General features: G+C 40.9%; 1 protein-coding gene across 1 annotated transcript; it reads right to left on the bottom strand.

The window, feature by feature from the left end:
• Positions 1-74,452: 74,452 nt before the first annotated feature.
• Positions 74,453-138,477, bottom strand: LOC118359006 (BMP/retinoic acid-inducible neural-specific protein 3-like). Its single transcript, XM_035737131.2, has 9 exons — positions 137,852-138,477; positions 102,532-102,874; positions 92,805-92,995; positions 88,695-88,885; positions 80,853-80,958; positions 80,232-80,468; positions 77,859-78,081; positions 76,592-76,934; positions 74,453-75,772 (listed from the first exon to the last, which is right to left on the bottom strand). Exons 2-9 carry the CDS (start codon positions 102,741-102,743, stop codon positions 74,984-74,986), a joined length of 2,292 nt encoding a protein of 763 aa, XP_035593024.1. The 5' UTR covers positions 102,744-102,874; positions 137,852-138,477; the 3' UTR covers positions 74,453-74,983.
• Between the last annotated feature and the right edge of the window lie 5,702 nt (positions 138,478-144,179).

Here is a 144,179-nt window from a genome sequence, read left to right as displayed (position 1 = left end):
TTCTCTTCCTCGCTGCTGTGTGTTGTAAGGACCTGAAAGACGGATATGCTCTCCCTCTCTCTCTGTGTGATTGTTTTTTCTGTATCACAGGTCTATGCAGAGGCCGACCTGGTCAGTTCAGCTGTCTCCTGCCACATGGAGAGAGGTTAGAGGCCACAGCGTACTGTCATTCAGAAGTCAAAGGTAGAGGAAGAGAAAGAGTGGTGGAGAGGAAGAGGCGAGGATAATAAGTATTATAAGAAGAGGTGAAGACGGACTACAAAACCGAACCCAAACCGGCTGCGCGCGTGCACCATTGTACATAAATATATTTTGTCCCCCCACACAAAAAGCGATCATGACACGCAGGTTAAAATATCAAATAAAATATCAATCATCAATTTGGCGACAGGTCGAAAAGCATTAAACATTTATGGCAATTTAGCTAGCTAGCTTGCACTTGCTAGCTAGCTTGCTGTTGCTAACTAATTTGTTCTGGGATATAAACATTGAGTTGTTATTTTAACTGAAATGCACAAGGTCCTCTACTCCGCCAATTAATCGACACATAAAACAGTCAACCGAATCGTTTCTAGTCATCTCTCCTCCTTCCAGGCCTTTTCTTCTCTTGACTTTATATTGCGATTGGCAACTTTCATAAATTAGTTATATTACCCCCACCAACCTCGTTTGTCTTTCAGTCACTCACATGGGTATAACCAATGAGGAGATGGCACGTGGGTACCTACTTCTATAAACCAATGAGGAGATGGGAGAGGCAGGACTTGCCACGCGATCTGCGTCACAAATAGAACTGCCCTTGGCAACGCAGATGCTCGTTGGCGTTCGCGAGCAGTGTGGGTCCAGTAATTTAATAATATAGATTTCTACATTTATTTTTCAACGCTAGCGGTGTAGTCAGCCTGTCAGGGATGTGTTCTTTGGTTGTACTGTTTGTCAACCTAAGTATCCATCAGTCAGCATCTCTACCAACATGTTTGGCTGTGAGTCACCTCATGCTTTTTACTAGACTATATGGGATGGATGAAAATATGTTAAAGACTGTTAGGAGAGGAGGGTAGGTGGAGAAGTAGAACAAGATGAGGTGACAGAGTGTTAGGAATGGAGGTGAGGAGGAGGAGATGTGAAATGATGTGAGGAGGAGAAGAAAATGAAAAGTGAAGAGTGTTATTAGTGATGACAGAAAAGTGTGGTAGAGGAATGATCATGTGACATGATCCCAGCTATGGGTATTGATAGTACGGGAAACTGCTGTTTAGAAAATATCAATATCCACAGTAAATACTCATGTACAGTGTATATGTATGGATTAGTTTAAAATAAGCTCAAAAGACATAGTACATAGCTTGACTCCACTTGATTGCATTAAGTAAAATAATATGCTCATGGACTGCATGTAAAGCACTTTAATCTAATTAACGCTATAGAAATAGCTTTCAGTGGCTGTTGATACGTGTAATTGATTCCTGAGAATGACACATTTGGAAGTCACTTCAGAGAAACTTGGCAGGGTCATCTCACTCATTTGCTGAAGGCTCTACTGCATTTCCATTGATCAAACATCACTTGTCATCAACAAAATCAAGGCATCTCATGTTAGAGAGAAAATGTGAAGGCGTTCTTCAGATAAAGTATAGGAAAATTAAAGGGCCTTTATTTTGTTTGCATATCTATATGGTCATGTTAAAACTATTGTTTCACCTGATCACTGCTCCTGCCTGTTTCTATTAACATTATGTACGGACTCTGTCTGTACATAATACAATACATTAACTGTTTTGTACAACAAGCATGTACACGACCAGAAATCCTTTCACATGCATTTTATGCACCATGTATGGTCACAAGATGAGAACAGACAACCCAACATGGAAAAAGTATTTAATTAGCCCCACTCTGATAAGAGTTCAATACTTGAACATGCAACAGAATGATGCTGGAATGTATAAGGGATGTTTTACAGGCTATTTTGTGTTTTGTTTCTTTGTACGTAAATGTTCCCACTATCAGTTCCTATGACCGAAAATAGATTCTGGACATCAGAACCGAGATCACTAACTTCAATTTGGATGAAAATCTGTACTTCAATGAGTCGGCATTACAGGACATACTGCTCACTCCAGACCAAGCCCTAATCCCCGTCACTCGAAAGAGATGGCGATATAGAGGCTGATGAGCGGGTACCCTGATGAAACTATGGGGATGAGTAAATAATCTGTCTCTACTCTCTGTTCTATTGGCGAATTTACAATCACATGAGAACAAATTGGATGAACTCCGTTCGAGGATATCCTATCAATGGGACCTGAAGAACAGTAATATCCTATGTTTCTCAGAAACTAGGCTGAACAAGGACAATATTCTGGTTATTCTATGCATCGGCAGGACAGAATGGCAGCATCGGATAAGCTCAAGGGGGTTGTGCGTGTCTCTTTGTTAAAGACAGCTGGTGCGAGATCTCTAATATTAAGTAAGTCCTGAGGTTCTGCTCACCTGAGTTAGAATACCTCATAATAAGCTGTAGACCATACTATTTACCGAGAGAGTTTATCTATATTTTGCATAGCTGTCCATTTACCACCACAAACCAATGCTGGCACTAAGACGAGCTATATAAGGCCTTAACTTCTTAAGGTATAGGGGGCAGCATTTTCACTTTTGGATAAATAGCGTGCCCAATTTCAACGTCCTGCTACTCATGTCAAGACTATAAGATATGCATATTATTAGTATATTTGGATAGACAACACTCTGAAGTGTCTAAAACTGTTTGAATCATGTCTGTGAGTATAACAGAACTTATGTATTTCTGCTTGAAAAAGCTGGCCTTTGCTTTCCTGACTGACTGCGTGTATTGGTTCCTGACTTCCCTGAACAGTTGCATATCGTGGGGACTATTCGATGCTATGGCAGTCCGCCACAGGATGTTTTTGTGCTGGTCAAGGGCAGTCAGGTCTGGAGCGAACCAAGGGCTATATCTGTTCTTAGTTCTGCATTTTTTGAACGATGCATGATTATCTAACATGGTGAGGAAATTACTTTTAAAGGCATCCTTGACTGATGGGATGAGGTCAATATCCTTCCAGGATACCCGGGCCAGGTCGATTAGAAAGGCCTGCTCTCAGAAGTGTTTTAGGGAGCGTTTGACAGTGATGAGGGGTGGTCGTTTGACCGTGGACCCATAGCGGATACAGGCAACGAGGCAGTGATTGCTGAGATCCTGATTGAAAACAGCAGAGGTGTATTTGGGGGGCAAGTTGGTCAGGATAATGTCTATGAGGGTGCCCATGTTTACGGATTTAGGGCTGTACCTGGTAGGTTCCTTGATTATTTGTGAGATTGAACGAACTCTGAAGCTAGATGGGGCGCGATCAATTCACAAATGGTGTCCAGTGCACAGCTGGGAGCGGAGGGGGGGTTGATAGCAGGAGGCAATAGTGAGAGACTTATTTCTGGAGTAGTTAATTTTTAAAATTAGTAGTTCAAACTGTTTGGGTATAGACCTGGAAAGTATGACATTACTTTGCAGGCTCTCTCTGCAGTAGATTGCAACTCCTCCCCCTTTGGCAGTTCTATCTTGACGTAGATGTTGTAGATGGGTATGGAAATCTCTGAATTTTTGGTGGCCTTCCAAAGCCAGGATTCAGACACGGCAAGGACATCAGGATTGGCGGAGTGTGCTAAAGCAGGGAGTAAAACAAACTTAGGGAGGAGGCTTCTGATGTTGACATACATGAAATCAAGGTTTTTTCGATGACAGAAGTCAACAAATGAGAGTGCCCGGGGACAAGGTATAATGAGTGAACCTAGGGGCTCCATTGTAAACTAAAACAATGATAACTAACTTAAACAACAGTATACAAGGCATATTGACTTATGAGAGAGACATACAGCGAGGCATAAAGTAATCAATTAGGTTAACATTCACAAAGCTGCAGGGCCAGATGGATTACCAGGATGCGTAATCAGAGCATGTGCTGTCCAGCTGACAAGTGTCTTCATTGACATTTTCAACCTCTCCCTGACCCAGTATGTAATGCCTAAATGTTTCAAGCATACCACCAATTGTCTCCATGACTATTGCCCCATAGCACTCACATCTGTAGCCATGAAATGCTTTGAACGGCTGGTCATGGCTCACATCAACATCATTACCCCAGACACCCTGGACCCATTCCAATTCGCATATAGCCTCAACAGATCTCAGATAACGCAATCTCTATTGCACTCCACACTGCCCTTTCCCACTTAGATTCAAGGAACACCTGCGTGAGAGCACATGATAACACATTTTCCAGCTCAGGAGGCTGAACAGATTTTCGCATGGGCCCTCAGATCCTCAAAATGTTATACAGCTATCGAAAGCAACCTGACTTGCTGCATCACTGCTTGGTATGGCAACTGCTTGGCTTCCGACCCGAAAGCCCGTAGAGAAGGTAGTGTGGACAGCCCAGTACATCACCGGGTCCAAGTTCCTTGCCATCCAAGAACTCTAAGCAGTGTCAGAGGAAAGCCCTAAAAATGGTCAAACACTCCAGCTTCCTAAGTCATAGACCTTTCTCTCTGCTACCACATGGTTCCCTTAAAGTTCTTAAGCACAGGGACTATGGTGGTCTGCTTGAAACATGTTGGTATTACAGACTCAGACAGGGAGAGGTTGAAAATGTCAGTGAAGACACTTGCCAGTTGGTCAGCACATGCTCGGAGTACATGTCCTGGTAATCAGTCTGGCCCTGCTGCCTTGTGAATGTTAACCTGTTTAAAGGTCTTACCCACATCGGTGGTGGAGAGCGTGATCACACAGTCGTCCGGAACAGCTGATGCTCTCATGCATGATTCAGTGTTACTTGCCTCGAAGCGAGCATAGAAGTTATTTTGCTCGTCTGGTAGGCTTATGTCACCCGGCAGTTCTCGGCTGTGCTTCCTTTTTGTATTCTGTAATAGCTTGCAAGCGATGCCACATCCGACTAGCATCGGTGCCGGTGTAGTATGATTCGATCTTCGTCCTGTATTGACACTTTGCTTGTTTGATGGTTCGTTGGAGGGCATAGCGGGATTTCTTACAAGTTTCCGGGTTAGAGTCCCGCTCCTTGAAAGCGGGAGATCTACCCTTTAGCTCAGTGCGAATGTTGCCTGTAATTAGTGGCTTCTGGTTTGGGTATGTACACACAGTCACTATGGAGACGACATCATCAATGCACTTATTGATGAAGCCAGTGACTGATGTGGTGTACTCCTCAATGTCATCCGAAGAATTCCAAAACATATTCCAGTCTGTGCTAGCAAAACAGTCCTGTAGTTTAGCATCTACTTCATCTGACCTTTTTTTTTATAGACCGAGTCACTGGTGCTTCCTCCTTTAATTTTTGCTTGTAAGCAGGAATCAGGAGGATGGAATTATGGTCAGATCTGCCAAATGGAGGGTGAGAGAGAGATTTGTACACATCTCTGTGTGTGGAGTAAAGGTGGTCTAGAGTGTTTTTCCCTCTGGTTGCACATTTAAGATGCCGATAGAAATTGGGTAAAACTGATTTATGTTTCCCTGCATTAAAGTCCCCGGCCACTAGGAGTGCCGCCTCTGGATGATCTTTTCCCTGTTTGCATATGATGGTATACAGCTCATTGAGTGTGGTTTTAGTGCCAGCAATGGTCTGTGGTGGTATGTATACAGCTACGAAAAATACAGAAGAAAACTCTCTAGGTAGATAGTGTGGTCCAACTTTGGAAGTATGCTTAGGGTCATTGTCCATTTGGAAGACCCATTTGCAACAAAGCTTTAAATGATGTCTTAAGATGTTGGTTCAATATATCCATATAATTTTTCTTCCTCTTGGAGCCATCTATTTTGTAAAGTGCACCAGTCCTTCCTGCAGCAAGGAACTCCCACAACATGATACTGCCACCCCCGTGCTTCACAGTTGGGATGGTGTTCTTCGGCTTGCAAGCGTTTCCCTTTTAACTACAAACATAACGATGGTCATTATGGCCAAAAAGTCCTATTTTTGTTTCATCAAACCAGAGGACATTTCTCCAAAAAGTACGATCTTTGTCACCATGTGCAGTTGCAAACCGTAGTCTGGCTTTTTTATGGCAGTTTTGGAGCAGTGGCTTTTTCCTTGCTGATTCGCCTTCCAGATTATGTCGATATAGGACTCGTTTTACTGTGGATATAGATACTTTTGTACCTGTTTCCTCCAGCATCTTCAAAAGGTTATTTGCTGTTGTTCTGGGATTGATTTGCACTTTTCGCACCAAACTACGTTCATCTCTAGGAGACAGAATGCGTTTCCTTCCGGAGCGGTATAACGACTGCATGGTCCCATGGTTTTTATACTCATGTTACTATTGTTTGTACAGATGAACGTGGTACCTTCAGGCATTTGGAAAGGATGAACCAGACTTGTGGAGGTCGACAATTTCATTTCTGAGGTATTGCTGATTTCTTTTGATTTTCCCATGATGTCTAGCAAAGAGGCACTGAGTTTGTAGGCCTTGAAACACATCCACAGGTACACCTCCAATTGACTCAAATGATGTCAATTAGCCTCTAAGAAGCTTTTAAAGCCATGACGTCATTTTCTGTCATTCTCCAAGCTGTTTAAAGGCACAGTCAACTTAGTGTATGTAAACTTCTGACTCACTGGAATTGTGATACAGTGAATTATAAGTGAAATAATCTGTCTGTAAACAATTGTTGGAAAATGTACTTGTGTCATGCACAAAGTAGATGTCCTAACTGACTTGCCAAAACTATAGTTGATTAACAGGTAATTTGTGGAGTGGTTGAAAAACTAGTTTTAATGACTCCAACCTAAGTGTATGTAAACTTCATAAACTTCTTCTTCCGACTTCAACATTATGTATATATATATATATATATGTGTGTGTGTGTATATGTGTGTATGTGTTTGTATATGTTTTCTGTATATGTATATACATGTGTATGTATATGTTTTTTGTATATATACACTGGGGCAAAAAAGTATTTAGTCAGCCACCAATTGTGCAAGTTCTCCCACTTAAAAAGATGAGAGAGGCCTGTAATTTTCATCATAGGTACATTTCAACTATGACAGACAGAATGAGAAAAGAAATCCAGAAAATCACATTGTAGGATTTTAATGAATTTATTTGCAGATTATGGTGGAAAATAAGTATTTGGTCAATAACAAAAGTGTATCTCAATACTTTGTTATATACCCTTTGTTGGCAATGACAGAGGTCAAACGTTTTCGTTAAGTCTTCACGAGGTTTTCACACACTGTTGCTGGTATTTTGGCCCATTCCTCCATGCAGATCTCCTCTAGAGCAGTGATGTTTTGGGGCTGTTGCTGGGCAACACAGACTTTCAACTCCCTCCAAAGAGTTTCTATGGGGCTGAGATCTGGAGACTGGGTAGGCCACTTCAAGACCTTGAAATGCTTCTTACGAAGTCACTCCTTTGTTGCCCGGGTGGTGTGTTTGAGATCATTGTCATGCTGAAAGACCCAGCCACGTTTCTTCAATGCCCTTGCTGATGGAAGGAGGTTTTCACTCAAAATCTCACGATACATGGCCCCATTCATTCTTTCCTTTACATGGATCAGTCGTAATGGTCCCTTTGCAGAAAAACAGCCCCAAAGCATGATGTTTCCACCCCCATGCTTCACAGTAGGTATGGTGTTCTTTGGATGCAACTCAGCATTCTTTGTCCTCCAAACATGACGAGTTTTTACCAAAAAGTTATATTTTGGTTTCATCTGACCATTTGGGGTTTTAGGCTGGGTTTCTGTACAGCACTTTGAGATATCAGCTGATGTACGAAGGGCTATATAAATACATTTGATTTGATTTGATTCTCCCAATCTTCTTCTGGATCATCCAAATGCTCTCTAGCAAACTTCAGACGGGCCTGGACATGTACTGGCTTAAGCAGGGGGACACGTCTGGCACTGCAGGAGTTGAGTCCCTGGCTGCGTAGTCTGTTACTGATGGTAGGCTTTGTTACTTTGGTCCCAGCTCTCTGCAGGTCATTCACTACGATCCCTGTGTGGTTCTGGGATTTTTTCTCAACGTTTTTGTGATCATTTTGACCCCACGGGGTAGATCTTGCGTGGAGCCCCAGATCGAGGGAGATTATCAGTGGTCTTGTATGTCTTCCATTTCCTAATAATTGCTCCCACAGTTGATTTCTTCAAACCAAGCTGCTTACCTATTGCAGATTCAGTCTTCCCAGCCTGGTGCAGGTCTACAATTTTGTTTCTGGTGTCCTTTGACAGCTCTTTGGTCTTGGCCATAGTGGAGTTTGGAGTGTGACTGTTTGAGGTTGTGGACAGGTGTCTTTTATACTGATAACAAGTTCAAACAGGTGCCATTAATACAGGTAACGAGTGGAGGACAGAGGAGCCTCTTAACCTCATAGTCCGCCCCATCCCGGATTCGGTCGCGTTACTACAGCCTCAAGCTCATTACCATAACGCAACGTTAGCGATTTCTAAAAATCGCAAATGAAATGAAATAAATATGCCTGCTCTCAAGATTATCCTTTTCTTAACAATCCTGTCGTCTCAGATTTTCAAAATATGCTTTAGAACCAGAGAAAATCAATAATTTGTGTAAGAGTGGTGATAGCTAGCTTAGCATTTAGCGTTAGCATTTAGCACGCAACATATTCACAAAAACCAGCAAAGGGATCAAATAAAATAATTTACCTTTGAAGAACTTCAGATGTTTCAATGAGGAGACTCTCAGTTACATAGCAGATGTCCAGTTTTTCCTGAAAGATTATTGTGTAGGACACAACGTTCCGTTTGTTACTATGCATTTGGCTACCGAAACTAACTGAAAATTCAGTCACCTACACGTCAAACTTTTTCCGAATTAACTCCATAATATCGACTGAAACATGGAAAACGTTGTTTGAATCAATCCTCAAGGTGTTTTGTCATATATCTCTTCATTGAAATGCCGTCCCTGGAAGCCTGCATTCTTCTCTGATTCGGATGGAAAAATACTGGTAGCTGACTTTTGCGCACCAATTTCCATGCAGACACCGTGCGGGACACTTGGCAATTGTAGTCTCTTATGGTCAATCTTCCAATGATATGCCTACAAATACGTCACAATGCTGCAGACACCTTGGGGAAACAAGAGAAAGTGTCCGTTCATTCCTGTCGCATTCACAGCCATATAAGGCGATCATGGAAAACGTAGCCTCAGAAATCCTGTTCATTTCCTGGTCGGTCAAACATCTTGGTTTTGCCTGAAGCATTTGTTCTAGGGCACTCACAGTGAAAATCTTTGCAGTTCTGGAAACGTAAGAGTGTCTTCTTTCCAAAACTATCAATTCCAAGCATAGTCGAGCATCTTTTCGTGACAAAATATTGCGCTTAAAACGGGCACGTCTTTTTATCCAAAAATGAAATACTGCCCCTATAGGACTAACAGGTTAAAGAAGAAGTTACTGGTCTGTGAGAGCCAGAAATCTTGCTTGTTTGTAGGTGACCAAATACTTATTTTCCACCATAATTTGCAAATAAATTCATTAAAAATGAGACTTTGTGATTTTCAGGAATTTTTTTCTCATTTTGTCTGTCACAGTTGAAGTGTACCTATGATGAAAATTACAGGCCTCGCTCATCTTTTTAAGTGGGAGAACTTGCACAATTGGTGGCTGACTAAATACTTTTTTGCCCCACTGTATATATACACTGCTCAAAAAAATAAAGGGAACACTTAAACAACACAATGTAATTCCAAGTCAATCACACTTCTGTGAAATCAAACTGTCCACTTAGGAAGCAACACTGATTGACAATACATTTCACAGGATGTTGTGCAAATGGAATAGACAACAGGTAGAAATGATAGGCAATTAGCAAGACACCCCCAATAAAGGAGTGGTTCTGCAGGTGGTGACCATCACTTCTGAGTTCCTATGCTTCCTGGGTGATGTTTTGGTCACTTTTGAATGCTGGTGGTGCTTTCACTCTAGTGGTAGCATGAGACGGAGTCTACAACCCACACAAGTGGCTCAGGTAGTGCAGCTCATCCAGGATGGCAAATCAATGCAAGCTGTAGCAAGAAAGTTTGCTGTGTCTGTCAGCGTAGTGTCCAGAGCATGGAGGCGCTACCAGGAGACAGTCCAGTACATCAGGAGACGTGGAGGAAGCCGTAGGAGGGCAACAACCCAGCAGCAGGACCGCTACCTCCACTTTTGTGCAAGGAGGAGCAGGAGGAGCACTGCCAGAGTTGTTTTCTGTATTTGTATTAGTTACCAGACGGAACTGTTTCAGTTGTCCTTTTTGTTTACTTTATATTGCAGTGTTCAGTTGAGTTTTAAAAAATGACGAACACTTACCACGCTGCGCATTGGTCCGATCTTTCCTAATCCTCCTCAGAAGAGGAGGAAATCCATTAAGGTACTGCCCCCTCTTCCCATTTTGTACATTTCCATAAAACTGTCGGAGAAGGATGTTTAACTCTTCCATAGTGGCAGATTTGAAGTCAATCACTTTTTTTTCCTTTGCTAGTCAGCCCTCGAAGCAACGCACAGCCCAGTTTCTATTCTTAACTGTGTTTTCTTCATTGCGGCTTTTCTCTCAGCCATTCAATGCAGTATCCCCCAAATCTGCATGTCTGGGTATTATTGCCATATCTTTTTCCCATTCATCCATAGTCGTGCCACCGAAGATATCAAAATAAATGTTCCACTCATCCATTTTAGTTTTCACGACAAGTATCAATTTAGCCAGTCAACTGAGAAATGGTTTGTATGTTGCCATGACAACCAGCTCTATTTGCTGTCTGTCTCATTCGGACACATTTACTTTACATGGGACGATGGAGAACACAATTGAATATTGAAACAATATTGAAAAGGTCGACGAGACAGACAACAAGGTTTATACAAATCTCTGCTGTTGAAAACCAAATGCTAGTCTAACAGAAATTAGAGATATTATCTAGATGCTTTTTATAGTGGAGATCAAGTTGATACATTTCCTGGCAGGGTTGATGAGAAAGTGAATGGCACAGTGAGATGGAACAGAGTAAAAATGGATTTCAACATCATAGATTTAGCCAGTGATAATAGACACAGGCTGGAATGCGGTTTTAACCAATCATTATTCAGGATTAGACCCACCCATTGTATAAAGCTAAGTTATTGTTACTAATTGTGTATCATTTATTACTTTTATTATTAAGTGTTTAACTTTAATATTATTTCTATATTTTATTTCACTCTGCATTGTTGTGAAGTAATCATTTCACTCTTAGTCCACACCTTCTGACAAATACAATTTGATTTGATTTGCTGGGCTCCTCCAATAAGAACCTGATCCAGAGAGGGATTTATAAAGGCACCACATTTAAATAATCAAGTTCATCTCTATTGTGAAGATATGGATTGGTTGTAAAAAGCAGCAAGCCTCTGGTGTCATTACACACTCCGGTGCCTGGTGCCTTCTATTTGTGCATCAGACCGTGCAGTTTACAAACAGGGCCGGGGAAATTATCCTTGTTGTGTGTTGTGACACCACACCCTCATCAAGATAACCTGAGGGGAGCCGAGCAATCTGTGTGAAGGGGATAATCTACATGTTAATCCACCAGCCACATCTCAAACTAATTGATGGAATCTCATTTCGACTTGTTTTTGTTTTTTTGAGAGGTTTGTAAGCGTGATAATTACCTTGTTTTGAGTGAAAATCTATTTCCATTTTAATTTGGAAAATCTGTGAAGGTTGGTTGAAATATGACTTTCCATTAATCTCCCTTTTCTGATATTTGTCTGTTTTGTGTGAATTGTACATTATTAGTATTCTATTGAACAAGGACCTGATATAATTAGACATGCAGCACAAAGAGTAACTTGGTTTCCACCATCATTATCATTCAAATGTTATATTAAAAGTGTGTGACCATGCATGCATGTAATTACAATTGTTTGTGTTACTGAGATGAATGAGCTAGGTTATATTCCCTTCCACTTTATGATTCACTACATTCCGTAATTTAGGATAATTGTGTACATTACGAGAGCTAATTTTATGGGCTAGCTTTGTCATGCGTGCGTTAAATTGGCAATGAAGATTCATTCCTAATTTCTTGTCCCTGAAGATTGCCAATAAGCTGACAAATGTATTCAGGTAAGGTGTAGCAAATACTATTGAGTTTCCTGAAATGTAAAACATTCAAATGATACAAACAATTTGTACTTTTCACTCCAATGACTGTCGTGACATAATTAGACGGCCTGGTGCAGTCAGTCTGGTGAAAGCAGGAGAAATCACCATGCTACATTTATTGTTATTAAATTATCTCATAGTTGAGGGGAAAAAATCCTTCCTCATTTTGCAATGTCATGTAAATGAATTTGTTCATCCATAAAATCAGCTCAAGGATTATAAGAAACACTGAATCAAATATATTTTTTAAATACATTAACCCTGCACATATTTATTGCAAATGGTGATGATATGATCAGCACAAAAATAACAGCAGCAAACAGTGGAGGGAGAGGGAGCAGGGCTTGGTGAAGGACTCCCAGGACAAAATCAGAGCTCTATTCAACACCTTTTCATGCTCTATCTGTTCTGTCTCTGGATAGGCAGGTCTGCTCAATTGCCATTGAAAGGGATTAAAAAGGAAACATACCTGGTCAAAGATTTGTTACCTCACCCCATCCAACTGAGAGAGGGCCAATTGTAGAGTCAGACAGAGTGCACGAGTGTCAGCACAGGACATGTGTTGATGAAGTGAGTGGTAGACCAGACTGGAGGGAGATGAAGAGATCAGAGGCTGGGGACCCCTAGTGCTGCAGCCAAGGGATTGAGAAGGAGGACAGGAGGCCTGGAGCCCAAGGAGATGGAGAGGTAAGAGGATCAGGAGGGAGGTGGGAGGTCATGTGGGAGATTGGAAGCGGAGAGGTCGCCCTTTCTGTAATGTGAACCCACGAGGCACAGGGATCATTTGGGGCTCAGCAGCGCTGGAGCAGACGAGAAAAGAGAACATATTGTCAATTTTTTATGGAGGTGCCCTGACGAGAATGATATGGTCTACACTACTGTACTCTACTGTACCACAGCTTCACTGTGAGTTTATTATACTGGGGAACAAACAGAGTTGAATTTGAGACTTTATTCCATTATTTATTCTAGCTTTGTGATTGTGATATGAGCTGGGAGTAAGGACCTTGAGAATATGCAATACCACATCATTTTTTATAATCTGCAACGACAAAATGTGTAAGTGACAAAAAAGTATTGTTGTACTTCTTTCATTTCTAGGTATTTAGGGGGTAGATTCGCTTTAACATTGCAGATCAACTCAAAAAAAGGAAACATCAGGAATGTCAGTGTCCTGCCTTGGCCAGCGATGAGCCCGGACCTCAATCCCATTGAGCACGTCTGGGACCTGTTGGATCGGAGACTAGGGCCATTCCCCCCAGAAATGTCCGGGAACTTGCAGGTGCCTTGGTACATTACTGACTGTTACTATTGTCCCCCCATGCCCCTTTGTTCAGGGACACATTACTCAATTTCTGTTATTCATATATCTGTGGAACTTGTTCAGTTTATGCCTCAGTTGTTGAATCTTATGTTCATACAAATATTTACATGTTAAGTTTGCTGAAAATAAATGCAGTTGACAGTGAGAGGACATTTCTTTTTTTGAGGAGTTTAGAATGTGGCTTCTGTTAATGTACATTAATGCATCATTTCCAATCCCACATATATTTGTTGTTGTTGTAAATATAAACTCAGCAAAAAAACGAAACATACAGTGCAACAATAGCATTGTACATTAAAAACACAAATGTCTTGAAAAAAAAACAGCTGGCCTAAAAACAATTACAGTCTTCTATGATATATACATTGATCAAGTGTTTAAACTCCACCAACATTCTGTCATGAACAACGGAGCGCAGTAATTTTTTTTATTTCTACCATGTCTTGATTATGCAAGAATGGGCTGCCATCAGTGTGGCACAGAAGTTAATTGACAGCATGCCAGGGCGGATTGCAGAGGTCTTGAAAAAGAAGGGTCAACACTGCAAATATTGACTCTTGCATCAACTTCATGTAATTGTCAATAAAAGCCTTTGATACTTATGATATGCTTGTAATTACACTTCAGCATCCCATAGTAACATCTGACAAAAATATCTAAAGGCACTGAAGCAGCAAACTTTGTGGAAATTGATATTTGTGTCATTCTCGAAACTTTTGGCCATGACTGTATATGGTATTTCATATATTTTAGGTCTTAATTATTTTCCCCTAACCCTACCATCCCTCTACTAACGGACATAATTAATGGACAACAATACTTACGCTTCTACTTCCAGCTTGTATGCAGTACCTTCGGAAAGTACTCAGACCCTTTGACTTTTTCTATATTTTGTTACTTTACAGCATTGTTCTAAAATGTATTAAATAAATGTTTTTCCTCAGCAATCTAAAATACTCCATAATGACAAAGTGAAAACAGGTTTTTAGACATTTTTTGCAAATGTATACACATTTTAAAATATCTTATTTACATAAGTATTCAGACAACAACTAAGCTTTTCAGTTAAGAAAAATGTATAATTTACAATGACTGCCTACACCGGCCAACACAGATGACGCTGGGCCAATTGTGTATTGCCCTATGGGACTCCCAATCACAGGCAGTTGTGATACAGCCTGGATTAGAACCAGGGTGTCTGTAGTGATGCTGTCTAATGCACTGAGATGCAGTTCATTAGACCACTGCGCCACTCAGGAGCCCAAGAGTCACTCTGTGGAGATGGCAGAACAATCATTTACTCAGAACTCCACCAATCAGGCCTTGATGGTAGAGTGGCCAGACGGAAGCGACTCCTCAGTAAAAGGCCTGTAACAGCCCACTTGGAGTTTGCCAAAAGTCACCTAAAGACTCTCAGACCATGATAAACAAGATTCTCAGGTTTGATGAAACCAAGATTGAACTCTTTGACCTGAATACCAAGCGTCACGTCTGAAGGAAAACTATTACCATGGTGGTGGCAGCCTCATGCTATGGGGATGCTTTTCAGCGGTAGGGACTGGGAGACTAGTCAGGATCAAGGAAAAGATGAATGGAGCAAAGTACAGAGAGATCCTTGACCTGCTCCAGAGCGCTCAGGATGTTAGACTGTGGCGAAGGTTCACCTTCCAACAGGACAACAACACCAAGCACACAGCCAAGTCAATGCAGGACTGGCTTCTGGACAAGTCTCTGATTGTCCCTGAGTGAACCCGATCAAATACCTCCGGTCCTTCTGTAGCTCAGTTGGTAGAGCATGGCGCTTGTAACGCCAGGGTAGTGGGTTCAATTCCCGGGACCACCCATATGTAGAATGTATGCACACATGACTGTAAGTTGCTTTGGATAAAAGCGTCTGCTAAATGGCATATATTATTATTATTATTATATTATATTATCTCTGGAGAGACCTGAAAATAGCTGTCCAGCAATGCTCCCCATCCAACTTGACAGAGCTTGAGAGGATCTGTAGAGAAGAATGGGAGAAACTCCCCAAATACATGTGTGCCAATCTTGTAGCGTTATACCCAAGAAGACTTAAGGTTGTTATCACTGCCAAAGGTGCTTCAAAAAAGTACTGAGTAAAAGGTCTGAATACTTATTTAAATGTCATATTTCAGGGTTTTATTTTTGATAAATTAGCAAAAATGTCTAAACCTGTTTTTGCTTCGTCATTATGGGGTATTGTGTGTAGATTGATGAGAAAAACAAAACAATTTAATACATTTTAGAATAAGGCTGTAACGTAACAACATTTGGAAAAAGTCAAGGGGTCTGAATGGACTTTTTACTATATACTGTATATATATTTTACAACAGTATATTTTACATTCGTCCACTTTTCTTTTTAGTCCCAGCCTTCAGCTACCTCTCAACCCCTCCCATCTATCTTTGAGGACCATCCAGTTTTCATTTCTCGCTGACATATATTTTTCCGCTGTGATGTTTCACAAAAGTTCTGAACATTTCTAGTCTCATAGTTTCTACAGTGTAAATTAAAGATACACATTTTTGCTAAGAGTATTGTTATATTATTGATCGATTGACTATAACTTTTGAAATAACCCAGCAGTGTAATTTTCAGAGTTTGCTCCAAGTAAATGTTGCAATTTTTCAGCCATTCCTGAACCTGAGACCAAAAACAGGCTACACATGGGCAGTACTAAAACAAGTGACCTAATGATTGTCTCCTCACAGCAAAATCTACAGAGCTGGGATGGTTGTATCCCCTATATATTATATATAACATTCTATTGGTATAATAATTCAAATTGAGAAAAGTTTTGAATCCATGGTCGTTTTGTGTATCAGTTCATAAACCATGTGCCATGGAATCGGTACACCGAACATTTCTTCCAAGCATGATGCTTTTTTATCTATCAGTCTATTTGAGTTTAACCATAATATTTGTTATAATATTTGTTCTGTCTTTTTTCATAGATTAGACTAAAATTGCAACCAGCTTTCTATGGCTTGTTTTAAAAATAGTGATGTTTTGGAGAGGATTTGATTTTCAAATCACTGAAAGTGAGAGGTTGTAATCTGTATGAAGCGAAAATGGCCATTCTTGAACACAAGGTGAGCCATTCTTACTAATCTGCTAGAAAACCAGCTCAGATGTAAGTATTGTTATTGTATGACTGAGCCTTTGGTGAGAGGTCCAATGCTTTAATATTTAGTATTACTATTGTATAATTAGGGCAGTTTAATTTCTCTTGCTTGCCATTCCAGGTAAAGTGGAATATTTTTTCACAATTAATTTTTTAAAAAGTTGTTAGGTGTAGGCAGGGCCACAAGTAAACAGGTAAACTGGGATATGACTAAATAAGTAGTCATAATGATTTTTCCACAGGTGTTGTCCTTTCCTAACTTTCCTAACTTTCTATAAAAATGTATTGTAGTGAGATCATTTCTTTCATTCTTGAAAACCGAGTTTGTCCACTTCACCTGTATGACCATTTTATTGGTAAACTACACGGCAATGTAAAAGTTGTGTTTTTTTTAAAATCCAATGAGTAATATGGTGCACACATCATTCGATTTTAATCCAGAGAAGTTCGAAAAAGTATCTAGATCCTCTTTGAGGCTATGCAGAGATCCAAATTGTGGATTTTAAAGGAAACATGAATAGTCAGTGACACCTTAGTTTTTAAGCTCTGGGTTTACAGCTTCTTGATATTCTTGTTGGATCGGTTTTTAATAGCTAACATTTCGATGGCCATAATAAATAGATATGTTGAGAGTGGACTACCTTGTTATATTCCTCTTGACAATTTAATACTTTTTGAGAAGTAGCCATTATTAACTATTTTACACTTAGGGTTACTGTACAAACTGTAACTCTAACCCATTTTTTAAGAGTTTCTCCAAAATTAAAATTATCCAGGAATTTATATATCAATTCCAGTCATTCTTTATCAAAGGCCTTCTCAAAGTCAGCTATAAATACCAGGACTGGTTTCCCAGATATTTCATAGTATTCTATTGTTTGAGTACTTTTCTTATATATTCTCCAATGTATCGTCCATGATTAGGATGAATAATATCCAACAATAATTTATTTCTATGCACAATGCGTTTTGCTAGGATTTTGGCATCACAATACTGAAGTATAAGAGGTCTCCAGTTTTTAAGGTGGACTGGATCTTTATATTTACCCCGTGTCCTGTTTCAGAAATAGTGAAATCAGACCTTCTTGGTGAGTATCGGATAGTCTACCATTTTTTATAAGAGTGGTTAAAACATGTTAATAACAGACCTTTGAGTACATCCCAAAATATTTTATATATTTCAACTGGTGTGCCATCCAGTTTTCCCAGACTTGAAGGCTTTAATTGCATCTAGAAGTTCCTCCTCTGAAATTAGAAAATGTACGCTCACCATGCTGCACTTTGGTCCACTTCTTTTGACGCCCGTGACAATATTACACTTGATCTTTCTTGAATAAGTTCCTCCATTTATTTGTGTTTTTCCTCTAACTTATTATGTGCCTCTATTGCTATCTATCTGTACTGTTAGTTCCTCTATTTCCCTTTTGAAGATGGACTCTTGACCTGAATGGTTTTTGTTTTAAAGATGAGTATTGAATGGTATGGCCTGTAAATGGACATTTAAAAGTGTCCCATACAGTATGGGGATCTGCCGTACCTACTGTAAGTTAAGTAGGAACAAGTGTTGAATAAAAAACAAGTTGTCATCCAGGATTTGTATTTATTAAGATTCCTCATCATTTAAAAAGAGCTCATGGTGCCACCTACAGTACAGAACCAGATCCACAGCCCAAATAAATTACAACGCCTTCGCGTCGGTTGTACTCTAGTTATAAAAATAAAATAACAATTTGCATATCTTAATTTATTCCCACATTTGACTAATAATATGCATAATAATATAAACACTTCTACGAAGGATTGTTACCTATAACAAGGACTGTCAGAAGGAATTCTACATTTTTGTCAACAGATGTGGGATGCATACACTCACTCACCCCACCCCTCCAAAACAAACACCTCTGCCCCTCTCTCTCAAACCACCCATAGATCGATTTCCCAGGGTAGAGAATCTGAACACTCCTTTTTGTGTGGAATGGCAAACAGAGAGGGTTTTCTGGTCCCAACGGAATCCTTCACAAACACTGATCTGATAAAAACAAATGTTGTCCGAGGCACTCCTCACCTACCGGTAACAATAAATGTGCAAATATCTTCAAGTATTCTCAGGTTTACGAACCCTGGGGTAAATATAGAACAATGTCGACATATCCATTTCCCTAAAGGACTGTGGGAATATCATTGGCTGCTATTTTCCTGACTAACAAATGTCATGGAAGAAAAATCACAAGCTGTGCCAGGGCCCTTAGCACTTTTTAGGGGGTGACATTGCCAAATGTAGCTAGCGGATGTTTATTTATTTATTTTCTTATCCTGCTTAACATTATTCATGAATATTAATATTGCCTCATGGTGTGAACTTTTTGCAATTGTAAATGGGCTGGAATAGTCCATGAGACAACACAGAGGAATATCATAGACGCTAATGTGAGAAGGGAGTTGTGAGCTTCCAATGGAGTGAATTGGAACAGTCACGCAGATTAATCATTGATAGAACCCCTCTCCAACTAATTTGAAGGAAACTGCATGGCAGCTTCCATTCTAAACAGACGGAAGTGTTGACTCCAGATCAGGTATCAACAGCAGGCCAATCTAAAGTTCCCGGCAACTTTTCCCAACAGTTTAGAGAAATTTGACATATCTGAGGAGATTTTATGAGAGCTGTCTATACTCACAAACTCTCAGAAATGAGAGCCAGGGAGAGACAACGGAGAAAAGCATGCAGGGTGACCTATGGGGCCTTTAACCCTGAGAAGTAGAGCTGGTTTTGGACCAGACTGGGCCAAACTTTAGGTCAGAAGGGATTAATTAGCTTTTTAAAAGCCTCACAGCAAATGTCAAAGTAGTCTGGGGCTGCAGACCACAGAGGTCATCGCAATATCTTAGTAGAGGGGGTGAGAGCTGATCGAGAGCTAACCCTAGCCCCCCCCCCACACACACACACACATACACACACACACACACACACACACACCGTCTGTACAACTAACCGTGTGGGTACACATAATTCAGTCCCATTCAAAATCTTATTTTCCCTAACCCCTAAACCTAAATCTAACCTTAACCCTAAAACTAACTCTAGACCTAATTCAAAACCTAACACAAATTCTAACTACAACCCTAAACCCCCTAGAAATAGCATTTGATCTTGTGGGGACGAACATAATGTCCACAGCTGGTCAAATGTTGGTTTGTTTGCTATTCTTGTGGGGACTTCTGGTCCCTACAAGTATAGTTAAATATGTCCACACACTCACACACAATTAGGTAATTCTCTTTATACGGTAGATGAATAGCAAACAAGCACTCTGAAAGTGATGGCCATGACAAAGCACATTCCACTTACGCAATGTTTCTCTTTAGCATTTCACAAATGAATAGAACATAGTAATTTATTGACAATGGGGTGTATTCAGATGCCACTAGTGTAGGCAAACATATTATCTTCCTTTCTAAGCTCTAACACCTGTTTTCAATCTACTCAAATAAAGACAGAAACTGTGGACTGCATCAAGTCCTCTGTAAGCCACTTTTAGGATATCAAGCCCACAAGCAATACAGAAGCTCTAGTGATAGCATCTGTGTACTGACATACCAGAGGAGAGGAAATAGGTAAAAGAAAAATACAATTAAGGTAACCTCTGGAGTTAATATTCACACCTATTGGCCGAAAATAGCTCTGTTCTCTCTGCTTCCTGTTGACCTTGCTATTCGCTGAGGATGACCCGCTCTGCAGTGTCACACCGCTAATGACTCAGAAAATACAACCACACGCAACCACTCCACTGGAGGCCCCAGAATGGCCACCAATAACATTCTTTGTGCAGTATTTAATAAGCAGGTCCGGTATTTAGAATGCAGGCCTCACTCTAGGGAGTCAATGTCTGCGCCCCCGTGGAAATCTAAATAGTATAATAAAAAAATCCCTACAAAACTGTCAGTTTAATATACTGTTAAAATAGAAAGACTCAAAACACCATCATTGTGTAGTAAAACCATGAAAATGGTGCCCCTAAGCTGAAATATATTATTTGGAGGATGTTTAAATGTAATACAAATGATACACTGAATGTATTTTAAACAGAATGAAAGTACTCTGAAATACCCAAAGTAGTTCTTCAATCTGAATACCTGTGTTTAAGAAAGTGTTGTGAAAACATCTTGAGACACCATAGTCAGTATACAAAATAGTCCTCAAAATAGTAAGAATTAATCTACGATAACTCAGGAAATCTGTCATAAATCTTGTTTTTGTCAAGGAGATGTTTGTATCGCAATTTTACATCTAACTAAGATGTTTGGTGCAGTACTACTCAAGTGAAAACATTTGCATGAAAATTGTTTGTCTCTTGTTTAATGACAACAAACACTTCATTAAATAATTCCTACTTTGGCTTACCTCCAGAAAAAAAATGCAATTTGTGTGCATGAACAGCCGAAAAAACCCTTGCTAAAGAACTGCCTGTAGTCCACTCAGCCAGTCTTCAGGATTAAACTGCTGTACTGAAACACAGTTGTTACACTGAACACATGTGGCCTGATTCAGACTTGAGATAAGTAGACGTAACATGGACTTAAGTGAAATAAGTCCTTTTTTAAATCACCTTATCTGAAGTCTGAATAGAGCTTAGGGAGAACATTTTTGTGTGAAATTCCAATGCTATTTTTTCAATGCTTTGTTTAGACAGATTAGAAAAAGGAGGAGACAGAGGAGTGAAAGTTGGATTCGGATTCTTCATGAACTCAGACAGGTGAGAGCACACCAAACGCTCAAACTCTCCCAACGATCCAAGAAAGTATGTCAAGGAAAACGAGTGCAAAATATTACCACATTGAAGAAGAAAACAGAAAATAAATTAACCTAATAAAAACATTTGTTTTTGTATCAAATAGATCAAACACATGATTTCCAGGTGTTTGATGCCATTACATTTGCTCCGTTCTGCCCATTATTATGAGCTATTCTCCCCTCGGCAGACTCAGCAGGTCTGCTTTTTAGTTACAGGATCAGTGTCCCCCCCGCGGGACGGTTGAGCTAACGTAGACTAATGTGAATAGAATGAGGTTGTAAGTAACAAAAATATTTCCAGGGACAGACAAATCTGATAGGGGCAGAAAGCTTCAATTCTAAACTAACTTTACTGTCTTATTTACAGTAGAAAGAATACCATGCTATTGTTTGAAGAGAGTGCACAGTTATGAACATGAAAATGTGTTAATAAACCAATTAGGCACATTTGGGCAGTCTTGATACAACTGTTTGAACAGAAATTCAATGGTTCATTGGATCAGTCTAATACTTTGCACATACACTGCTGCCATCTAGTGGCCACAATCTAAATTGAGCCTATATTCCGAAGAATGGCCTATCTCTTGCATTTCAAAGACGATGGAACAGATCTAATGTGCTATATTCTCCGACATTAATTTTACATTTCAAATGGTATCCTTTCAAATGGTATTGCTTCAGGTCCTGAGCTACAGGCAGTTAGATTTAGGTATGTCATTTTAGGCAGAAATGGAAAAAAAGAGTCCGATCCTTAAGAGGTTTTTAATACTACTAGAAAGCCTACTCATTTAATGAGCTTTATGTATAGTTTGACGTATGCCCCATATGTTATATGCTTCATTTAATTGCCACAATAGCCTACTCTAGCTTTGGCCTACTACACCACAAGGTATTGCATCCAACTTTTTGCTAAGCTTAATCAGGTATGTATTTTGTATATCACTATTGATATGTTTTATAGTTTTATATTCATATTGAAATGTATTAATATCATAGCATTTGATAACCTAATTATGCATTCATGTTCTATGGTTTAAAGCTTGTTATTATTTTCGATTTATTTGTCTCCCTGCAGAAAAACATACAAACTACGATACCCACTGGCTGACCAATCCTGACCGAAGCCAATCAAGACAAGAATTACAGACTAATACCAACTCAGTTGTCAACTTTCAATCATATCATCTAACTCCACTATACTGTTATTCAATTAATCTGAACAACCTTCCATGCCATGGACCATCATCTGAATAAAAAGGTCAGAAACAATAATATAACAGATGACTTGTGGATCTCATTGTGCCATGGGTTGGTTTTCTACAGGTTTTGTTTAAGTGCACTGCTAACATTAGCAGTCATAGGCTCTATATCAAATCAAAGTTTATTAGTCGCGTACACAGATTAACAGATGGTAGAGCAGGTGGGGTGTTATGCTTGTGTTTTTTGTTCCAGCAGTGCATTAAATATCAAACAGTACAATACTAATATTCAAAAAAATAATAAGAAACAATAAATTAAGAAATATCAGAACAAGCAATGTCAGAGTCTGGAATATATATTTACAGTGGCATTCACCCCCCTTGGCATTTTCCCTATTTACAACCTGTAATTAAAATTTGTAAAGTTATATAATTTGATGTACACAACATGCCTACCACTTTGAAGATGCAAAATATATTTTTTTGTGAAACAAACAAGAAATAAGCAAAAAAACTGTAAAAAACTTGAGTGTGCGTAAGTATTCATTTACATACACTTAGGTTGGAATCATTAAAACTCTTTTTTCAACCACTCCACAAATTTCTTGTAAACTAACAAAAGTCTTGGCAAGTCGGTTAGGACATCTACTTTGTGCATCCAACAATTGTTTACAAATAGATTACTTCACTTATAATTCACTGTATCACAATTCCAGTGGGTCAGAAGATTACATACACTAATTTCCGCCTGAAGACATACCCAAATCTAACTGCCTGTAGCTCTGGCCCAGAAGCAAGGATATGCATATTCTTGGTACCATTTGAAAGAAAACACTCTGAAGTTTGTGTGAATGTGAATTGAATGTAGGAGAATATAACACAATAGATCTGGTTTAGATAATACAATAAAAAAAAACATACGTTTTTTATTTTTATTGTTGTATCATCATCTTTAAAATGAACAAGATAAAACAAACATTCAGATAGGATGATCCTCTTCTGGCTGTGCCGGATGGACAATTTCAGTGAAAAAAATATAAGAGGGCAACAGTACTGATAACAGAATGATAGGTGGACTGGGGACAGCAAGGAGTCATCATGCCAGGTAGTCCTGACGCATGGTCCTGGGGCTCAGGTACTCTGAGAGAGAGAAAGAGAGAATTAGACAGAGCATACTCAAATTCACACAGGACACCGGATAAGACAGAAGAAGTACTCCAGATATAACAAACTGACCCTAGCCCCCCGACACATAAACTACTGCAGCATAAATACTGGAGGCTGAGACAGAAGTGGTCAGGAGACACTGTGGAGACACCGACGAGAACCCCGGACAGGGCCAAACAGGAAGGATATAACCCCACCCACTTTGCCAAAGCTCCACACAATATTGTGCTGCTGATGCCAGGTGCCATAGCAGTCTCTTTCTGCTGTAAAGCAGAGGGTCACCAAGCATGTGGTGCAGGTGATGGGGGACTTAATTTTGCAAAGAACACAGCGCTGTGCCCTTTTGGCCCTGAGGCACATCTATGCCTGCAGAAATACATTTGGGCAGATGAACAGGAGCTGGATGAACCAGCAGCAGTGGGGGATGGACACCTTGGCACTGAGGGCTCCCATTCGGAGTCAGTGTCACTGTGAAAGAAAATGTTTAGTTCGAATAGTTTCACATATGAGCCCTGTATCAACAGGTATAATAAACAGATATATATATAGAGTACAGGGAACATAAGGTTGAATATATTATTATAGACCTGCTAGATCTACTGTCTATTTTATATTATGACATTTCAGCTAGATCTACTGTCTCTATTATATTATGACAGGCCAGCTAGATCTACTGCCTTTATTATATTACAACAGACCAGCTGTATCTACTGTCTCCATTTCACTTTGGCCATTGTTGTGGGCCTGCCCTCCCCTCAACAGCCTAAAATAGGCTATTTCATGTGGGACGGCAGACACACGCATCTCACATTTCATTACATGGCATTTTTATATATTGCTTCTAAAATAAAATAAAAATCACAAATAACACTTTATATTATTAACCTCTTTGAACCCCTCCTCCTGGATCTGGGATAATTGTCATCAGCAACGCTGAATAGCATAGCTCAACAGTCAAATAATATTACTAGAAAATATTCATATTCATGAAATCACAAGTGCAATACAGGAAAACACAGCTTAGCCTTTTGTTAATCACCCTGTCGTCTCAGATTTTGAAATTATGCTTTACAGTGAAAGCAATCCAAGCGTTTGTGTAAGTTCATCGATAGCCTAGCATAGCATTATGTACACTTAGCATCAGGAAGCTTGGTCACGAAAATCAGAAAAGCAATCAAATTAACCGTTTACCTTTGATGATCCTCGGATGTTTTCACTCACGAGACTCCCAGTTACACAGCAAACGTTCATTTTCTTCCATAAAGATTTTTTTATACCCAAAATACCGACGTTTGTTTGTTGCGTTATTTTCAGAAATCCACAGGAAAGAGCGGTCACGACAACGCAGACAGAAATTCCAAATAGTCTTCATAATGTCCACATAAACATGTCAAACGTTTTTTAATAATCATTCCTCAGGTAGTTTTTAAAATATATATTCGATAATATATCAACCGAGTGTGTAGCTTTTTCCATAACAGCGGGAGGAACAATGGCCGTCTTACTCAATTGCGCACCAACTCACTCTGAGAGCCCCCACCTGTCCTCTTACGCAATGTGATCCTTCACGCTCATTTTTCAAAATAAAAGCCTGGAACTATGTCTAAACACTGTTGACACCTTAGGGAAGGCACAGAAAAAGGAATCTGGTTGATATCCCTTTAAATGCGCAATAGGGATGCATAAGAAGAGAGATTTCAAAAACAGGGGCACTTCCTGGTTGGATTTTCCTCGGGTTTTAGCCTGCAATATCAGTTCTGTTATACTCACAGACAATATTTAGACAGTTTTGGAAAATGTAGAGTGTTTTCTATCCTAATCATTCAATTATATGCATATTCTAGCATCTGGTCCTGAGAAATAGGCCGTTTACTTTGGGAACGTTATTTTTCCAAACATAAAAATAGTGCCCCCTAGCTTCAAGAGGTTAATTTTAAACAAGGGCATAAGCATGAGAAGAACTTACCAGTCCAAAACAATGTCCTCTCCGTTCAAAAAAATATTCCTCCACTTGGGAATTGCTAAATGAATCGTCCTACAACAATCTCTGTCTCACTTTTCCAATCATTTTCTTCTAAAATGGTGTGTATCTAGACATAGATTTAGCTTTCCCTGACTTAGTCGCCATACTGATTGATATATAAACAGCTGAATCTGCGCGTTGACCAAAACGATGCTGTGCGTAATATGCGTAGCTCCTTCCGGTATAAAACTTCCTGAGCTGCCAGGGTCTCCCGTCTGTCCTGAGCTGCCAGGGTCTCCCGTCTGTCCTGAGCTGCCAGAGTCAAAAAGGTCTGTCCTGAGGCTCCAGAGTCTCCCGTCTGTCCTGAGCCACCAGAGTCTCCCGTCTGTCCTGAGCCACCAGAGTCTCCCGTCTGTCCTGAGCTGCCAGTCTCCCGTCTGCCCTGAGCCGCCAGAGCCGCCCGCCAGCCAGGAGCCGCCAGTCGTCCAGGAGCTGCCAGAGCCGCCAGTCGGCCAGGAGCTGCCAGAGCCGCCAGTCGGCCAGGAGCTGCCAGAGCCGCCAGTCGGCCAGGAGCTGCCAGAGCCGCCAGTCGGCCAGGAGATGCCAGAGCCGCCAGTCGGCCATGAGCTACCAGAGTTTTCCGTCTGTACTGAGCCGCCAGAGCCACTCGCCAGCCAGGAGCCGCCAGAGCCGCCCTCCAGCCAGGAGCTGCCAGTCAGCCAGGAGCTGCCAGAGCCGCCAGTCGGCCAGGAACTGCCAGAGCCGGCAGTCGGCCAGGAGCTGCCAGAGCCGGCAGTCGGCCAGGAGATGCCAGAGCCGCCAGTCGGCCAGGAGATTCCAGAGCCGCCAGTCGGCCATGAGCTACCAGAGTTTTCCGTCTGTACTGAGCCGCCAGAGCCGCACGCCAGCCAGGAGCCGCCAGAGCCGCCCTCCAGCCAGGAGCCGGCAGTCAACCAGGAGCTGCCAGAGCCGCCAGTCAGCCAGGAGCTGTCAGAGCCGTCAGTCAGCCATGAGTTGCCAGAGCTGTCCCTCAGCCAGGAGCTGCCAGAACCGCTTGTCACGCCAGCGCTGCCAGAATCGCCCTTCACTCCGGAGCTGCCGGAGTCTTCCGCCTGTCCGGTGCTGCCGGAATCTCCCGTCCGTCCGGTGCTGCTGGAGTCTCCCGTCCATTCGGGACCCGTGGCTTGGGTCCCCAGTCCGATGTCGGCAGCGAGGGTCGCCTCGTTAAAGAGGCCATGGAGGCGGGTAAAGAGGCGGAGAAGGACTATGGTGGAGTGGGGTCCACTTCCCGCGCCAGATCCGCCACCGCGGACAGACGCCCACCCAGACCCTTCCCTATAGGTTTAGGTTTTGCGGCCAGAGTCCACACCTTTGGGCCTGGGGTAATGTCAAATTCTGACCATAGTTCTTTTATTATGTCTTTGATTTTGGAATGATCAGGAAGTGAGTGTGGGGGGGTTGTCAATGTACGTTTTTCTATGATTTGCTATTCCTGTTTGGCCTGGTATGGTTCTCAATCAGAGGCAGCTGTCAATCTTTGTCCCTGACTGAGAACCATATTTAGGTAGGCTTTTTTCTATTGTGTTTCGAGGGTGATTATTTTCTGTTCTGTGTTTTATGTATGCACCGTACAGGACTGTTTCGGTTTCAATTTGTTCTCTTTGTTGTTTTATTATTTAGTGTTCTGAGTTATAAATAAATATAATGAACACTTACCACACTGCGCATTGGTCCTCCGATCCTTCTTACTACTCCTCCTCAGAAGAGGAGGACGAGAATCGTTACAAAGCTTTGGTACTTTTTCAATACTAGAACATGAAAAATTGTTCGGTACAAGATTTTTTAAAAGACTTTCAGTACTTCTTTCAAATTTGTCTCATGTTGTCTATTGACTGAAAGAGGATCAAGTCTGTCCATCAGCGCAGCCGATGTCCCCTTATAGCACGAGAGCACCATGCCTGCGCCACTTAGTCATTGCTAACTCTAGCCTGCCATGAGGAACTACTGAACTCGTTGGGAGTCTGGACTGCATCACCACTTTTGCTGCACAGACGTTAACACACTTGAATAATGCAACATGTCAAATGTTGAACTTTTAATTACTGTTCCCAAAACCATTTATGAGCTGTGCCAAGAATACATACTGTATAAAGTGATTAATCAATTTTGTTTAAATGAAGGTTAAATATAATGTTATACTTCTGTTGATTTTGAAGAATATTAATATGGATAATACCTTACAGATCTTTTAATTATCTTAATTTATCAACATAAAAATGTGAAAGATCTGGGGCCTCATTTAACAATCACGCATAGGCACAAATATGTGCATAAACCCTGCATGGAATCATTTCCACACAAAGTTTGAGATTTATCAATATGAATGTTTCCTAGAGAGTGTGTGTAAATTTAGGATGTATGGATTGAAGATCTACTTTAAAAAGGCAAACACGTGGCATTCTGGTGCTTATCCACCCTCTGGTTTTTGGCAGCAGGAGCTTGCTGATCAGGCATCTCAGTCCTCAATGAGCCAATGGTTTGAAGGTAATCATCAACAAAACTAACATACAATTTCCAATAAAGGCTGAAGTCAATATTTTTTTTTTGCTGTCAATGGGTTCCCAAATATGAAAAGGAGCAAGGAGTCGGCACCCACATCACCATAAAAGAACAATCTCAATACAAGTTTAACTATGTGAGCAGAATAGGCTTTCACTCTTACAAGTACTAAGTTTAAGGTCTGAATACTTTTGTGAATGTGATATTTCAAGTATTTATTTTGTATAAATTTGCTAACATTTAAAAAAAATCTCTTTTGCTTCGTCATTATGGGGTATTGTGTGTAGATTTATGGGGGGGAAACAATTTAATAAGACTGTAACATAAAACAAACGTGGAAAAAAGGGGTCTGTATACTTTCTGCACTGTAAATGGTTAATTAGGGGCGTATGGAGACACAAAGGTGTAAAACCACTTCATGGCCACTACAAAGATGGCACCTTTTGCTTCATTTGAAAATATATTTAAAATACATTCAAAATTACAAATGCCCATTTCTTTAGATGCTTACAAACCCAAGATTGGGACAAAAGTTACGAGCGCATGATTTGTGTGTCTGTAACTTTCTCACTCATCATTATTCACGTTTCATTCAGGATTATCCATAATCATGGTAGCATCCGCATTCATGTAGAAGTGTTTTTACATTTACAATAAAAGTGACTCCAAAATGACACCATATATTATTTACCATAATTTCTATTTGGAACTAAATTATCTGAAACCCGACTAAAACAAACAGCTAATGGATCAAACACATTTGGAGAGTATTAAGCTTGATGTATTCATTGCATGCAAGGAATCTGGGACCAAATAGTTAACTTCAACAAACATACGCTACCGTTCACAAGTTTGGGGTCACTTAGAAAAGTCCTTGTTTTTGAAAGAAAAGCACATTTTCTGTCCATTAAAATAACATTAAATTGATCATAAATATAGTGTAGACATTGTTAATGTTGTAAATGACTATTGTAGCTGGAAACGGCAGATTTTTTAATGGAACGTCTACATAGGCGTACAGAGGCCCATTATCACAACCATCACTCCTGTGTTCCAATGGCACGTTGTATTAGCTAATCCAAGTTAATTTTAAAGGGCTAATTGATCATTAGAAAACCATTTTGCAATTATGTTATTACAGCTGAAAACTGTTGTCTTGATTAAAGAAGCAATAAAACTGGCCTTCTTTAGACTAGTTGAGTATCTGGAGCATCAGCATTTGTGGATTCTATTTACAGGCTCAAAATGGCAAGAAACAAAGACCTTTCTTCTGAAACTCGTCAGTCTATTCTTATTCTGAGAAATGAAGTCTATTCCATGTGACAAATTGCCAAGAAACTAAAGATCTCGTACAACGCTGTGTCCTACTCCCTTCACAGAACAGCGCAAACTGGCCCTAACCAGAGTAGAAAGAGGAGTGGGAGGCCTCGGTGCACAACTGAGCAAGAGGACAAGTACATTAGTGTTATTAAACTAATAACACACAAAACGTATACGTTTTCAAGTCATTATAGATCACACTGTGTAAACGTTCACAATGCAGGGTGGGAAAAGTATGTGAACCCTTGGATCTAATAACTGGTGGCAGCAATAACTTTGGCAGCAATAACTTGAACCAAACGTTTTCTGTAGTTGCGGATCAGACCTGCACAATGGTCAGGAGGAATTTTGGACCATTCCTCTTTAAAAACTGTTTCATTTCAGCAATATTCTTGGGATGTCTGGTGTGAACTGTTCTCTTGTGGTCATGCCACAACATCTCAATCGTGTTGAGGACAGGACTCTGACTGGGCCACTCCAGAATGCATAATGTCTTCTGTTTAAGCCATTCTGTTGTTGATTTACTTCTGTGTTTTGCGTCGTTGTTCTTTTGCATCACCCAACTTCTGTTGAGCTTCAATTGGCAGACAGATTGCCTAACAGACTCCTGCAAAATGTTTTGATAAACTTTCAATTCATTTTTCCATGGATGATAGCGAGCTGTTCAGGCCCTGAGGCAGCAAAGCAGCCCCAAACCATGATGCTCCCGCCACCATACTTAACAGTTTGGATGAGGTTTTGATATTGGTGTGCTGTGCCTTTTTTCTCCACACATAGTGTTGTGTGTTCCTTCCAAACAACTCAACTGTAGTTTAATCTGTCCTCAGAATATTTTGCCAGTAGCGCTGTGGAACATCCAGGTGCACTTTTGCAAACTTCAGACAAGCAGCAATATTTTTTAGGGACAGCAGTGGCTTCTTCCGTGGTGTCCTCCCATGAACACCATTCTTGTTCAGTGTTTTACGTATCGTAGACTCAACAGAGATGTTTGCATGTTCCAGCGATTTCTGTTAGTCTTAACCTCATTCTGCACTGTGCTCTTCCAGTCATCTTTGCAGGATGGCCACTCCTAGGGAGAGTAGCAACAGTGCTGAACTTTCTCCATTTATAGACAATTTTTCTTACCGTGGACTGGTGAACATCAAGGCTTTTAGAGATGCTTTTGTAACCCTTTCCAGCTTTATGCAAGTCAACAATTCTTAATCGTAGGTCTTCTGAGATCTCTTTTGTTTGAGGGACGGTTCACATCAGGCCTACTTGTGAATAGCAAATTCAAACTGTGTTAGTGTTTTTTCTAGGACAAGGTAGCTCTAACCAACATCTCCAATCTCATCTCATTGATTGGACACACAGGTTAGCTGACTCCTGACTCAAATTCGCTTTTGGAGAAGTTATTAGCCTAGGGGTTCACATACTGTACTTTTTCCAACCAACACTGTGAATGTTTACATTATGTATTCAATAGACAAGAAAAATACAATAATTTGTGTGTTATTAGTTTACTGTTTCTCTACTGTTGTGACTTAGATGAAGATCAGATTAAATCTGATGACCAATTTATGCAGAAGTCCAGGTAATTCCAAACGGTTCACATCCTTTTTCTTGCCACTGTATATACACACTGTACAAAACATTAAGGACACATTCCTAATATTGAGTTGCACAGGCTGCATCTGGCTAAGCGAGCAGATAACTAGTCAAATAATGACCGCATGTTGTTTTTAACGTCATGATGGAATAAATTGAGATAGCAGTTGTTAGTGAAATGATACGTGGTGACATAATACAAGTAATAGCTCAGCTATAAATTCACATGGATGCCATGTAATTTGTCGTAACCATTATCACAAAAAGGGGTCCATATTTTTTTAAAGAAAATAAATGGGAGAAATAGGCGGGATGTATGACTTTGTAGCTGTGGTAATTAGTGACAACCTCTTGTCATTTACAGGTTTGAATCATGAAGTAGGCAAACGGATACATGAATCCTAATTACAGGTAGCAATTTTGATTGTTAATCTCTGCAGGTTTGTAATCTGATTTATTAGACCCTGGCGGAGACAGATGCAACCATACTCTAAGGCAGGAAATGTCTCTGCATCTAGATTGAGGCTTGCTGTCAGCCAGTAAGTCATTATATAATTTATATAATAAAGGTCAATGATGGTTTATATAATAAAGTGAATGCATTGTTAATCATGTACTGTATATCATACAGGTGTCTCACCTAAAATATATAGATTAAAGAATGGGACAAAGTGAATATGAGTCGGTTCTTGCGTCCCTCACAGTTTTATTGAATTTGAGTGGTTACATACAGTACGATACATGTTGACAGAATGGCTGCGAGACAGAGAGACTGTTGCTGTACTCCCAGCTAAGACCCTTGCTTCTGGGACCACTGAAGACCCCAGTATTCATTCAGGAAGCTTGAAGAAGATGTGTGTCACCATCCAATCCCATGTCACAGCATGCTGTGTCCTGATAGGGTGATGACAATAAATGCATTATGTACCTTTCACTGCACATGTTGCTGAACAATTCAACCCTTTTGTTGGTGTCATTGATATGGAAATTCACATGCAAATATTCAGTTCATAAGCATTGACTGTAGTACCTCTAGGGTCATGTGGTCCGAAAGCCTGCTGTGCAAGGTATTGGACAAAAGCGAGAGTAGGAATAGTGATCTAGGACCAGCACCACCCTGGTCAATTTAAGAATTAATTGTGAGATAAAAGGCTAAACTGATCCTAAAATCAGTACTCCCACTCTGAGATGCTTTGTGAATATGGGCCCTGGTCTGTCTGCATGGTGCTTTGTGTGATCCAACTCCCTCTTCACCTGAAATGCAACAATGCCAAAAACATGAATAAGAATGAGCCTTTTCAGTCAGTAACTTATTTAACTAATAACACATGCAACCAAGTTATACAAAAAAACAGTGAAATCAAGTAGATTCAAGAGCGGCATTTTTCGTGCCAAATTATTCAGTCACCAGTGCATCAATAAATAGGCAGAGGAACGAAGCAGTTTGGCAAAAAGTGTTTACAATACTAGTCAGTATTATAGCTAGCAAATATACTGTATAATATAGTTTTTATTTTCTAGATTCCCAGCTACAGTCTATTTAGCTAGCTAAGGTGGTGAACTCAGACTGATGGTGGGAGTTCGGTGACGTTAGTTAACTTTCCCCCAGCACTTTCAATCAAGCTAGCTACCCAATGGCATTTTTATCAACTTTATCATTCAGATGAATAGCTTAGAAAATATAGCTATCAGTTTTTCCCACTCATCTAAAGCTGCCTTGCCAGTTACTAGTAAAGTAGGATGAACAAACATGCTCTACAATCAAGTATCTATTACTCATTTCCCCGGACGGTTTTCTAGCGATAAATCCATTGGAGCACCGGCATCCTATAATAAAGATGGTCAGAAGGGATAGAGCAACAACCCTCTCTTTCAGGTGGGCCTAATAAACAGAGGGCAGGGGATCGGAAAAGGCAAACCCCGTGTCTGATGCCAGCCTGAACCCTGGATGGAGCTTCACTGCTGGGATTGGACTGCAGGGAGACAACACTTATCTCATGTGAACAATTTCCATTGAGAACTTGACTCTAGAATATGTGTTTTCTATGAGAGGACTACACCTCCTTCATCTCAATGTTAGAAGTCTTCTTCCCAAGATTGGATATTCACCTACTCTCCAGTAACTGTAAGGTGGGAGTGCTTTGCTTTACCGAAACATGGTTAGATGGTTCGATAAAAAACGCTGAGATTGAAGTTGCAAATTATGTAGTAATTAGAAGAGACCGCAATTGTGGGGCGGTTTGTAGTTATGATCAGATAAAAGCCATGACGAGATTGAAGCTGTGTGGTCGGACATTTTATGACCAGAATGCAAACCCATTATAGTTGGAACCTGTTACAGACCGCCAGACCAGTACAAGTTTTATGAATTGTATGAGAAGACTGTTTAGATTTTGGTAAAACCGAGGTTGTTTTTACTGGTGATTTTAATACAGCTATGATCAAAAAGGACCATGCTACTTTTAAAGATCTTAAGAATTGTTGTAATCTGTTTGCCTTATACCATCTGATTAATGAGCCCACCAGGGTCTGTCCTTCTACCCAAACCATCATTGACCTTGTGTTGGTGTCGGATCGATCAAGGATATCAAACAGTGGGGTTGTGAACTATGGGCTCAGTGATCATTCCATTATTTGTAGTAGGAAGGTTCAGAAAACATTTTTTTATTGTCATAAATCAATTAAAATGAGGTCGATGAAGAATTATAGTGCAGATATTTTTGTTAATGTTTTGAGCAAATTGGACTGGTCTGCTGTATTAAAATGCAATGAGGTGGAAAATGCCTGGGGCAATTTTAAATCATTGTTTTTAGATGCTGTAGAAAACCCAGGCTCCAGATTTTGTGGGGAATTAAGCAAAGAACTGAACCATGGATAAACGATAACATTTTAAAGGCAATTAAGTGTAGAAATGAATGCTTTCTGGAGTTCAGGAAATCCAGGGCAGATTATATATTTATATACTAATAAATTAAGAAATGAGGTCAATAGGATGAATAAAAAAGGCGAAGAGAGATTATTTGAATGACAAAATAGTTGAAAATAGGAACAATCCGAGTAAATTATGGAAGTGTCTGAAACGGTTAGGTTACAGTAACTGATTAAAGACCTGTGCTCGAAATCTTAGCTTGGACATTGGAGGAATGGTTACATCAGACAAGACCATGGTTGCAGACAGTCTGAATAGCTATATTACCACTATAGCTAATACATTAGTTAGCAAGTTACCTTGTCAATCAGAATGCTATGGGGAGTCATGTCCAGCAGTTTTACTCACAACAGGGGTTTCAGTAGATGCATTTTCATTTGAAGAGGTGTCTGTTAATGGTGCGAAAGAAGCCGAAAGAAATTGACAACATTCCTGACAGATTTCTAAGGGATGATGCAGTAATTATCATCCCCTGTATAACATTGTAAATATGTCTATTAAACTAGGGTGTTTTCCCAGTGGACTAAAACTTGCAAGGGTCATTTCTTCCTTTATATAAAAAATGGAATGGAAGTTAGATCATGTAAACTATCGGCCTCTCTCAATCGGGGTGTTTTATCAAAGGTCAAGGAAAAGATTATGTTCCATGACATTGACAGTTATATTTCCTTTCAAAACCTATTATATGAGCTCCATCTGGACTTCCCATTCCCATTCCACCGACACTTGCCTACTATATCCAATTGACCACATAAGGAAGTAAATAGACGGAGGGAAATTGTATGGTATGGTTATGTTAGATCTCCAAAAGGCATTTCATACAGTGGATCATTAAATTCTCAAATCAAATGTTAATAGTCACTTACACCGAATACAACAGGTGTACAGTGAAATGCTTACTTTCGAGCCCACAACAAACAATTTTTTTTTTAAATGTAGTAAAAAAAATATGGATAAGAATAAGAGATAAAAGTAACAAGTTATTAAAGAGGAGCAGTAAAATAACAATTGAGAGACAATACACAGGGGCGTACCGATACAGAGTCAATGTGCGGGGGCACCGGTTAGTTGGGGTTGCATGTACATGTAGGTAGAGTTATTAAAGGTCTTACATCGGCTGCTGAGAGCGTGATCACACAGTATTCCCGAACAGCTGGTGCTCTCATGCATGTTTCAGTGTTATTTCCCTCGAAGCGAGCATAGAAGTAGTTCAGCTCATCTGGTAGGCTCGCGTCACTGGGCAGCTTTTGTCTGTGCTTCCCTTTGTAGTCTAATGGTTTCAAGCCCTGCCACATCCAACGAGCGTCAGAGCCGGTGTAGTACGATTCGAGCTTAGTCCTGTATTGACGCATTTCCTGTGTGATGGTGCGTCAGAGGGCATAGCGGGATTTCTTATAAGCTTCTGTGTTAGAGTCCCGCTCCTTGAAAGCGCAGCTCTAGCCTTTATTTCAGTGCGGATGCTGTCTGTAATATATGGCTTCTGTTTGGGGTATGTATGCACGGTCACTGTGGGGATGACATCATCAATGCACTTATTGATGAAGCCAATGACTGGTGTGGTGTATGCCACCGGAGGAATCCCAGAACATATTCCAGTCTGTAATAGCAAAACAGTCCTGTAGCTTAACACCTGCTTCATCTGACCACTTTTTTTATTGATCTAGTCACTGGTGCTTCCTGCTTTAATTTTTGGTTGTAAACAGTAATCAGGAGGATAGAATTATGGTCAGATTTGCAAAATGGAGGGTGAGGGAGAGCTTTGTTTGTGTCTCTGTGTGTGAAGTATAGGTGGTCCAGAGTTCTTTTTCCTCTGGTTGCACATTTAACATGCTGATAGAAATTTAAGTTTCCCTCCATTAAAGTCCCCGGCTACTAGGAGTGCCGACTCTGGGTGAGCGTTTTCTTGTTTGCTTATGGCAGAATACAGCTCATTCAATGCTGTCTTAGTGCCAGCCTCTGACTGTGGTGGTATGTAAAGAACTATGAAGAATACAGATGAAAACTCTCTCAATATAAGTTGCGTCGTGTACAGTTTATCTTGAGATACTCTACCTCTGGTGAGCAATAGCTTGAGACTTCCTTAGAATTCTTGCACCAGATGTTATTTACAAAAATACATAATCCGCCGCCCCTTGTCTTACCTGAAGCCATTGTTCTATCCTGCCGGTACATCGTATAACCAGCCAGCTGAATGTTGATATTGTCGTCGTTCAGCCACGACTTCTGTGAAACATAAGATGTTACAGTTTTTATTGTCCCGTTGGTAGTTTAATCTTCTGCAAAACTCATTGATTTTATTCTCCAAGGATTGCACGTTTGCTAACAGAATGGTGGAAAGTGGGGGTTTATTCGATCGCCTACAAATTCTCAGAAGGCAGCCTGCTTTTCGGCCCCCCTTTCTCCACCCCCTCTTCACACAGATCACAGGGATTGGGGCCTGTTCCGAGGAAGCAGTATATCCTTCGCTTCGGGCTCGTCAGAGTCGTGAAAGGAAAAAAAATATTATGCTTGTCTGTGGTGAGTAATCACAGTCCTGATGTCTAGCAGTTATTTTTGGTCTTAAGATATGGTAACGGCAACATTATGTACAAAATAAGTTTAAAATATTGTTACAAACAAAGCAAAAAAAACACAGAAATATCTGCCTTCCTCTCAGTCATCATACTATTGTTAATCAAACTAAGAGCCATGGGCAGGTTAACAACTTAGCAGTGTAATGGGTCAGCTCTTATCTGCAAGCAAGACAACAGATAGTGGATATGGGTGGGACCCTGTCTAAACCCAACATTTTAAACTGCGGGGTAGCCCAAGGGAGTGTGCTGGGTTCACTTTTCTTTCTATTGTATATAAATGATCTGAAATCTGCCTGTACATGTGACCTTTTCTTCTATGCAGATGATTCTGCACTGTTGGTTTCTCACAAAGACAAAAAATGTGGTTGAGAAAGCCCTCAGTGCTGAAATTCTGAATGTCAGTAAATGCCTATATGATAATAAGCCATCTCTTCACCTTGGAGTCCATCTTGTTCAGGTCCAAAGTGAAACTGAGGAATTCCACAGATTTTAATGTGATGGTAGGTGACATAGTCATCACAGCAAAAGACTGTTAATTATCTTGGATGTGTGCTTGATAACCATCCGACAGGGGAGAGCGTGGCACAAAACGTTATCTCCAAAGTGAACCATAAAATGTGGTTTCTGGCATGAACTTCCAAAATATCTGAGTAACATTGCAATGGGGCCTTTGGCAGGGGCTCTTGTTCAGTGTCACTTTGACTATACGTGCTCTTCCTGGTACAATAGTGCCCCCAAGATAATAAAAAACAAAATTGCAGATCTCAGAAAAAAATTCTCAGGATTATTCTTAAACTTCCAGCACTTACACATCTTGACAATTCCCACTTTGAAAGCCTTAGATGGCTCAAAGTGGAGGAGAGATTCTCTCAGATTAAATTGTATATTGTACGTAAGATTGTCTACAGTATGGTCCCCAGGAACCTATGTAAGTACTTTAACGGGGTACGGGATAACCGTGACTATCCACTAGAAGCAGTGAAACTGACATTGTTCCTTTTAGATTTAAAAGGGGTATGGAGAAAGAAAAGTTTATGCTCAGCTGCCATTCTTTGGAATAGTCTTCCTAAGAATTTGAAACTTATAACCTCCAAATCTAGTTTCAAGTTCACACAGAAAAAATGGCTAAATAGTAGGAATGGGATACAGTTGTACAACTGAATGCCTTCAACTGAAATGTGTTTCCTGCATTTAATGCAAACCCTCTGAATCAGAGAGGTATGGGGGGGCTGTCTTAATCAAAATCTTCAGCACCCAGGGAACAGTGGGCCAACTGCCTTGCACGAGGGCAGAACTTCCTTGTCAGGTCTGGGATTTGATCTAGCAACCTCTCGGTTACTGCCCCAATCCTCTAACCACTAGGCTACCTGCCACCCATGTCTCAAAAATTAGTCGTAAGATTATAGTACGTGGCTGAAAATGCACAAGATGGCACATGGTCTAACTTTTGGTGCCTGTTGTTTATCATATTGTGATTTTTGTGTATATTTTATGGATTTATTATTTTATATACACTGCTCAAAAAAATAAAGGGAACACTAAAATAACACATCCTAGATCTGAATGAATGAAATATTCTTATTAAATACTTTTTCTTTACATAGTTGAATGTGCGGACAACAAAATCACACAAATTATCAATGGAAATCAAAATGATCAACCCATGGGCGTCTGTATTTGGAGTCACACTCAAAGTTAAAGTGGAAAACCACACTACAGGCTGATCCAACTTTGATGTAATGTTCTTTAAACAAGTCAAAATGAGGCTCAGTAGTGTGTGTGGCCTCCACGTGCCTGTATGACCTCCCTACAACGCCTGGGCATGCTCCTGATGAGGTTGCGGATGGTCTCCTGGCATCCGCCAACTCCTGGACAGTCTGTGGTGCAACGTGGCGTTGGTGGATGGAGCGAGACATTATGTCCCAGATGTGTTCAATTGGATTCAGGTCTGGGGAACAGGCGGGCCAGTCCATAGCATCAAATCAAATCAAATCCAATCCATCCAGTCCATAGCATCAATGCCTTCCTCTTGCAGGAACTGCTGACACACTCCAGGTGAGGTCGAGCATTGTCTTGCGTTAGGAGGAACCCAGGGCCAACCGCACCAGAATATGGTCTCACAAGGGGTCTGAGGATCTCATCTCGGTACCTAATGACAGTCAGGCTACCTCTGGCGAGCACACGGAGGGCTGTGCGGCCCCCCAAAGAAATGCCACCCACCGCCAAACCGGTCATGCTGGAGGATGTTGCAGGCAGCAGAACGTTCTCCACGGCGTCTCCAGACTCTGTCACATGTGCTCAGTGTGAACCTGCTTTCATCTTTGAAGAGCACAGGGTGCCAGGGGCGAATTTGACAATCTTGGTGTTCTCTGGCAAATGCCAAACGTCCTGCACGGTGTTGGGCTGTAAGCACAACCCCCACCTGTGGACGTCGGACCCTCATACCACCCTCATGGAGTCTGTTTCTGACCGTTTGAGCAGAGACATGCACATTTGTGGCCTGCTGGATGTCATTTTACAAGGCTCTGGCAGTGCTCCTCCTTGCACAAATGCGGAGGTAGCGGTCCTGCTGCTGGGTTGTTGCCCTCCTACGGCCTCCTCCACGTCTCCTGATGTACTGGCCTGTCTCCTGGTAGCTCCTCCATGCTCTGGACACTAAGCTGACAGACACAGCAAACACAGCAAACACAGCAAACCTTCTTGCCACAGCTCGCATTGATGTGTCATCCTGGATGAGCTGCACTACCTGAGCCACTTGTGTGGGTTGTAGACTCACACAAGAGTAGAGTGAAAGCACCGCCAGCATTCAAAAGTGACAAAAACATCAGCCAGGAAGCATAGGAACTGAAAAGTGGTCTGTGGTCACCACCTGCAGAACCACTCCTTTATTGGGGGTGTCTTGCTAATTGCCTATAATATAATTGTTGTCTATTCCATTTGCACAACAGCATGTTACATTTATTGTCAATCAGTGTTGCTTCCTAAGTGGACAGTTTTATTTTACAGAAGTGTGATTGACTTGGAGTTACATTGTGTTGTTTAAGTGTTCCCTTTGTTTTTTTGAGCAGTGTATTAAGGGCATGTGAGACAAGGGAGATGTACCTATATATAATAATAATAATATAATAATACCTGTACCTTTTTTCTGTGTGAATACCTGTACCTGTCCATAGTTGTTTATTAGGAAAGGGAATTGTACTAATTATCTCATGTTATATTAATCAAACAGCAATTTTGTCTGTCATTGTCTGTTGTCATTACAATTGCTGCTTAACCTTGTTTCATTCCCCCTTCCCTCTTCAAAAGGATCACAATGAAAATAAGCTTTTAATAGCTTTATTGTGTTATCTTTGATGATTTTCTTAAATTGTATTTGAGGCGTATGTATTTAAAACAAAAGGTCTAATAAATGTAATCAATCAAACAACAACAAAAATCATGTACAGGTATAAAAGAGACAACTGCCCTCAAGCAGATCGTTTTATTTGTATTCTAGGACTTCAGGCCGAGGGGTATTAGCTACTTTTATGTAGAACCGGCGTCTTTGCCAGAATGAACGTCACAGGCAAACTCACAGGCTGCATCATACAGCACACGTGCCTCACATATGTTTTCTTTAGCAGCCCAGCCTTTTAGGTGGTGGCAGCTCAGTTGCCAATACTATTGAGTGTTACACTGTTAAAATGATGTGCTTTTTGTATGTTATGTGTAACCTTGATGGGAAGCATTTATTCCAATAAGAGCCCAGTGGAATATTTATTTTTTTCTCTGAAAAATTATACTTGCAGAGACTGGTAACCTTAAGAGTGGCAGACCGTGGCAGCTTTTTTACGCTCCATTTCCTGAATTCATAATGAAAATGACATTCTCCGAAATCTTCAATGACAGTGATTTCATTACATGGGGGACAAGGCAGGGAGGGTAAATGTTTTTACGCTGTATTTTTATTTCATTTTCTGGCAGACTTGTGATTCATACTTTTAATGGGGTGTTATTTCCATTCAGTCTGGACGCCTGGGAAATGCCACTTCCAGCTCCTCAGAGAAGGAGAGCAGAGGAGAGAGAGGGAATGAGAAAGAGTGTATAACACCCCGACGGTTCCTAGGAGAGGGAACATGTCAGTCTAAAGGCTGCCTCTCTCATTATGAAAGCACAATCGATAAAATGGAGGCACCAATTTCTGTACTTTGACTGTAGTCCAAGCACCCTCTGTGGCTCCCATTAATGCAGCATGTAGAACTGTTCTGAAAAGATAGTACATGGAGGCCTTTAGTAATAACTGTCCGTTTCCAAACGGCCATTATTGGTATTTCATAGTACTCCTCTTGAGTCCTTGGCCATCAAGGGTGTTAAGAGGGATGGCAAAGCAGGGCTTTTGAGATAGTATGAGGATAAAAATGTTTTTCATATTCCTCCAAGACTCTTTCTACTGCAAAATTCCTTTTCCACTTTTGCTGAAAGGAACTTGTCAATCAAAATATTTCAGGACGTGTGTGTGTGTGTGTGTGTGTGTGTGTGTGTGTGTGTGTGTGTGTGTGTGTGTGTGTGTGTGTGTGTGTGTGTGTGTGTGTGTGTGTGTGTGTGTGTGTGTGTGTGTGTGTGTGTGTGTGTTTGAGCAAGGATGCTGGTGTGTATGGTGGTATATTTGTATCGCTTTAATGTAATGATACATTAGATAGATACTGGGAATGAATGGTACAGTAAGGCTGTAAGCCTAGGAATTAACTGAGTTGATAAAGCTTGTAAAGTTGTGACTATAAAATGAGAAAAATGTTGCTTCTATAATGTTTCCATATGTGTCAGTTCAGGGAATATTAGTTATTCAGGGAATATCAGTTCATTAGAATATTATATTAGGAACAATAGTTAGTAAATTGACCATGTAAATTGTGAACTATAAAAGGCATTGTTCTGTGCCATCTGTTAGAACCATTGTTGTTTCTTGTTCCATTGGAGGGACATCTATTCCTTTGCTTTTTGTATGTTTTCTATTTTTGTTTACCACAAAACTTACTGTATAAGATAGAGTATTTCATTTTTGTAAGCTGCTTTACAGGAAAGAGTTTCCAGAAAAATGCCAGTATGTTTTTTTGATCCATGCAGTAATCTTAAGGCTAGTAATGTAATATGCTAAATGACTGTTCAGGCTCTCATCTAGAACTTCAGTTCAAGTTCTAGTCTCCTTCATTCTCTGTAACTATGCTTGCTTTTCGAACTCCATATCCAAGCTGATCTGCTAGTGGGTTTCCATGCATTCCTGACATCAGCATTATGTTTTATTGGCAAGTCATTCCCTTCTGGCTATTGTTACAGACATAATTATTTTCTAAGCCATGCAAGGGCAAGCAATGTTCCTGAAATGTCTGAAAGAGTTAAGAGAACACAATTGGCTACTGTTCCCAAAAGAACACTGTACTGTATTCAGCTGCACAAAGCAGACATATTGATCTGAACATTATTTGCTCTGTGGCCAGAACTATTTGATTGATATTATATTACTCATGTCTCTTGGGGACTCTGGGGTTGTTGGACATTGCTAGTTGCTTTTAATATAATAATAATAATAATAATAATAAACCCCACCCCTCCCCCATATCCCTCTTGGCATTAGACCCCCAGGCATTCAATCACACTTTAGTGATATGGCCTGCAAATATGGATGTAAATAGCCATGCAATCTGTCATGCTTGGCCATAACACATCGGGGAGTAATTAACTTTCGTCTGGGTCAATAACTCCGAAAGCAATCACAATGCACCAGGCATTTATTACATTTACATTTACATTTAAGTCATTTAGCAGACGCTCTTATCCAGAGCGACTTACAAATTGGTGCATTCACCTTATGACATCCAGTGGAACAGCCACTTTACAATAGTGCATCTAAATCTTTTAAGGGGGGTGAGAAGGATTACTTTATCCTATCCTAGGTATTCCTTAAAGAGGTGGGGTTTCAGGTGTCTCCGGAAGGTGGTGATTGACTCCGCTGTCCTGGCGTCGTGAGGGAGTGTGTTCCACCATTGGGGAGCCAGAGCAGCGAACAGTTTTGACTGGGCTGAGAGGGAACTGTACTTCCTCAGTGGTAGGGAGGCGAGCAGGCCAGAGGTGGATGAACGCAGTGCCCTTGTTTGGGTGTAAGGCCTGATCAGAGCCTGGAGGTACTGAGGTGCCGTTCCCCTCACAGCTCCGTAGGCAAGCACCATGGTCTTGTAGCGGATGCGAGCTTCAACTGGAAGCCAGTGGAGAGAGCGGAGGAGCGGGGTGACGTGAGAGAACTTGGGAAGGTTGAACACCAGACGGGCTGCGGCGTTCTGGATGAGTTGTAGGGGTTTAATGGCACAGGCAGGGAGCCCAGCCAACAGCGAGTTGCATTAATCCAGACGGGAGATGACAAGTGCCTGGATTAGGACCTGCGCCGCTTCCTGTGTGAGGCAGGGTCGTACTCTGCGGATGTTGTAGAGCATGAACCTACAGGAACGGGCCACCGCCTTGATGTTAGTTGAGAACGACAGGGTGTTGTCCAGGATCACGCCAAGGTTCTTAGCGCTCTGGGAGGAGGACACAATGGAGTTGTCAACCGTGATGGCGAGATCATGGAACGGGCAGTCCTTCCCCGGGAGGAAGAGCAGCTCCGTCTTGCCGAGGTTCAGCTTGAGGTGGTGATCCGTCATCCACACTGATATGTCTGCCAGACATGCAGAGATGCGATTCGCCACCTGGTCATCAGAAGGGGGAAAGGAGAAGATATTACATTAAAGACAGACTTTACGCTCAGCTTGTTTTCACCGGTTGACAACTTCATATTTGTTTTGGAGGCCATTACAGTCATACGTAAACATAATGGGGCCATACTTGCCAACATTAGAAAAAGTTCCATTTTAACCTGGACCTCCATCTCAAAATGCGCATCAGTCTATTCCAATAGTTGACGCAGTTGCACGTGATCAAACACTTTGTTAGCTTTTCCCATCAGATAACCTGGGAGATTTAGTGCTCTATTCAATCTGGATCTCTGAAGCGTGCGATAGCAATGTAAGGGTAATTTACGATTGATGCAATTATATGCAGCATTTACCCTGAATGCAGTGTCATTTAACGTGGGTACATTGCTTTAAATATCAATCCCACTGTAATGCTGAACTTCCGCAAAACCATCCCAATTAAAATCATTGACGTAGCTGAATGTGAACCAACACTTGAATGCATACTTAACACATCCTGGGTTTTTTTCTCTTTGAAATGTAGAATTACATCTATTGTGTTATTGTGTTGAGAAGGGAAGTGCAGCCAACAGCTTGAAAATGAATATTAAGAATGAATTCAATGAGGAGCTACGACTTTCTTCGGTGTTGCAGACAAACACACTGCTATGGCCTAATTACGTGATAATGCTAGAGAAGCCGGTGTTGAGGATAAATTGGCACGGATGTTGTTAGGCCCGAGACAAAGTCAAGGGCAGGCAAACCGTGCCAATATACTTTATCCTCCAAACACCGGCTTCGAGGACATTATCACTCTTATACAACGGGTTATCAATATGTTCAAATAATGATTGACATTTTCATTAAAAACTTTACTTTTCTGAATTTTTTCATTATTTTTCATCCTTCCACAAAATATAGTCCAGACACAAATCTGGGGTTTCTAACCATGCCGGCTGGTTCTTCTATCGGTTCGTTTTCCAGAGACGCAACCCAGTCCTTTAGCCTTTTTGCTCTTTATCTATGGACACGACCCAATCATTCGTTCTAAATGTACAATTAGCATACTGACGGGCAACGTATTTATCCCTTGCTTGCTAGCTAGCCCTTGTGTTGTCTTAAGGGTCAAAATTGACCCTCCACTATGTTTACCAGCTGAGAAAACCCCCTAAATTATGTTTTTTCAACTTGAAATGTAATTACTTTTCCTAGAGACCACATTAGAAAAAGTGAAACATCGCATTTGTTCATATTTCCATTATTGCTGTACACCACCAGGGTACAAAGATGGTCTTAGGCTCTTTTTTTGACCCGGCAGTTATAAAATCATTTACACACCACAAAACAAAGACACACACATAAATAAACACACAATGAGACATTGATATTATGTGTGCTACTGATTGAACTCAGCAACTCCAGAAGAGGAAGATCACCATGGTTGGCACGATTAGAAAGAACAAGCCTGAGCTCCCCCCTGCACCCCTCACAACAAGGGGGAGAGAGACCTTCTCATCAAAGTTTGCCATCACCCCCTCCACCAATCTAGTTTCTTACCTCCCAAAGAGGACTAAAAATGTGTTCCTCCTGAGCACACTGCACAAAACAGCTGAGACAGTGATCATGAGGACAGAAAACCAGCCATCATCCTGGACTACAACCACAACAAAGGAGGCTTGGAAAACCTGGACAAGGTGATTGGAACTTACAGCTGCAGGAGGATGACTGCCCGCTGGCCCCTAGTCATCTTCCATAGCATCATTGATGTGTCCTCATACAATACCTTTGTGATATGGAACAAGATCAACCCTACCTGGATGCCTGATAAGCAGAACAAGAGGAAGGTGTTCCTGGAGCAGCAGGGAAAGGCACTTGTAACCCCACACATTCAAAGAAGGGAGCACCTCCCCCGCAGAGCAGCCTCCGCAGCGCTTGTGAAAGCTGTTCAGGGGACTGAATCTTGTCCTGATCCACCTGATGCTGCAGCTGGGGCAGGCAAGAGGAGGAGATGCCAATTCTACCCCCCAAAGAAGGACTGTAAAACAAATACTATGTGCTGCATATGTAAGAAATACATCTGCAAAGTTTGTGCACACACACTTGCATACTGCCCTACATGTGCTAATTAGAGTTGATTGGTTTATGTTTTTCATGTTTTGGATTTGTATCTATTATCTTATTTTATTCTTATTTATTGTTGTAGTGTTTACACCTTGTGGGTGGAGGTAATGGTTAAACAAAATGGGAGAAGACTAGTATTTTGTAGTGTAACTACTCATTTTACAGTATATAAGAATATATCACTATGTTGCCAATACGTTCAAGACTGTTATTGTTTCCCTTCAATAAAATGCATTCAAAACTACTTTCTGCACATTTCTGCTACCTTCTTATGCTATATCTTGCTAAAAAAAGGATTTTAACACCTATGCAGTACCTTTAGCAATAATAATAATAAACCTCTACTTTAGTCAAACAAACAATTATGACAAGTGTGTTGTATTAAAAATGGGTGGTGTCCTCTGATTAAATGCAGTCGTTCTGCATTGTGAAGAAGGAAAACCCAGATATTCACAAAGTTTGATGAATGACAGGTTGTTTCTTCATGCGAAATAGAATACAATTAATTTAAGCTGCTTTATTTTAGGGGTTTAGTGAAGGCGGGTCATTTTTTTACCCTTAGGACAAGGGGAGTATACAGAATGTTAAGACTACACAAGTGCTAGGCAACTACGGCTAACTTACAGTCATGTCAAACAGTGCAGCCAGAATAACAACAGTAGCTGCAATTGCGTTTAAGCTGTTTTCGAGTGACTTTTATTTGGATCCCTCCATAACAATGAGCTAATGAGGCACGATTTTGCCTGGCATAGAAAATGTGCTCGCTCATCATGACACCGTTGTTCAGAGGACCTAGCCAACAACACAGCAAACACAATCACTTCCAACTGAAGCTGTAAAGACTGCAAACTTTTTTCACTTGACATTTGAATTGACATTTCTTTGTATATGTCCATAAAAATGATGCCAGCTGATTCATGATTTTGACTGGTTGAGAAAAGCTGCCGGTCTGTGTCGTCCTGACACGTGCATTGCTAAGTGACAGCTGGAGATCAAATTTGAATAATGAAACAATGTTGCAAATGTCGGGGAGATAGACAGCAAGGTTTATACAAATCTCCTCCGTTGAAAAACTAAACGTTAGTCTAAAAGAAATGTGAGATAATGTCAAGATGCTTTTTATAGTGGATATATTATAGTGTGAAATGGACAGGCAAAAACATGAGATTGTCAAATGCGAAAACATGCTTTTTGAATTTAGTAGCTACTAGCCTAGTCAATGATACATCATGGGACCCTACACTTTACAGACCTGGTGGAACAAAAGTAAACGTTGAATTTGAAGGTTTAAAATATCCCTCCGGTGGACATATTTTAAGAAATGCCATTGGTTGGTGGATATAAAGTCTAAGATTTTTTATTGTCCGATGCGGAATTTGTTACAGGAAATAATCACTGTCAGCTGGTGAGGTTAGCATTGGATTAACGTGTGCCGGGTTATATGATGGGACCAGCTACAATGTAGAGTTCTATCACTTGCAACTACATCAACAATTTTAATTGGCTGATGCACATTTTGAGAATGTTCACAATTATAGCCCCAATGTCATTTAGGGGCTAGATTCAATCAGATCTGCCTTAACCCATGCAGAGCCGCAGTCTAGTAGTAACACTCCCGGCCAATCACATACAGCCCAACTCCCACTGGAGACCAAGGTTAAATCCCCATATCCACCCTTTCTACTGTACTCCCATTTGCTTCCAACAGTAGTTTGTAACCGCCAATACTTTTACTGGAGCTGGCCACCCAGCCAAACTGAGCAATTGGGGGAGAAGGGCCTTGGTCAAGGATGTGACCAAGGACCCGAAGGTCCCTCTGACAGACCTCCAAGTTCCTCTGTGGAGATGGGAGAACCTTCCAGAAGGACAACCATCTCTGCAGCACTCCACCAATCAGGCCTTTATGATAGAGTGGACAGACAGAAGCCACTCCCCAGTAAAAGGCAAATGACAGCCCTCTTGGAGTTTGCCAAAAGGCACCTAAAGACTCTCAGACCATGAGAAACATGATTGAACTCTTTAGCCTGAATGACAAGCGTCACAGCTGGAGAAAACCTGGCACCATCCCTACCGTGAAGCATGGTGATATTTTTCAGTGGCAGGGACTGGGAGACTCGTCAGGATCGAGGGAAAGATGAACAAAGTAAAGTACAGTACAGAGAGATCCTTGATGAAAACCTGCTCCAGAGCATTCAGGACCTCAGACTGGGGCGAAGGTTTACCTTCTAACAGCCAAGACAACGCAGGAGTGGCTTCGGGTCAAGTCTCTGAATGTCCTTGAGTGGCCCAGCCAGAGTCCGGACTTGAACCCGATCGAACATCTCTAGAGAGACCTGAACATGGCTGTGCAGCGACGCTCCCCATCCATCCTGACAGAGTTCAAGAGGGTCTGTAGAGAAGAATCGGAGAATCTCCCCAAATACATGTGTGCCAAGCTTGTAGCTTCACACCTAAGAAGACTTGTGGCTGTAATTGCTGCTAAATGTGCTTCAAGAAAGTACTGAGTAAAGGCTCTGAATATTTATGCAAATGTAATATTTCTGTAGTTTTTTTATACATTTGCAAACATTTCCAAAATTCTGCTTTTGCATTGTAATTATGAGGTATTGTGTGTAGACTGATGAGAAAACATAATAATTTTAATACATTTTAGAATAAGGTTGTAAAGTAACAAAATGTGGAAAAATTAAGGGGTCTGAATACTTTTCAAATGCACTGTAAATCATATGCAGCCTTGTAACATTCTGAACTTCTAACATGGGTGGGATTAAAGGACATGTGTTTTTGTGACAATGAAGTTGGACAGCTCCAACGCAGTTACACCTCTCACATCGTCTAAGTAAAAACAATACTGCTGTGCAGTTTGTCGGGTATCAGGGGTTAATGGGTATAACTGATTGAAGCTAAGCCTAAATCTCTTTCTTACCTGCTTTTGTGAAAACATGAAAATTGAAAACATGATAAGTCACAATTAAACAAGTTTTTGAGTGTAGTGCCCCGATTTAATCCATTGCACAAGGAGGTTAACTGGATTGCGGTTCACTCAGAATCTTTTTTATTTTATCTTTATTTAACTAGGCAAGTCAGTTAATTAAGAACAAATTCTTATTTTCAATGACGACCTAGGAACAGTGGGTTAACTGCCTGTTCAGGGGGCAGAAAGACAGATTTGTACCTTGTCGGTGGTATGAACTTGCAACCTTTCAGTTACTAGTCCAACGCTCTAGCCGCTAGGCTACCCTTCATGCTGTATTGGAGTTAACCATGTTAAAACAAACACATCCAACAATATGTTCCTCTCCATGGAATTGTTGTTGGATATTGACGGGAAACCAAACCAGAGAAAACTTTCTGAATGAACCCGTAGTATGTTTTTCCTTTATCGACAGTTGGTTGAATTGGGACCCAACTATAACTATATGTTGCTGTTGTGGGTTAAGAGTGGTTAAGATTGGTTAATTTTCGATTTCAGCTGAATCTTGTTGCTCTGCTTTTTTTCTCCCACTCTGATTTCTTTATGAGCGGTTGGGGAGGGATCAGAAGAGCTGGTATTACCTTGTGTAACGCCATGTGTTACAATCCACTGTGGACCACTATCTAGTATTTGACCTATCCGCTGACTTATTTATTACTCTGACCTTTTGATGGCCGGGACTCAAAGGTGATGTATCCACACGGACTCCAAATGAACTTGTTCTTCAATTGGACAGTGGCATTAAGGCCTTGATGGCTTCTGTAAATGTCCCAATGGTCCTCCATTCAAGATGATCCTACCAGGCAGAGAGACTCATATGTTGAATAGACAGACCAGCAATCACCTTGAGAGAAAATCATTAGGTCAAAAGAAAAACCTGTTCACAATGTGCAGCCAACATCTTATCTTTCACATTCAAAATAACCTTGCTATTGTTCAGGGCAGACTTCATAATACAGAGAGGCATTATTGGAGGGGAGCCAGAAATATGCCCTATTGAAATCCAAAATAATTGGTCTATGAATGGCTACCTGTAGTCAGGGGTTCACCTTTCGATATGTAACTTTCATTGACCGATGCCCAAATGTGAGTTTGATGCCCACACAGATATCCGAAAATCAATGCACTCAGTGTATTTTGAGGATAGCATAATCCCTTTTCAGCCTTGGTGAGAATGTCAAGCATTTCACTTCAATATCATTAAACATTACATCCACACTTTAATCTTTTCATACCATGCATCACCATGGATGAGACACGATCCATAACACACACCCCATTTCCGCTATATAATATTAATTCTATCCTTAAGGCATAATTCAAAGAGCAAACACATTTGATTATGTCAGTATTCATGATTTTTACCAGCCTGCAGACAACTCTGTCTGACTGTTTGCGTAAGACTGACATTGAGTGCGGAACATGGCACCCTACTGGCAGAGCCCATTGCTATGAGCAGTGAGTTGACACTCTAGCATTACATAGGACACTGATAGGCCTGATAAAAATTCAGCCATAAACTGCCACAAGCAGATGGCTGTTCGTGCTGTCTTTACATAAGGCCCAAGGAAACGCCAGCTACCGCCCTCGCATACAGAGCGCTACCGAGGGTAAAATAATGGAATGTCATTGGGTAATGACTACGTTTCTAATTAATCTGTTCTTTTAATGGATTTATAATTAATGCTTGTAAGTTTTCAGATGGCATTGGGCCCTTGATGACAACGATAATAATAGTGATGATGATGTTGATGATGGTGATGATAACAGCTCTACTCAGATTTCAGCTCTGCTCTGTCTGACATCCATTCATCCTTCCTCTGTATGGTTCTCATATTCTCCCCATCGGGCTGAGAGCATCATTTGTCTTAAGTGTCAAAGGCACTTGACATTAAAGACCATCCGGCTGGCATCTCCGAAAGCAGAGAGAGGGGCTGACAGGGCTCCCTCTGCTGCCATCTGAGCTGCTTGCATGATGCTGATCTGTCTGGAGCCTCACTTGCTGTATTTAAAGTTACAGTCTAGATGACTTTAAGAAACTTGATTCAACCTGAAAGAGTATCTGCTGAAAGAACATCTGCATCAATATATTCACCATGGATGGAAGAGAGTATTGGGAAACTCAAGCCTTGGAAAATCTTCACCATGGATAGGCAACAATATGGTGGAGAGTTCAATCAGAGTCATCAGAAACATGGTGGAGCTTTATTAACCACCACAGGTCCAGGAGAAGCCAGCAATCCAAAACATTACCAGTAGAAAACCAAATTTAAAATGTTGAGGTTTCAGTAGTTCTGACCTTCATTGAAGCATTTTAAGAATGGTGTATAGAATCAAATGATAATTTAATCACCCTGTTGCAGGAGCTGTTTCCTGCAGTGCAGGAAATGTAAAACTAGCATAGCATATTTGATGTTTAAAAAGGCACATTTTAATTATAATTTTCATTTATTATAATTATGATTTCCACTTTGAAATTTCAGACTTGATATTCCCTGAAAAGAAATGTATCAACCCATGCAAAAAAATGTCCATTGATCATAATCCACATAATAATTTCCTGTTGCTGCGGAATTATTTTCCTGCTGCTGCGAACTGGCTACAATTAAGATCCTACCGTAGGCCTACATATTTTTATGAAATGTACACTGAACTAAAATATAAATCCAACAAGTGCTGGTCTCATGTTTCATGAGCTGAAATAAAAGAACCCAGAAATGTTCCATACGCACAAAAAGCTTATTTCTTTCTACTTTTGTGCACACATTTGTTTACCTCCTTTTTAGTGAGCATTTATCCTTTGCCAATATAATCCATCTTCATCACAAGGGAGGTTTCTTAGTCAAAGGTGAACAAGGTGATTAAGCTCACTAAAGAACTCTAAAGCCAAAGATGTGTTTGGGCTGGACTCTACCTTTCTTAAAAACTACAAAGAGTCACTCATTGGCCCCATTACTAAGGTCACCAACACATCTATTGGTCTCGGGTGTTTCCAAGGGTATGGAAGTCGGCCATAACGGCCATCTTTTAAATCGGGCGACCCTGCTGATGTGAGTAACTACAGGCCCATTAGTATACTCCCTGTGGTGTCAAAGGTTGTTGAAAAGTGTGTAGCAGAACAACTGATTGCCCACCTCAACAACAGCCCCTTCACATTACACTCCATGCAGTTTGGCTTCAGAGTCAAACACTCCACAGAAAAGGCAAACTGCTTTCTTCAGGAAAATGTGAAGTCCAAGATGGACAAAGGGGGCGTTGTTGGGGCTGAGTTTCTGGACGGAAGGAAAGGTTTTTGATACTGTTAACCATGAGATTCTCATCACACAATTGTCCAAGGTCAACTTTTCCCCCGATGCCTTGAGATGGATGAAATCATACCTTGAAGGCAGAACTCAGTGTGTCAGAGTGAGCAATGAGCTGTCGCCCACTCTTAGCTATGATGTGGGCGTGCCCCAAGGGTCAATACTGGGGCCCTTCCTGTTCAGCCTGAACATTAATGATCTGCCTTCTGTCTGTACTGGGTCTGAAGTTCAAATGTATGCAGATGATACAGTGATATGTGCATGCAAAGAACAAACAACAAGCTGCACAAGAACTCACTACTGTAATGGTCCAGGTTACAAAGTGGCTCAGTGACTCGTGTTTGCATCTCAATGTGAAAAAAAACTGTTTGCATGTTCTTCACAAAGAAGGCAACAGATGCTACTGAACCAGATGTCTGTGTCAGGGGAGAAGCTCCAGGTGGTATCTGATTTTAAGTACCTTGGCATCATACTTGATTCCAACCTCTCTTTTAAAAAGCATGTGAAAAAGGTCTTTCAGATAACCAAATTCAACCTAATTTCCGATTTATATGAAATTGTTTGACTACAGAGGTAGCAAAACTGTACTTCAAATATATGATAGTCCCCCACTTATTAACATACTGCTTGACTAGTTGGGCCCAAGCTTTCTGTACAACATTACAACCCAGTCTGTCTACAAACAGGCTCTCAAAGTGCTTGATAGTGATGATGGCTATTGGGCTTCCTATTACATCCTCAGAAAGCATGAGCTCCTGAGTTGGGAAAATCTTGTGCAATAGACCGACGCATGTCTTGTATTCAAGATCCTAAATGTCCTGGCTCCCCCTCCACTCAGTATTTTTGTTAAACAGAAAACCAAAACATATGGCAGCATATCCACAAGGTCTGCCATGAGAGGTGACTGTATAGTTCCCTCAAGGAAAAGCACCTTTAGTAAATCTGCTTTCTCTGTGAGAGCTTCCCATGTCTGGAATACACTGCCATCAGACACACCACCTATCACACTTTCAAAAAATGTATGAATACATGGCTAAAGGTCAATCAGATTTGTGATCATAATCCCTGTGTATTGCCGCTTTCCATGTTGTCTGTTGTGAGGTGGGGAAACTGTTGCTTTTATGAATTTTGTCTTGCTGCTTTTTGTCCTATGTTGCTCTGTCTGTATGCTACGTCTTGCTTGTCCTATGTTGCTTTGTCTGTATGCTACGTCTTGCTTGTCCTATGTTGCTCTGTCTGTATGCTCTGTCTGTATGCTACGTCTTGCTTGTCCTATGTTGCTCTGTCTGTATGTTACATCTTGCTTGTCCTATGTTGCTCTGTTTGTATGCTACGTCTTCCTTGTCCTGTGTTGCTCTGTCTGTATGCTACGTCTTCCTTGTCCTGTGTTGCTCTGTCTGTATGCTACGTCTTCCTTGTCCTGTGTTGCTCTGTCTGTATGCTACGTCTTCCTTGTCCTATGTTGCTCTGCGTGTGCTCACTGCTCAATGATTGTCTATATTGTAATTGATTTGAATAACCTGCCCAGGGACTGCGGTTGAAAATTAGCCGGCTGGCTAAAACCGCCACTTTTACTGAAACGTTGATTAAAGTGCACTCTCCCTGTAAAAATAAAATAAACTCAGTAAACCTGATAGGTGTGGCATATCAAGAAGCTGATTAAACAGCATGATCATTACACAGGTGCACCTTATGCTGGGGACAATAAAATACCACTCTAAAATGTACAGTTTTATCACTCAACAATGCCACTGATGTCTCAAGTTGAGCGAGAGTGCAAATGGCATAATGACAGCAGGAATGTCCACGAGAGCGGTTGCCAGATAGTTACATTTTAATTTCTCTACCATAAGGCGTCTACAACTTTCTTATAGAGAATTTGGCCTCACAACAGCAGACCACATGGCGTCGTGTAGGCAAGCAGTTTGCTGATGTCGATGTTGTGAACAGTGCCCCATGATGGCGGTGGGGTTATGGTATAGGTAGGCATAAGTGTCATATCCTGACCTTAGTTCCTTTATGTCTCTATTTTAGTTTGGTCAGGGCGTGAGTTGGAGTGGGCATTCTGTTTTTGTTCTATGCGTTTGGCCTGGAATGGTTCCCAATCAGAGGCAGCTGTCTATCGTTGTATCTGATTGAGAACCAGCCTGTTTTCCCACTATGGTTTGTGGGTAGTTTTCTGTTGCTGTATCTTACAGGACTGTTGCGTTTTTTTTTTTTTACTTTTTGTTTAGGATTTCTGTTCCAATAAAATAACATGAACACTTACCACGCTGCGCATTGGTCCGATCCTTCTCGTCAGAAGAGGAAAACAGTTACAATAAGCTACGGACAACAAACACAAATGCATTTTTGCAATGGCAATTTGAATACACAGAGACACTGATGAGATCCTGAGGCCTATTGTTGCGTCATTCATCCGCCGCCATCACCTCAGGTTTCAGCATGATAATGCACAGCCCCCATGTCGCAAGGATCTGTACACAATTCCTTGAAATGGAACATTTCCTAATTCTTCAATGGCCTGCATACTCACCAGACATGTCTACCATTGAGCATGTTTGGGATGCTCTGGAACAACATGTATGACAGCGTGTTCCAGTTCCCCGCCAATATCCAGCAACTTCGCACAGCCATTGAAGATGAGTCGGACATCATTCCACAGGCCACAAGGAGACGTGTGGCACTGCATGAGGCTTTTTGTGGTCACACCAGTTGCTGACTTGTTCTGATCCTTGCCCCAACCTTTAAGGTATCTGCTACCGACAGATGCATGTCTGTATTCCCAGTCATGTGAAATCCATAAATTACAGCGTCATTTATTTATTGACTGATTTCTTTATGAACCAACTCAGTGAAATATATTTTTAAAAGGTACAGTTTTGTTCAGTATATTCTTTTGGCTTATAAATTAGAGTTGAGCAAAGAGTAATTTAAAACATTTTATGAGCAGTTGTTACTTTTCTCAAAATATCATATTGCTAACAGGAAAAAAAATGGATAATCATGTAATGGCATATGTATGTCTGTCAATTAGTCCCTTATACTAGTCCGATTGAAATGAATTGGGAAGAGAAAGTTAGTGATGCTATGTCTGATATACTGCATGTCTTGACAGTGATGTCTACAGGTTAAAAGTTTGTCACAATTCTGTCAGACTGATCAAGGAACACTCATATCTATCGAAAGGTTATTTTGATCTACTTTTGACATTCTTGATATATTTTAGACAAGCAATATATGCAAATCCTCTGATACGAGTCAGTTCAAAAATGTTCTGATTGGTGAGCTATGCAGGTTTCATTTGGGTATTGAAAGAACATTTATTTCCTGATAAGGGCATATCCATTGAGATGTCACAATGCTGCTCTCGCTGGGCAACCACCTCATCCATTAAATTTGGTTTCAACATCAATTCTAGAGCTCTCAAGACCATATGGACGCACACAGACAAGAGGTGCACATACAAACACGAGAGCGCCTCATCGTCATCTCGTTTCACCCTTACAAAAAAATAAGTCACTTTTTACATGTATATATATACACACCTACCTCAATCACCCCTGCATATTCTAATAAACTTCAGAGGATGTCTGAAGAGTGTTACTGTTTCCTGAAGCAAGAGGTGAGAAGTCGGTGGAAGGAGGAACGTATTTTAAAGACACTTTCAACATTTGAGTCCTCCAGTTTCATACGTCAAATGATGGGTATACAGTATGTAATGAAATGCCACTCTTGCTTTCTGTAGACAACAATATTGAGAAAATAACCCTAACTTGAGAAATATGAGTGTGACAGAACACAGTACTTTCCCTCCAATGTAAAAACCACCCCAGACAGAGGATAGTAATGATTTTGCTGTGGAAGTGTTGAGGGAACCATCATTTTAATTAAGCAACGAACACAGTTCTCATTTTTATTCATAAACAAAAGTAACCAAAAGCGGCGTTGGAGAAAAGGATATAGTATTTATTGAGAAGAGATTAGAAATTAATGATCCATGTATGCCAGATTGATAATAATTTAAATTGATTGCACAATTTCACACTGCAGCTGCTCTGAAACAGTTCCCTGCTCTTTAAATTCTGAATGATTTCAGTTTATTCCCCTACCATCTCAGGCACACTCACGTGGATGAAGTGTGGTGGCCCTAGAAGAATCAGCATCTCCGAAGTCATGGAGCAATTATCTCTCCTGGTCTGTAAATTCTATAAAGGCCCTGGTTGCACTGCTCCGGAGCTCCACTTCCTTTCTAACCACTCCGCTAATAAACACTCCTCGTTCACAGGAGAAAAAAAAATGCCTCTCCAAATTCACTCATTTCATTAAAAATCACCATTTACCCATTACCTACTCTACCTTCTTTAGCTGCTGCCTCCGCTCTCCTGGCTGCCTCCACTTATTCCCATGGGAGGCGATCCCTTCCAGCCAGGCTCTCCTCCCATGTGTAGCAACCCTTGCCGTCCAGAATGTCCTCCCATGTCCATTCCTCCTTATAGTGCTGCTCCTGCTGCCTGTTACCACACTGCTTGGTCCTTTTTTGGTGGGTGGTTCTGTAACAGTTGTCTCTGGTGGAAGACAGATCAGACCAAAGCGCAGCGTGGTTAGTGTTCATCTTTTTAATAAGAAACATTTACATTACATTTAAGTCATTTAGCAGAAGCTCTTATCCAGAGCGACTTACAAATTGAAACTGAACACTATGAAAAATACAAAACAAAGTGAAAACCGAAACAGTTCTGTCTGGTGCAGACACACAAAGAATGAAAATACCCACCCACAAAACACAAAGGAAAACAGGCTACCTAAATATGGTTCTCAATCAGGGACAACGATTGACAGCTGCCTCTGATTGAGAACCATATCAGGCCAAACACAGAAATAGAAAATCCTAGAAAAACTAACATAGACAACCCACCCAACTTACACCCTGACCATACTAAAACAAAAAAACAAAACAAAGGAACTAAGGTCAGAACGTGACACATTATGTGCTCAGCATTTAAACATTTCCTTGTATTAAAACTTTATAGTCAAGAAATTGCGTATATAGGCTTTGACTTACTTAGAATTAAATACAAATTAATTATTAGGCTCAGCACCTTTGAATTCATTTTTAGAACAACGAATTTGGCCAGCGTCTGGCTTCAGACTAATGCAACGGTGCCTGGAGAGCAGGCCAGCAGCAGAGAATACCGTCTCCGGACTTGCAGAACCACTGGGCATAAACACCCTTCAGGCCACTCATGCCAGGGAAGAGATGCAGAGTTGCTTTTTTATTTTTCAATAAGTAGGCCTAAAGTTTTTTGGGCAAAATAACCCTATCAAAGCGGAAAGCTCCTTGGAAGATATATTGAACAAATATATGAAATCAACACGATTCCATGTTTCATGAGCTGAAATATAAGATCCCAGAACTGTTCCATATGCACAAAAAGCTTATTTCTCTCAAATGTTATGCACAAATGTGTTTATATCCCTGTTAATGAGCATTTCTCCTTTGCCAACATAATCCATCCACCTGACAGGCGTAGCATATCAAGAAGCTGATTAAACAGCATGATCATATACACAGGTGCCCCTTGTGCTGGGTACACTAAAAGGCCACTCTAAAATGTGCCGTTTTGTCACACAACACAATTCCACAGATGTATCATGTGCTGAGGAGGTTTTCTGTCTTTAATAAAGCCTTTTTGTGGGGGAAAAAATAATTCTGAATGGCTGGGCCTGGCTCCCCAGTGGGTGGCCCTGGCTCCCAAGTGAGTAGACCTCCCAGGCCCAACCATGTCTAGTCATGTGAAATCAATAGATTATGTTAGGGCCAAATGAATTTATTTAAACTGATTTCCTTTTATGAACTGTAACTCAGTAAAATCTTTGAAATTGTTGCATGGTGTGTTTAAACATTTTTTCAGTGTATGTCAGGCCTATTGGGGAATTATAAATTATAGTCTATTGTATAGATAATATAACTTTTAATCCTTAAGAGTCAATTGACACACCGGTGCGTCAATCTAAGTAACATAATAAAACAATTCTCATCAAAATCTGCCAATTTAAGAAAGAGTTATCATTGCCTGTGAGACAATCCACCCCGTCTGACTAAGGAAGCCTTCCACATCTGTGGTGGAAGTTAGCCGAGCTACAACAGCGTTTGTCAGACCAAGAGACATCCAGAAAATCTGTCTTCTCACGAAAAATGTCAGTAGCGTACAAACGGTTTGGCTACAAACTATTACGACCACTCTATGGAAAGGGGAGACCCTCATGAACACAATGGTGTTCTCCTTTTTGCTCTACTACCTAAACAATCTTCCTTTAGATTTTTTTGAGGGGAACTATCTGTTGTTACATGTAGTGAACCCCCTGGGGTTATAAATACTTTGCTACAATGACACATTTAGCTAACTACCCATCTCATTCCTTTCTGGCAGTATGGGCGAGTAATATGTACACCCTCATCCTTTCGGGATACGTGTCTTTCCAGATTCCACAATGATTATTTGGTTGTGGACACTACATCACTCCCTCTCTTGCTCTTGGTACTTCTCATCTTTGAAAGTCACCTTGATTTTGCACCTGTGTGTTTTATCAGTTTCTATATGAAAATATTTAGCGAACTCCATGACAGTAGCTAAAGCAAGGGGCTATAGCAGCACACAAGAAGACTACAAATGCATTCTGGGCTGGTCATGCCCTGAGCTCGTGAAGTGAGCAGTAATGGAGCGGTACTGGAATCAAATTGGAGGGGTGAGAAGGCTGACGCTCCAACCTTTGCGAATCTCACTCCGCGCTCCAGTCAAATTGGGCACGCTCTGCTCCAGCTCCACTCCTCTCCTCTCAGATACTCTGCCTTGCATGGATGAAAACGTGGTTATTGACTAGCTATTACCTAGGGGTTCCAGGGGTTCGTTGAGGAGCTCCAGGGTTCCTCGAGTCACCACTAATAATAAGAATGTATAGTACAGTGTTTCACAACCTTTATTTTTCCAGTGACCGGCGAAACATGGTCTTCCTCTTTTTTAACCAGCTCTTTTTAACCAGCTCATGTTTAATTTGAAACAAATACAAATTCTAAAAACACCACTAGAGATACATCTCACCACTATAACTCTCCTTGTTTGAATAAATCAGGCCTTCCAACGTCGTGTCGTCAGCATACTTGATGATGGAGTTGGACTTGTGCGTGGCCAGACAGTCATGGGTAAACAGCGAGTACAGCATCGGGCTGAGCACAGACCCCTAGGGGGCCCCATGTTGAGGGTTAGCGTTGCAGAGGTGTTGTGCCTACCCTCACCACATACACAAAATAGTCCAAATTGGTGAAGTGAAATGAAAAATACATTGAAAAATGAAACACGGAAAACTGGTGCGTGCATATCTATTCACCCACTTTGCTATGAAGCCCCTAAATAAGATCTGGTGCAACCAATTACCTTCAAAAGTCACATAATTAATTAATTAAAGTCCACCTGTGTGCAATCTAAGTGTCACATGATCTGTCATATAATCTCAGTATATATAGGGCGGCAGGTAGCCTACTGGTTAGCGCGTTGGACTAGTAACTGAAATGTTTCAAGATCGAATCCCCAAGGTGACAAGGTAAAAATCTGTAATTCTGCCCCTAAACAAGGCAGTTAACCCACTGTTCCTAGGCCATCATTGAAAGTATGAATTTGTTCTTAACTGACTTGCCTAGTTAAATAAAGGTCTGTTAAAATATATTACACCTGTTCTGAAAGGCCCCAGAGTCTGCAACACCACTAAGCAAGGGTCTCCATCAAGCAAGTGACACCATGAAGACCAATGAGCTCTCCAAACAGATTAGGGACAAAGTTGTGGAGAAGTACAGATCAGGTTTGGGTTATAAAAATAGATCAGAAACTTTAAATATCCCACGTAGCACCATTAAATCCACTATTACAAAATGGAAAGAATATGGCACCCAAACAAACCTGCTAAGAGAGGGCCCCCCACCAAAACTCACAGACCAGGCAAGGAGGGCATTAATCAGAGAGGCAACAAAGAGACCAAAGATAACCCTGAAGGAGCTGCACAGCTCTACAGCGGAGATTGGAGTATCTGTCAACAGGACCACTTTAAGCCGTACACTCCACAGAGCTGGGCTTTATGGAAGAGTGGCCACAATAAAAAATATTTTTAATTTCAAAGTGGTAGGTATGTTGTGTAAATCAAATGATATAAACCCCCCAAAAATATTTTTTAATTCCAGGTTGTAAGGCAACAAAATAGGAAAAATGCCAAGGTGGGTGAATCGTTTCGCAAGTCACTGTAATTTTGTCTGGTAGGGACGGCATCTTTAGGCAGTTCACATCTGGGTCTTCATTTGTAATCTGTTATAGACTTTAATCCTTGCCACATGCATCGAACAGGCCTGTTGCGGTGACTGTATTACCGCCACACCGGCAGTCATGTGTCATGACCTCAGGAAAATTCTATGTGACAATTGAATCCTAGTAATCTCCTTTTATGCATGTGTTAGTAGTACCCAACTTTCTAATGATCGCCAGGTCACTAATGGCCTTGAACTCAGGGCTCTATAGTCCCTCTAACAACTCAGACATCAATGCAAATGCAATCAAAAATAAGTTTAAACATCCTCAGAACAATATGTGCTTTTAACTTAGCCTCTTTTTTCTCAATTTCTGCCTGAATGACGTGCCCAAAGGAAACTGTCTCTTGCTCAGACCCTGAAGCCAGGATATACATATAATTGGTACCATTGGAAAGAAAACACGTTGAAGTTTTTAGAAATGTTAAAATATGTGGGAGAATATAACACAATAGAAATGGTAGGAGAAAATCCAAAGACAAACCAGACAGAATTATTTTTTTGAGAGAGACCATCCTCTTAGAAATGCAAGAGAAAGGTCATATTGTATATTAGCTCCCTGGATGCTATTCCTATGGCTTCCATAGGATGTCAGCAGTCTATGTTCAAGTTTCAGGCTTGTAACTTCAAAAACGAATAAGAAATAACAGTTTTTGTAGAAGGACATAGCCCTGGAAATCCCTGTTTGAAGAAATGAAGAATGAAGAATGAAGAAATTACGAACTTTCTGAAATCGGTTTCCTATTGAACATACTTCTTTCCAAAATAAATATTATAGTTTGATTAAATTTTAGGGTATCTGAGGAGTAAATATAAACATATTTTGACTTGTTGAAACTTGCAGAGAAAGTTTAGGGGTAGATTTTCGGATTCCTTTCTCTGCGAGTTGAACGAGTGGATTGGTCAAATCGATGGCACCAACTAATCAGACTTTTTAGGATATAAAGAAGAATTTTATCTAACAAAACGACACTGCAGTCATGGCCAAAAGAAGAGACTGACACAATTTTGAAAATGACACAAATATTAATTTTCAAAAAGTCTGCTGCCTCAGTTGTATGATGGCAATTTGCATATACTCCAGAATGTTATGAAGAGTGACCAGATGAAATTTAATTAATTGCAAAGTCACTCTTTGCCATGGAAATGAACTGAATCCCCCCAAAAAAAACATTTCCAATGAATTTCAGCCCTGCCACAAAATGACCAGCTGACATCATGTCAGTGATTCTCTCGTTAACACAGATGGGAGTGTTGACGAGGACAAGGCTGGAGATCACTCTGTCATGCAGATTGAGTCGAATAACAGACTGGAAGCTTCAAAAGGAGAGTGGTGCTTGGAATCATTGTTCTTACTCTGTAAACCATGGTTACCTGCAAGGAAATATGTGCCGTCATCATTGCTTTGCACAAAAAGGGCTTCACAGGCAAAGATATTGCTGCCAGTAAGATTGCACCTAAATCAAACATTTATTGGATAATCAAGAACTTCAAGGAGAGCGGTTCAATTGTTGTGAAGGATTCAGGGCACCCAAGAAAGTCCAGCAAGCACCAGGACTGTCTCCTAAAGTTGATTCAGCTGCAGGATCGGGGCACCACCAGTACAGAGCTTGCTCAGGAATGGCAGCAGGCTGGTGTGAGAGCATCTGCATGCACAGTGATGTGAAGACTTTTGGAGGATGCCCTGGTATCAAGAAGGGCAGCAAAGAAGCCACTTCTCTCAAGGAAAAACATCAGGGACAGACTGATATTCTGCAAAAGGTACAGGGATTGGACTTCCGACGACTGGGGTAAAGTCAATTTCCTGATGAATCCCCTTTCCAACTGTTAGGGGCATCTGGAAAAAAGCTTGTCTGGAGAAGACAAGGTGAGCGCTACCTTCAGTCCTGTGTCATGCCAACAGTAAAGCATCCTGAGACCATTCATGTGTGGGGTTGATTCTCAGCCAAGGGAGTGGACACACTCACAATTTTGCCTAAGAACACAGCCATGAATAAAGGATGGTTCCAACACATCTTCCGAGAGCAACTTCTCCCAACCATCCAGGTACAGTTTGGTGACGAACAATGCCTTTTCCAACATGATGGATGGAGCACCTTGCCATAAGGCAAAAGTGATAACTAAGTGGCTCGGGGAACAAAATATCGATATTTTAGGTCCACGGCCAGGAAGCTCACCAGACCTTAAGCCCATTGAAAACTTGTGGTCACTCCTAAAGAGGCAGTTGGACAAACAAAACCCCACAAACTCTGACAAACTCCTAGCATTGATTATGCAAGAATTTTTTCATTTGGATGACAAATCAGAGGAAGATTTTCCAAAACGAAGTGAATATTTAATCATTATATGTGAATGTATGAAACCTGTTCCGGTGGAAAAATATTTTGATGTGGGGCGCCGTCCTCAAACAATCGCATGGCATGATATCACTGTAATAGCTACTGCAAATCGAACAGCGCAGTTAGATTAACAAGAATGTAAGCTCTCAGCCAATATACGACACTTATATGTACCTACATTTTTAAAATCCATAATACTTATAATTATTTATTTGAATTATGCGCCCTCCAGTTTCACCGAGAAGTTCAATCTCAGCTGCAGTTGTGATATATTGGTTGACACTATCACTTGTTAATTCATTTTGACTACATGGTACTGTATACAGTGACTTCAGAAAGTATTCACACCCCTTGACTTTTTCTACATTTTGTTATGTTACAGCCTGAATTTAAAATGTATTAAATTGAGATTGTATGTCACTGGTCAACACACAATACCCCATAATGTCAAAGTGGAATTATGTTTGGACACATTTTTATAAATTGACAAAAATAAAAGCTGAAATGTCTTGACTCAATAAGAATTCAACCCTGTAAAGAGGGGCACCTATTGGTAGATGGGTAAAATAAATAAATAAATAAGTAATATCCCTTTGAGCATGGTGAAGTTATTAATTACAGTTTGGATGGTGCATCAATACACCTAGTCACTACAAAGATTCAGGTGTACTTCCTTACTTCAAATAATTGAGAAAATACTGGAGATACCAGGTAAATTATACATCAGACTGAATAACACAGCATTACAACAAACATCTACGGTGACAGTTGAGAGGCCTGTTTGCACCGACCATCCTTGACTCATCATCTGAGCCAGTCTCAGTTGACTGAGAATATTTGTAAAATGTGCTGGGAATCCAAACAGTTCATAAATGACTTAGTCCAGACCTGTCACAAGACACTATCCCCTGATGAGTACATGCCGCAGCAAAGGATTGTCTAATTAGAGGTGCTTTGAAAATCTGGCCTGAAGATCCCCAAAGAAATTCTTTTGTAATATGTATTGCATAAAATGGCTCTCTGTAGGCCTGGGATTATTAGGTTGGCTTTGTTTCTGTCTGCATCGCAAACACTCAACTCACCAGAAAGAGTTACAGCTTCATATTAAATTATCCTATCGCCTACACTCTGCTCTTTATGTAGGGAAACATTTGAGTCATTTTGTCATTTTTGGTGAACTAGACCTTTAAGCCCATTATCCATACACTGCTTTCAATATCAAACAACCTCTATATACAGTATATTGAGTGCATTGTAATGCATTCTAATGAACTGAGGAAAGGTACTGAACATGGACAAGCATATTCCCTTTACCTCTCCCTCAACCTTTTTTTGAAATGCAGGAGTCACAGTTAAATAGCAGCTTGGAGCACTCTCTCTCTTCCTTTTCTCTCTCTTCCCTAACTTTGTTCATTTATAAAGCAGTTTGCTGGGTGCGCTCTAGGAATAGAATGCTAATGTGGTTCCAGTGACTCTTGGTTACAGCCAGGCTCAACTAACAGCCTGCCTCTGAAAAGGTGTTTATCCTCCTGTAGGAATGACTCTGCTTGTTAGCTTCATGACATTTCTGCATCTTTTACTTCTTTAGAGTCTAAGACGTTCGGAGAGGGAGAAAACTAAGCTGAAATATCGAATATTGTTTTACGATGGTTATAATATGGATCATTTAGCTATTTGATGTTGAATTTTAGGACTCCTTTAGGTATAACAAAAATATATTAAATTGTTTTTGGATAAAATATAGATGTTGGCCTTTACTACTAAAGCCCATAGAAACACATTAAATAACAAACTCATAATTGGCAAACATTACAGTTAAAAAAAATAAGAAACAAGGTTTTGAAGTGTCTGTCCTAAATCTAGGAGATATGAAAAACTCAGGAAATAAACAGTACCAGTGAAATGTTTGGACACACCTACTCATGCAAGGGTTTTTCTATATTTTTACTATTTTCTATATTGTAAAATGTTTGTCAAGACATCAAAACTATTAATTAACACAAATGGAATCATGTAGTGACCAAAAGTATCAAGCCTTTGCCTTGATGACAGCTTTGCACACTCTTGGCATTCTCTCAACCAGCTTTTTATTTATTTTATTTTTATTTAACATTTATTTAACTAGGCAAGTTTCATGAGGAATGCTTTTCCAACAGTCTTGAAGGAGTTCCCACATATGCTGGGCACTTGTTCCCTGCTTTTTCTTCATTCTGCTGTCCAGCTCAGGTCGGGTGATTGTGGAGGCCAAGTCATCTGATGCAGCACCATCACTCTCCTTCTTGGTCAAATAGCTCTAACACAGCCTGGAGCTGTGTTTTGGGTCATTGTCCTGTTGAAAAACAGATTATAGTCTCACTAAGTGCAAACCAGATGGGATGGCATATCGCTGCAGAATGCAGACAGTAACACTATCAAAGCACCCCCACCACCATCATACCTCCTCCTCCTCAATGCTTCATGGTGGGAACCAAGCATGCAGAGATTATCCATTCACCTGCTCTGCGTCTCACAAAGACACGGCGGTTGGAACCAAAGGTCTCAAATTTTCAGACCAAAGGACACATTTCTCCCAGTCTAATGTCCATTGCTCTTGTTTCCTGGCCTAAACAAGTCTCTTCTTATTATTGGTGTCCTTTAGTAGTGATTTCTTTGCAGCATTTTGACCATGAAGGCCTGATTTATACAGTCTCCCCTGAATAGTTGATGGTGAGATGTTTCTTTTACTTGAACTCTGTGAAGCATTTATTTGGGCTGCAATCTGAGGTGCAGTTAACTCTCAATCAACCACAAGAGCATTAGTGAGGTTGTGCACGGATGTTGGGCAATTAGGCCTGTCTCACAGTTACAATTCATCACAAAGGTGTTCAATGTGCTTGAGGTCAGGAATCTGTGCAGGCCAGTCAAAGTTCCTCCACACCGATCTTGACAAACCATTTCTGTATGGACCTTGCTTTGTGCAAGGGGGCATTGTCATGCTGTCAGGCATTGTCGTTCGTCAGACTGCCAGATGGTGATGCGGGATTTATCATTCCAGAGAATGCGTTTCCACTGCTCCAGAGTCCAATGGTGGCGAGCTGTACACCACTCCAGCTGACACTTGGCATTGCGCATGGTGATCTTAGGCTTGTGTCCGGCTGCTTGGCCATGGAAAACCTTTTCATGAAGATCCTGTTCGAACAGTTGTTGTGCTGACGTTGCTTCCAGAAGCAGTTTGGAACTCGGTAGTGATTGTTGCAACCCGAGAACATACGATTTTTATGCACTACATGCTTCTGCACTCGGCGGTCCCGTTCTGTGAGCTTGTGTGGCCTAGCACTTGTTGCTTCCGGGACATTTTCACAAAACCAGCACTTACAGTTGACCGGGGAAGCTCTAGCAGGGCAGAACTGACTTGTTGGAAAGGTTGCATTCTATGACGGTACCACGTTGAAAGCAAATGAGCTTTTCAGTAAGGCCATTCTACTACCAATGCTTGTCTGTGGAGATTGCAGGGGTGGGGCAAGGTAGCCTAGTGGTTAGAGCATTGGACTAGTAACAGGAAGGTTGCAAGTTCAAACCCCTGAGCTGACAAGGTACAAATCTGTCGTTCTGCCCCTGAACAGGCAGTTAACCCACTGTTCCTAGGCCATCATTGAAAATAAGAATTTGTTCTTAACTGACTTGCCTAGTTAAATAAAGGTAAAATAAAAAAAATGCATGGCTGTGTGTTTGATTTTATACAGGTGTCAGCAACGGGTGTGGCTGAAATAGCCAAATCGACAAAGTTTTAGAGGTGTCCACATACTTTTGCAAATATAGTGTAGATTGATTCACCAGTGCGTCAATCGACTCTAGAGAGTTAAAACTTGTTAAGGCGATGGGTTCCCCTACAGGAACTCCAACCCCCTGTTCAGCTGAAAAGGTGGCGCAGGGATTGCAAAAATATTCTTTAGAAATATTTAACCTCCACACATTAACAAGTCCAATACCTCAAATGAAAGATAAACACCTTGTTCATCTACCCAGTGTGTCAGATTTTTTTTTAAGTTTTACGGCAAAAACACAACATATATTTATGTTAGACCACCACCAAACCAAAGAAAAAACTTAGCCATTTTTTCCAGCAAAAGATAAAAATGACAAAAGCAGGATAAAAAAAAAATCAATCACTAACCACTTGAAAATCTTCATCAGATGACAGTCATATGACATGTTACACATTACATTTATGTTTTGTTCGATAATATGCATTTTATATCCATAAATCTCGGTTTACATTGACATGTTCAGAACATCCTCCAAAATATCCGGAGGAATTATAGAAAGCTACGCCAGATAACAGAAATACTCATCATAAACTTTGACTAAAGACACACGTTCTGCATATAATTAAAGATACACTGGTTCTTAATGCAACCGCTGTGTCACATTTTTTTACGTTACGGAAAAAGCCTAACCTTTCAATAATCTGAGACGGCCGCTCAGACGTAACAATATTTCTCTGCCATGTTGGAGTCAACAAAATTACAACATAAATATTCCCTTACCTTTGATGATCTTTCATCAGAATGTAGTGCAAGGAATCCTAGTTCAACAATAAATCATTTTGTTTCATAATGTTCAATTCTATTGCCCAAGTAGCAGCATTTGCTACCACTTTCAGCTCAAATGCCCAAAAAATGACTTTTGGTCCAGGATAACTTTGCATCAAAACTTCCAAATGACATATTACAGGTCGACGAAACTGGTCAAACTAAGTGCAGAATCAATCTTCAGGATGTTATAATCATATAGATCCAATAGCATTCCAACCGGATCATTCGTTTTCATCTGGGGCTGATTAGAACAGCCGAAGCATTCAAACGCAAACGCGCCTCAACAAAATGGAATCGTTTTGCGACACCAACTAATTTCCTTCCCATTTGGTCAAGGTTCACAGCAAATGCTCCATTACGCTTTCTACTGAATGAGGACATCTAGTGGAAGACGTAGGAAGTGTTTCCAGATCCATAACTTGTTGGGAAGGGAGGGGGCGATGATGTCAAAGTTGCCCCAACTTTCTGGATTTCAAAACATGTTTGGAAGATTACCTGCCCTGTGAGTTCTGTTATACTCACAGACATAATTCAAACGGTTTTAGAAACTTCAGAGTGTTTTCTATCCAATATTAATAATAATATGCATATATTAACAATTTAGGACAGATTTTGATGCAGTTCACTATGGGCACGCAATTAATCCAAAGTGGAAATACTGCCCCCTATCTGTAAGTGGTTTTAACTTTGTTTTCTTTGCATTTTTCTTTTATTTTCGTTTTTCTAATGCAAATGTAGAGATCAACAATAACAGTTTGGGTGTTATTTGATGTTGAAGAGTTATAGGCTATGTATTTGTTATCGTGGAACTCTTTGGTTAGAGGTCTGGATGTAGTGGTGTAATTATTTTCTGGTGATGAAAACGTTAGAGGTGTCAAAGTCATCCTTTTATCTGCATTACTGACCCCATGCTGCTCTCCCCCTCACTGAGGTTTGATTTTGAAGGGCACTTTGCTCTGGGTCCCAAGACACTCCCCCCACAGGCAGAAACTACAAAGGGATATTCTTTAAACTTCTCACTTAGAAGTTATTATGCTTATCATATTCTCGAATCAGAAATACTCAATACTTCTCTTGTCCGAAACTTTATATTATAGTTTATTTTTCTCACAGCATTGTCAAGCTATGTACAGGTAACTGGCAAAATAAAGGAAACACCAACAAAAGTGTGTTAATAGGGCGTTTAGCCACCACGAGTCGGAACAGCTTCAATGCACCTTGGAATAGATTATACAAGTGTCTGGAACTCTAATGGAGGAATACCTAGAAATTCCATAATTTGGTGTTTTGTTAATGGTAGTGGAAAACTATGTTTCAGGCACCACTCCGGAATCTCCCAGAAGTATTTAAATGCCACAGACGTCTCTGGTGACTGAGATGGCCGTGCCATATGGTTTACATCGTTTTCATGCTCATCAAACCATTCAGTGACCACTCGTGCCCTGTGGATTGAGGCATTATCATCCTATGGGTGCATAGCTATGGTACCCAAAATAATGGCCAAATGGCCTGATAAGCATTTTTTTACATGACCCTATGCATGATGGGATGTTAATTTCTTAATTAACTCAGGAACCATACCTGTGTGGAAGCACCTGCTTTCAATATACTTTGTATTCCTCATTTAATCATGTGTTTCCATTATTTTGGAAGTTACCTGTAGCTCAGGGATTCTTGAAAGACGGAACAATAAAAAAAAATCACAAATGTTATTCTTAATATTAACAACATTTGAAATGTATATTTTGATAGACCAAAGTATCAGCTATCAGACCATGCAAAGGAACAACCTAATTCTTAAGTTTCATAAAAGGCAACTAACTGGATTTATGTCAACTTCGTTAGCAGGACCACTGGAAAAAGTGTTGTGAGACGGCATTTGCCACAACATTTTTCAATCAGATGTTGCAGCTCCACACCACTTTTGATTTAGTTTAATAAAACATATTGAAGTAAATTGTTAAAAGAGGGGCAAAGTGCTGTTTCTTTTTCTGATTTGCCTCGTGATTTGTGAACTTGCACACAATTTCTCTGTCCTTCACAACGGTGTGCTGCTGCAGCCTCTTTGCGTGTCTTGACCAATCAGATTCACGGAAATCACAGGTCAGGCACAACAAAGCTCAAGGTGTGCTCTCAACTTTCCTCCGGTATTTATTTAGCAAGCGTGATAACACATCACTCCCGACAGATACAAGCAAAAGTTCTTAAATAAATATATCAGCCCATGCAACTAAACATTAGCGTCTCTGTGTCTGTATATAGGAAACCCCCTAGTCCTTCATTAAAATATAATTAATATGAACAAGTACAAGGTTGCTGCAGTTTGACAAGGTTTTCATCCTCCCCAAGGCCAGGAGTTTTTCCTGGAGTTTTTAAAACCATGTGACCTGATTGAAAAACTATTAACCCACCATAGCCCAAATTAAACCTTTTTACAATGGATTATTCACGTCATACCGTGTAAAGACACCATAATAAGGATTTAATTTGTACATGTATTGTCCAATAAGTGTTTAAAGGCCTTGATTGATTATTTGTAACTTATATGATGCTATATAATGCTCCAGGGCTAATTTTGTTAGCATTTTGGCATGTTTTTTTTTAGATTCAGAAGATAGAACAAAGTGTATAAATAAAACATTATACCTTAGATCTAGCACAGCAATACTTAAATAGTTGAAGCATATGTTGCAGAATAGTGATTAAAATATTATTTCAGATTATTTACAAAAAAAATCAATTTTAAGAGGGTTAGCCATCAGTGACGCAGTTCAATTGTAAATCAAATTGAATTTGTCACATGCTTTGTAAACAACGGGTGTAGACTAACAGTAAAAGGCTTACTTATGCGCCCTTCCCAAGAATAAAGAGAGAAAAAAGATCAATAGAAAAATAATTACAGGTAGATATGCACATGTGTTCCCGAAAGTATTCACATCCATTGACGTTTTCCATATTTTGTTGTGTTTCAGCCTGAATTTAAAGTGGATACAATTGAGACTTTGTGTTACTGGCCCACAAACAATACACCATAATGTCAAAATGGAATAATGTTTCTAGATGTTTTTACAAATGTGCTATGGCAAATCATTTCAGTAGTAGAAATGTCGTAAATAAGTCACATAATAAGCTGCATGGACTCACATTGTGGGAAATAATAGCGTTTGTATATTTTCAAACATGGTGGTGGCTGCATCATGTTATGGCTATGCTTGTCATCGGCAAGGACTGGGGAGTTAAATAAAAGAAAATGGAATAGAGCTAAGCACAGGGAAAATCCAATAGAAAAACCTGGTTCAGTCTGCTTTCCAACAGACTCTGGGAGACAAATTTACCTTTCACCAGGACAACAACCTAAAACCCAAAGGCCAAAAATACACTGGATTTGCTTGCGAAGACGACATTGAATGTTCCTGAGAGGTCTAGTTATAGTTTTGACTTACATTGGCTTGAAAATCTATGGCAAGACTTGGAAATAGCTCTCTGGCAATGATCAACAATGAACTTGAATATTTTAAAAATAATTAATATGCAAATATTATACAATTTTGGTGTGCAAAGCTCTTTAGAGAATTACCCAGAATGACTGCCAAACGTGATTCTAACATGTAATGTCTCAATGGTAAATTAGATATTTCTGTATTTAACTTTTGATCAATTAGTAAAATTGTCATTATTGAATCCATTTTTAATTCAGGCTATAACACAACAAAACATGGAACAAGTCATGGGGCATTAATGCTTTCTGAAGGCACTGTAAGTGGGGATAAAGTGTCTAGGCATCAGGACAGATAAACAGTAGCAGCAGCATCTGTAATGAGTCAAAAGAATTAGTGGAAAAGGGGTCAATGAGGGTAGCCATTGGTTAACTATTCAGCAATCTTGTAGCTTGGAGGTAGAAGCTGAAGATGCTCTCGATGCAGCTGTAGAAATATTTTAGAATCTGAAGGCACATGACAAATCTTTTCAGCCTCCTGGGGGAGAAGAGGCATTGTCGTGCCTTCTTTACGACTGTGTCGGTGTGTGTGGACCATGATAATTCCTTAGTGATCTGGATACCGACGAACTTGAAGCTCTTGACCTGCTCCACTACAGTTGACAAGCCACTGACGGAGCAGACAACAAATACTTAAAACAGACATATTTTGCCTCTAAATAGATTTTTTTTTATTTGGAAATTCCCAATAAAAACAACAATTCTGTTAGATCTTACAGCACTCAGAGTTGATGTTTGACAACAATCAGTCAGAATTGAATATCATTATGTTTTTCTTCATTCAAGTGGTATAAACAGTTGCAATTTAGTTTTTCCTCAGTTGCTTTATGACTAAAACCTATCTTAATCTGTCAGGGAGATGGAGTTGACAGTTTATGGATGTGACAATAGTGATTTCAACATTGTTTGTTTAAATCTATCGAAAGTAGAGAACTTTACAGACCATGAGTGGTCTTGTTGCACTACATGAAATGAGGACATGAAGAAGGGGTTCTTATACTGTATCTGACCCTGCTCAAACTTGATTCATTCAGGAGTTTAGACAAATCTGACAGAGTAACCACAAACCACCATTATTTTAGGAATCACAGTTTTGAGAGAAATATTCCTTTAAGTCAGAAAGGGCTACTGAAATATGCTACATAATACCCTTGTTTAAGTTCATATTCATTGTTGACAGTTTTTAGAATTTACATTTTTTGGGGGGAAGAGTTTGAAATTGTGATCCTTTGCTCCAGACATTTCACAGAGCCGCCATGGAAATTAATAATGTTGAACATTAGAACAATCCTTAATAAATCTTTCCCCTAACTCATATTTTCTCAAATAATGCTACGAAATGCAACAAAATGTTCAACTATAAAAACATACGTTTCCCTGCTGGAAAATGATTGTCCCAACTTTTAAGAATCCCTCACGTTTGAGGGTTTTGTGTTCACAGCCTGAGTGGCTAAGCAATGGCGATTGCTAGCCAGACACCTGAACAAATGTCATTTTACAATGCATCATCGTTGGAACTAAAAGTCAGGATTGATTTGTGATTATACAAACCATGCCGGGCGGAAACTGCCATCCCAGTAATGGGTGCTGATCTAGTCTCGTCTAGTCCGGGGGGACAGGTGGCGGGAAGGGGGATCGGAGGGGGGACAAAATGCCAGAGGAGCCTCCTCAGAAGAATTATCGATCTCTTTGCAGAGCCGTTTGTTCTCCCAGGTAATGAAGCAGACTATTGATTTATCGGCCGGTGACGGTTACCTTTTGCCTCCTCTTGTGTTTTCTGTTCCCAGTTAACTGCAAAGTCCCCACGAGGGGACTTTTTTCAAAGAGAAACCTGGGATCTTACTTCCTGTATCATAGTACAATGGTTTTAAAATGTGTTTTTCTTTTGTTCACTGTTGATACAGTCCCAAAATGTTTTGCATGTCAGCAGTCAAGTTGTCAAGATACTGGACTTTCAAGAAGCTAAGTGTCTCTGGCCACATCATCATGATGATGATGCAAAATGATGATGCATTTTTCCTCATAATGGGGATGTGGATTATGTGGCACCATCATAATTACATAGACTAATTTTAAAAAATTGTAAATATGTTCAATTTAACAGACCAAGCAGCACCGTTCACTTCATTTTTACACTCGTTGATCTTACATTAGAAATTCAACTATGCTAAATTACTTGAATGTATAATTGAATGTGTGAATGCATTTCCAACATGGTATAATGTGGAGTGCATGATAATTGGTCAGTGTAGCAAATCTGATGATTGTGTCTGTGACAGGGGTAACTAACACGTCTTTCTTTTACCTCTATCATAACATCATAATGACCTATTTCAGAATAATTAAATGTCTCTCTTCTATGGGTAGCCATGTCTTAAGGCATTCCGTTTAGAAAAAGAACTGCGTTATCAACAGTAAAAGCATAAAAGTATACAATCTAGTTGCAACAGGACAGTCATACAGTACATGAGCAAAGTTATTATATCTGACACTATTGATTGACATCTCAGTAAAGGTCAGACCTTCCTTCATCAAAGCCTTGTCTCTCCTCTGCCCACTCAGTGTCTCATAAGGGATAAAAACAATTTACAAGCTCACAATAATGAATTATGGCCAGCCTCGCCAGGATGGGCTATAGAACTGAGCCTGGTAATTGCAGAACGAGCAGAGGGCTGTTAAACATCATAATTATAGTCACCTACCTGGTAATCTTTTCATTTTTTACCTCAGAAAGAATAAATGGGCAGACAGAATTAATTTTCCTCTGTTTTTTCTTTTTACTCCAGCATCCCTAGCTCACTTACTGTGAGAGGAAAAGGTTTAATTTGTTGGCGGGTTGATGTGAGATAATGGGATGTAAAGTTTTCGTCTGTTCTCTGTCTCACCTTTAATGGGACATGTTAACCAGGAGAAGGTGGATAAAGTGTTCTGATGGTTTTCGGGGAAATAATTTACTTGTAAAGACCAAAGAGACAATCGGGACCTTACTTTTTCCATCTCTTCACAGTGGCCATGTTCTGACACTCCTGCATCCAAAGAACACCCTGAAATTCAGTTATACATCCAGCACACACCTCAGCATCAATCCATGTTCATCCGTGTTACCCTCCTTGGATTTTATCTTATGACATGAGAAGGATTTGATAAGAGGAGCAGACAAATGGAGGTTCCAGCCAATGACCTTCATAGGTGTGTGACCGCTCCCCTGGACAGACAAGCCATGAGACACCGGCCATGTTAGTAAATGAGATCTGACACCTTATAGTCCAGGTGTCAGGTGTCAGGTATGGATCTGTGGCCAAGTAAAGTCGGGGGGCATCACTCCTGGTTCTAGAGGGCAGTTGGAGTGTCTACTGATCTGAGTGTCTCCTGATCTGAGTGTCTACTGAGTGTCTACTGATCTGCTCCAATTCAATCTGCTTTCAGATAAATACATACAAAAATTCACGCTGTGTGTTTCTAGCCATGACCCAAATGGAACCAGTCTTACGACAAACTCAGCTTTGTTCACTTCTTTCAGCATCTGTAGTATGTGTGTTTGTGTGCGTGTGCACATTCACTGTGCATAAACCTATGGTTTTTTGTAAAATAATTAGGGCTTCAATTGTTCCTTTAACAAAGTCTACTAATCAATTAGGATAAAGAAGCTTGGTCACAAGCCATACACGAACCACATAAATGAGAGTAATAGAGATTCCTGATGATTTGATCAAACTCCTCTATCATGTTTAATTTCATTCACTCAGTTTAAGTGGTTTCAATTCCTGCGATTAATGTGTTGAATGTCTTACAATGAGATGTGATAACAGCTGTTCCTCGGCTCTAAGTAAGTCTGACAAAAAATATCCCCAGTTGTTAATCCATTATGTTTTAATAACAAGTCATCTACAAAACTGACTGACACCACTGTATTCTGGTCATTATGGAAAGTGCACGGTCACATAAGCAAAATAACATATAAAAGAGTTACAAACAAACAGACTGTACCATGTTTCTTAAAAAGTTCCTCCAGTTGGCTTCAGTATATACTGTATAAATGAGAAGGGTTGAATTTAAACAAGATGGTCAAATGGATGTGGAGAGAGTGTTAAATATATCAATTTCTAGATCTGCTTTTGTTTTCAGATGTCAGGAGTTCTCTCGACCAAAAAGCACCGGCTATCAGCACCTCCCAAGTCATTGAGTCGCCACAAAACTGAAAGCTAAACAACATCATTCAGTTGTCCTTCTCATCCAACTGCTCCATTTAGTACATAGTTTTACAGTCTTGTAATCCAGAGAATCAACAAACCACTGAAAGCCAAAATACTGTACCAGTACACCATTCTGCTGTCCAATAGTTCACCCTTGTAGCCGTTTATCTTTAACGTCCCCCAGTCGTCCCCTAGTAACTGTTAACTACACAGCTTGGTTGTCTCGTAATCCAGAGAGTTGGGCAGGCGGTTGCTAAAGGCCTGCAGTGAGGCATGTATGCGGACCACCTCGCCGGCGGTCAGTTTGAGCCGGTGTCTGAGCAGACAGGAGAACAGGTCCAGTCTCTGCTGACCTGGAGGGGACAGTCGGTTGACCCGGTCCCTGATCTCCAGCAGCTGCAGCAAGGCCGTGTCCTGGGAACCCTGGGTGTGCGGGTAGTCCAGCTGCAGGATCAGGTCGCGGATCGCTTCTGGGTCAAAGTGCATACTGTAGCCAAACACCTGGATGCTGTTGATCTTCATGTAGCCCAGATTCCGAGAAGAATCCAGAATTTCTAATGGCTCATAGTAGAGGCTGTCGTTCACCGCCCCGGCCGGGCCTCCACCGCCTTGCGTCTTTATCCGGCTCCGCAGGTAGATGTGGATAGTCTCGAAGAAGGTCTTCCACTTGTTGCCCAGCGTCAGGGTCCAGTTAAAGCACTCCAGGGGCAGGTCCAGTTTGGTGGCTGTCCAGTCTGGGAAGCTGTTCTCACTGACGGGAATGTACCAGCTCTCAGAGTGGCTGCCTCCAAAGGGGTTGATGTAGAGGGTGAGGACAGGCTCCAGGGTGCTGTTCTTGGTCAGGCAGATCTGGAGAGACACGCCCAGCAGCATGTGGACCAGGTTGGACTTGTACTTGTTGCTCTTCAGAGTCAGCAGCATCCTCTTCCTCCAGGACGGGTCGAACCAGCTGTTCAGGCGCATGTCATTACTGATGAAGATGGCGTGGACCTGGAAGGACATATTCATGGTTGTTTAAGTTGTTAGAACAATATGTCTATCTACTTTCTCAAGATCGTACGGAATATTACAAAACATGCATCCTCATATGCAATAAGGCACTAAAGTAATACTGCAAAATATTTGACAAAGCAATTTACTTTATGTCCTGAACACAAAGTGTTAAGTTTGCTTGGAATCATTAAGGACTGGGGAGTTTTTCAGGATAAAAAAGAAACAGAATGGAGCTAAGCACAGGAAAAGTCCTAGAGGAAAACCTTGTTCAGTCTTCTTTCTACCAGACATTGGAATACAAATGTACTGAAAGGACAATAACCTAAAATCTCAGGCCAAATCTACAATGTAGTTGCTTACCAAGAAAGTGAATTTTCCTGAGTGGCCAAGTTATTGTTTTGAGTTAACTCTACTTGAAAGTCTATGACAAGACCTGAAAATGGTTGTCTAGCAATAAACAACAACTAATTTGACAGAGCTTGAACAATGTTGAAAACAGTAATGGGCAAATTCTGCACAATCCAGGTGTGGAAAGCTCTTAGAGACTTACCCAGAAAGACTCACAGCTGTAATCACTCCCAAAGCTGCTTCTACAAAGTATTGACTCAGGGGTGTGAATACTTACGTAAATTAGATATATATGTATTTCATTTTCAATACATTTGCAAAAATAATTGTTTACATGTTTCACTTTGTCATTATGGGGTATTGGGTGTTGATGTGCGCGAAACGTTAATTTAATAAATTCGTCTGGAACACAACAAAATGTGGAATAAGTCAAGGGGTATAAATACTTTCTGAAGGCACTGTATTTACCTCCAGCCTTCGGTCAGCCCTCTGTAGCAGGTATCTCAGCTCCAGGTCCTGTAGGTCTGTCTCAAAGCCCAGGTAGTTCTCTGTAGAGTCAGCCACCATGGGTCTGCAGACCCCCTGGCTTAGGGCGTATCCAGGGTTGCAGCTTCCACAGCGGGTGTGGTTGTCTAGGGCGCAGGCTGCGCAGGCGGGGCCCTCTCCGATGGCACATGGCGGGGACAGCTGGCAAGGGCTGTGCTCGTAGCTGCAGGTACAGCTGTGGAGCTCTTCAGAGAACGAACCCAGCTGGTTGTTCTCAGAACAGTAGAGGAGAGACTGGAAGTGACTCAGCCAGTAGGACTGGGGCCTGGGACGGAGATAGAGAGACACAATGGAATATAACATAGGATGGCAATACAGTAGGTGAATGAAAATTGTGTTGAGTTTAATTGGTTTATTGTATTTTTAAAAATCTGTGCAATTGTACTTAGTTACTCTTACCAGGAACTAATGATGCATGTTTCAGTTCATTTAAACAAACATATACCATTAATGCATTCTGCAATTTTGTTTGTTTGTAGTATTGTAACAAAATCTTTACAAAGAGACAAACATATTGCTTCATCTGTGAAATAGACATGCAGAAAGTAAACCTGCATAATTTGGACTAATGGTCAAAGTTTGAGCACAAAGGCTACGGTCGCAAAACTAGCCCAATCATGATATATTTTTTCCACAAATCGGTCTTTTGACCAATCACATAAAAAAAATTCACATCAGATTTTTTTCAGAGCTGATCAGATTTTTCAAAAGACCAATTAGTGAAACAAATATCAAAATTGGGCTGCCTGTCTGAACACAAAGTGTAGCTTAAACCAATTCTGAAGTCTTATTATTACTCGCTGTATAAAACTGAGCCGCCGTCTCCCTGCAGATTATTCCTTCATAATTGTCAGCGGAACTGGCCCCTGGAAGTTATATCAATCACGCATCTCTTGTCTGTGTGAAGCACTGCGAAATAAAGGCATGTAGGGGAGCCTCCCAGTCAAAATGACAAACATTCCACTCCCTCTCTCCACAGTCTATAGTCACAAAATAAGTATAGTGCTTTACATTTTCCTCACAGCGGCAGTAATAACGTAGATAAACACTGCTTGGCTTGCCTCCTGTTTCTCCCACTCACACAGGGGTAGATGGAGAGGTTTGCTATCAGCTTCCTGGATGGGTGATTAAAGTGTAATTGGGGCTCAGTGGTAAGAGGTGTAATGTGGGATCAGAGTGGGACTCTCACAGTTCTCTGGGTAGACGGATGTGAGGCTGCCTCTGACACCTCTTGCTGAGGCTGAATAGCTTGAACACCACTCTTTGGGCTCGTCTGAAGAGCACTCTCATGCTGTTCTCCAGCTGCTCGTAGCGCCACTGGAACACGCCATCCAACGACCACAGATGCTGGATTGTCGTCACGTTCAGGAAGAAGTTCTGCGGGAGCCTCGTCAGAAAGGTCTTGAACTCATCTGGCAGAAAGAGAGTGAAAATGAAAAGGTGATTGTTTTGAAATGAACATGTCATGAATATGGCCAGGTGAATAGGGATCTAGTGCTGCCGTAGCGTGAGGGGACCGTGCTCCATCACTTTTCAATTTGAGAATACATGGAGTTGGTAAGGTAAAAAAGTATTCTGGTCAACTCTAAATAAATAATATGTCACACCGCAAAAATTCCATGCAAACAAAAGAATGACAAACTAAATAGATATGTAGGTTATAGCAGCCTACAGGTACGACAATTGTGGTTTCTTCCCTGTAGTCTCTCTCTCTGGAGAGATGAATATCTGTAGGCGTGTGTGCAGAGGCCCAACGGTCAGAGGCTTGACAACTTTGAGCAGGCCAAATCCACCATGACAAGAACAGCCACAGACAGGAAACTCTATCAGGGGTTGCTGAAACATTTGTCCTCAAAACATTGTGTTATGGACTTGGGGCACATGTACAACTCACTTGAACTCGCCCTACTGTGCATGTGCTTAGCTTACAGAAATGCACCACCTCAATTGCGTATGCAGACAAACTCATCCACTGCATGAACCTTATCACACCAACAAGATCTTGGATCCAAATTCACAGCATGTCTGCCCTGAAGTTCATAAAACTCCACAGACCCCCTCCTGCGCAATGGAACCCAGAACGACCACTTGGTTATGGTGCTGTCCTTTCAGCACCATGATTCAAAGGCGCTCAAATCGCTTAAAGTAACCTTAATCAAGAACTGTTGCCTACGCCTAATAATCCTTCTCATCACTTATGATTATTATCACTTCTCACAATAGTGTTCATTTAGTAGCCTAAAGTTAGATAAAAGCTGAATCAATGTCTCACAAGATCACACAATGATTAATTAGTATTTTACATAGCCTAGCAGAACCAAATATGATAGCATACTGTAGCATAGACACCTACAGTATAATATGTTACACCAAAAACACCTCCTCAGCCATTTCTAATCTGAAGCTGAGGAGTTTCATTTCTTCCCCCTCATGTGGCTAATAATCTACAGCGTGCGCCATTAGGCACTATATATGCTTTGATTGAAACAAAATAGTCCGTCAAGAAAGGCTACCCACTAGGCACAGACGTTCAGTCAACGTCTATTCCACTTTGGATCTACGTAATTTGAAATTACATGGAAACAAAGTTGATTCAACCAGTGTGTGCCCAGTGGGTAATAGGATCCAAAAAGGATTCTCCTATGGGGATGGCCAAAGAACCCTTTTGGAAAAATGTTTTCTGTATGTTTGAAAAGAAAGAGCATAAGATCACTTCATGCATGTTGCCACATTCCTCAAGGCCAAAGGAGAACAACGTCATTGGTTCCAGTACTGCCATGCTCCATGTTTCCAGGTTTATTTTCTTCCTGCTGGCATCCCATTCCGGTGAATGTTGAAACGTCTTTGATATCCTTTACCGAAGGACATGTTTACGACCTCACCTGAGAAACTCTTTATTCCTGGCACTCTCACACGCCTGCACTCTCCTCTCTGCTCTTAAAACATCAACTTTGAAAGTAATTGCACTTATAAATATTTCACACACCAAAAATATTTGAAGAGAAAAAAGGCCCATCCATTCTGAATTCACCTCAGGAATAGTGGTCACTACAGGGTGACCTAGAGAGGCAATAATATCCCAACATTATGCTAAGTGCTCTCATTCATACGTTGTTACTCCACCGATGTGAAAATGCTGGAATTAATCTGCTCGAGATGTTTTTTTTCTATCCAATCCTATCAGGTTGTGATTTGCTGCACACAGACCGTGTGCCAAGTCCCCCAGGTTTCACTGTGACTCATTACGGTTTACACCGTAAATCATAATGTCTGGGGTACACACCAAGGAACGGCCCTCCACCATTAATTGCGTGACATATGATCAAACACTTTTACTCAGCTCACATAGTCCCCTACAAAAACTATCCAAAGATTGTCCACATATGAATTTATAAGCTATCAACTGCATGCGCAGCGACTACGTTTAGAGCTATGCTAGCTGAAGACATTTCGTAAATGCTGCATGACAACTGAGTTGCACTGGACACTTCATATATCAAATTAAAAGTTTAATAGTTTCAGCATCTAAAGATCAAAGAGGATCCAAAACGTTTATCTTCACCTGAGTCCTCAAACTCCTTGTAAAGTGTCCCCCATGTCTCAGTGATCCTCTGCAGGCTGTCCTCCATGGCTTGGATGTCCATGTAGGGACAGTTGCATTCTGGGAACTTGGGGTCACACTTGCACCAGCAGTCGTTGTCCTTACAGATGAAGCCCCCTTCCACGTTACAGGCGATGTAGCTGAGAGCAGCCTGGACAAAACTGTCCCGCAGGTAGTCTGGCAGGATAACCTGTAGGCCTGTAAAACAACACAACATAGCCAGGATTTAAAACCACCATTAAGGTGTACTGTTATGGTACTGTATAAGAGGACAACAATTTGTGGTCTATAGTGAGTGAATTGCAAGGCAGTGCAAGTGTAGTTGTTAGCCTTGGTAGACTAACAATGTAAGAGCATACCAATAACTGTATTTTACTCTATACAATCGTTGTAATGGGATGTGTGGATCTCTTTGAAGATGCTATTGTATGGGAATTTATGATAGGATGTGCTATAAACCATATTTCATATTTTTTTGGTGCTTTTTTGTGGTTGATTCCGAAGCATTGGTGTGGAGCGTGACAATGGTGTACAGGATTTGCATTCTAGGAATACGTAATCAAGAAAATATATAATACAGACCTTGCAAGTGGACTTTGTTTTCCGGACTCTGAACCAGAACAGAGCTGACAGAATCAAGGTTGTCATAGTTACTGCATCCGAGAGGGCCTGTCCGGGTTTCTGTTACCTTGGCAAGAACAAACATACAAAGCTTTGAATGCACATTCCTTATAACATCACAGCAACATTTGTATGCTTTGCCATACTATTACATCAGTATGCGCAAATGAAATATCAAACTAAAAATATGGAGGAAAAACACTACTTCTACAGTACTTCTGTATGTGACAAAGGAAACACTTCTCAGAGAGGTTGCTCTCTGCTGGGAAAATGCAATGAAGTGATGAGAATGTGAGTTCCCTGGTGAGATGAGTGTTCAGCCATGGTTTTCTGCTTTCTGTGCCCCTTCTTCCTGTGCCCCTGTAGCCAAGCCCCTATTACACACATTACACAGGCCCCTTAATAACCATCACCCACAGCTCTGAGTAGATACTGAATCACAGCTAGCAGAGAGACACTGAACATTGCACAGTGGTAGAGCACATTTACAGTACGCCTTCTCCTCTCCTCTGCTCTCTTTCTCCTTCCTTCCACCCACAGACACTGAATTGATTACATGGATTCCTTCATTACATTCATTCTTATGCACCCACAGAGAAAATGGCAGCGTTGCTGTTCTTATTCTCTCCCACTCAAAGAAAAGAGAAACATCAGAGTGGTGTTGAAGGAGGGCCTCAAACAACTCAGCCGTGGCTGGTCTTTTCTGTCGTATTGACTGAGACATCTCTCCTGACCTTTCAATGGCAAAACATATCTGCCAGACCTGATCATCCTTTCTACCTCATTTGCAACATGAGATGTCTTTTCTCTTTCTGTTTGAGGTTGCATGGTGGAGAGCACCTAACGGATTGCCATTTTTCACCCTTTGTAGTAGAGGGACAGTGTTGTCAGCCCAGAGACATGACCAGGTTTGGCCTGTCACAGGACGGGCAGAGAGACAGATGGATGTGGCGAGAAAACAAGGGTCAGTCCATCAGTTACACAATCAAACACAATCCCAGAGTGCTGACAGAGAGAAAAAAACTAGAGAGGGACCTGATGATAATACTATATACAGGGAAACTTCTGGAGCTATTAAATCAAACCTTGAACCTAGCAAAACCTGGGTGTCTAGGAAAATGAATAGAATATGCTAATCAGAGAAAGGGGAGAATCTGTGTGGAATGATTTTGCCATTATTATTTTACAGCACATTGTAAATCACTAAATTTCCTTCATATGGGATTTTACTGCTGGTAAGACTGTAGAAATGAGGAACAACATTTTGGGACACTTGAATATATAATCTATTAAGAGTATTACTTGAAATGACATATGATAGCCCATATGGCATAATGTTGACTGACGAGCACGGCAATCCATTTACTCTATGGATAGCAGCTGATTTTTTTATTGTAGATACATTCTGGTATATTACTAAATGCTTAATGCACATTATTGGCGAGCTGTATCTCTGTGTTGCTGCTGGAGGAGGTTTCACATGTAATACAGAGAGGGGCTGTGTTCCAGTACACTCTGCTGAGCTTATTTTACTCTTTCTCTGCTTCTGCTTTTCTTCATGACCACTAGAGGGTAAGGAGATAGATAGGTATATGATACAGTAGCTTGATGAAGCAAAGATGAGGAAGATATGAGGAAAGGTGGTTATTTAAATGACGTGGTAAGCACTTTTACAATTGCCCAAGACTTACTGGCAAGTGCCGGGACAGGACTTTAGACTGAAAATGAAAGGTACAGATTGTAGCTTTAAGACTGCTGGGATACAGTGCACCTGTGACAAAAAAGAGCAATCGATTGAGTAGCAGGGCGGAAACATAAAAATTCAATGCTGCCATAATGGGAACATAATGCAATACTGTTCTGAGTGGAAATAAATATGAATCCTCACGGTGTTGTGAGAGCCCCGCTGCCGAGAAACGGTTTCTCATTGTTCATCAATCTGCAGACACACTGCCAACCATGGTCTGGGTCAGGTGGGGATATCACCATTGATTTAGTCAGGGAAATTGTCAATCATTCCCTCTGCTCAACCTTTCTGCCGCTCTGCTCTCACCTGACACTCTGAACTAATCTCTGCCTTTGAAAAATGAAATCCGGCACTCACACATACATACACACTATTAGCGTTACTCCCAACAGAACAGACAAAGCAGCGCGTCTTGCTATATGAGGAGTGACTGACCTCCCAACAAGCTCTATGGTTGAGATAGTAGAGCGCTTTGATAGTAGTTATTCATAGTTTGCTCTGTCAGAAACAGCTGTGACTTTCACTATATGAAGGATAGGGGAGGTTTTTCTTTCCTATTTTCAAAAGGTGTATGCACATTTTCGGGGGTAGGGTAAGAAGCATTTCAAAATAAATGAATATACAGTGCATTTGGAAAGTGTTCAGACCACATAGAGGGGTGGCAGCATAGCCTAGTGGTTAGAGCGGTGGACTAGCAACCACAGGTTGCAAGTTCAAATCCACGAACTGACAAGGTGACAAGCTGACAAGATACAAATCTGTCGTTCTGCCCCTGATCAAGGCAGTTAACCCACTGTTCCTAAGCCGTCATTGAAAATAAGAATTTGTTCTTAACTGACTTGCCTAGCTGAATAAAGGTAAAATAAAACTTCCCTTTTCCACATTTTGTTACGTTACAGCCTTATTCTAAAATGTATACAATGTTTTTTCCCCCTCAATCTGCACACAATATCCAATAACGAAAAAGCAAAAACAGGTTTTAAGATATGTTAGCAAATTCATAAAAAAATAAAAGATACTTTATTTACATAATTATTAAGACATTTTGCCACATCTTCAGAAGTATGCTTGGGGGTCATTGTCCATTTGGAAGACACATTTGCGACCAAGATTTAACTTCCTGACTGATGTCTTGAGATGTTGTTCAATATATCCACATCATTTTTCCTCCTTCATGATGCCATCAATTTTGTGAAGTGCACCAGTTCCTCCTGCAGCAAAGCACCCCCACAACATGATGCTGCCACCCCCGTGCTTCACGTTGGGATGGTCTTCTTCGACTTGCAAGCTTGCAAGCCCCTTTCCCTCCAAACATAACAATGGTCATTATGGCCAAACAGTTCTCTTTTTGTTTCGTCAGAACAGAGGATATTTCTCCAAAAATGATGATCTTTGTCCCCATGTGCAGTTGCAAACTGTAGTCTGGCTTTTTTATGGCGGTTTTGAAGCAGTGGCTTCTTCCTTGCTGAGTGGCCTTTCAGGTTATGTCGCTATAGGACCTATTTTACTGTGGATATTGATACTTCTGTACCGGTTTACTCCATCTTCACAAGGTCCTTTGCTGTTGTTCTGGGATTGATTTGCACTTTTCGCACCAAAGTACGTTCATCTCTAGGAGACCGCGTCTCCTTCCTGAGCGGTCTGATGGCTGCGTGGTCCCATGGTGTTTATACTTGCGCACTATTGTTTGTATAGATGAACGTGGTACCTTCAGGCGTTTGGAAATTGCTCCCAAGGATGAACCAGACTTGTGGAGGTCTACAATTATTTTTCTGAGATCTTGGCTGATTTCTTTTGATTGTCCCATAATGTCAAGCAAAGAGGCACTGCGTTTGAAGGTAGGCCTTGAAATACATCCACAGGTACACCTCCAATTGACTCAAATGATGTCAATTAGCCTATCAGAAGCTTCTAAAGCCATGACATCATTTTCTGGATTTTTACAAACTGTTTAATAAGGACAACAAAATCAAGGTATTGGAGTAGCCATCACAAAGCACTAACTTCAATCCTATAGAAAATGTGTGGACAGAACTGAAAAAGCGTGTGCGAGCAAGGAAGCCTTCAAACCTGACTCAATTACACCAGATCTGCCAGGAGGAATGGAACATTTGAAAATGTAACATTCACCCAATGTATTGTGGGAAGCTTGTGGAAGGCTACCCGAAACATTTGACCCAAGTTAAGCAATGCTACCAATTACTAATTGAGTATATTTAAACTTCTGACACACTGGGAATGTGAGGAAAGAAATAAATGCTGAAATTAATCACTCTCTCTAATATTATTCTGACATTTCACATTCTTAAAATAAAGTGGTGATCCTAACTGAACTAAGACATGGAATTTTTAATTGGATTAAATTAAATTGTGAAAAACAGTTTAAATGTATTTGGCTAAGGTGTATGTAAGCTTCCGACGTCAACTGTATATCCCAACCAGAAGCAATGAATTAGAGGCAACATCCTCACTAGTTTCAAGGATAGGGACACTAATCCGGACACTTATAAGAAATCCCGCTGTCCTCAAACGAACCATTAAAAAGGCAAAGCGTCAATTCCGAAAGACTACTAATAGTTATTTTCCACCATAATTTGCAAATCAATTTACTACAAATCCTACAATGTGATTTTCTGGATTTTTTTCTCTCATTTTGTCTGTCATAGTTGAAGTGTACCTATGATGAAAATTACAGGCCTCTCTCTTCTTTTTAAGTGGGAGAACATGCACAATTGGTGGCTGAGCAAATACTTTTTTGCCCCACTGTATATACAGTACCTCCATATCAGGTTTTGTTTTTTTGTGTATTTTTTCTATTGTTCCTGAATACCTTTCACATGTCTATTCATGTACCTTGGTTGGAAAGCAAGGTAGCAACAGAATACCTTTTAAGTGATCTACCGGGATGGCATGCATGTCACAACATTCATCTCATCAGCTACTCAGTTCAGATGAGTTCAACATCACCTACTGATCAACATTCCGCAAGCTTCTAGCCATCCAGGACGTACATGCCAGGCGGTATCTGAGAAAGGCCCGGAAAATTGCCAAAGAATCCAGTCACCCGAGATATGGACTGTTCTCCATGCTCCCATCTAGCAGGGCGGTACTGGCACATCAAGGCTCCTGAACTCCTAAACAGCTTCTATCCCCTGGCCTTGAGACTGTTTAATGGCTAACAACTCCTCTCTTTTTCCCACAGACTATCCATAATAAGATGAGACTTAGCAGCCTCAGAAATTGTATCCCAAATAAATGCTTCACAGAGTTCAAGTAACAGAGAAATCACAACATCAACTGCTCAGAAGAGACTGCATGAAAAAGGCCTTAATGGTACAATTTCTGCAAAGAAACAACTACTAAAAGACACCAATAAGAAGAAGAGACTTGCTTGGGCCAAGAAACACACGCATTGGGCATTAGACCGGTGAAAATGAGTCCTTTGGTCTGATGAGTCCAGATATACGATTTTTGGTTCCAACCTCTGTGTCGTTGTGAGACGCAGAGTAAGGTGAACGGATGATCTCCACATGTGTGGTTCCCACTGTGAAGTATGGAGGAGGAGGTTTGATGATGTTGGGGTGCTTTGCTGGTGACACTGTCTGTGAATTATTTAGAATTCAAGACACACAACCAGCATGGCTACCACAGCATTCTGCAGCGATACGCCATCCCATCTGATTTGCGATTAGTGAGACTATCATTTGTTTTTCAACAAGACAGTGACCCAACACATCTCCAGGCTATTTGGCCAAGAAGGAGAGTGATGAAGTGCTGCATCAGATGACCTGGCCTCCACAATCACCCGACCTCAACCCAATTGAGATGGTTTGGGATGAGTTGGACCGCAGAGTGAAGGAAAAGCAGCCAACAGGTGCTCAGCATATGTGGGAACTGCTTCAAGACTGTTGGAAAAGCATTCCAGGTGAAGCTGGTTGAGAGAATGCCAAGAGTGTTTAAAGCTGTCATCAAGAAAAAGAGTGGCTACTTTAATTAACACTTTTTTGGATCAAATTCCATATGTGTTATTTCATAGTTTTGATGTATTCACTATTATTCTGTAGAGTAATAATGTAGAAAATAGCAAGGAATACCATTGAATGAGTAGGTGTCCAAACTTTTGACTGGTACTGTATATATTAACAGTAGTATTGATACATTCCTGTTACCAGTCACTTTTCAGCCATCTTTACATGTATATCCTGTTAGTCCACTAGGGGCATTATTTCATTTTTGGATAAAAAGACGTGCCTGTTTTAAGCGCAATATTTTGTCACGAAAAGATGCTCGACTATGCTTGGAATTGATAGTTTTGGAAAGAAGACACTCTGACGTTTCCAGAACTGTGAAGATTTTCACTGTGAGTGCCGTTGAACAAAAGCTTCAGGCAAAACCAAGATGTTTGAGCGCCCAGGAAATTAACAGGATTTCTGAAGCTACGTTTTCCATGATCGCCTGTGAATGCGACAGGAATGAACGGACACTTTCTATCGTTTCCCCAAGGTGTCTGCAGCATTGTGACGTATTTGTAGGCATATCATTGGAAGATTGACCATAAGAGACTACAATTGCCAAGTGTCCCGCACGGTGTCTGCGTGGAAATTGGTGCGCAAAAGTCAGCTACCAGTATTTTTCCATCCGAATCAGAGAAGAATGCAGGCTTCCAGGGACGGCATTTCAATGAAGAGATATATGACAAAACACCTTGAGGATTGATTCAAACAACGTTTTCCATGTTTCAGTCGATATTATGGAGTTAATTCTTTGACGTGTAGGTGACTGAATTTTCGGTTAGTTTCGGTAGCCAAATGCATAGTAACAAAACGGAACGTTGTGTCCTACACAATAATCTTTCAGGAAAAACTGGACATCTGCTATGTAACTGAGAGTCTCCTCATTGAAACATCTGAAGTTCTTCAAAGGTAAATTATTTTATTTGATCCCTTTGCTGGTTTTTGTGAATATGTTGCGTGCTAAATGCTAACGCTAAATGCTAAGCTAGCTATCACCACTCTTACACAAATTATTGATTTTCTCTGGTTCTAAAGCATATTTTGAAAATCTGAGACGACAGGATTGTTAAGAAAAGGATAAGCTTGAGAGCAGGCATATTTATTTCATTTCATTTGCGATTTTTAGAAATCACTAACGTTGCGTTATGGTAATGAGCTTGAGGCTGTAGTAACGCGACCGCATGCGGGATGGGGCGGACTATGAGGATATCCTACTACCAGTCACTTATTATATATTAACCTATCTCAACCACTGCACTAAGGTACTGACCTGTATACAAAACATTAAGAACATCTGCTCTTTCCGTGACACAGACTGACCAGGTGAATTCAGGTGAAAGATATGATCCCTGACTGAGGTTACTTGTTAAATCCACTTTAATCAGTGTAGATCAAGGGGAAGAGACAGGTTAAAGAAGGATGTTTAAGCCTTGAGATAGTTGACATGGATTGTGAAGGTGTGGTATTTTGACAAAAAATGTGCCTTTGAACTAGGTATGGAAGTAGGTGCCAGGTGTACTGGTTTGAGTCAAGAACTGCAACGCTGCTGGGTTTTTCACGCTCAACATTTTCCCGTCTGTATCAAGAATGGTCCACCACCCAAAGGACATCTAGCCAACTTGACAACTGTGGGAAGCATTGGAGTCAACAGGGGCCAGCATCCCTGTGGAATGCTTTCAACACCTTGAGTCCCTGCCCTGACGAATTGAGGCTGTTCTGAGGGAAAAAAAGGGGGTGTGCAACTCAATATTAGGAAGGTGTTCCTAATGTTTCTAATACGCAGTGTTTCTAATACCCACATTCTCGTGTTTTTCAACCCATATTTGTGTTTTTGATTTGTTTAATATATATTTTATTTTATTATTTTTGATTTATTTATTATCCATATTATTATAATTACTGCATATTACTGCATTGTTGGGAAATAGCTAATTGCAGAAGTCTGATTGCAGTTATGAATCTGTCCGAAAGTCAGGGTGTGTACTGTATGTTTGTGTGTGTATGTCTGATGTGATCTGCATGTAGTGCAACTTGTAGGTTTACCTTGATGGCTGTGGATGCTATCTGGATGTGGTGCAGCTTGCGCAAAGTGCTCTCTCTGTCGATGAAGTAGGAGGCAGCCAACTGGTGCAGAACCTCCAGAGTAACACTGGACGAGTTGCCAGAGTAGTCGCTCACCTCGGGCTTCTTACTCAGCTTCCTCTTGTCCACAAATATCGCTAAGGCCTCTTCCCCTGCAAACAGAAAGACAGCGTCGGGACAATGTTTGCTGACGGTGTTTAAACAGGCTTTGTTACAAAGGTTGGGAAAAAGTTTGATGGCTAACATGGTTGAAACAGTTTATACAAATGTCAGCTGGTGTTATTTAGACAGTCTGAACTACATAACCAACTGTTAGTAATAATGGCAATAAAAGGTTTTTATCAATGTATTATTCACTGCCAGTGATTATGACTATTTACCAGATGCTATTTGGTAGTATATGAACAATTATAAACCAGGAAGTTTGGGTCCTGGATGTTGATTGGGAGAATATACCACAAGTACGATTCAAAAACACTTGTTTCCTGATCTTTTTCTGTTGATAAACAGTTAATAATAGCAATAAGGCACCTCAAGGGTTTGTGATATATAGACAATATACTGTATCACGGCTAAGAACTGCATACAGGCACCCTGCTTCACAACACAGCCCTTAGCCGTGGTATATATAAGGGATAAATGCTCCCGATCTGTACATTACCTTGGAAACTCAGTGGGACGGACGATGCATAAGCAGAGTCCCTCTGCAGACTTAATTCGTTCCAAGGTAATGTACAGAGTGGAAGCATTTATCCCACTTATACCTCAGTCAAGGAAAACAATACTAAAGCAAATATTTACTGGTATAGAATAGAAATGCCATTTATATAAATTCATACTTTTTCATCCTCCCACAAACCCTGCTTGTTAGTCTGTTGCCCAGTTGGTCTTTAAAAAAAAATTATATTGCCATGGTGGTTGGCAATGTTATTTTCCCTTGCTTGCTAGCTAACTATGGCTAACACAGTCACGTTAAACAATGCCTATGGCTAACAAACAATACAGCCACAATAACATCAAAGTAGCATTTGCGTTAGTTTAGGCTGTTTTCTACTAGCATTTATTTGGATAGATCCATAACAATGAGCTGATGATGTGCAATTTCGCCTGGCATAGAAAAGTTGTTTAACAACCCAATTCAACAACAGTTGCCGGAAAAAGCTGGTCAAACTAGAGAAATGAGAGGAATTGATAGCATAGCGCCACTTGCGCCATGACTGCAACATTGAAGGTCCGGAGAAATACAGGTTCATCACTCGCCACGTTAAGTCATCAGAAGCTGCTGCAAAATAATAACAGTGCGTTCGTAAATTCACTATGGCCATTTACTCTGTTCTCAGAGCACTCTCGTCTGTGTGCCAGAGCGCAGAATACATTTTTTTTACTAACACGCAACCCTCGTTGAAAATGACCAGTGTAAATAAATGTAGGAAAAAACATTTAATAAAATTGTTGCCAGCACCACAGTTAAAGTCACTTAGGCTCTAGATAAATTAAAATCATTCAAACAAGCTATGCTAGGGTAAGTAAAATTATCAGAGTGGGGTGTTCTCTTATTTGTGTCTGGAAGTAGCTAGCGAGCTTGCCAACTTTAGCCAGTTAGCTTGAGTGTTTGACTGCCGTTGCAAGGTCAGAACGCTCGGATCAACCCTTCACCTCAGCCAGAGGGTCAGTGTGTGCTCTGAATCCTCCGGATTTACGAACAGACAATCTGACAACACTCTGAATTAACAAACAACCCAGAACACAATCTGACACACTGGTGGAAATTTACAAACACCCCATAAGTCTCTGCGGAAACAAATTATTGCTTTTTAGCTAGGTTTTTCCTTATTGGACCTGCATTGACAATGTATCTCCTGACCCCTCCTGTCTTAGCCTCCAGTATTTATGCTGCAGTAGTTTATGTGTCGGGGGGCTAGGGTCAGTTTGTTATATCTGGAGACCTTCTCCTGTCTTATCCGGTGTCCTTTGTGAATTTAAGTATGCTCTCTCTAATTCTCTCTTTCTTTCTCTCTCTCAGTGGACCTCCGCCCTAGGACTACCTGGCATGATGACTCCTTGCTGTCCCCAGTCCACCTGGCCATGCTGCTGCTCCAGTTTCAACTGTTCTGCCTGCGGCTATGGAATCCTGACCTGTTCACCGGACGTGCTACCTATCCCAGACCTATTATTTGACCATGCTGGTCATTTATGAACATTTGAACATCTTGGCCATGTTCTGTTATAATCTCCACCCGGCACAGCCAGAAGAGGACTGGCCACCCCTCATAGCCTGGTTCCTCTCTAGGTTTCTTCCTAGGTTTTGGCCTTTCTAGGGAGTATTTCCTAGCCAACGTGCTTCAACACCTGCATTGCTTGCTGTTTTGAGTTTTTAGGCTGGGTTTCTGTACAGCACTTTGAGATATCAGCTGATGTACGAAGAGCTATATAAATACATTTGCTTTGATCTAATTTCAGTTTGTGTGGTTGTTAGTTTAGCTTTCTGTAACTTTGTAGCAAGTATGGTCTGCATGGTGTAGTGCTTAAGAAAGATAAAAAGGCGCCTATTGTTGGAACTACTTCAGAGGTGTTGTAAAGATGTGCGCTGAGAGTCAGGAAGCAAGTTCAGGGTAAATGAATAAACACGACATAATCAGAAACACGAACAACGTTACAGAACTGATACAGGGACGGAAACAATGATGCCTAGGGAAGGAACCAAAGGGAGTCACATATAGGGAAGGTAATCAGGGAAGTGATGGAGTTCAGGTGAGTCTAATGAACCGTAGGTGCGCGTAACGATGGTGACAAGTGTGCGCCATAACGAGCAGCCTGGTGACCTAGAGGTCGGAGAGGGAGCACACATGACAGGTGTCCTATATCTTTTCTAACTGTTGCGTATACAGTATCTGGTTTTAATGCCCACTCTAGAGTGCCCTTCTAGCCAATCAGAAACTATTATTCAACAATGCTGTGGAATAGTAGCAAATTATAAACTGGGTGGTTCAAGCCCTGAATGCAACGGGTATGACAAAATGTTGATTTTTACTTTTCCAATTACGTTGGTAACTAGTTTAAAATAGCAATAAGGTCCCTCGGAGGTTTGTGGTATATGGCCAATATACCACGGCTAAGCGCTGTGGTATATTGTTTCATCATTCTTAAGAACAGCCCTGAGCTGTGGTATATTGGCCATATACACCACACCCCTTTGTGCCAAATTACTTAAATATACCACACCCCCTCTGGCCTTATTGCTTAAATATACATTCAGATTCAGAGATAAGGTAATCCGTATTATGTGTTCTTCTTCCTCCGCTGCAGAAAGGTGCCCTTAATATCCCATGTTCCAGAACACGGACAGGCAATCAATTTATAACCCCAGTCAGCAGCGAGCAGCACATCTCTGGCTCATGGCCAAGCACTAGCTCCTCATCTTCCTCTCCTCATACTAGTCTGAATTGGTTGTGTGCCAGAGCACGGAGGTTACATTGCATCAGCCAGCACAGCAGTGTATGTGTTTGTGTGTGTGGGCATTTTACGGAGCCACTCATAACTACGACCTTTCCAGGAGCCCGGCTGAGGTAATCGACAAGTGTTGCTTTCCAACAGGAAACCCATTCCCTTGGCTGCCCCGACATGCCCATTGCTTTGTAGCTGAAATAAGCTGTTCCCCTGTAAAGAGCAACCACCCTCACGGCATTGTCCACATGTCTATCAAAGCACAACAATGCAGTGTCGCTGAGGGTTATAGTGTACATGTATTGAGGTTTTTAAAATGGGCTTTATTGATGTAGATAACACATTCTTGAAAGGTCTTCTTCTGAATTCGTATAGGCTGCTGTACCAATATTGTACATGTCCTGCCGTCAGTGGAATTGATCTAGATACAGATCTGTTAAACATCATCATTTTTGTGGTTCTGGAAATTTACTCACAGATTACACAAAGATGATCAGATTACCGTAACCCATATCCTAACCATTAGGGGGATGAAAAAATATGACCCTGTATCAGTTGATAGGGGTCAACTTCTACAGCTATACCTCCTCCTGCATTCCCACAGAATTCCCACAGTGGTTTGTTTACCTCCCAGTGTGGCCGACAGCAGAAAGTGAGTCCCATACTTCCTGATCAGGTTGTCAGTGATAAGCTGGGTGGTGGGTCTCCGACCCAGTAGACGGATGTTACGGATGAACTCTGGCGTCAGGGGCAACGGCGACTCCAGGAAGTCTCTCCTCTCCACAGCCAGGTTGTTCACCTTCCACCTCCCAAACTCCCTGGAAAGGAGATGACAGGGAGGATAAGACGCCATTGAAGATGCTGTTTGGTAAATAAGACTCACTAATTATGTGATGGTATTAATGATTTTCTGTCAGTCTGTCCTGTCTGTCCTGCAGAAGGGTAGGGCAGAGGTGAATCTACGGGGGCAGCCATCAACCACATTGCCTCACCTCACTGCATCATTAGCTTTAAGTTCTGACAGAGGGATGGGGGGAGAGAGAGAGAGAGAGAGAAAGGAGAGAGCAAAAGAGCAAAAGAGAGCGAGAGAGAGAATAGAGAGTTATTCCAAAACAGGTACCATTTGGAAGATGAATGTAGCTGGGGAGGAGACTGCTCTCAAAGCGAGCAGCTGACAGGTGCTCTCCTTAATAACCACATCATGACAGAAATGTGTAGTGACAGTGAAACCCATAGACATCGGCCCATCTCTAACACTCAATACAACTCATAATGAGGGAAGAAAGAAAAGCGCAGCAAAGGAAATGCTGGAGGCGGCTGTAAAGTTCTGAAAGCCGGCTGAACAAAATATTTCTCATGAAATATTCGTCTGTAGATGTGACATCCTCCTCTGTTTACATTGACAAACATTACTAAATTATTCTGAATGCAACCTTAAAGATGGGAGCTTCGTATGCCGTTACGCCTTGACAGACTTTGTTTGCATTAATCTGCTGTGTTTAAATAATCTTAGTATCTAGTATTTTAATTGGCTCTGACAGGTTCAGATAATATTTCTGTGCGTCAGGTCGAAATGAACATGCAGTTAGCTGGAGGCTACAGTAGAAGCTATGTCATGTAGGAAAGCATAGGCCTTATTGCCAGTTGTTTTTCCTCTTCTGTCCATCCCTCTGTCTTGAATTGCTATACTTCAATGTATTTCTCTCTCCTCCTCCACCACACACACAAAATATACACACAGACACACACTCCCTAACTACTCTCACAGGTACGGGTTAGCACTAAATGATGCACTGCCGTGTGAAGTGGAGGCTTGTCTGCTATAATCAGAATAGGTTGGACATCCTGGGCTGTAGGTGATGGATGGAGGGAGGATGGCCTTTTGATGGAAGATATATCACATTAAAGCAAGAGTAATGAGGGAAAGCATCACACCCAGATGTTTGATGGATTCAATCATGGTAAAAACCCTGAGTGCAACCTGCTTCTTATGGGGCAATGTGGAATTATCTCAAATAATTTCAAGCTGCTGTTGTATAGTCAGTAATGTAGCAATACATTTACTTTGTATAATATAAATTTGCATGTGTCCATTTATGGCTTTCTTTCATGTGTCCATTTCATTTAAGCTTTCTGAAATACATACATGAAACATACAGTGTAATAACTATACAGTATATACGCTTATACTTCTAATTTTAGACATGGCCCTTGAGTAATTTGTCAGTCAGTTACACCTAGCATAACCATTAATCCTGACCTCTTTTCACTCGATACATATAAATTCCTCTTCAACTGGCATACTATCGTATCCCTCACCAATTCTAACGAGCTTTGCTATGTTAGAGCTGAACTCGCCATTTCAAAGGTATCACGCGTAAGACGCAAGAGAGGGGGAGAGAGAGAGGAGTGAGAAAAGAAAGGGGAGAGAAAAGAGAGGGGAGAGAGAGAGAGAGAGAGAGAGAGAGAGGAGTGAGAAAAGAGGGGAGAGAGAGGATTGAGAAAAGAGGGGAGAGAGAGGAGTGAGAAAAGAGAGGGGAGCGAGAGAGAGGAGTGAGAAAAGAGAGGCGAGAGAGAGGAGTGAGAAAAGAGAGGCGAGAGAGAGAGAGAGGAGTGAGAAAAGAGAGGCGAGAGAGAGAGAGGAGTGAGAAAAGAGAGGCGAGAGAGAGAGAGGAGAGAGAAAAGAGAGGGTAGAGAGAGAGAGAGGAGTGAGAAAAGAGGGGAGAGAGAGGAGTGAGAAAAGAGAGGGGAGCGAGAGAGAGAGAGGAGAGAGAAAAGAGGGGAGAGAGAGGAGTGAGAAAAGAGGGGTGAGAGAGAGAGGAGTGAGAGAAGTGAGGGGCGAGAGAGAGAGGAGTGAGAAAAGAGAGGGGAGAGAAAGAGAGGGGAGAGGGAGAGAGAGAGAGGAGTGAGAAAAGAGAGGGGAGAGAGAGAGAGAGGAGTGAGAAAAGAGAGGGAGCAAAGGAACAGGTAAGGAAAGTGTAGCCTCAAATCCCCTCTGTCCCCTTTGTCTTATCTTAACCCCCCATAGACCTAATGGCATGTCCACCGGGAAGTGAGATGAAATGGATTTCACCATGGTGCAGTTTTCGGCGTTCTGCCGTCTTCCTTATACTAGACCATGCAGTTATTATTTATATCTTTCTCTCATCACTGTACTGTACGTAGCTACATTGGTTTAATTTGCGATAATGTTAATTCATTTTCACACATCTCATTGTTGGACTATTTCTGGGAGTGGAGATTATGAGAGCTGAGATTTCTGAGAACTGGGATACTGTATCTTGGCCTGCATACTGCATTTAAAAGCAACACTTATGCACTGAGCCTCCTCACTAACACCTCACTATCTAGAACCTAAAATGGTTCTTCAACTGTCCCCATAGGAGATCCCTTTGAATAACACTTTTTGGTTCCAGGTATAACCCTTTTGGGTTCCATGAAGAACCCTTTCCACAGAGGGTTCTACCTGAAACCAAAAAGGGTTCTCATATGGGGACAGCCAAAGAGTGTATGGGTATGAAATCAAAAACCAAGGTCTTTTTCAGGTTTCCAAAAGACAGTTTAAAATTTGACGCATTGCAGCCTTAACTAAATATGTCATTCACCCTGTGACCTTCTCTATGCAATTTGACGCCAACACACCCACTTATGTTATTCAAATGCAATATGTCAAAAACAAGAGATACACACACATAGCCTACGGTTGCCTACACCCTGTTGTCTATGGCAACTGTCACTTGGCAATGGATGCCTAGGACAGGTGGTGCAGCGGAACCCCGTCTCTACTCATGTTGACTGAGGGAAACACTGTTTCACTCGCTAAATCACTGAGTGATTCCCCAAACAGGAAAACAGCCTTCATTTACCTGTTATAGGACTCATTAAAATTATTTCAAATTCAATCAGGAGGAGATGGTGCGATTTCATTACTGCAGCGTAGAAACACGCCGCCACTGTAACTAGAAGTACCCAGTTGTGGTAATTCATCTTCTCTCTGTCAGTGCGGATTATGAGAATTTAGCAGAGATCCAAAACTCTGCAGGAGCAGAACTGGGCAGGAGAATAATATTGTCACTTTCCATCTCCTCAAGTCTCTTTTGCTGTGAAATGATCTGTTATGGGCCGGGGAATAGATTGTCAGATATGAGAGGTCATTTGAAAATCAACAAACAGGGTGGTTGACTGTTTGGCTATGCTGCAATCTCTGGGAATTGGCAACAGAGTGGACATATTGGATGTATGCTTGTCAGCATGCCACATATTAAGAGGCAATTAGTACAACCTGCATGCACTTTAATACAAAATGGCCACCACACAATTCCACAATAAAACCAAAAGTTGTCTGGCAAAGTCGGCAAAGCAATGTCTACACGGCATGGGTAGTCTAGTCAAGTACTAAGGTCCGGTCACACAAAATCTCCTAGGTGACAATGGTCCGAATGGATATTGTCACTTATCGGCGTAGTAACAAACCCCCACCTCGCATCCCATGCGATCCCAAACTGTTCAAACTGTTCACACTCCTTTTTTTGGCAGAGAGGAAATGTTGCAGTTTTAATGCTCATTTCCTGTAATTCTTCAGATTTTACTGTAGAATTACAGGAAATTCCCCCCATTAAACATGGACTGGTTGTAATTTAGCGTGCCTCAGACACAACCTTGAGGCTGACAGTAGCCTCTCAGGGGACTGTCTGATAATGCAGAGTAATAAGTATTAAGAGCCTACTAATCACTTGGCCACATGATAAGACTATTAATCTTACCACCCATGAAGCTCAGGCCACAGAGCTAGGTTGGGCCGCACTAGCCAGGGGAGAAATATATTTTAAAAAACGTCAACGCGGGAAGCCCATTAAACACCCAACACAAATCCATAGATTTCATAGTCCCGTCTGCAGTTTCCCAGTGCATGTTCAATAGCCTTCCAAGCCATGATGAATGGTATTTATGGCATAATTGCCACTAATTTCATATAACAAGCCAATATATGAAATTGTGTTTAGCGTGACAAATCATCAGTTACTTTCCCTGCACTAAAGTAATCAACATATTTTACCTGATCAGATTTCAGAATATGCATATGGGCCTTTGCTTGTAATAACCTTGATCCACTTAAAAAATATATATATATTTTTTTAAATCAACCACAATAGCTATATTATGTAGGTGTCTAGGTGCATTGATTTAAAAAAAAAATGTATTTACATAGATAAGAACATTTCCACAATTGCTACACAAGTAGGTGCCATTTTTGTCATTCGAGTTTACTTGCTAGAGAAAGGAAAGTTCTTCACTCCTCTCCAAGGGCCTTTATTGAACTGAAGGAACTGCAATGAAGTCAAATGAGGTGAAGTGAATAATGTTTCCACTAGATCATTATAAAAGGGGTGAGGTGAGGTCTTTCCACATAACTGTTCAAGGCCTTCCTTCCAGTGGTATTTACCTCACACCTTTAAATTCTTCGATATAGGGGGCGCTCTTTTAATTTTTGGATGAAAAACGTTCCCGTTTTAAACAAGATATTTTGCCACAAAAAGATGCTCGACTATGCATATAATTGCTTTGGAAAGAAAACACTCTGACGTTTCCAAAACGGCAAAGATATTGTCTGCGAGTGCCACAGAACTGATGTTACAGAAAAAACCCAGATACAAATACAATCAGGAAGTGCCACATTTTTTGAAACCGCCTCATGGCAATGAGTCCTTATATGGCTGTGGAGGAGCTAGGAGTCAGCTTACCTTTTCCACGTTTTCCCAAAGGTGTCTGCAGCATTGTGATGTATTTGTAGGCATATCATTGGAAGATTGACCATAAGAGACTACATTTACCAGGTGGTCGCTTGGTGTCCTCCGTCGCAATTATTGCGTAATCTCCAGCTGCAGTATTTTTCCGTTTTCTTCTGATGAGAAGCCAGCTGCCATCACTGATAGATTATTGAATAGATATGTGAAAAACACCTTGAGGATTGATTCTAAACAACGTTTGCCATGTTTCTGTCGATATTATGGAGCTAATTTGGAAAAAAGTTTGGCGTTGTAAGTGACTGCATTTTCGTTTTTTTTTCTTAGCCAAACGTGATGAACAAAACGGAGCTATTTATCTTACACAAATAATATTTTTGGAAAAAATGAACATTTGCTATCTAACTGAGAGTCTCGTCATTGAAAACATCCGAAGTTCTTCAAAGGTAAATTATTTTTATTTGAATGCTTTTCTTGTTTTTGTGAAAATGTTGCCTGCTGAATGCTATGCTTAATGCTATGCTAGGCTATCAATACTCTTACACAAATGCTTGTGTAGCTTTGGTTAAAGCATATTTTGAAAATCTGAGATGACAGTGTTGTTAACAAAAGGCTAAGCTTGTCTTTCAATATATTTATTTCATTTAATTTGCGATTTTCATGAATAGGAAACGTTGCGTTATGGTAATGAGCTTGAGGCTATGATTACGCTCCCGGATACGGGATTGCTCGATGCTAGAGGTTAAACCCCACATGAGACTGAACATACTTAAGTGGATAAAACATTAATCTGGCTTTGATGCATTTCAGAATATGCATATGGCTCTTGTGGTCCACTCTGTCCATCTATGCCCTCCCCCGCCCTCCCTTAGGCAAATCAGATCACACCTCCAATCTGCTCCTCCCTTCCTATAGGCAGAATCTCAAACAGGAAGAACTCATGGTAAGGACTGTTCAACGCTGGTCTGACAAATCGGAATCCATGCTTCAAGATTGTTTTGATCACGCGGACTGGGATATGTTTAGGGTTGCCTCTGGGAATAACATTGATCTATACACTCACACAGTGACTAAATTTATCATGAAGTGCATAGGAGATGTTGTTCCCACTGTGACGATTAAAACCTATCCAAACCAAAAACCGTGGATAGATGGCAGCATTCGTAGAAAACTGAAAGCGCGAACCACGGCAAGGTGACTGGGAATATGATTGAGAACAAACAGTGCAATTATGCACTTCGTAAGGCAAGCAAACAGGCAAAACGTCAGTACAGAGACAAAGTGGAGTCAACGGCTCAGACACAAGACGTATGTGGCAGGGACTCCAGACAATCATAGATTATAAAGGGAAAACCAGCCACGCCGCGGACACAGAAGTCTTGCTCCCAGACAAGAGAAACACCTTTCCTTTGCTCGCATCGAGGAAAACACTGCTCCCGTTGAATGTGAGCTGTCGTTCTCCGTAGCCAACGTGAGAGACATTTAAGTGTGTTAACCCTCACAAGGCTGCCGGCCCAGACGGGATCCCTAGCCGAATCCTCAGAGCATGCACAGACCACCAGCTGGCTGGAATGTTTAAGGACATATTCCATTTCTCCCTATCCCAGTCTTTTGCCCCCACTTACTTCAAGATGTCCACCATTGTTCCTGTACCCAAACAAAAAAGCTTAGGTAACTGAACTAAATTACTATTGCCCCGTAGCACTCACTTTAGTCATCATGAATTGCTTTGAGAGGCTAGTGAGGGATCATATCACCAAAACTTTACCCGACACACTATACCCATTGCAACTTGCATACTGCCCCAATAGATCCATGGATGACGCAATTGCCATCGCACTGGCCCAACCCATCTGGACAAGAGGAATATGTAAAAGGAATATGTAAGAATGCATTTAATTGACTACAGCTCAGCCTTCAACCATGGTACCCTCCAAGCTCATCACTAAGCTCGGACTAAGCCTGGGTCTGAACGCTGCCCTGTGCAACTGGGTCCTGGACTTCCTGATGGGCCGCTCCTAGGTTGTGAAGGTAGACACTGACACCCCCACTACGCTGATCCGCCCCACAGACAGTGTGGTGAAAAAGGCGCAACAGCACATTTTCAACTTAAGGAGGTTGAAGAAATTCGGCTTGGCCCCTAAGACCCTCAAACTGTACCATTCAGAGCACCCTGTCAGGCTGTACCAGCGCCTGCTAGGGCAACTGCACCGTCCACAACCGCAGGACTCTCCAGAGGGGGCACACTGCCTGCCCTCCAGGACATCTACAGCACCCGTTATCACAGGAATGCCAAGAAGATCATCAAGAACCTCAGCCACATAAGCCACACCCTTTTAACCCTGCTACCAACCAGAAGGTCGGTACAGGGTCGGTACAGGTGCATCAAAGCTGGGGCCAAGAGACTGAAAAACAGCTTCAATCTCAAGCCCATCAGACTGTAAAATAGTCAATACTTGCCAGCCTCCGCTCAGTACCCCGCTCTGAACTTTAGTCATTGTCACTAGCCGGCTAGTACCCGGTTACTCTACCATGCACCTAAGAGTATTCTGCCCTATAGTCAAGGAACACTGGTCACTAATAATGTTTACATACTGTTTTACCCATTCATATCTACAGTGCATTCGGAAAGTTTTCAGACCCCTTCCCTTTTTCCACATTTTGTTACGTTACAGCCTTATTCTAAAATTGATTAAATAAAAAAAATATCCACACACAATACCAGATAATGACGAAGTGAAAACATGTTTTGAGAATTTTTGCAAAATAAAAACAGATATACCTTATTTACCTAAGTAGCCTCTGTTTTCATTGATTATCCTTGAGATGTTTCTACAACTTGATTTGAGTCCACCGGTGGTAAATTCAATTGATTGAACATGATTTGGAAAGGCACACACATGTCTATATAAGGTCCCATAGTTGACAGTGCATGTCAGAACAAAAACTAAGCCAGGAAGTCGAAAGAAATGTTCGCAGAACTCCAAGACAGGATTGTGCCGAGGCACAGATCTGGGGAAGGGTACAAAAACATTTCTGCAGCATTGAAGGTCCCCAAGAATATGGAAGAAGTTTGGCACAACCAAGACTCTTCCTAGAGCTGGGTGCCTGGCCTCTGGGTAGAAGGGCCTTGGTAAGTTAGGTGACCAAGAACCCGGTGGTCACTCTAACAGAGCTCCAGAGTTCCTCTGTGGAGATGGGAGAACCTTCAGAAGGACAACCATCTCTGCAGCACTCCACCAATCAGGCCTTTATGGTAGATTGGCCAGACGGAAGCCACTCCTCAGTAAAAGGCAGATGACAGCCTACTTTAAGTTTGCCAAAAGGCACCCAAAGGACTTGAGATTCTCTGGTCTGATGAAACCAAGTTTGAACTATTTGGCCTAAATGCAAAGCGTCATGTCTGGAGGAAAGCTGGCACCATCCCTACAGTGAAGCATGGTGGCAACATCATGCTGTGGGGGTGTCTTTCAGCGGCAGGGACTGGGACCCGAGTAATGATCGAGGGAAAGAGGAACAGAGCAAAGTACAGAGAGATCCTTGATGAAAACTTTGCTCCAGAGTGCTCAGGACCCCAAACTGGGGAAAAGGTTCACCTTCCAACAGGACAATGACCTTAAGCATACAGTCAAGACAACGCAGGAGTGGCTTTGAATGTCCTTGAGTGGCCCAGCCAGAGCCGGACTTGAAACCGATTGAACATCTCTGGAGAGACCTGAATATAGCTGAGCAGCAACGCTCTCCATCCAACCTGACAGAGCTTGATATGATCTGCAGAGAAGAATGGGAGAAACTCCACAAATACAGGTGTGCCAAGCTTGTAGCATCATACCTAAGAAGACTCAAGGCTGTAATCGCTACCAAAGGTGCTGAGTAAATTGTCTGAATACTTACGTGAATGTGATATCAGTTTTTTATTTTGAATAAATGTGCAAATATTTCTATAAACCAGTTTCTGCTTTGTCATTATGGGGTATTGTGTGTAGATTGAGGAGGGGGAAAAAAACGATTTAATCAAAATTAGAATTTTTATTTATTTCACCTTTATTTAACCAGGTAGGCTAGTTGAGAACAAGTTCTCATTTGCAACTGCGACCTGGCAGTTGCAAATGAAAAAAAAAAAAGTTGTAACTTAACAAAAATGTGGATAAAGTCAAGGGGTCTGAATCCTTTCTGAATGCACTGTATATACTGCATTCTAGTCAAGACCTATCCTATTTAACCATTGCTGTACATATAGTATTATTCAGATATACTACATATTCTATCTACATACGGTACCATCACACACACATTTCATATATATATTAAAAAAACATACAATATTTCTACATTTCCTAATTCCATTATTTTACTTTTTAGATGTGTTTATTGTGGTGTATTGTTAGATATTACTGCATTGTTGGAGCTAGGAACACAAGCATTTCATTATACCTTCAATAACACCTGCCAAATATGCGACTGATACAATTTGATTTAACTTTAGATTCTCCCAACACCTCATCAGACTACCTGTGTTCTGACTCTCCTGTATGTAAGAGAACTCTGCTATGGAGACGCACCCCTTTAACTGTAAGCCCCCTACGTATAAACCCTGATATGAGACTAACCTGTATATCTTGTAGCGGGTGGAGAAGCCCTGCCGGTTCCTCTCGACGAAGTCTGTGTATTCCTGGGAGTGGTGGAAGGGGCCCTTGTCGGACAGCAGCCAGTCCAGGGGCCCCCCAGGGCGGTCGTGGGGCAGGCTGGCCAATGCAGGGGCCCCGGTCAAGAGCCAGAACCAGACCCAGCAGTGCAGGATCAGAAAACCCCATAGAGCCATCAGAGGTTGAGGGAGGGAGGGAGGGAGGGAAAGAGGGAAGGGATCAGCAGTGGAAGGGATTCCCACACGTGAGCTTACACCTCCTCTGGGATGACAGGTGGATCTGCATTCCCTCACCTCCCCCGGATGACCTGGGAGTGAGAGACATCATTGTCACTTGAGAAATGAAAGCTCTTAATCATCAAGCACCTTCATAATTTTAGAGATCCCATACTGACAAGTAACAAAAAAAATTAATCTGATCTCTTTAGCTCTTATGGATTAAGTCACTAGACATCTGTTTTAAGACTAGCCTGCTGTTCCATCTCTAGTCCAAGCCTCCCATCTTCCTCCTAAGAGTTGTCAATTTCTCCCTGCAGCCGTGACCAAACCAGATGCTTGTTTTTGTCCCATTACTGTATTCTGATGACAATCTGTCAAGTGAACTCAGCCATGTGACCATGTGTGTGGGAGTGTTTCAGAAATCATTATTCTCAAACAATAGCACAAGACACCAGGGGGTGGGGGGTGGACATGGGAGCAGGTGCTAGGAGATAAGAGAAAGAGCGGTATGGAGAGAGAGAAAGAGATGAGAGAGAGAAAGAGAGAGAGACTGGGAGAAAGAGTGACATATGGAGAAAAAGAGAGCTAGAAAGAGAGGAGAGAGAGAAAAAGAGAGAAGTGTGAGAGAAGGTGTGTGCGCGCATCATGTGTGTGACTATAATGAATTGCAGACTGGGTGTTATTCACAGAAAAGTGAATATCCTTCACCAATGCAAACACAGGCTTTATCTGGTTCACAATGTGATCACACCAGATTCAAAAGCTCTGATTTTGCTGCATGACATTTAATTCCTCAGTGCAGACATCTGTGTATGGCAACACATATTGATGAGATGTGTGTGTGTGTGTGTGTGTGTGTGTGTGTGTGTGTGTGTGTGTGTGTGTGTGTGTGTGTGTTAGGGTTGGGGTGGTTGGATCTGAGTAAGTACACAGCAGGGAGCCAACAATGGAGAGCAGTTCATTTTTGCACAGTGGTGTTCCACATAGTGAGGGAGGTAAGGAAGCCATGAAACACTGCAACCATTGCTATCCTCAGTAATTCCCTTATAACTTTGTTTTTGTGGCTGTTGTTAATGTTAAACAGTGAGTTAGCCTTTCAGCTTTTACAGCATTCATGCAACAGCAACACTATTTCCATCAAGTCAATTGGACCCCCTGCAGCACGTAGGGTTTACATGGCTTTTTGTAAACATTGTGTAAATGTGACCTTCGCTTACAGTGAGGGGACTGCCTAACCTGTTAATATTAGAAAAGAGTACAGGGGTCATGTTTAAAGACGCTTTATTTTATCATCCAACAGGCATGAGGCCAAACAAACACTGATGCAGGAAGGAAAACTATTTAGTCTCTCTCTCTCTTTCCAGCTGACTTTCTCTCTCACTCATCATCATCTCTATTCTATCTACCTGCTCAATGTAAAAGTCCAGTATGTAAACATGTATCTGTCCACAGATTCAGACAACACCAGCTCTACAATCACATTAACAGACAACACAGACCCAACTAACCAGATTATTATCTGTCTGAATCATATCCGGTACACACCATTACCACTTTACAAGGGCATTACTGGATCACATATGTGCTTGCATACGCAAACATAAACATGACATTTTCAAACATGGTTAAAATTCCATCCTTGAGCTGCAATAAGTATCATATTTTGGTATTTTATTAGGATACCCATTTGCTGTTGCGAAAGCAGCAGCTTCTATTCCTGGGGTCCACACATAACATGACATGATACATAAGGAATAAACTCTGATTTTCTGTACATTACCTTGGAAATAATGGACGATGGCGCAGGATGAGGCAGAGCCGAGTCCCTTTGTGGAGTTCATTTTCCCAAGGTAACATACAGAGGCATTTATCCCAATTATACCACTATGGCCAAATAAACAATATGAAAGTACACATTTAGTGGTATAAATACTTTTTTCTACATTACTATTTAAAAAATGTATAAGCAAATTCATACTTTCTCAGCTTTTGGTTGCCAGAGAACTAATCGTTTGTTCAATTAGTTCCATATTTATGGACACGACCCAGTCGTTCGTTCTTTATGTTCCATTGCCATGCTCAGTGGCAACGTTCTTATCCATTCCTTGCTGCTAGCTAACCAACTAACTATTGCTACACGGTCACACATTTTATTTAGTTGTGTATGTATAAGGTGTTTATCCTGCTTATACCACAGTTGCCAAAGAAAACAATACTATAAACGCCAGTGAAAGCTGCTGAGGGGAGAACTGCTCATAATGGCTGGGAAGGAGTGAATGGAATGTCATCAAACAAATGGAACCAATGTGCTTTTAACACGAGCCTGTACTTCCCAATTAAGGTGCCACCAACCTCATGTGATAAGCGCACATTTACCGGTAGAAATACAATATTTTCATTGACATTTTCATTTACAGTGCATTCGGAAAGTATTCAGACCCCTTGACTTACAGTACATTCGGAAAGTATTCAGACCCCTTGACTTACAGTGCATTCGGAAAGTATTCAGACCCCTTGACTTACAGTGCATTCGGAAAGTATTCAGACCCCTTGACTTACAGTGCATTCGGAAAGTATTCAGACCCCTTGACTTACAGTGCATTCGGAAAGTATTCAGACCCCTTGACTTACAGTGCATTCGGAAAGTATTCAGACTCCTTGACTTACAGTACATTCGGAAAGTATTCAGACCCCTTCACCTTTTCCACTTTGTTACATTAGTCTTATTCTAAAATGGACTAAATAGATTTTTTCCTCATCAATTTACACACAATAATCCATAATGACAAAGCAAAAACAGGTTTAAAAATGTTTTGTAATAAAACGTAAATATCACATTTACATAAGTATTCAGACCTTTACTTTGTTGAAGCACCTTTGGCAGCGATTACAACCTTGTCTCTTTGTGGGTATGACGCTACAAGCTTGGTGCATGACGCTACAAGCTTGGTGATCCTCTCAAGCTCTCAGGTTGGATGTGGAGTGTCGATGGACAGCTATTTTCAGGTCTCTCCAGAGATGTTTGATCGGGTTCAAGTCCGGGCTCTAGCCGGTCCACTCAAGGACATTCAGAGACTTGTCCCGAAGCCACTCCTGCATTGTGTTGGCTGTGTGCTTAGGGTCATTGTCCTGTTGGATGGTGAACCTTCGCCCCTAGTCTGAGGTCCTGAGCGATCTGGAGCAGGTTTTCATCAAGGATCTCTCTGTACTTTTCTCCGCTCATCTTTCCCTTGATTCTGCCTAGTCTCCCAGTCCCTGCCGCTGAAAAACATCCCCACAGCATGATGCTGCCACCACCATGCTTTACCATAGGGATGGTGACAAGTTTCCTCCAGACGTGATGCTTGGCATTCAGGCCAAAGAGTTCAATCTTGTTTTCATCAGACCAGAAAATCTTGTTTCTTATGGTCTGAGAGTCCTTAAGGTTCCTTTTGGCAATCTCCAAGCGGGCTATCATGTGCCTTTTACTGAGGAGTGGCTTCTGTCTGGCCACTCTACCATAAAGGTCTGATTGGTGGGGTGATGCAGAGATGTTTGTCCTTCTGGAAGTTTCTCCCATCTCAACAGAGGAATTCCGGAGGTCTGTCAGAGTGACCATTGGGTTCTTGGTAACCTCCCTGACCAAGGTCCTTCTTCCCCGATTGCTGAGTTTGGCTAGGCAGGCAGCTCCAGGAAGAGTCTTGGTGGTTTCAAATTTCTTCCATTTAAAATTATGTTGGCCACTGTGTTCTTGGGGACGTTTAATGCTGCAGACATTTTTTGTGCCTCGACACAATCCTGTCTCGGAGCTCAACATACAATTCCTTCGACCTCATGGCTTGGTTTTTGCACTAGAGGTGAAATAAATAGACAACTATTTAGGCGAGGTGCAGGCTAGCGGAATGGAACACATGAAAAATTAAAGGAGGAGCTGCACACTCTAGGAGGTCCAATGCAATAATTGAATAACCTAATAACCAACGTTTCAACAGACAAGCTGTCTTCATCGGGGTATAATGACAAACACTACAGGGTGACTAGTTTATAGTGTCAAAGGACACACGTGTGTCTGTAATCATGGCTGGGTGTGGCGTGATATCATTGGTTAATTCTCAGATATAAAAAATAACATAACAAAAACATTAAAGTATAGCATACGATCGAAGATACAAACATTTACAATAGCAAAATCACAAGAATGGCTTCAGATCGAAGTCTACGTCGAGACCGAAGTGAGTGAGGGTCTTTAAATTAAAGATCCAGGCAGCCTCTCATTTTAACAAATTGTCGAGGTCACCCCCTCTCCTTGCGAAGGTGACATGGTCGATGCCGATATAAAATAGGGACGAAATCGAGTGGTTTGTTTGCACAAAGTGGGCCGCAACTGGGTAAGTCGAGTTTTTGCACCTAATGGTGCTATAACGTTCCAAGATGTGTACGTTTAATTAGCACTTTGTTTTACACACATCATTTTTTTTCACAAGGACAAGTTGTAAGATAAATATCCTTAGTGGATCACATGATAATGCCTTTGCACTGTCAACTGTGGGACCTTATATAGATAGGTCTGTGCCTTTCCAAAACATGTCCAATCAATTAAATTTACCACAGATGGACTCCAATCAAGTTGTAGAAACATCTCAAGGATGATCAATGGAAACAGGATGCACCTGAGCTCAATTTCGAGTCTCAGAGCAAAGGGTCTGAATACTTATGTAATTAAGGCATTTCAGTCTATTTTTTAATACATTTGCAAAAATGTTTTAAAGAAAACTGTTTTTGCTTTGTCATTATGGGGTATTGTGTGAGATTATTTATTTTTAAATCCATTTTAGAATACATTTGTAATGTAATACAATGTGGAAAAAGTCAAGTGGTCTGAATACTTTCCGAAGGCACACAATATCTAGGTCAAATAGGGAAGATGCGTTGTGCCGTGAGGTGTTGCTTTATCTGTTTTTTTAAACCATGTTTGTTCATTCGAGCAATATGAGATGGAAAGGAGTTCCATGCAATAATGGCTCTATATAATATTGCACCCCTTTTTTTAGGACTGTGGACTTTTTGGGGGGGATTTGAGGACTATGAAAAGGCCCCTGGTGGCATGTCTGGTGAGGTAAGTGTGTGTGTCAGAGCTGTGTGTAAGTTGACTATGCAAACAATTTGGAATTTTCAACACATTAAGGTTTCTTTTAAAAAGAAGAAGTGACGCAGTCAGCCTCTCCTCAACTCTTAGCCAAGAGAGATTGGCATGCATAGTATTCATACTGTATTAGCCCTCAGATTACAATGAAGAGCAAGACGTGCCACGCTGTTCTGGGCCAGAGGCAGATTAACTAGGTTATTCTTTGTAGCACTTGACCACATGACTGGACAATAATCACGATAAAACAAAACTAAAGCCTGCAGTACTTGTATTTTTTTGAACGTGGTGCCAAAAAACAGCAGTGCATTTCTTTATCATGGACAGACCTCTCCCCATCTTTATACCCATAGAATCTATATGTTTTCACCATGACAGTTTACAATCTAAGGTAACATCAAGTAATTGAGTCTCAACTTCATTATAGCCACACCATTCATTACTAGATTCAGCTGAGGTCAAGAGCATATGGAATGATTTGTACCAAATACAATGCTCTTAGTTGTAGAGACCAGTTTATTACTAGCCACCCATTCCAAAACTGACTACAACTCCTTGTTAAGGATTACAGTGACTTCATTTAGCTGTGATGGTGACATGTACAGTTGAAGTTGGAAGTTTACATACACCTTAGCAAAATATATTTACCTAATTTTTTCACAATTCCTGACATTTAATCCAAGCAAAAAATTGCTGTTTTAGTTCAGTTAGGATCACCACTTTATTAAGAATATGAAATGTCATATTAACAGTAGAGAGAATGGTTTATTTCAGCTCTTATTTCTTCCATCACATTCAAAGTGGGTCAGAAGTTTACATACACTCAATTAGTATTTGGTAGCATTGCCTTTAAATTGTTTAACTTGCCTCAAACGTTTTGGGAAGCCTTCCACAAACTTCTCACAATAAATTGGGTGAATTTTGGCCTATTCCCGCCTGACAGAGCTGGTGTAACTGAGTCAGGATTGTAGGCCTCATTGCTCTCACACACTTTTTCAGTTCTGCCCACACATTTTCTATAGAATTGAGGTCAGGGCTTTGTGATGGCCACTCCAATTCCTTGACTTTGTTGTCCTTGACTTTGTTGTCCTTGACTCTGTTGTCTTGCCACAACTTTGGAAGTATGCTTGCTTTAACTTCATGACTGATGTCTTGAGATGTTGCTTCAATATATCCACATCATTGTCCTCCCTCATGATGCCATCTATTTTGTGAAGTGCACCAGTCCCTCCTTCAGCAATGCTTCCCCACAACATGATGCTGCAACCCCCGTGCTTCACGTTTGGGATGGTGTTCTTCAGCTTGCAAGCCTCCCCCTTTTTCCTCCAAACATAACGATGGTCATTATGGCCAAACAGTTCTATTTTTGTTTCATCAGACCAGAGGACATTTCTCCAAAAAGTATGATCTTTGTCCCCATGTGCTGTTGCAAACCGGAGTCTGGCTTTTTTATGGCGGTTTTGGAGCAGTGGCTTCTTCTTTGCTGAGTGGCCTTTCAGGTTATGTCGATATTGGACTCGTTTTATTGTGGATATAGATACTTGTGCATCAGTTTCCTCCAGCATCTTCACAAGGTCTGTTGCTGTTGTTCTGGGATTGATTTGTACTTTTCGCACCAAAGTACGTTCATCACTAGGAGACAGAACGCGGCTCCTTCCTGAGCGGTCTGACGGCTGTGTGGTCCCATGGTGCATGGTCCCGCCTTTAGCCGTTTGGAAATTGCTCCCAATGATGAACCAGATTTGTGGAGATTTACGATTTTTTTTCTGGGGTTTTGTCTGATTTCTTTTGATTTTCCCATGATGTCAAGCAAAGAGGCACTGAGTTTGAAGGTTGGCCTTGAAATACATCCACAGGTACACCTCCAATTGACTCAAATTATGTCAATTAGCCCTTCAGAAGCTTCTAAAACCATGACATCATTGTCTGGAATTTTCCAAGCTGTTTAAAGGCACAGTCAACTTAGTGTATGTAAACTTCTGACCAACTGGAATTGTTATACAGTGAATTATAAGTGAAATAATCTGTTTGTAAACAATTGTTGCTCTAACTATAGTTTGTTAACAAGAAATGTGTGGAGTGGTTGAAAAATTAGCTTTCATGGCTCCAACCTAAGTGTATGTAAACTTCCGACTTCAACTGAATATGGTTGAATAATCTGCATACATGGACACACAGGCTTTGGTAAATATAAAAAAAGAATAGAGGGCCTAGAGAGCTGCCCTCCAGCACACCACACCCTATATGTTTAACATTAGATAGGGTTCTATGAAAGCAAACCCCTCTGAGTTATTTTAGATAGATAGCTCTGAATCCACAATATGGCAGAGTTTGAAAAGCCATAAGATGTAAGTTCTCAGCAACAGTTGATGGTTAATAATATCAAAGGCTGCACTGAAATATAACAGTACAGCTCCCACAATCATCTTATTATCAATTTATTTCAACCAATCATCAGTCCTTTATGTCAGTGCAGTACATGTTGAGTGCCCTTCTCTATAAGCATGCTGAAAGTCTGTTGTCAATTTGTTTACAGAGAAATAGCATTGTATTTGGTCAAACACCATTTTTTTCCAACAGCTTACTAAGAGCTGGCAAGGTCTGCTGTTAGAACCAGTAAAGTCTGATCTACCACTCTTGGGTAGCAGCATGACTTTGGCTTCCCTCCAGGCCTGAGGACAAACACCTTCCTCTGGACTCAGATTAAATATATGACAGATAGATGACTCTATGGCCACTCCTATCATCCTCAGTAGCTTTCCATCTAAGTCGTCAATGCCAGAAGGTTTGTCATCATTGAACGACAAAAAAAAGATCCACCTCTCCCACACTAACTTTAAATAGTTGAAACTTACAATGCCTTTCTTTCATAATTTAATTTGTTTTGATGCATGAATACGATGGCTCACTGTTCGCTGTTGGCATTTCCTGCCTAAATTTGCCCACTTTGACAATTAAGAATAGGACTTGGAGATATGGAAATATAGATTAGCCTAATTATTTTACCTGAGCATGACCCCAAAACGAAGGACTTATTAGCCAGCCCTACACTGTTGTCATGGGTAACTGATTGGGCTCATGGATTCGAGTTCCTCACGGAATGGCATGCTTTGAGCACAACTGAAAAGTGCTATTTAGATGAGTAAAATGAATGCCATATGCTGCATTTGCTATAGGCCTATTGTATACCTTTTTGTTGGTGAAATTGTAATATTTCAATAATATGCAGCTGTTTAAAGGGCAAATCCACAGATGAAATAATAATGGTCGCCCCGCGGCCTCCCGGGTGGTGCAGTGGTTAAGGGCGCTGTCCCTGGGTTCACGCCCAGGCTCTGTCGTAACCGGCCGCGACCGGGAGGTCGGTGGGGCGATGCACAATTGGCCTAGCGTCGTCTGGGTTATGGAGGGCTTGGTCGGTAGGGATGTCCTTGTCTCATCGTGCACCAGCGACTCCTGTGGCGGGCCGGGCGCAGTGCGCGCTAACCAAGGTTGCCAGGTGTACGGTGTAGCCTCCGACACATTGGTGCGGCTGGCTTCCGGGTTGGATGCGCGCTGTGATAAGAAGCAGTACGGCTGGCTGGGTTGTGTATCGGAGGACGCATGACTTTCAACCTTCGTCTCTCCCGAGCCCGTATGGGAGTTGTAGCGATGAGACAAGATAGTAGCTACTACAACAATTGGATACCACGAAATTGGAGAGAAAAAAGGGGTAAAATTCAAAAAAAAAAAATAATAATAATAATGATGGTCTCTGTTTTGGCAAAAAGCTGAGGGATGGGTTTGGAGAAATGTAACAACTCTCAGATTAATAGACATTGCTATGGATACATGGACTGACGATCCTTATGTTTGGGTTCTCATGGAGTGTGACAATTGAACTAAGCTCATGAGGCATTTATTATATCATATTCTTCAAGAATCAATGGAAATATATATCATTTATAAGTCTAAAAATGGATGTAGCAACTACAGATTGCCCCAGTAAGTCTATCAAAAGTGGGCAAGTTTGAGGATGGATTTTTTTGTTATTAACATGAATTAGATACTGTACACTGTAGCAACACCTCCCATTTAAGCATTCCTGTCTCTTCTATAGATATTATATCCTTGTATTGCTACAGTATTGCTGTATCGCAGAATAACTGATGAATTTACAAACGTTGAACACCGGTTGAATATGGCCAGTGTCAGTAAATGTTGGAAAAAAAAGCATAATTCAAATTGTTGCCAGGAGCACAGTTACAGTCACCAATGCTCTGGATAACATGAAAACATCCTAATCAACTCTGCTAGAGAGAGCAAAATGGTCAGAGTTTGGGTCGGGGCTCAAGTTTAAGATGATTCTTATGGTATTGTACATGGTCAGTGTGAACCAGATTGACTTGACACAACGGGCCAAGCAAGCTGTACAAACAAAACGGAAACAACACGTCTTATTTAATGAAAGGGATTGCAGTCTGCCATGAAGCATTCCTCCATGTATACGGGTAAGTGTCTAGCTACATTTTCATATACTATACCTTTCTAATTTTGTCAGAAAGTTGTTTTAATTTTAAGTTAAAACCTCTCTAGGGTATATGGGACGTTAGCGACATCCAGTGAAATTGCAGAGAGCCAAATTCAAATACAGAAATACTCATTATAAAAATTCAGAAAACAAAAACATATTTTACATAGGTTTAAAAGATTAACTTCTTGTGAATCGAACCACGGTGTCAGATTTTTAAAATGCTTTACGGCGAAAGCATACCTTACGATTATTTGAGAACATAGCCTAGTTGACAAAATATTACAAACAGTAACCAGCCAAGCAGAAGTGTTACAAAACTCAGAAATAGAGATAAAATTAACCCCTTACCTTTGGATGATCTTCATATGGTTGCACTCAGAAGACATTAATTTACTTAATAAATGTTCCTTTTGTTCGATAAAGTCTCTTTATATCCAAAAACCTCTTTTGTTTGCACGTTTTTTTTTTCAGTAATCCACAGGCTTAAACGCAGTCAAAACAGGCAGAATAAAATCCAAATTGTATTGTAAGTTCATAGAATCATGTCAAACAATGTTTATATTCAATCCTCAGGTTGTTTTTAGCCTAAATGATCTATAATTTTTCAACCGGACAATAACGTTGTCAATATAAAAGGTAAACAAGAAATGCACTCTCTCGGGATTGCGCATGAAAAAGCTCTGTGACACATTAGGGTCCACTCATTCAGACTGGTCTTATTTCCTAATTTATAAGAATACAAGCCTGAAACAATTTCTAAAGACTGTTGACATTTAGTGGAAGGCATAGGAACTGCAAATTGAGTCCTAAGTCAATGGATAATGTAATGGCATTGAATAGAAAACTACAAAATCCTCAAAAAAACTTCCTGAATGGATTTTTCTCAGGTTTTCGCCTGCCAAATCAGTTTTGTTATACTCACAGAAACATTGGAGTGTTTTCTATCCAAATCTACCAGTTATATGCATATCATATCTTCTGGGCCCAAGTAACAGGCTGTTTAATTTGGGCATGCTTTTCATCCAAAATTCTGAATGCTGCCCCCTACCCTAGAAAAGTTAAAAGGTTACTATTAGCTAGCTAGCGGATGTTAGCTGGCTGGCTTGCTAGCTAACATTACGTTTATGATCTGTGTGTAGTAATGTTCTCAGAACACAATTTCGCATTGCCAGTTATAACCTAATGTTAGCTAGTTAACTACCTAACATCGAACCTATTTGGTTAACTTTAGCTAGATATGACAATCGGTTTGTATTGCTAGTACTTTATGCATTAGGATTATGTTTTGTTGTTTAGCTAGCATGTCTAAACAAAAGACTCCACTTCACCAGATGATTACATGACCCATCAAGTTAGCCAGGTCTATCTGACGGCTATCTATTGTATAATAATGCCAAAATATTGGTATCTGGAATTTCTCTTTCAGCATCAGTAGGACACTCCTTCACCAGTCACACAAGGAGAATGGTCTAATGCCTCCAGTCAAAAAGAGAGCTGGCCCAAGCAGGCACAGGTTACACCTGAAGCATGAGGACTTGCAGCAAGTTGTGAACTTCATCAACAACTATGCAAAGGATAATGCAATGGTATTACGAGGATACCACCCAGGACACAAACACTTGATGGAAAGCTGCCACCATCCCATATGAGAAAAGCAGCGGTGTGGCGTCTCTACAAGGAATTGATGACAAAACTTGGTATGTAAAGCATAAACACGGTTGGCGGTTGTCCTATCGGTCTGTCATCAGCACTCTCTGCAGTGCCTCTATTCAAATGACTCTCTCCTAACACACACCATATGTTACTGCTATTTTTTTATTCTGCTGCTCAGCCGTTTGACCCCTGATTGTATGCTCTTGTACATACTGTATATTATTTTCTTCATATTGGCACTCTGTTTTTGATATTGGTACTATGCAAGTAATCATTTCACTATACAGTTTAAACTTTCTGTAGAGACCCATCCACTTAGCAAGATGTGACTGGAGGTTATAGCATTTATTTCACATGACCCATCAATCAAGTGTGTCTGGGTAAGCGTCATCTAATATTTATAACATATTTTTATCTGGATATTTTGTTTACCTGGAACTTTTTCTTATTTTAGGCTACTACGTTTACCACTTTTAGTCTTAATCTTTACTATACTACTCACAGTTTAGCACAAAATAGCCTAACTAGCTGACTGCCAGTTCGCAGTTGTAAATGAGAACTTGTTCTCAACTAGCCTACCTGGTGAAATAATGGTGAAATAAAAAAAATAATAAAATATACATGACCTCACATGTGAATCCTTAAATAGATGGGTGGGGTTGGCTTAAGAGGGTGTGAACAATGCTGGATAGGTGTAGACAAAGAAGAGCTCTCCAGGAGGTACCAAAACATTCAAAGGCCATTTTCTCAAAACTGAGGTTACTTTAAACTATCAACTTTCAAAGCAGAATTACTTTCCCATTGTTCCTCAAATGCAGTGTATGATATACCATTTTGTATTTATGTTTCTCTGCTTTTATCCAATGTAAAGAACACAATCTCAAATATCTCTACATAAGACCGAATCAAGATGCTTGGTCACGTATGGAAAAGAAAAAACAAAGCATGAGGGGAAAAAAAACATTCTGCAGTCCATTAATCAGTTGGTGTGTGTGTGTGTGCGCCGCTGCGGGGTTGAAGCTTTGAACCCATAGGCTTGCCTCTCTCATCCCTTCCAGGCTTTTGGGAGGGAGGGTGGGTAATGAGCCTGTCATAGTGGATGTAAGCCATGTCCCCAAGCACTCTGGCAGCTTTCATGGCTGGGATAAGTTATTTTCTCTTCGGGTGCACAACTTCAGGATAGTCCTTGTTCCTCTCAAGTTCTTGGCTCTTTCCAGAACAGCTACCTTGTCCTTGAACCTGAGCACGATCGGCCTGGGCCAGTCACCTGGGCCAGTGGTGGGTTTTCCCAATCCTGTGGGAGTGCTCCACCTCAATCTTCCTGTGGTCCCTCTTCAGTTTTTTTTTCCACATTTAATTGTCCCCTGAGTCTGATTTCTCTGTCATTGTTATCATGGATTCACATACAGAACTTATGTCTTCCCTGAGTGACTTACAGATTGCTGGCATCTTGCCGTTTTCCTGCTGACACTAAATAGAGTTGACTTGCAAACTGTTCTTCGGTTCCTGGACCTCTCTGGTCATGAAATCTATCATTTTATTAGATGACTCCACCAGTATTTGGACAAAACACTTGAAGCTATTTTCTTGTTGTTGTTGTAACAACTGCTTGTAGAACTATTTTGTTTATTTAAAAGATACTTCAACTGTGATAGAGAGACACCACTGTCCTTTACCATGGTATTTTTGTCATGGTAAAAGTGTAAGCTATGCTGTTACTCCTCACAGTTCTCAAGGAACTGTGAGGAGTAGTTCTCACAGTTCTCAAGCCCTCAAGGAAACCCCGCCAGCTTGATAGCCTAGCTGCCACTGTAAGCTGCCTATCTGCTATGGCAAGCAGCTCATCGGAGCCTTAGTCAGCAGGATCCCTGGACATATGGCAGTGGTCCCAGCAACTGATGCCAACCATGTTGCAGGATCCAAACTCAAAAAGGTAACTAGTTACCAAACCTTTTCTATTGAAAAACACTTTTTCAGAGACTTTCAAAACAACAAACAGCTCTCCCTCGTTTCGGCATTCAATAGGAAGTGCGATTGTTGTTCACATTCTTTATATTATGTAGATACTAGGCCTGCAAGAATACTCCCTGTTTGGGATGTCATAATGCCTGGAGAAGTATTTATCCAAGGAACAACATCAGTATAGCAATCTACTGCTCTGCACAGCATGACTGCAATGTAGGTGACCTGGAACACCACCATATATATATATAGAAACAACAGGATTGTCGTAGCTGAGGCCGTGGCTGTGGCGTGAAAGGCAGTTTAATTATTACCAGTCGTAAGAGAGAGAACAAAAGCCCTGGCGGCTCCACTGAAATATTATTATACAGCCACTCAAATATTATTATACAGTACACAACGTGGGCCAGCTATTAACCCAGGGCTGATTGTAGCCACCGCACAAAGGCCAGAGATGGGTGTATGTTTGTTAGGTAATGTATGTGTGAAGTGCTCTGGGTGATAAGAATGCCAATGATTAGGGTGTCCAATCAAAAACGCATCTTTTGACCAATGGGTAAAATAATAAATATGTTAATTGTGTAGATAGTCCTCTGAGAAAACAAAAGTTCCAACCTCATGTCTCTATCATAATCCGTTCAAAACTTATTGTAGTTATTAACCCTTGTAGGATGGTAAAAAATTAGGGCAACTAAATCATTGGCCAGAGAAAAAAAGTGGTTAAAAATCTGGAAAATAGCATTGCGTCTGCTCGACTGGATGCTGTGCGAGAATTAAGAATATACCTCACAGGCTTATCATTGTACTCGTCATCTCTCTTCTCAAATCCGGAGGACATAAAACAGAGGTAAGATAGATTTCGATTTTGAGATATGACATGTAAATGTGAAGTTCCTGTTATTTTTCGAAGACTTCGAAACACAAACCAGCTTATCTGTGAAATGTCAATAGAACACTGAGCAAGATTTTTTATTTATTTTCAAAGCATTTTCCATTTAATTCAACTCGTGTCAGGTTTATTTAGTTATTTGCAAAAACAACTTGAAGTCGACGACTTAAAATTCTCAAATTTCTACGAGAACTTATTATCAGATGTATTATCTTATGGAATCCAACTTTTGGGATATAATGTGAATGATCTGTGGCAGACTGGCTCGATTTGGTCTTACGTAGCAACATTTTTAATTTTTTACATTGGCTAAAAGTAGAGACTCAGAGCTAGAAAAGGGTGTATCATACAATGGGAAAGTAATTATTTGAATGTTGATAAACTTTTGAGAAAATGGTCCCTTGAATATTTTGGTACCTACTGGAGAGCTCGTTGTCTACACCCATTCAGCATCTTCAGACCCTCTTAAGCTTTAGCCCCACCCATCTCTTTAAGGATTCACATGAGGCCATATACTAAACAACCAAAGATTTCAAGGATAAAGGCTGGTTTATACTACAAGAGTGTTCGTAAATTCAATCTGGAATGCCAGAGTGTGCTCTGGCTGTTCATAAAGATGTCAGATTGTCCATTTGTAAATTCAGAGTGTTCAGAGCCCACACTGGATGCTCTGGCCGAGGAGTAGTGTTGATCCGAGCGTTCTGACCTAACAACTGCAGTCAAGCACCCAAGCTAAGTGGCTAATGTTGGCTAGCTTGCTAAGTACTTAGAGACACAAATGAGAGAAATGCTCACTGACAATTTTACTCAGAATAGCAGAACTTGTTAGGCTGTTTTCATGTTATTGTGTTGGTGACTGGAACTGTGCTGCTGGCAACAATTTAATTATGCTTTTTTGCTAATGTTTACTGACACCGGCCACATTCAACGGGTGTGGAGCGTTTGTAAATTGGTCAGTTATTCTGCACTCTGGCACACTCAGACAAGAGTGCTTTGAAATCGGAGTAGATAAACCTAGGTGGTAAATTCACTCTGGCTATCGACAGTTGTCGCAGTAACATCATGAACATTCTATTGAAATGGTTACTTGCATAGTGGATGGAGTCTTTTGTTTAGACATGTCGCTAGCTAGGTCAACAATGAACCATAATCCCAGCTCATAATGTTACTACCCTACATGAATCTGCATGTAGCCAACCAGGTTCAATGTTAGCTAGCTAACATTAGCCTATAACTAGCAATGCAAATGACAGAGATAGGAATAATATTACCACACAGATCATACACATAACGTTAGCTAGCAAGCCAGCAAGCTAACGTTAGCTAGCTAGATAATAGTAAACTAACTTGAAATGAAAACAACTTTGACAAAATTTGAAATGTCTAAAATCTAAAAATGTAGCTAGCTAGACCATCTTACCAGTATACATGGATGGACGCTTCTCCCTCTTTGTCATGGATGCCATGCTTGCCCTTTGTTTGAAAATGTAACAGTAGTCTGGAGACAGCTGTTCTATACAACAGCCTTGCGTGCATTTTCTTTCCAAATCTGTCTGCATATTTTCAATCAAACACCAGAATTTTCTCCATCTCCTTAGCTATCATAATCTAAATCCACTGATTTCAAAACTCGGTCCACCAGAAAGTAGAGGGCAACACTTATGCAGTTCTACTATGTGATATCTTTCAAAATATGTTAGAAATGATTACCCACACATACTGACCAGCTCATGTTATAGACAGAAGCGTGCTACCTGGCAGACCGATCTGAACTCATCTCTCAGCATATCCAGCCCACTCATTATCTCAGCCAATTATGGCTAGCGAGAAGATTGCTGTCTTTTTCCATGGCTAGACCAACTAGGCTCATAATTTAACAATTTTATTAGTATTTACAGATGGCATAAACATTTCTTATTAAGGCACATGAAAATATTTCACCTTTATTTAACCAGGAAGGCAAGTTGAGAACAAGTTCTCATTTACAATTGCGACCTGGTCAAGATAAAGCAAAGCAGTTCGACATACAACAACACAGAGTTACACATGGAGTAAAACAAACGTACAGTCAATAATACAGTAGAAAAATAAGTCTATATACAATGGGAGCAAATGAGGTGAGATAAGGGAGGTAAAGGCAAAAAAAAAAGGCCATGGTGGCGAAGTAAATACAATATAGCACTGGAATGGTAGATTTGCAGTGGAAGAATGTGCAAGGTAGAGATAAAAATAATGGGGTGCAAAGGAGCAAAATAAATAAATACAGTAGGGGAGAGGTAGTTGTTTGCGCTAAATTATAGATGGGCTATGTACAGCTGGTGCTTAAAGCTAGTGAGGGAGATAAGTGTTTCCAGTTTCAGAGATTTTTGTAGTTCGTTCCAATCATTGGCAGGAGAGGCGGCCAAAGGAAGAATTGGTTTTGGGGGTGACCAGAGAGATATACCTGCTGGAGCGTGTGCTGCAGGTGGGTGCTGCTACGGTGACCAGCGAGCTGAGATAAGGGGGGACTTTACCTAGCAGGATGTTGTAGATGACCTGAAGCCAGTGGGTTTGGCGACGAGTATTTTTTTATGAAAATGTCTGTAGAAGCCGAACTGTTTGGCCTACAATATGGCCAATTAAAATGACCACTCTAAGAAAAGACTCTCACGAACACGGTACTGCCGATCTGCCAACCTCTGTAGCATCCGAACACTTTGGGCTTCACACTAATATGACCCCTCTATGGAAAGGTGAGACTCTCATGAACATGCCAGTGGTTTTGCTTTAGGATAACAAAGCTGACTTAGATAAAACATTTTAAAAGTCCATATACAGTATATTGTGAATCGCCCATTCATTAGAAACTTTTTTTAATATGATTTTTAGGCCATATCACCCAGCCCTAGTTACACTGACTGAATAGACCAGCAATCAGCACAGAAGTACAGATTTTAATATAAAATCAAATGACATTTTTTTATGTTTTGAGTTTGATTAGGTTTTATTATGTTCAGTTTTAGACACAACAGGACAACTTTATTATAATATATATTGAAACTATAATAAACTGCGATTGTCTTCATTCTCATTGTTCATTCAGCAGATTGGACTAGTAGCTAGTGCTGAAAGCCTTGAAAAGGGGCCAGGGATGGTTGGTTCTATAGCTCTGTGACCCACTTAGATGTCCCACAGAGGATTGTCCTAAATCCATGCTAAATAATCATATTGATTATTAATAATGCCATTCGTTCACATAATCTCTACTCCGTTCTCACAGAACATTTCTCAAAGAGCTCATGTTTTATATATTTCCTTTATGCACGCTCGAGAGTCTTTACAGTCACCTGTTATAGACCTAGGTATACAAGTTCAATTGTTATGAACACACCCTTCGGTCTGTCTCCAACGGTTTGAACAGCATGCTAGCCTGTCCACTTTGTTCAGATGTTTATATCAAGTATATCAACTTATTTCTCAGAACGAGAATGAGATGCCAAATCCTTATATAATAGTTTTTTTTATGGTCTTTGCACATTTAACAAACACAGACTATACAGCTAGTATAACAGTCTGTGGCTAAAATGCTGCTAGGGGTACATGGTACCGCAATGCTGCGCTCAACAGAAACTGATCATTCATTTTCCAGAATCAATGTTAATTGATACTCCTGTTTCAGTAGGGTCTGCTCTTCACACAACGTCGGTTCTCCTCTATTACAGTAAAATAACATCTCAGTGTGTTTTTGTGTCCATATGAGCTGTTGGACCAAACCTCAAATGCAAATAGTGAGTTGAAAGAGAGAAAGAAGAGACATTTAATTTGTGTTATTCTGAGTGGCAGGAGGAGGAACTTGGTGTGTGAGTCTAAATGGGAGGGTGCGCAGTCACAACAAAAGGAGTGAAGGAGATGAGACCAAAAGACAACATGAGAACAAGCGGCCATAAACTAAAACTAAAATAAACCTTGATTCTTGCAATTCAGGCATTTGGAATATTGTGTTAAAGCATACAATCGAAAGTACATAATTAATTTGATATATCGCCCAGCCCTAAGTGTGACATTACTATGCAACTACTATTACAGCTACTTCTAAAGATCTAAAGGTCTGTCTTGATTGCACCGGTCTTTTTGAGTGACACATCCAGAGACTGTTTAACCTACAGTGTCAGACCTACCGCAGTGTTTAGACAGTCTCTTCACTCTCCCTCTCGGCTCAGAGGAGATACTGTACTGTTGTATGCTTGATGAGGTTTGGGAACTCCCCAACCTAATCTGTCTAAAGCATTCCACCAGTCCCATTCAGAGGAGAGAGAGGGATCGGGGGGAAAGTAAGTAAGTGAGTGAGTGAGTGAGAAAAGAGAGAGTAGTGTTTCTCAGAACATCTGTTCAGCCACTATACCCATTGGGACACCGGAGCCATAGAGATGATGCGCCTTCCCTTCGCTGGCACTGCAACTATGCTAATGTGTGGATGGCCCTCACTTCGTGATATCTCCCAACTTTGAATACACTTGAAGGCAGAGGGAGTGAGGGAAGGAGGGAGAGAGGAGGAGGGGTGGAAGTAACTGGTCCACTTTGAAACTTGTCTGCGAGCCATCCCCAAAAGCATCTTCAAAGTGTGGAAGCACGAAGTGATAAACTTTACAATCTCCCCTTGGGTGCTGACTAAAAAAGGTTTTTGGCCCTAATTAACCCACATTCAGTATCGCCCCTCCTACGGGTATGACTGTCAACAATGGCTTTCATACAGGCGCTGGGGGGACGCAAAGCCTTTGTGAAATAATAATATGTCTGCGGATCTACAGCTCCTCTCCTATTCGGATGTCTTACACATCAACACCCAAAGAAAAGCTGCTATGTTATGCAAAGGAATAGTAAGAGGTGTGGGCGAGATTTGGTTGGGGGAGGCACCCCACCTCGCTTGAAAAATGTTTTAGTGTCCCCCATTTGGCAGCTAAGAACCTGATGTTGCTGTTTGTTTAATGATATTTCCACAATATGAAGTTGAAATAACACTCAGAAATGGTGAAAGAGTTAATACCATTTTTGTGTACGAGCAGTTTGAAAAGAAATCCTGGAATTTCAGCCTTTGGCCGACATCATGATGTCACAATGTAATCTGATTATAATAGTAGAAGGGATGGGCTCTAGACTGTTTTATCAGCCATTCGGGGCTGTGTATGTAAATATCTTTGACCAGACATTTCAAGACCCAAAAGAGGGAAATATTTTCATTAAATGAACACAGTGATTTATTATATATGCACTATGGTCATACTATGGATCATTTAGCTATTTGTTTTGGATTTTTAGGATATGTGTGTGACCCATTTCAGGAAGTTATGCGTATATGTTGCGGGTCACTAATTCACATTTTATCAAAATGCTTTTGTTGGCAGAAATGCCTTCTCGAATGTGAACTTTCATTTTAAAAGTAAAATTATTAAAATGATTAAAATTACGAGCCAAGTTGATTTAGCCAGAGAAAAAGTGAGCAACCTTCCCGCTAGCCATGAGTGGCTGAGATAATGAGTGGGCTGGACATGCCGAGGGATGAGTTTGGATTGGTCTGCCATATAGCACACTTCTGTCTATTTGAGCTGGTCATTATGTCCAGGTAATCCTTCCTAACGCTGCTTTTATAAATAATGTATTGCATAGTAAAATTGCATAAGTGATGCTCTCCACTTTCTGGAGGGCTGAGTTTTGAAATCAGTGGAATTATCGAGTATGATAGCTAAGGAGATGGAAAACAACACCTGTCTCCGGATTACATCTTCAAACTAAGGGAAACCATGGCATCCGACAGGAGACACGTCCATCCATGATGTATACGGGTAAGATAGGCCATTTTCTAGCTCGGAGTCTGTAATTTCATCCAATGTAAAAAACACAATTTCATATGTTGCTACATGAGACTGAATTGAGCTGGTAGATTGCTAACTAAGATTTTGAAAGTCCAATCAAAGCTACTGTAGATTTGTTATTTTACCTCATATTACCTGTGGCCAATGACCTTGAGCCTTCATGGATAGGCACTTCTAATGTAACTCTATGGCAGCACCCAAGGGGCTTGAATTTTCTAGCTCTACTTGTAGATTTTGCGGTGATGTCGTGTCCCCATGAGTGACAGAACACTGAGCCAATCACAGCGCAACTAGAGAATATTACCATTACACATTCTGCTGGCTGCCCCACCACCACATAAAGCACTGAGCTAGGCTGAAACACCTGCAAGAAAACAGAAAAGAGACCAAGTGTGTATTAATCTCTTCTCTCATTGACTTATCAAATCCCAAACCCTAGCCTGGTCTGCATGATCTGCTTTGCAATTGTTCCTCAAAGTCTCACAAGTGACACAGCGAGTGGCACAGTGGTCTAAGGCACTGCATTTCAGTGCAAGAGGTGTCACTGCAGTCCCTGGTTCGAATCCTGGCTGCATCACATCCGACTGTGATTGGAGGTCCCATAGGGTGGTGCACGATTGGCCCAGTGTTGTCTAGGTTTGGCCGTGGTAGGCCATCATTGTAAATAAGATTTTTTTCTAAATTGACTTGCCAAGTTAAATACAATTTTAAAAAATCTCTGCGTTTAGAAACTCTATGATTTTGTGAAGTAGTAAAAGTGGATGATAGCAGTGATTGTGAGGGGCCATATACATTTGACAGTCACATGACAGAACTTCAAATATGCCACGTCAAGGGAACTTTACAGTTCAAATGGGTTAAATGGAATAGTATCTGGACACTGACTATAGGTCTATAGCCTAATATAACATTAACTCCTGCAGAATTGCTATAAAATGAAACACCAAATGTACATTTTGACTTGGGAACAGGAGTGGAGAAACATGATTTCTTTCTTTTAGCATCTTGAGAGAATGTGAATGTGCAGTTAGGGACTGTAAAAAGTTCTATCTTTATTAGCATCATAAAAGCTGATAGTATTTTAACGACCACATAAAATATGCATCCAAGCAGAACTGAAATCTCATCAGAAATATGTTGGGTAGTCTCAGCTTTTAATTTCCTTAAAACTGATCAAAATTATAAATAAAAAAATGTAAGCAGAGATGAAAGAGAAAAGTTTACCAAAGTCAACTAGATTGAAGCATTCATTCTATTGATTTATGACATTATCCTGGTGAACAAGGGTTTATTTAGCCTTCTAGAGGCCTAGGACGACAAGTAATGACAGAAGAGAAGCTGCATGTATCTAATTATAGACTACGAAATAAGTTGACTAACAAATAGCCAACCAAAATGTCAGAAATTATAAGCAGAAACATATCTAAATTAGACGTTAAAAATCGTGTAAAATAAAGCGCATCTTCTGTTTTTGCGGGTTAGGGTTGGGTGCAGGCCACAGATTTTCACTTTATCACATAGTCGGGCGGTCGCGGATGAGCTATTGGCAATTGCGGGTGCGGGTACTACTATGTGCAGCGTATAGGATGAGGCGGTTCTGGGTGTGGGAAAGCATCAAAGAGAAGGTTTCCCATTGAAAGCATTTCAAAACCAATATTAAAAAGCAGAGATTCAGTTGGGGTGTTAGAAACAGTGGCAGACAGTGTCAGGTGGTGGAAGACAGAATGAAATATCCTTTCTAATATGGCTGTCACTTTGAGTAATGGACTGTTTGAGTATAGACTGATGCTTTAGGGGACGATAGATGACTGCCTGGCCAGTGGTCTAATACAGTATGAAATCAGAGCGCCATGTAGGCTAGTGGATGCTATTACATGTAAGCTAACATGGACTACAGCTTGTTATTTACTGCTTCGAAGGAATAATTCATTAACTGAACAAACACGTGAAGCTACATTATGTTGGTCAGTGTTTTAGCTTGTATGGTACACATCACACGACTGATTTATCTTTCTGTTTGCAACATTAGGCACAACTCACTGGAAAAGGAAAAACCTGAGTGCTGTTAAAATATGCTTTTTCCCAGTTCTTGCAGCCCTGAATCAATTTGAAATGAGCATCGGTTTTAATTGGCTCAACAGGAGGTATAATGCAGAAGTGTGTGTGAGGGGGCTTAAAGATTTCAATTGGATCTAATCAATTAGTGGAGTGAGTGAGTGAGTGAGTGAGTGAGTGAGTGAGTGAGTGAGTGAGTGAGTGAGTGAGTGAGTGAGTGAGTGTTCTGCTGAAGGGTTCATTGAAGTAGAGTACTTTTCCTTTCTACGTTGAATAAAAAACACCAAATCGATGTAAAACCACAAAAATCCCACTTGAATAGTCAATTCTGGAAAGGAATGATAAAAAACAGTCTTGATTATGGCTATTCAGCTTGTAAAGTTCTCACTTGATTTACCTGCATATCACTGGGAGGCTGGGAGCAGAGCGGGCAAATGCTTCTATAATTCTCAGTAAAGCACACATAGGCCTCTTCTGAAAACGAGAGACAGTGGCCGGGTACAAGCAGGCCCAAAAGGTCCCTCCTAAATAAAGAGCATTAATTCTGCTGAGTGAATAGTCGTATATATAAAAGTAAAAACTGGGCTAACAGCTATTTCCTTTTAGATACTTGACATGGTGGCAGGTTTGTGTGTGTGTGTATAAAATGAGATATCAATCATTAGGAACACCTTCCTAATATTGAGATGCACCACCCAGCCCCTTTGCTCTCAGAACAGCCTCAATGTGTCAGGGCATGGACTCTACAAGGTGTCGAAAGCGTTCCACAGGGATGCTGGCCCATGTTGACTCCAATACTTGGCTGGAAGTCCTTTGGGTGGTTGACCATTCTTGATACACATGGGAAACTGTTGAGTTTGAAAAACCCAGCAGCATTGCAGTTCTTCACAAAAACCAGTGCGCCTGGCACCTACTACCATACCTCATTCAAAGACACTTAAATATTTTGTCTTGCCCATTCACCCTCTGAATGGCACAAACAATACATCTTTCAATTATCTCAAGGCTTAAAAAATCCTCCTTTAACCTGTCTCCTCCCCTTCATTTACAAGGATTGAAGTGGATTTAACAAGTGACATCAATAAGGGATCATAACGTTCAACTGGTTTCCCCTGGTCAGTCCATGTCATGGAAGGCTTAATGTTTTGTGTACTCAGCGTGTGTATTCTACTGAAAGGTTTGAGGTAGAGCGCTTTTCCTTTCCACGTTGAAAAAAAAAACACCAAATTGATTTAAATCCCACATAAAAAGCCCACTTGAATAGGCAGTTATGGGATACATTAGATTTTCTCTAGAGGGTAGATCACCTTTAAAAATTGCAGATAGATTGTGGCTTCCATCAATGTAATTGTCTGCATAATTTCCAATCACCCACATATTTTGTAGGGAAATACAGTACCAGTCAAAAGTTTGGACACACCTACTCATTCATTGGTTTTTTATTTATATTTACCATTTTCTACATTGTAGAATAATAGTGAAGACATCAAAACTATTAAATAACACGGTGGGAACCACACATGCAGAGATCTTCTACTATTAAGGCCTGATTCTCCTCTGAACAGTTGATGTTGAGATTTGTGAAGCATTTATTTGCAATATCTGAGGCTGGTAACTCTAATGAAGACACTTCCAAAGTTCTTGACATTTTTCACATTGGAAAACATTCATGTCTTAAGGTAATGTTGGACTGTCGTTTTTCTTTGCTTATTTGAGCGGTTCTTGCCATAATATGGACTTGGTCTTTTACCAAATAGGGCTATCTTAGGGCTACCAACCCTACCTTGTCTCAACACAACTGATTGGCTCAAACGCATTAAGAAGGAAATAAATTCCACAAATTAGGCACACCTGTTAATTTAAATGCATTCCAGGTGCCTACCTCATGAAGCTGGTTGAGAGAATGCCAAGAGTGTGCAAAGTCATCATCAAGGCAAAGGGTGGCTGCTACTTTGATGAATCTAAAATGTATTTTTTTTTCGTTTAACACTTTTTGGTTACTACACGATTCCATATGTGTTATTTAATTTTGATGTCTTCACTATTATTATACAAATGTGAAAAATAGTAAAAAATAAAGAAAAACCATGAGTAAGTGTGTCCAAACTTTTGACTGTTACTGTATAGTTTTTTAAATAAATGTTCCTTCATTATTTTTGCTTAACCCTACCACCTCTCGCCTAATTGGAGTACACTAATGGACACCACTTAGGCTTCTATTTCGAGTTGATATATTTTACAGACACAGCTAATTTTAAAATAATGATATTTTGTTTGTTTTCAGTCCCATCCTTCTGCTTCACACAACCCTTCCTGTCGATCTCTGAACACCATCCAGTTTTGATTAATATTTACCATATATTTTTCAAGTGTGCTGGGATGTTTCATAAAACTTCTTAACATTTCTATTCTCATAGACTTTACATATTGTAAATTAAAGATCTTTGCTAAGAGTGTTATTATATTATTACATTCTATTGGTTGCAAGAATTTTGAATGATCATTTAGATTGAAAAACCCTACATTTTGACTAGAGCGTTGTTTTGTGAATCAGTTCATAAACCATGTGCCATGGAATCAGTACATAGAAAATGTATTTGTATGGCACCGCTGCCATTTTTTGGGGTCCTGAAATTAAACAGCTATACTTTTTTAATTACCTCAATTTTCTTTAACCAACTCTGGTCTTTAACGCAGGGCCGACTGACAAGTTCCTTCCTTTCTCCCCCTTCCACTTGCCTCTTCCATTCGTGAGGTAATGTTGAATAGAGCAGACATTTCCAAATATTTTTTAGCTGCAATGTGTGGCATAATTCCAACAGTCCTATTGATGATATTTGAAAAGATACTGTTTACACATTTTTTCAAAAAAATGTTTTTAATCAATTAGTAGATTTTAGTTCAAACATAATATTTTTTGTAATATTTGTTTGGTTCTTTCTTGTGGATTAAACTGAAATTGCAACCAGTATAGCTCGTTTTAAAAATAACATTATTTTGAGATTATTTAATTTACAAATAACCGAAAGTGAGAGGTTGTAAATGGAATAAAAGGAAAAAGGCCGTTCTTAAACATGGGATGAGAAATTCTGACTAATCCACCAGAGAACCAGTTTAGATTTAAGTATAACGGTTGTATGATGGAAGCCTTTAGTGAGAGGTCTGTTTTAATTTTTTCAAATTTCTGCCTTTCAAATTCATATTCATTATATAAATAGGCCCGTTTAATTTGATCTGGCTTGCTGTTCCAAATAAAATGTAATATTTTTTTGCTTATATAATTTTCTTTTGAAGTCGCTAGGTGTAGGCAAGGCCATAAGAAAATGACTAAAGATTTAATCATGGGGATTTTTTCCGCAAGTGTTTTCCTTTCCACGGTAGCAAGATCTTATTATTTTGGCTAATTTCTATTCAAATGTATTGTAGTGAGATCATTTCTTTCTTTCGGGATATGAATACAGAGTATATCCACTTCACCTTACCTTCACCTTCACCTCGATGCATTAGCATCAAACAGCCCCCGTGATATGCAACTTTTCAGAGAAGCCAGAAACCAATATACACAGGCAGTTAGAAAAGCCAAGGCTAGCTTTTCCATGCAGAAATTTGCTTCTTGCAACACAAACTCAAAAAAGTTCTGGGACACTGTAAAGTCCATGGAGAAGAAGAACACCTCCTCCCAGCTGCCCACTGCACTGAGGATAGGAAACACTGTCACCACCGATAAATCCACTATAATTGAGAATTTCAAAATGCATTTTTCTACAGCTGGCAATGCTTTCCACCTGGCTACCCCGGTCAATAGCACTGCAACCCCACAGCAACTCGCCCAAGCCTTCCCCATTTCTCCTTCTCCCAAATCCAGTCAGCTGATGTTCTGAAAGAGCTGCAAATTGCCTTTACCTCCCTTATCTCACCTCATTTGCCCACATTGTACATAGACTTATTTTCTACTGTATTATTGACTGTATGTTTGTTTTACTCTCTGTGTAACTCTGTGTTGTATGTGTCGAACTGCTTTGCTTTATCTTGGCCTGGTCGCAAGTCTAAATGAGAACTTATTCTCAACTTGCCAAACTGGTTAATAAAATAATAATAATAATATATGCCATTTAGCAGACGCTTTTATCCAAAGCGACTTACAGTCATGTGTGCATACATTCTACGTATGGGTGGTCCCGGGAATCGAACCCACTACCCTGGCGTTACAAGCGCCATGCTCTACCAACTGAGCTACAGAAGGACCACCTTTTAATAAAGGTTAAAAACAACAACAAAAAACTTCAGGCCATTTTATTGTTAAACTACACAATAATATAACATTTTATTTTGTTGTAATTTAATATGTAATATAGTACATTTATCATAATTTGGTTGTAATCCAGAGAAGAAAACATGAATCATCAGTGTACAATGACACCTTTGTTTTTAAGCTCTGGATTTCTAGGCCCTTGATATTATTGTTGGATCTGATTTTAATGGATACCATTTTGATAATTAATACGCCAATAGTGGACAGCCTTATTTTACTACTCTTGACAGTTTAATACTTTCTGAGAAGTAGCCATTATTTACTATTTTACACCGAGGGTTACAATCTTAATTGTGGCTATCCAGCTCGTATAACAGTGCATAGCACTGGGAGGCTGGGAGAAGAGTGGGCAAAAGCGTCTATAAATCTCAGTAAAGCACACAGGCCTCTTCTGAAAACGAGAGCCAGTACAAGCAGGCCCAAAAGGTTCCTCCTAAATAAAAGCATTATTTCTGCTAAGTGAATAGCTGTAAAAATAACCGATGAAACTGGGCTAATAGGTATTCCCTTTACAGTACTTGGTATGGTGGATGGCGACAGACTTGGGCTACTGTATGTGTGTGTGGTTCGAATCCCCTAGCCAACGAGGTATAAAATCTGACAATGCGTCCTTGAGCAATGCACTTAACCCTAGTTGCTCTGAATAAGAGAGTCCGCTAATTGACCAAAATGTCAAGTTGAAGTTGGAAGTTTAAATAGACTTAGTTTGGAGTTATTAAAACTCGTTTTTCAACCACTCCCCCATTTTTTGGTTAACAAACTAGAGTTTTGGCAAGTCGGTTAGGACATCTACTCTGTGCATGACAAGTAATTTTTCCAACAATTCGTTACAGATGGATTATTTCACTTATAATTCACTGTAACACAATTCCAGTCTGTCAGAATTTGACAAACACGACTCAGTTACATCAGCTCTGTCAGGAAGAATGGGCCAAAAGTCACCCAACTTATTATGGAAAGCTTGTGGAAGGCTACCCTAAATGTTTGACCCTAGTTCAAGAATTTAAAGGCAATGCTATGAAATACTAATTGAGTGCGTGTAAACTTCTGACCCACTGGGAATGTGATGAAAGAAATAAAAGCTTAAATAAATCATTCTCTCTACTCTTATCCTGACATTTCACATTCTTTATATAAAGTAGTGATCCTAACTGATCTAAAACAGGGATTTTTTTACTTGGATTAAATGTCAGGAATTGTGAAAAACTGAGTTTAAATGTAGTTGGCTAAGGTGTATATAAACTGTAAATGTAAAATGAGAAGGTCAGAGAGGGAGAATAACATATTTGGGGATTGACCAGTAACGACAGCATTTACAAGAACACATGCTACCTGTCTTTTTCACCCGTTTCTAATATAATTTTGTTTGTGTTATTGAGGCAAGGTTTGTGACTGTACATGTCCCATCATTGCCTGGAATCATATATTTTTTCAATTACCAAGCAAACTCTCAGTGTCCTGCTCTCCTCTCTTCTTTCCTACCTTCTCTCCCCACTTCACATTTTCTCTATCTTTCCCATTGTCTTCCTTTCTCTCTGTTGTCCTCTCTCTCCGTCAGGCTCGGATACGAGTTAGGGCCGCTACGCCACTGATACACCAGTTTGCTCATTATAATAAAATAATGGGCCGTGGGTAGACACCACAAAGCCAAGGGTTGGTGAGTAACCGATTTATATGTAATCCGTGACATGTTAACCGACTATAAAAAACTGTAACCCTTAATCCAGCAAAAAATATTGTACTCAGATTACAGATACTTTCAAATAAAATGATTACTTCTAGGATTACTTTTAAATTCAGAAAGGATGTTTATGAAAAAAACTGTCACAACATTGTTTTCTCAATGACATTCAAATCAGCATTGATAAAGGCGTAAGGTTTACGTTTTTTTCTACCAGAGTGAGTCTGACAACAAGTCAAAGACGACTGAAATCAAATGTGTTTGATGAATGGCAGGAAAAGAGCAGGATAGGTTTTTGTAGGCTACAGTACAAGCTACTGTATGTATTCCAATGGTGTGACCGCTGTCGACATCCAAAGATTATCCAACTTGAATAAACGCTTGGACGTAAGGACGACAGCAGTGGTGTAGCCTACAGATATCACTTATTATTGTTGTCAAAATCAAATAAAATTGTATTGGTCACATACACATATTTAGCTGATTTTATTGCAGGTGCCGTGACATGCTTGTGTTCCTAGCTGCAACAGTGCAGTAGTATCGAAAAAACAATTCACAACAATACACACACATCAAAAGTAAAATAATTGAATTAAGAAATATATCAATATTAGATTGAGCAATGTCGGAGTGGCATTGAATAGAATACGGTATATACATATGAGATGAGTAATGCAGTATGCAAACATGATTAAAAAATGACTAATGTTCCATTATTATAGTGGCAAGTGATTCTAAGTCTATGTATATAGGCCAGCATCCTCTAAAGTGCATGATTGCGTAACAGGGTGGAAGCCGGCTAGTGATGGCTATTTAACAGTCTGATGGCCTTAAGATAACTGTTTTTCAGTCTCTCGGTCCCAGTTTTGATGCCCCTGTACTGACATCACCTTCTGGATGATAGCAGGGTGAACAGGCCGTGGCTCAGGTTGTTTTTGTCCTTGGATGATCTTTTTGGCATTCCTGTGACATTGGGTGCTGTAGTTGTCCTGGAGGGCAGGTGTGCTCCCTCAGCTGTTTCCTGAATTCCACAATCAGATTGATCTACATAGCGCATTAATGTGAATCACACTGCTGCTCTCTCATTTGGCTATTTTGGCCTTGTGGATTGTGGTTGTTGCGGATGGCTGTTCAAAAATGTTTGTGTATTTTAATCCTATATATATATGGTTGAATTTAAAGAAGTTTAAGCTGGCTATCAGTATTTTTTCGACCAGTGGACAGCCAGTGAAAAATGAGCTTTTACAACAGCTGCATAGTGCGGATTCGTGCCTATGGAATAAAAGTTTGAGGAAGTTCCTCCCATCTAAACTCATCCGTTGTATTGTGCTTCATACTGTCAAAAGCAAGTTTAATTTAAGAAGAGCATGAGTAGGGCTTTTAGTGCTCAATCTAATTCGTGCTGATAAAAAAGTGTTTCAATAGACCAAACGGACATGCTCAAACTCGCCCACTTTGATAGACTTCAACAGCTGCAAATGATTGAAATATCAAAGTGTCACCAACAAAAATGTAAACAATATGCCTATAACAAATGCAGCACATGGCATACATTTTGCACATGCAAATAGCACTTTTCGGAAGGGCTCAAAGCATGACATTCCATGTGAGCAGCATTTATTTTTCATCTTGAAGCAATGAGCCCAATCAGTCCTCTATGACAAAATAAACAACAGAGTAGGCTAATAAATCCTTCGTTTTGGGGATATGCTCATGTAAAACAATTTGTCTGATCGATATTTCCAAATTATATTCTTGAAGATCAATGGGTATTCAATTAAATGGAATGACTGATAATCTGACAGATTTAGTAGTAGAAAACAAATGGGTTTGCTGAAGCCTATACATAACCAACCCATAAAGTAAAATGCAAATCCATTTATGGCCAGCTATGCCCTGATTTATCCTGCAATAGATATGATTGAATTGGTAATATAAATGTGCCTTCTGATGCCTCTTAAGAGAAATCAAAAAAATAAATCAGACTACGTTACCGAGTTTGGTTAATCCAAAAGTTACGTTACTGATTAACCTACCCAATCCTGACAAAACCCCATGTTCTTGCCAAAACCTGCCTGCCTGCTGCCTGTTTGTCCACCGTTTCTTCCTGTATGTCTCTCTTTAAGTCTCTTTGATTCTCTCTTTCTTCTCCTGTCTCCATCTTCTCTTTTTTTATCTCCACTGTGGATATTTGATGGGATAAAATTGATTCAGCAGTGTTTCACGTGTGATTCATTAATTAATTTGTGTGCTTGTTAGCAGCAGGCCTTAAAGAAATCAAATCAAATGTATTTACATTATATAGTATACATCAGCTGATATATCAAAGTGCTGTACAGAAAAGAAGATGTGGGTTCTTTAAGGAAGACACACCCTTGAAGCATCACACGGTCATTTGAACACGGTGCCATCTCACATGTCTCATCTGATCTATGAAAATATCTCAGGAGCAGATGAACAGGCCATTGAGAAATCCAGTGTGGATGACGGATCACCACCTCAAGCTGAACCTCGGCAAGACGGAGCTGCTCTTCCTCCCGGGGAAGGACTGCCCGTTCCATGATCTCGCCATCACGGTTGACAACTCCATTGTGTCCTCCTCCCAGAGCGCTAAGAACCGTGGCGTGATCCTGGACAACACCCTGTCGTTCTCAACTAACATCAAGGTGGTGGCCCGTTCCTGTAGGTTCATGCTCTACAACATCCGCAGAGTACGACCCTGCCTCACACAGGAAGCGGCGCAGGTCCTAATCCAGGCACTTGTCATCTCCCGTCTGGATTACTGCAACTCGCTGTTGGCTGGGCTCCCTGCCTGTGCCATTAAACCCCTACAACTCATCCAGAACGCCGCAGCCCGTCTGGTGTTCAACCTTCCCAAGTTCTCTCACGTCACCCCGCTCCTCCGCTCTCTCCACTGGCTTCCAGTTGAAGCTCGCATCCGCTACAAGACCATGGTGCTTGCCTACGGAGCTGTGAGGGGAACGGCACCTCAGTACCTCCAGGCTCTGATCAGGCCCTACACCCAAACAAGGGCACTGCGTTCATCCACCTCTGGCCTGCTCGCCTCCCTACCACTGAGGAAGTACAGTTCCCACTCAGCCCAGTCAAAACTGTTCGCTGCTCTGGCCCCCAATGGTGAAACAAACTCCCTCACGACGCCAGGACAGCGGAGTCAATCACCACCTTCCGGAGACACCTGAAACCCCACCTCTTTAAGGAATACCTAGGATAGGATAAAGTAATCCTTCTCACACACCCCCCTTAAAAGATTTAGATGCACTATTGTAAAGTGGCTGTTCCACTGGATGTCATAAGGTGAATGCACCAATTTGTAAGTCGCTCTGGATAAGAGCGTCTGCTAAATGACTTAAATGTAAATGTAATGTAAAATCTGCATCAGTTATTGATTGTGTGTGTGTGTGTGTGTGTGTGTGTGTGTGTGTGTGTGTGTGTGTGTGTGTGGGATTACTTGTGGGTTTGCCACACGTAAGTGTTTGTGTGAGCTTTATTATGCTCTCTCCAATCTGCATTGCTTCTATTCTAGGCTTCTAAATAGCGAGGAGACAGTCAGACTAGTCTACAGTGGCTTGCGAAAGTATTCACCCCCTTGGCATTTTTCCAATTTTGTTGCTTTACGACCTGGAATTAAAATGGATTTTTTTTTTTTTGGGGGTTGAATCGTTTGATTTGCACAACATGCCTACAACTTTGAAGATGCAAAATATTGTTTTATTGTGAAACAAACAAGAAATAAGACAAAAACTGAACTTAAGCGTGCATAACTATTCACCCCCAAGTCAATATTTTGTAGAGCAACCTTTTGCAGCAATTACAGCTGCAAGTTTCATGAGGTATGTCTCTATAAGCTTGGAACATCTAGTCACTGAGATTTTTGCCCATTCTTCAAGGCAAAATTTCTCCAGTTCCTTCAAGTTGGATAGGTTCCTGATGGTATACAGCAATCTGTAAGTCATACCACAGATTCTTAATCGGATTGAGGTCTGGGCTTTGACGAGGCCATTCCAAGGCATTTAAATGTTTCCCCTTAAACCACTAGAGTGTTGCTTTAGCAGTATGCTTAGGGTCATTTTCCTGCTGGAAGGTGAACCTCCGTCCCAGTCTCAAATCTCTGGAAGACTTCAACAGGTTTCCCTCAAGAATATCCCTGTATTTAGCGTCATCCATCATTCCTTCAATTATGTTTCCCAGTCCCTGCCGATGAAAAACTTCCCCACGGCAAGATGCTACCACCACCATGCTTCACTGTAGGGATGGTGTTCTCGGGGTGATGAGAGGTGTTGGGTTTACGCCAGACATAGTGTATTCCTTGATGGCCAAAAAGCTCAATTTTAGTCTGAACAATGAACAATGACCCCAAGCATACTTCCAAAGATGTGGCAAAATGGCTTAAGGACAACAAAGTCAAGGTATTGGAGTGGTCATCAAAGCCCTGACCTCAACCCTATAGAACATTTGTGGGCAGAACTTAAAAAGCATGTGCAAGCAATGAGGCCTACAAACCTGACTCAGTTACACCAGCTCTGTCAGGAGGAATGGGCCAAATATCACCTAACTTATTGTGGGAAGCTTCCGACTTCAACTGTACATCCACTTCAAATGTTGATATTTGGTTGTGTTGACAACCAAACACAAATCAATATCATTACATTTGAGATGAACCAGAGGTTGAATTGAAACAATAGCTGTTGATTTTACTAATGCTATACTGAACAAAAACATTAATTAAAAACATGAACATGCAACAATTTAAAAGATTTTACTTAGTTACAGTTCATATAAGGAAATCAGCCAATTTAATTAAATTCAGGAGGCCCTGATCTATGGATTTCACATGGCTGTGCAGGGGTGCAGCCATAGGTGAGCCTCTGAGGTTATAGGCTCAACCACTTGGGAACCAGGCCCAACCATTTAGGAAGCCAGTCCCAGCCAATCAGAATGAGTTTTTCCGCACAAAAGGGCTTTATTACAGACAGAAATACTCCTCAGCATCCTCCCTCAGATGATCCCCCAGGTGAAGAAGCTGGATGTTGAGGTCCTGGGCTGGTGTGGTTACACCACATGCACGCATTACTCTTCTGTTTTTTTCTTTTCTTATTTCACTTCACCAAATTGGACTATTTTGAGTATGTCCATTACATGAAATCCCACCCAAAAAATACAGTTAAATTACAGGTTGTAATGCAACAAAATAGGAAAAACGCCAAGGGGGATGAATACTTTTGCAAGGCACTGTATATAATGTTGACGGGGTACAGGTGGGCCACCAAGCTCTCTCACTATACACTATACACAGGACATGAATGCAGCATTCAGCTCTTAAGTCTGGCCGCGGCAATGGACTCACTCTTTATACAGTCTCTGGAGATAAATTACCCCATGGCCTCCACAAAGGAACAAGAGATTGAACCCTTTATGGAGCTGGGCCTGCACCAATTCTATGGAGAAGTTACATGAACACATTCATATGCAGTCGCACACACAAACACTTTAACGTGGTACGTCCTGAAGATCATAGAGTCCATTCCCTTGCAGGTGACATACTGTACATACAGAGGCTTTAGCACTCAGTGCTAAAAATCAGCCAATGATTTGACTCTGGGGCTCTCTGAGCTAACAGCTAATGTGAGAGACTCATAGACTATGACAGTACTGACTCCCTCCAATTGTAGTGACAAACCAAAGCTGACATAAATTCACCCAATGGAGCCTTAACCAGAGACATCACTACATCTCCACCATATAGATCTATCGCTACAATATCTTCAGATATGACTCATGTATTAACCAAGTTCACTCATCACTTTCATAGACTCTCCATAGGCAAAGATACACCATTTCCTTTCTTTGAAACAAGATTTGTCGACCATTGTCTGTTTGACAACTGCCAGATGAGTGAATGTCTATTATTTTGGTATATTTACCACACATTGATTTATGTTACGTCAAGTCATTATTAGCGCAAGCTAGATATGCAATAGTATAAAGTATTTGGTATGCAGTATTTAGTATAATTATCTGAAAGGGATCAAATTGACTATATAAACCATTTCAATACATCGAAATATTCTAAATCCACAAAGAACACAATATCCCCTATTCAAGAGCAGCACAAATGTATAATGTAATGTCATTGTGCTTTACTGGGTTCATTCAATTTATCAATGCCAAGTTATTATATTTTGATTTAGGAGCTACATTTACAGTGGTGTTTGTGGATTGAGGGTGCTTGGTTTTCATGACATTCTTTCCCTGCTTTCAAAGCCATGGGAATCAATGCAGGTTTTGAAAAGCTTGAGGGTGAAGTGTATAATTATGAAATCAGAGGGAAAATTGTTTGTGGTTGTCTGGAAGCTGCTGGTTCTGCCTGACTGACTGGCTAGCACTTGGCAGACTTGCTCACACCACATCAGTGTTAGAGATCTGATCCCCAGCTCTGCTTTGCTCTGCTCTGCTCTGCAGACAAGCCAATACACCCTCAGGGATATAGACTTGGTGTCAAGGAGGGAGTGAAAAAAGAGAAGGTGGTGGGGGGGGGGGGTGAATCGGTGTGCATGCATGTAAAGGTGCATACCAATGTTGTGTATCTCCTCGTGTGTGCAAGGACACAGATAGTGTGTGAGTAGAACCACCTCTAGCCACCTCGTTATGTCAGTGACTGACATAACAAGATAAAAACACTTTTGCTATGCTATTTCTCAACGGTAAGTTTCTTTTTATGAATGCTTTAGTGGGTGGCCAACTATTGCAACCGGGGCCCTATGTGCAGCACGTAGTCTGGCTATAGGCAGAGGTGGCACTGTTTGTGTGTCTGTGTAAGAGAGAGGACATCATGCTATTTTCAAGGTTTGGCTACCTCTGGAATTCAGTTATAGGTCTAACCAATCTGTCCCTACATTGCGTGACAGTGTTCATGCAATTTTAGGAAAATGCAAACCATTACGTAACAAAAAAACTAAGCTCTTTCCAGGCTTACTAACAATAGGTCTTATGAATGATGGATATCTCAACTCACCGCGATTCAGAACAGCAGACAAAGTTAAACTCAGCGTCTCCCATTATCTTGCTGAATCAGCGGATATGCCCATAGAACTGCCAAAACGTTCATCGATGTGAATGAGTTATGAATTGGACGAGACCAACAAAACTCCACAACATCCGATGAACAATAGAAGGAAAACGATTCGACAAGTCGGGCTGCGCTGCGCCTTAGCAATCCTTCCTATCGCTCCGGTCCACTGAGGAAGTTCGGTAGAAAAAAAGCTTTTCATAGAGGTACGATTATCCGGGAATACTTTAACCTTCCTGGAAGCAGAGTTTTTGACCTTTCCGGGGATAATTACTAAATTAAAGTATCCACGGAGAGAGCGGGCGCAATTCCACTTGGTGGGGGAATGCGTGCGCGCCCCGGGTTAGAAACACCAGTGGGCGACTGGCAGGAAGGCAACTACGGAGGAATGCAGGTGGGTATTGCTTCACCGGATGTTTAAGTATCTCTGGCCAGTGGTTAAATATTATTTTATAAAGTCCACGCCAGCACCGGGCTCTGCTTGACCCGCCTACTCCGCAGCGCTGTCAGAGAAAGGGAGAGCCACATTTCAATAGGTGAAACAGCAGACACGGTCTTTTTTAGCCCTCCTCTCTCCCTTTTACCCCTTTTCTCACCCAGTCACATGTTTAAAACACAAGTAACCCTCTGTAATAGCTACGAAAGGAGGATATACTTAAGACCGTCACCGTTGACGTGGCGCGAATGGTAACAAGCGCGTTGGAGACAGCGGCTCCCTTATCACAGTGAAATAGCCTACAGCTATGGATTCCTAGATTTATTGTCTGAGGATATTTAAGTCTTTATTTTCTAATGACGTTTTAAATCTATTATTCATTTTATTGATGTGATCTCTTTCAGGAGGGGCAGATGAATAGGCGACATTTGAGGAATAAGCGAATGTATCTCACCAAAATAAATACCTGTAGGCTAAAGCACACTGTCTGTGAGCCAGCCGTTAGTTTAGTCTTCATACCTGTCTTAGTGTCATACTTAGCTCTATCTGTCTGAGCAGGGGATGGGAGCTGAGGACGGTTCAGTGACTGCTTCTCTTCTCCCTTGTCTTCAGTCCCCACATGTCTGTGCATAAGCCATGCATCACAGCACTGCAAAGGCAGCAAACAGCACCAACTGAGACTCCAGACAAAGAATGAATGCTGGCATTTAATAGTGAATATGAAGGAATACATCAACACACATACATCAGCATTTCAGTTAGAAGTGATCATATGCAACTGCATCTTCTCTAAATTAAGATTCTAACCTAAGCTTAGAGACCTGAGTTTAAGAACCTAAACTCATCTGCATCCTATCCCTTGGTCCATATATATTATTTAATTTGTGTGCAATAGTGTGCCAACTACAATCAACATGAACTTTGTTGGAATAATTAACATACCAGTTGGTAGAGCAAGGTGCTTGCACCGCCAGGGTTGTGGGTTTGATTCCCAGGGCCACCCAAATGTAATATGTATGCAAGCATGACTAAGTCGTTTTGGATAAAAGCGTCTGCTAAATGGCTTACATTATTATAATAAGGTCTCCATCTCCACCCAATATGGTCAGCTTTGTGGTGTCTTCAATTGAAGACAGAAAGAAAGTGTGTTTGTAGTGTATTGGAACAAGTAGACCTTTCCTTAGCTATATGGTATGGGAGCTGTCCATGGTGCTGAACTGCCTCTAAATAATGAGTAACTCCAATGACAAGAGTGACTTGGAGACTCCATCTTTGACTTCCATCAACCTCAATGTAAAACTCTTCAACTTGCCATAATTTCCATAAGGCTCTATAGTCGTGTTGTTTCCCAGTGTGGGAGCTGTTCCTCAGGGCTATAACATGTGAGCTATCCACGGTGAGGAAAAAAACATATTTAAAAACCTCAACGAATAACCGTTCAACTTTGGATCATTTCCATAGGGGTTTCTGTAGTAGACTTCATCAGGGGTATAGTTGCTTATCAAGAATACTCTGACATAAAGCACTCTTTACTCTGATTATTTGTTACGCGGAGTGGAACAGGGGAACCCAAGAGCAGACTCAGATGAGGGGACTGGGATGAAGTAAACAAGGTATTTATTGAAACACAGGGGACAGATGGAGTGCAGGCCAGGGGAAGCTTGAGTGGGTTGCAGGAAACCATGTGAGGATGTGGAGGCTGGAGCGAGAGGGGTTGGGACTGGGTAAGCAGGTCCGGAGAGGAATCCAAGTGAGTAGTAAAGTGGGGAATCCAGGACAGATAGGAGGATAACAGGTTCCAATAGTACAAACGGCTAGAAGCTTAGACTGACAGAGCAGAAATTAGAATCTGGCAGTGTGGAAGTGGCAGGACTGAGTATTTGTAGAGATCTTGATTATGGAACAAGTTGAAGTCGGTGGGGATCTGCTCTGACTCCCGGACACCTTTCTCCGCCCACACAATCACACACACACACACACACACACACACACACACACACACACACACACACACACACACACACACACACACACACACACACACACACACACACACACACACACACACACACACACACACACACACACACACAGGGAGAGAGTACTGGGGGAGTGGTGGCGGGTCAAGGAGACACAGGATGAGCAGTAGAGGGCGTTGCAGGAGCAGATGTGACATAATTGGCACTCATCTGTTTTCTCCATTATCTGTTACTTTGGCAACAGCTTCTCTTACTGGGGCCCCCAGAAAACACAATACAAATCAATGAAACACACATGCTGTAGGCATACACAGAAGTATCCCCAGATTATGATGATTGTAATGTTTCCACTATTAATATGGTATACTATTGTAGTCGGGATATGATTTCCAGTGTTCTATATGGGATACACACAAATAAGTGCACTCATTTGTTTACGGGTTGATGGTCACTAGACTTATAATTGAATGTTATGGACTGTTCTCATATCTGTTATAGTGACTGACTCCAGACAGGATTTTGATTTTATTAGGATGGCCAAGGACTGAGGACACTTTATGTTATTTTATTCTGTGACACACTGTGATACTGTAGCAGATGATTTTGCGACATCATACATGCCTCAGCTGGTGTTTACAGAATATAAGAGCCTGCTTAGAGGAGGCAAATTATACTTTTCTATGCTTCTATGCTGGAGGTTGTCTCCCTGTTGCAACTTGTAATTAAAAAACTACATTATTTTGACTGATTTTATCAACCTGGAAATTAACTCATCAATCAGGACCGGTCCAAGCCAGAACCCCCTGTATAGAACCTCGTTATTGTTATTTTATTATACTTTATTATACTTTATATTTACTCTATATTCAAATTTTAGTAAATATTTTATTAGCTCTATTTCTTAAACTGCATTGTTGGTTAAGGCCTTGTATTCGGGGCGCATGTGACAAATAAAATTTGATTTCCATTCCCACAATATAGGTCCAGGCCTACACACCACTCAGAAAAATACCTTGGCCGATGGGTGTTGTTTAGTTATTATATGGTTTGTATAGGGTTACTAACAGGTCCGTGCCAGACCTTTCAAGGATGCAGCCCCCCATTCCCCAGCTTAAGAATATCTCCAAATGCATAACATATCAAATGCCTCTGTAGTGAAAATGTTAACATTTTTGAGCATAGGCCTATTTATTTTTGCAACAACACATTCATCACAAATTGTAAGCAAGCTATGGCTCTATTTAATCAGATACGCTTTAGCCGACCTCCGCATAGTGGTTGTTTTGACGGTGTCTGAGTTGGAACTGCATTAGAGCTCTCAAAACCCCAAATGGCTTCCAGCATTATTTCTAAAGCGGAAATTGCCATTGGCTGCACAGAGTTGCATTAAAGTGAATTCTGCCACTTTTCAACTTAATATTCATCATATACAGTACCAGAACAGTGCCTACATATGTGAGAACAGCGCATATCTATGATTTGTTTTTAAAAGACAAGAAAGGTCCTAAAAAATGCTTCTCTGTGACATAACAGGGTAGGATTAAAAGTAAAAACTGTGTAAAAACCTGTAAAAACCTGCCACGGGGTTCTCGCCAAGGGTGTGTATTTTCTTGCTCCCCACATCATTGTGAACCTCATAGTGTTTGAAAATCACTGTTTTTAAAATGTTTTAACTTTTGATGATGTCATCGGGTAGAACTTTTTAACTTAATTTTATTTTTTTCTACAAAACTTAGAAATGTGCCCTTTTCACATGTTGACACTGGTATTGTGCTGGAGATAATGAAAATGATGTTGAAAAGTGGTGGATTTGCCCTTTAACAGAAATCCCATGCAGCCTGTTTACAAGTTCAAACACTGGAATGTGCGATGTGATCTACACCTCCATTAGGATGATAGAAATCATAATTATTTCATTTAATGATTTTTCTATATAGCCTACACTGCCTTGTTCTGTACTTCTAAAGTGAGTGGGTGGGTGTGGCTTCAAGACAATGATCACAAGAGCAGCTGCTCACCGATTTCATTGCTCCAGTGCAGTTCCACCTCCGACACCGCCGAAACATCTGCTATGCCATCGCCGGTTGATCTGATTGAATCTAAGCCCTTATTACAGCACCTCTTAAACGTGTATCTGTATCTCTGTGGTGCTTAGTTCAAGATGATCACAGATCAGAAACCATTGGAACTCATCTTTACCAACCCCAAGTCGAAGCCACCAGTCAGGATTGAGAGACGGGCTTTCAGGCTTCAACCCTACAAGTTTGAGGTGATTCACAAGTCAGGCAAGTCCAACCCAGCAGACTACATGTCTCGACATCTGCAAAGTCTTTGTTAATCAACAATCACAATGATGTGGACACTGAAATGCATATGTGCTTTATCGCGAAGAATGCAGGACCTAAAGCCATAACTCTTCAAGAACTGAAAACCGAGGTAACGAATGACCAGCTTCTGCAGCATCTGATCAATCTTTCACTGGCAACTGGAACAGGATCTATGGGAACTTCACATCTGAGAACAACCTGACAGTCAGTTCCTGAAGAGGGACTAACAGCGCTCAAAGCATTCTACAATATCAGAGAGGAATTTACCTCACTCAAGAAGACGAACTGACAATAAGCCACTGCAGATGTCTGAGCTATCACAAGGCCCGTGGCAGAAAGTCTCTGGACTTTTACGGACCTATCCATACCGGTATCTCATAGTCATTCTGGCTGAATACTAAAGAATCCCGTTTGCGGAGATAACGTCAACCTCTGTAAGCAAAGTTATCCCCATCATGGACAAAGTGTTCTCTACTGTGGGAATACCAAAGGAAGTTTCAAATCGAGTTTTCCAACTTCACAGGTTTCCGCCATCGGAAAATCACACCTTACTGGCCCCAAGCCAACGCTGAAGTTGAAAGGTTCATGAGGATTGTGAGAAAAGCTTTTACAACTGTGACATTAAAAGGATAGCTGTGGAAGGAGGAGCTGCACAAAGTACCAAGGAACTACAGGAACTACTCCTCACCACTCCACAAACCAGCCCTCAACTGATTTGCCCTATTGACGTCTTCTGTCGATCAAGCTACCTACCTTTGAGTTACCTTCAAATGATGCTCGAGCACCTCCGCACGGACCGCTCCAAAAAGGAAAAGGTGATAACCTAAGACAAAGGATAAACGCATCACAGTCAGAACTCTCTGTAGGAGATGTCGTCCTCATCCGTCAAAAGAAGACAGGTAAACTTGTCACTCCATTCAACCCAAGACATACAAAGTCACAGCAGTGAAAGGCACAATGATCACTGTCCAGCGACACTGGCACATTGTCAAAAGGAACCAGTCACACTTTAAGCGTCTGAAACACTGCCCAGAAGTCACCTGATGAAGAGGATGATGAAGAGGATGATTAAGAGGATGATGAGGAGGAATCTCAAATTGACCCTCAAGTTCATCACCTCACATCCTACTCGTCCTGAAGACATCCCACTAGCAGCAAGAAGATATCATCAAAGACAAAATGGAAGAGCTCCTCACAGGCTGATAGCTGATGTTAAAAATAAAAAACAATTAATTGAGCTGCTGAGAAATAACATTTTATTTGAATAAGGGTTTAAAAATATAATTATATTTCCGTTTGTTTAAAGTAACAGAAGAAAACACATACTGTAACACATGTTAAGCATTGTGGAATGAAAGTGTATTAATACATGTACTGTATAGAGAATGTTTGGAAAAAAAGCATGTTCATTTTCTAAAAGAAAAGGAGGGATGTAATATAACACGACCCCTTTAAGAATGCCACATTCAGTATCCGCAAGTGAAAGTTAGAAACAGCCTTCAGTATTCCTACCCAAAAAAGTGTGCCCAATG

Source organism: Oncorhynchus keta, chromosome 26 (assembly GCF_023373465.1).
Source record: "Oncorhynchus keta strain PuntledgeMale-10-30-2019 chromosome 26, Oket_V2, whole genome shotgun sequence".
Lineage (NCBI taxonomy): Eukaryota > Metazoa > Chordata > Actinopteri > Salmoniformes > Salmonidae > Oncorhynchus > Oncorhynchus keta.
The sequence above is the reverse complement of the archived record's forward strand: the minus strand, read 5'-3'. Positions and strand labels throughout refer to the sequence as shown.

Excerpts from the sequence above, each read along its gene's own strand:
- LOC118359006 (XM_035737131.2), bottom strand. The coding sequence starts at position 102,743 with ATGGCTCTATGGGGTTTTCTGATCCTGCACTGCTGGGTCTGGTTCTGG. Across the intron at positions 76,935-77,858 it reads ATCCGTCTACCCAGAGAACT|GCCCCAGTCCTACTGGCTGA; the intron begins GTGAGAGTCCCA and ends TCTCCGTCCCAG. Across the intron at positions 75,773-76,591 it reads GGGCTGACCGAAGGCTGGAG|GTCCACGCCATCTTCATCAG; the intron begins GTAAATACAGTG and ends ATGTCCTTCCAG.